General features: G+C 44.8%; 1 protein-coding gene across 1 annotated transcript; it reads right to left on the reverse strand.

Moving 5' to 3' along the window:
* Positions 1-28,584: 28,584 nt before the first annotated feature.
* LOC136626488 (myeloperoxidase-like) lies at positions 28,585-89,003 on the reverse strand. The gene is made up of 13 exons (XM_066601547.1): positions 88,520-89,003; positions 54,334-54,427; positions 52,971-53,146; positions 50,058-50,178; positions 46,894-47,023; positions 45,058-45,264; positions 42,356-42,671; positions 40,594-40,754; positions 40,145-40,397; positions 39,894-40,064; positions 36,629-36,866; positions 34,071-34,279; positions 28,585-28,759 (listed from the first exon to the last, which is right to left on the reverse strand). Exons 1-13 carry the CDS (start codon positions 89,001-89,003, stop codon positions 28,725-28,727), a joined length of 2,595 nt encoding a protein of 864 aa, XP_066457644.1. The 3' UTR covers positions 28,585-28,724.
* Positions 89,004-111,519: the final 22,516 nt, after the last annotated feature.

Here is a 111,519-nt window from a genome sequence, read left to right on the forward strand (position 1 = left end):
TAGCCTAAGCATGTGAATTTGCATTTGTCTGCTGACAACTTCAGCCCCTCTTCTTTTAAGCATACTCTCATAAGCTGCTCTTCGTGTTCTTCCAATGCATTCCCAAACACATTAATGTCATCAAGGTATACAAGGCATTCCCAGGGAGCTAGGGAGAGGTAGCCCCCTGAACCATATTGCCTCTTCATATTCAATGGTCAAACCCACTTCAATTTAGTAGTGTCTCCAAATTTAACCCTGTTCAGGAATGGGGGAAGTATGAACACTGTCCTTCCCACAATAGACCTTGAGGCTAGCCTGTACCGGACAAGGAGACCTAGAGCTTTCACTGAATGGAAAAGTGGGTATGTAAATGAATTTTATCAGTGTCTTCACCCTAGATAAAGCACCCATATCTCTTCGCCCCTGTAATTAAGTAAGGGTCTCCTCATGACAAGTAACTATGAATTACAGATGATCCTAATACAGGGACCCCTGTGGATGACTGTGGGTGCTGGATTCTTCCAAGAGAAGACCAGCAATAGATCAGAAGATGATGATGGGAAATTCCTCCAGCTTGCACTCAGCAGACAGGGATGTAGGCCGTGAAAGTGGACCTATTGGCAGTTTTTTTATGAGTGTAAATAAGCAGATTTTGTGCCTAAATACACAACAAATATGCAGGTTTTGATTTCAGTGGGCTATTACGCGCCAAGATTGGGACATGATCGAAAAATATGCAGCTATAAATGACCAAATTGAAGTCAATGGGCTCTATTCACTGTGAAATACATGTGTAATACTCAGTGTATTTACGCTCATGTGAGCCCTAACATTTGATCCTCAACAATCAACTAGTCTAGCATTGCAACTGGAGTTCTACCCATTGGCTGTCGGACACCTTACCTGTCTCTATTCTGTACTACACACTGATCCCTAACTAAAGCTACTAGAGATGAGCGAGCATACTCACTAAGGCAAACTACTCGAGCGAGTAGTGCCTTATGCGAGTACCTGCCCGCTCGTCTCTAAAGATTCGGGAGCCGGCGGGGAGAGTAGAGAAGAACGATCTCTCTCTCACTCTCTCCCCCCCCCGCTCCTCCCTGCTCACTCCCGCAACTCACTGCTCTCCCCCGCCGGCACCCGAATCTTTAGAGATGAGCGGGCAGGTACTCGCATAAGGCACTACTCGCTCGAGTAGTTTGCCTTAGCGAGTATGCTTGCTCATCTCTAAAAGCTACTAATACTATCACACTTAGTTGCGCCTAAGACCTATACCCTTGGAAAATAGCAGCTCTGTATACTGTCTATACTTCAACCCACGATTCCTGCAGCAGATTGCATGGCTCCATGTGCCTAGCAGGTACTATCGGTGCTACATGCATAGGAAAGATGGAGACTAAGACAGTCACCTCTGATTGCCTTCCAGGAGACCCACTGTCACGTCTGTGCAGCACACAAGCACTAAGCTTAGCACAGACACAGGGTGATGATAACCACGAGTGTAGAAAATTGACCATTGCACTGATGAACAGTGCGCGCCACTTTATGTGAGACTATGTGAGACGATAGCACCACTCCAGGGAGAGAAAAGGATGTCTGGCCATTACCTAGCAGGGAGGTTGATGGGTCCCTGCCTAAAGCGGGGACATCGCCTCGATAAAAGGCAGCCCAGCGGTCTTTTTTCTGGGCCCTGAAGAGATGCACCAACACTCAAAGCAAAACAGAAAAGAAAAGCAAGAAAACAAACTGAAAAGGAACCAACAGCTACTTATCTGCAAGTTGTGAAAAACCCAGCACAGCAGAGCTCCAAACTCCAAGTTCTCCACTGTGGAACGTAATAAGCAGCACTGGTCACCAGGAGGGGTGAGAATATATAACCCCTCTGCACCTGAACACTGTCAGAATGATTAACAAACCACACCTCCAGCCTACTCCCAGGCATGGCTAATCCAGCATGCTTCCATGCAGTAAAGGCAAACAGCATCAGCAGAACTCTGCACATGGTGCGTTAACCCTTAACCTGTTTAACAAGAAAACAGGGCCTTGGCCTGTGTTGAGGCCACCATGCCACGAAGTTGTTGCGACCGACAGGCCGTGACACCCACCTTATAATATTTTCTCGGGCATCTTGATATTCACTTCCTGTGGCCCCTTGTCACCACATCTTGGGGCTCACACAGCCAATCACAAAATTAGAGGATCTTAGCAGTCGATTCATGCAGGAACACCAGCCGACTACTATTGTAAATAAACTGTAAATTAACAAGTGTTAAGACACTAAAAGCTAACAGTATACACACATTACCCATGTACCCATAACTTCCATAGAAGTAAATAGGAGTTTGGAACTACATAACTCCCATTCACATCTATAGGAATTCCCAAAATTAGTGTAGCATAGCTCACTCAGCTATTTCCATAGTCCTGGTCACGCCAGCCACCATGTTTAGAGTGTTATTGCCATCTTGGTCATGATTGGCCAAGATAGAAATACCCCATTTAATTAGTGACTGTTATGGAGATTATGGATGCAGATAGTTGTAATTATTCAATAAGTTTAGGACCAAATTATGCCAGACTAGTACTCTTTACAAACAATAAGGATCGTAGCTTACTGCATTAAAAACTGTCGCAAGAGCCTCATATCTAAGTGGAGATAGAGGTGAAACAATTAGTAAAAGTGCTTGATTTGTAATATGATTTAAATATCTTTAGGACAAAATTGGGAATGACACAAAGCTTAACGAGCCACTCACCCAACCAGCATCTGTGCGGATAGAGATGTGAAGTACACTTGCATGAAGTCTTAGAAAGTGAAAACTTATTCTGTTTTTGGCAATCCAACATTAAATTAATATGTAATTGTGAGGAAACCCCTTTCTGAAAGGAGTGTTTTTTATGGCATATGGAGAATGTCAATGATTGCACATTCCATGGGACAGGGGCAGCACAAGAAAACTCTTACAGACTGGAGTCAGAGGTTCAGATTACGAAAGATAATAAAGGGATTAGTTATCTGGCACTCAACTACTGATGCCCTTTTCTTACGATGAGTCATCAATAGTTGATCAGAATGGGTTCATCGGTTAAGATCCCGCCGATCAGCTATTTGAGGAGACTGTCACCAATGTCAGTTCAATCAGCTGATTGGCGAGAATCTCAAGTGGTGGTCCTCCACCAATCAACTATTGATGACCTATCTGGGCAGCATGGTGACTGGGGTTTTAGGTTCAAATCTTAGCAAGGACAACACCTGCATGGAATTTGTTTATTCTTCCCATGTTTGCGTGGGTTACCTCTGTGTGCTCCAGTTTTCTCCTACGCTCCAAAAACATACAGGTAGGTGAATATAGATTGTGAGTCCCAATGGAGACAGAACCGAAATTATGTAATGTAAAGTGCTGTGTAATATGTATGCGCCATATAGATGGGTTACTCTTTAGTAACCTTAACGTGACGTGATATCACGGAGTGTTGAGCTATGGGGGGGGGGGGGGGGGGGTTATTTACACTATGAATTGCTTTAAAATGTGCTTGTTGTGTTAATATAAAATTTTATATATATATATATATATTTTTTATACAAATAAATTATAAATATTAATTCATTTTAAATATAGCTTTTTAATGGGTTAAGATTAGAGATGAGCGAGCACCAAAATGCTCGGGTGCTCGTTACTCGAGACGAACTTTTCGCGATGCTCGAGGGTTCGTTTCGAGTAACGAACCCCATTGAAGTCAATGGGCGACCCGAGCATTTTTGTATATCGCCGATGCTCGCTAAGGTTTTCGTTTGTAAAAATCTGGGCAATTCAAGAAAGTGATGGGAACGACAGCAACGGATAGGGCAGGCGAGGGGCTATATGTTGGGCTGCATCTCAAGTTCCCAGGTCCCACTATTAAGCCACAATAGCGGCAAGAGTGGGCCCCCCCCTCCCAACAACTTTTACTTCTGAAAAGCCCTCATTAGCAATGCATACCTTAGCTAAGCACCACACTACCTCCAACAAAGCACAATCACTGCCTGCATGACACTCCGCTGCCACTTCTCCTGGGTTACATGCTGACCAAACCCCCCCCCCCCACGACCCAGTGTCCACAGCGCACACCAAACTGTCCCTGCCCAGCCTTCAGCTGCCCTCATGCCACGCCACCCTCATGTCTATTTATAAGTGCGTCTGCCAGAGGAAAAGCAGGAACACACTGCAGAGGGTTGGCACGGCTAGGCAGCGACCCTCTTTAAAAGGGGCGGGGCGATAGTCCACAATGCTGTACAGAAGCAATGAGAAATGCAATCCTGTGCCACCTCCATCTGGAGCTGCACACGTGGGCATAGCAATGGGGAACCTATGTGCCACACACTATTCATTCTGTCAAGGTGTCTGCATGCCCCAGTCAGACCGCGTTTTTTTATAAATAGTCACAGGCAGGTACAACTCCGCAATGGGAATTCCGTGTGCACCCACAGCATGGGTGGCTCCCTGGAACCCACCAGCGGTAGATAAATATATCCCATTGCATTGCCCATCACAGCTGAGGTAATAAATTCATGTTTAATGCAGGTGGGCTTCGGCCCACACTGCATGCCCCAGTCAGACTGCGGTTCTTTAGAAGTGGACACATGTAGTTACAACTCCGTGTGGACCGACAGCATGGGTGGGTGCCAGGAAGCCACCGGCGGTAGATAAATATATCCCATTGCATTGCCCATCACAGCTGAGGTAATAAATTCATGTTTAATGCAGGTGGGCTTTGGCCCACATTGCATGCCCCAGTCAGACTGGGGTTCTTTAGAAGTGGACACATGTAGTTACAACGCCGTGTGGACTGACAGCATGGGTGGGTGCCAGGAAGCCACCGGCGGTAGATAAATATATCCCATTGCATTGCCCATCACAGCTGAGGTAATAAATTCATGTTTAATGCAGGTGGGCTTCGGCCCACACTGCATGCCCCAGTCAGACTGGGGTTCTTTAGAAGTGGACACATGCAGTTACAACTCCCTGTGCAGCCACAGCATGGGTGGCTCCCTGGAACCCACCGGCGGTAGATAAATATATCCCATTGCATTGCCCATCACAGCTGAGGTAATAAATTCATGTTTAATGCAGGTGGGCTTTGGCCCACACTGCATGCCCCAGTCAGACTGGGGTTCTTTAGAAGTGGACACATGTAGTTACAACTCCGTGTGGACTGACAGCATGGGTGGGTGCCAGGAAGCCACCGGCGGTAGATAAATATATCCCATTGCATTGCCCATCACAGCTGAGGTAATAAATTCATGTTTAATGCAGGTGGGCTTTGGCCCACACTGCATGCCCCAGTCAGACTGGGGTTCTTTAGAAGTGGACACATGCAGTTACAACTCCCTGTGCACCCACAGCATGGGTGGCTCCCTGGAACCCACCGGCGGTAGATAAATATATCCCATTGCATTGCCCATCACAGCTGAGGTAATAAATTCATGTTTAATGCAGGTGGGCTTCGGCCCACACTGCATGCCCCAGTCAGACTGGGGTTCTTTAGAAGTGGACACATGCAGTTACAACTCCCTGTGCACCCACAGCATGGGTGGCTCCCTGGAACCCACCGGCGGTAGATAAATATATCCCATTGCATTGCCCATCACAGCTGAGGTAATAAATTCATGTTTAATGCAGGTGGGCTTCGGCCCACACTGCATGCCCCAGTCAGACTGGGGTTCTTTAGAAGTGGACACATGTAGTTACAACTCCGTGTGGACTGACAGCATGGGTGGGTGCCAGGAAGCCACCGGCGGTAGATAAATATATCCCATTGCATTTCCCATCACAGCTGAGGTAATAAATTCATGTTTAATGCAGGTGGGCTTCAGCCCACACTGCATGCCCCAGTCAGACTGGGGTTCTTTAGAAGTGGACACATGTAGTTACAACTCCGTGTGGACCGACAGCATGGGTGGGTGCCAGGAAGCCACCGGCAGTAGATAAATATATCCCATTGCATTGCCCATCACAGCTGAGGTAATAAATTCATGTTTAATGCAGGTGGGCTTCGGCCCACACTGCATGCCCCAGTCAGACTGGGGTTCTTTAGAAGTGGACACATGCAGTTACAACTCCCTGTGCACCCACAGCATGGGTGGCTCCCTGGAACCCACCGGCGGTACATAAATATATCCCATTGCAGTGCCCAACACAGCTGATGTTACGTGAGCTGTAATGCAGGTGGGCAAAAAATTAATTGGATTACACTGTAGGCGAGGGCCCCCAAAGATTGGTGTACCAATAGTACTAATGTACCTGAGAAAAATTGCCCATGCCCAACCAAGAGGGCAGGTGAAACCCATTAATCGCTTTGGTTAATGTGGCTTAATTGGTAACTAGGCCTGGAGGCAGCCCAGTAAAAATAAAAATTGGTTGAGGTGAAAGTTTCAACGCTTTAATGAGCATTGAAACGTATAAAAATTGTTTAGAAAAATTATATGACTGAGCCTTGTGGGCCTAAGAAAAATTGCCCGTTCGGCGTGATTATGTGAGGTTTCAGGAGGAGGAGCAGGCGGAGGAGGAGGAATATTATACACAGATTGATGAAGCAAAAAGGTCCCCGTTTAGGATGGTGATAGAGAACGATGCTTCCATCCGCGGGTGCAGCCTTCGTATTGTTTAGGTATCGCTGCTGTCCGCTGGTGGAGAAGAGAAGTCTGGGGAAATCCAGGCTTTGTTCATCTTGATGAGTGTAAGCCTGTCGGCACTGTCGGTTGACAGGTGGGTACGCTTATCCGTGATGATTCCCCCAGCCACACTAAAAACACTCTCTGACAAGACGCTAGCCGCAGGACAAGCAAGCACCTCCAGGGCATACAGCGCGAGTTCAGGCCACGTGTCCAGCTTCGACACCCAGTAGTTGTAGGGGGCAGAGGCGCCACGTAGGACGGTCGTGCGATCGGCTACGTACTCCCTCACCATCCTTTTACAGTGCTGCCGCCAACTCAGCCTTGACTGGGGAGCGGTGACACAGTCTTGCTGGGGAGCCATAAAGCTGTCAAAGGCCTTAGAGAGTGTTCCCCTGCCTGCGCTGTACATGCTGCCTGATCTCTGCGTCTCCCCTGCTACCTGGGCCGCGGAAATGCGCCTTCGGCCACTAGCGCTGTCGGATGGGAAGTTTACCATCAGTTTGTCCACCAGCGCCCTGTGGTATAGCATCATTCTCGAAACCCTTTCCTCTTCGGGAATGAGAGTGGAAAGGCTCTCCTTACACCGTGGGTCGAGCAGTGTGTACACCCAGTAATCCGTAGTGGCCAGAATGCGTGTAACGCGAGGGTCACGAGAAAGGCATCCTAACATGAAGTCAGCCATGTGTGCCAGGGTACCTGTACGCAACACATGGCTGTCCTCACTCGGAAGATCACTTTCAGGATCCTCCTCCTCCTCCTCCTCCTCTGGCCATACACGCTGAAAGGATGACAGGCAAGCTGCATCTGTACCCTCAGCAGTGGGCCAAGCTGTCTCTTCCCCCTCCTCCTCATGCTCCTCCCCCTCTTCCTCCTCTGGCCATACACGCTGAAAGGATGACAGGCAAGCAGCATCTGTACCCTCAGCAGTGGGCCAAGCTGTCTCTTCCCCCTCCTCCTCATGCCTCCCCCTCCTCCTCAACGCGCTGAGATATAGACATGAGGTTGCTCTGACTATCCAGCGACATACTGTCTTCCCCAGCCTCCGTTTCCGATTCCAAAGCGTCTGCCTTTATGCTTTGCAGGGAACTTCTCAAGAGGCATAGCAGAGGAATGGTGACGCTAATGATTGCAGCATCCCCGCTCACCATCTGGGTAGACTCCTCAAAGTTTCCAAGGACCTGGCAGATGTCTGCCAACCAGGCCCACTCTTCTGTAAATAATTGAGGAGGCTGACTCCCACTACGCTGCCCATGTTGGAGTTGGTATTCCACAATAGCTCTACGCTGCTCATAGAGCCTGGCCAACATGTGGAGCGTAGAGTTCCACTGTGTGGGCACGTCGCACAGCAATCGGTGCAGTGGCAGATGAAACCGATGTTGCAGTGTCCGCAGGGTGGCAGTGTGCGTGTTGGACTTGCGGAAATGTGCGCAGAGCTGGCGCACCTTTCGAAGCAGGTATGACAAGTGTGGGTAGCTTTTCAGAAAGCGCTGAACCACCAAATTAAAGACATGGGCCAGGCATGGTACGTGCGTGAGTCTGCCGAGCTGCAGAGCCGCCACCAGGTTACGGCCGTTGTCACACACGACCATGCCCGGTTGGAGGCTCAGCGGCGCAAGCCAGCGGTCGGTCTGCTCTGTCAGACCCTGCAGCAGTTCGTGGGCCATCTGACTCTTCTCTCCTAAGCTGAGTAGTTTCAGCACGGCCTGCTGACGCTTGCCCACCGCTGTGCTGCCACGCCGCGTGACACCGACTGCTGGCGACGTGCTGCTGCTGACACATCTTGATTGCGAGACAGAGGTTGCGTAGGAGGAGGAGGAGGAGGAGGAGGGTGGTTTAGTGGAGGAAGCATACACCGCCGCAGATACCACCACCGACCTGGGGCACGCAATTCGGGGGGTGGGTAGGACGTGAGCGGTCCCAGGCTCTGACTCTGTCCCAGCCTCCACTAAATTCACCCAATGTGCCGTCAGGGAGATATAGTGGCCCTGCCCGCCTGTGCTTGTCCACGTGTCCGTTGTTAAGTGGACCTTGGCAGTAACCGCGTTGGTGAGGGCGCGTACAATGTTGCGGTAGATGTGGTCGTGCAGGGCTGGGACGGCACATCGGGAAAAGTAGTGGCGACTGGGAACCGAGTAGCGCGGGGCTGCCGCCGCCATCATGCTTTTGAAAGCCTCCGTTTCCACAAGCCTATACGGCAGCATCTCCAGGCTGATGAATTTTGCAATGTGCACGTTTAACGCTTGAGCGTGCGGGTGCGTGGCGGCGTACTTGCGCTCACGCTCAAACAGTGGCGCTAGCAACGTCTGGATGCTGCGCTGAGAGACATTGCTGGATGGGGCCGAGGACAGCGGAGGTGAGGGTGTGGGTGCAGGCCAGGAGACGGTAGTGCCTGTGCCCTGAGAGGGGGGTTGGATGTCAGTGGCAGGTTGGGGCACAGGGGGAGAGGCAGTGGTGCAAACCGGAGGCGGTGAACGGCCTTCGTCCCACCTTGTGGGGTGCTTGGCCATCATATGCCTGCGCATGCTGGTGGTGGTGCCTCCCCAGCTGATCTTGGCGCAACAAAGGTTGCACACCACTGTTCGTCGGTCGTCAGGCGTCTCTGTGAAAAACTGCCACACTGTAGAGCACCTTGACCTCTGCAGGGTGGTATGGCGCGAGGAGGCGCTTTGGGAAACAGTTGGTGGATTATTTGGTCTGGCCCTGCCTCTACCCCTGGCCACCGCACTGGCTTGCCCTGTGCCCACACCCTGGCTTGGGCCTCTGCGTCCTCGGCCGTGTCCACGTCCTCTAGGCCTACCCCTACCCCTCAGCATGCTGTATTACCAGTAATGCAGAAACAGAACGCTGTAATTAAATGTGCCGCTTATTGGCCTGTGGTTGGAGGCTGACTTCGCTTACGGAACGCCAGGAAATAATTTGGCGCAAGCCTGCTGTAACACTTAGCTGGCTGCGCATGATTTTGTAGAACTACTACACCCAGCACACACAGACCCAGAACACTGAGCACAGTGACAGGCAGGCCAAATAGATTTTTTGCCCAATATTTTTTAGAAAAGGCCCACTGCCTATATTCAATCAATAATATGTCTTCTGTCCCTGCCTCCACACTTCTGTCCCTGGACTATGTCACAGAACTGCAGAGTGTTGCACTGTTAACTGCAACACAGCGGTGATTTCAGAGCCCAGACAGAGCCAGGAAATAATTTGGCGCAAGCCTGCTGTAACACTTAGCTGGCTGCGTGTGATTTTGTAGAACTACTACACCCAGCACACACAGACCCAGAACACTGAGCACAGTGACAGGCAGGCCAAATAGATTTTTTGCCCAATATTTTTTAGAAAAGGCCCACTGCCTATATTCAATCAATAATATGTCTTCTGTCCCTGCCTAAGCACTTCTGTCCCTGGAGTATTACTGCTGGGCGCAATGCTCTGCACGGCCGATATACCAAAAAAAAAAAAAGTGCAACACTGCAAAAAGCAGCCTCCACACTACTGCACATGGTTAGATGTGGCCCTAAGAAGGACCGTTGGGGTTCTTGAAGCCTACAATAACTCCTAACACTCTCCCTATAGCAGCTCCAACACGATAGCACTTTCCCTCCTCTATGTCAGAACGCATCTGTGGCGAGCCGCGGGAGGGGCCGATTTTTATACTTGGGTGACACCTGATCTCGCCAGCCACTCACTGCAGGGGGGTGGTATAGGGCTTGAACGTCACAGGGGGAAGTTGTAATGCCTTCCCTGTCTTTCAATTGGCCAGAAAAGCGCGCTAACGTCTCAGAGATGAAAGTGAAAGTAACCCGAACATCGCGTGGTACTCGTCACGAGTAACGAGCATCCCGAACACACTAATACTCGAACGAGTATCAAGCTCGGACGAGTACGTTCGCTCATCTCTAGTTAAGATAACAATTTGCACCGTGCTATCGCAATTAAGGTAAAATTTGTCCTATTTGTATATATAAAGGTGATGATTATTATAATAAACCTATCCTGAGAGTAGGTCATCAGTAGTTTAGTGCCAGAAAACCCCTTTAATCTTAGATCATTGGCAGAATGTGAAGCACCAGTAGGGTGTTGGAAAGAAATTAGGGAACAGATGAAGGGAGGTACATGACGCGGGTATAACAGAGTCACTCCCTGCTATAGCTTTATCAGAGCATGCCATGTAACCCCCGATAGAAGACAACACACTTCTGGCTTTAAATAATTTGGCCACAGCAGCCATTTTATTACAAACAAATTACATACATTGACATAATTAACCCAAATAAAACCACCCAACACAAGGGGAGGTCATTGGAGCCCCAAATATCTGTCACTTCACCATTTCCCATAAAGTGTATATACCAATTACCTCCAGGTGTACCCAACTGTGTCAGATACCCACTAGCCTTTACAAGACTATACACGCCGCCATCTCTGCAGGGATTACCCCCTGTCACAGCCAACCAAGAATAACATAGGGGAAAAGTGGCTCTCCACCCCTTGCCTTCCCCCTCCAACAATTTTATTACCAACTCCAAGGACCCCCTACTAGAGATGAGCGAACGTACTCGTTTCAAGTAATTACTCGATCGAGTACCACCATTTTCGAGTACTTCAGTACTCGAGTGAAAAGTACTCGGGGTCGCCGGGGGGCGGGGGCGCTGTGGGTGAGTGGGGGGTAGCAGCGGGGAACAGGGGGGAGCCCTCTCTCTCTCCCTCTCCCCCCCACTCCCCGCTGCAACCCCCCACTCACCCACGGCGCCCCCCGAATTTTTTCGCCGGAGTACGGAAGTACTCGAAAATCGCGGTATTCGGGCGAAAAAGGGGCGTGGCCGAGCACGTTCGCTCATCTCTACCCCCTACCCGATGCTGCCATGACAATGGTAATAAACCCCCTCCATCAGCTCCTTTAAAGATCTTTATATGAACATCATCACTGCATCATCCATGTGGTGGGAGGGTGGGACTTGCTTCTTCTTACGATGCGATCTCCTCACTACTGATGTCACCAACGGTTCTTCTTCTTTCTGCACTTTTTGACCTCCTTCCCTTCCTTCGGAATAGCCCCACTTTTTCTTTGCTCAAACTCCAACTTTTCTTCTGATATCAACCATCTATTCAACTTCCCTGTTAACCCTGTCATGCCCAGGCCTCCACCTATGACCCTGCAGGCCTTGCTCCAGCTCTCACTGAACCGTGGAGTGCTTTGTGGACAAGAGTTCAAATTTTGCATTGACTTCTGGAGAAAGCTGGCAACCAATATAATGTTTGGCGCCAGGTAGATTCACTGATATAAAAGTTGAGCTGAAAGATAATGCTTGGCTGCTGCATTCAAGAGACTGGTGAGGGGAAAACCTACCAGTAATGAGTTGTAGTTCTTGGAGAGCGGATATCATTTACTTTAAGTTCTGTATGTCACAATCAGCTCTTTTCACATTTTATAGTAATTATTTCTCTTTATTACAGATAATCCTATGGAAGCCTCCAAGATGCAAAAATGGAAGTCTCCAAGATGCACTGAATTTTTTTGCTAATCTTATGTGTGATCATAGATTTTCTTTTAATTGCAGTTAATTCTTTGACAACCATGCTCTTTTTTTATTATTTTATATGCTACCCCCAAGAGACATAGAGGCAGGCGATTGTGCCTGCCACAATTGAGGAAAATTGGTAGGAGAGGGGGAAAAGGGGGAGAGAAAAAAGAGATAAAAAGGAAAGAAAGAAAAAATAGATGAAATCGCTCCTGAATGGCACAAGACTAGTTCTACGCAGACAATTCGGCTGGTAAACAATAGAAGGCTTGGACAACAGGAGTTCTTTACTAAGGATAGCTAGTATGGGATGACTTCTGAATAGACATTACTTAGTAAAGAAAACTATGCTAGATGTGGTGACAATTACCACGGCAGATAAAGTGCTTTGGTCATATACATAGTTTTGACCTCCAACATATCTGTGAGAGTTGCATTGTCTTATACCTTGGGGTTGCATTATTCCCTAGGATTGACTTTCTATGGACATTACCTCTCTATACTAGCTGTACAATTTAAGGGGTGCCTACATCTTTCATTTCAATTTTTAGAAACTCTTCAATCCTCCAAGCCGACCCCATGATTTATCTAGCTGGTGCTCATCCGGCCAACATGGGAAGTGCCATATGAGATTACTTTAGACCTTTCTCCTCACATTTTCGTCTCACTTGAGGGGAGCAATATGTGTAGACGCCCTACTCATATGATTGGTGTTCCTCTAGACAGATACTGTGTATACAACTCTGTTCTCAACTCATTCATCCCTGATAAACCACGATATCAGTGGGGAAACGCGTAGAATGAATAATGAGTATAAATATAATATTGAATGATCAGAGAATGAATATATGAGTATAATGAACTGTGAACTAAGATATTAATCACCTTATTAAAATTGGAAAAAATCATCAGTCTTTGTAAACCTGGAACCCTACACATCCTGAGTAATTGAGTCAATTTTGTTGTGACCAACTGGGATCTAAAAGCCATCATCTATTGATCCTTCTGTCTCCTTTGCCAAATAACACAGGGCAAAGGTACAGGAGTGTATGAGTGAAATCATTGTGGCAGTGACTCCACATGCGATAATTGACAAGGGATATTGTCATTCCCCTTAACACACTCAATAGTCACTTTGACAACAATCCCATACAGGGTATTAGGGTGATTCAAATCGGATATGTATATAGTGTGTGTCTAATCATCAACTTGTCCTGCCAGGTCTGACTGGTGACGTTGTTGTATGTCCTGTGCCCTGGATTTTAATAAATACCAATAAAAGGAAAAAATTTAGTTTCCGATTGATTTGCATATTCTGTGAAGGGCTTTTTATATTACTCTGGTTCACATTCGGGAAATGTGAGTAAAAGAAAATGAAAAAGGAGGGTGGAGCAAGACCCAGTGAGGGTGGTGGACTATTTATGGAGTACAAAGTGTTTCCAATGATGGAGTATTTCGAATGGTGGAGGTGCTGCCAACCAGATGACGCTCCACCAGTGTGGGCGTTAGTGTAGCCAAAAGGATGTAAAAAAAAACTGGTATGGAGGAGCAACCCTCTAAGCTACTAGAAGATGTAGATCAAGGTCCAATGTGTGATGGTGAAAGCACTTCTTTTTTTATTTTTTCACAAATTAAAAACCAGCAATAGAATGCGCGTTTCGGGGATGAACCCCTTCGTCAGTTCGGCTGGATAGGACAACAGGATGCCTGGGGGTGACATGATTCCAAAGGTGTATTGGATGTGTCAGAGGTCCTGTAAGCTAAAGCACTTCTTTCTCCCCTGTCCTCCTGCACATGCAGGACCTCTGACACATCCAATACACCTTTGGCATCGTGTCACCCCCAGGCATCCTGTTGTCCTATCCAGCTGAACAGACGAAGGGGTTCATCCCCGAAACGCGTATTCTATTGCTGGTTTTTAATTTGTGAAAAAATAAAAAAGAAGTGCTTTCACCATCACACATTGGACTTTGATCTACATCTTCTAGTAGCTTGGAGGGTTGCGCCTCCATACCAGTTTTTTTCACATTCTTTTCGCTACATTCTAGAAATGTAATTTCAGTATCCACCAGGGCTTGTATATGCATGCACTAGAGGTTCTTTAACACGGAAAGATCAATTAAAAAAAAAAAATCGATAAAATGAGCAAAAAAGAGCAATATCATTCAGTGTATATGTGGCCAGCGATCGAACAATAAATCATTCGCTTTTTGTTCATTTTATGCAGGCATAAAAATCATTGTTGACTTGTTCATTAATCTTTTGGTGTACCCCCATTAGTGACCAGGCCTGTTTACACCTTACTGACCAGGCCAAATTTGGTAAATCTAACATGTGTCACTTTAACATAGACTGATAGAATTTCTGTATATTTATTAAAATCAACAAAATTGGGAATATTTTGAAAAAAAAAGTCATTTTTTCAACTGCAATATGTAGAGATGAGCGAGCACCAAAATGCTCGGGTGCTCGTTACTCGAGACAAACTTTTCGCGATGCTCGAGGGTTCGTTTCGAGTAACGAACCCCATTGAAGTCAATGGGCGACTCGAGCATTTTTGTATATCGCCGATGCTTGCTAAGGTTTTCATTTGTGAAAATCTGGGAAATTCAAGAAAGTGATGGGAACGACACAGCAACGGATAGAGCAGGCGAGGGGCTGCATCTCAAGTTCCCAGGTCCCACTATTAAGCCACAATAGCGGCAAGAGTGGGCCCCCCCCTCCCAACAATTTTTACTTCTGAAAAACCCACATCATTAGCAAGGCATACCTTAGCTAAGCACCACACTACCTCCAGCAAAGCACAATCACTGCCTGCATGACACTCCGCTGCCACTTCTCCTGGGTTACATGCTGCCCCCCCCTCGCACGACCCTGCGTCTGCAGCGCACACCAAAGTGTCCCTGCGCAGCCTTCAGCTGCCCTCATGCCACACGCTGGCCTCATAGCCACACTACCCTCATGTCTATTTATAAGTGCGTCTGCCATGAGGAGGAACCGCAGGCACACACTGCAGAGGGTTGGCACGGCTAGGCAGCGACCCTCTTTAAAAGGGGCAGGGCGATAGCCCATAATGCTGTACAGAAGCAATGAGAAATCCAATCCTGTGCCACCTCCATCAGGAGCTGCTCACGTGGGCATAGCAATGGGGAACCCATGTGCCACACACTATTCATTCTGTCAAGGTGTCTGCATGCCCCAGTCAGACCGGGGTTTTTTATAAATAGTCACAGGCAGGTACAACTCCGCAATGGGAATTCCGTGTGCACCCACAGCATGGGTGGCTCCCTGGAACCCACCGGCTGTACATAAATGTATCCCATTGCAGTGCCCTGGACAGCAGAGCTAATGTCAGATTAAATGCAGGTGGGCTTCGGCCCACACTGCATGCCCCAGTCTGACCGTTGTTTTTAATACATAGACACTGGCAGGTACAAATCCCTAATGTGAAGTCCCTGTGGACCCACAGCATGGGTGGCTCCCTGGAGCCCATCGGCAGTACATAAATGTATCCCATTGCAGTGCCCTGCTCAGCAGAGCTAACGTCACATACAATACAGGTGTGCTTCGGCCCACAGTGCATGGCACAGTCAGAGTGGTAATATGTACCTTAACAGTAACCGCGTTGGTGGGAATGTGGTGGCGACAGCGGACCTAGTAGCGTGGTTTTATTTAGTTGGTTTTCGGAATGTGCCCAGGATTAAGTAGGCTGTGGCGGGGGGATGGTGGGGGGGCTCTCTTGTTGTGTCGGTAAAGGTGAACTTCTTGGACTGCCACCAGACGGACCAATGCAAAGGTATTTGCCAAGAATGTTTTCATTGTTGGAGGAGGAGGGGGATGTTTTTGAGGCACTACGTGTCCTCTCCACGTGTCCGTGGTTATATGCACCTTAACAGTAACCGCGTTGGTGGGAAATGGCCTCACCACCATCATCTCTTTGGGAAGCCTCCGTTTCCACACCCCAGTGACATAGCATTAGCAGCGGTATAGGTAGAGCCCAGAATTAGTAACATTTCAGCGGTAGCATTAGGGACAGGCCCCAGTAACATATCAGTAGCAGCATTATAGGGGGAGCACAGTATTAGTTCCATTTAAGTAGTAGTAGCAGTCCAGACAGGCCCCAGTAACCTATGACTAGCAGCAGTATAGGGGGAGCACAGTCTTAGTTCCATTTCAGTAATAGTAGCAGTCAAGACAGGCCCCAGTAACAATTCCGAAGCAGCAGTATAGGGGGAGCACAGTATTAGTTCCATTTCAGTAGTAGTAGCAGTCAAGACAGGCCACAGTAACATTCCTGTTGCAGCAGTTAAAGGAGATAACAATCTCTTTCACATTTCAGTAGTTGCAGTATAGACAAGGCCCCAGTTACATTTATGTAGCAAAAGTGTAGGCCAACCCCACACACCTTGCTCTAGCATGAATGCAGGCGAAGCCCATAAAAATTACTAGGATTACAATGTAGGCGAGGGCCCAAAAAAATTGGTGTACCAACAGTACTAATGTACCTCAGAAAAATTGCCCATGCCCAACCAAGAGGGCAGGTGAAACCCATTAATCGCTTTGGTTACTGTGGCTTAATTTGTAACTAGGCCTGGAGGCAGCCCAGTTAAAATAAAAATTGGTTCAGGTGCAAATTTCAACGCTTTAATGAGAATTGAAACGTATAAACATTGTTTACAAAAGTAATATGACTGAGCCTTGTGGGCCTAAGAAAAATTGCCCGTTCGGCGTGATTACGTGAAGTTTCAGGAGGAGGAGCAGGAGGAGGAGGATGAATATAATACACAGATTAATGAAGCTAAAAGGTCCCCGTTTTTTATGGTGATAGAGAACGATGCTTCCATCCGCGGGTGCAGTCTACGTATTGTTTAGGTACCGCTGCTTTCCACTGGTGGAGAAGGACAAGCAAGCACCTCCAGGGCATACAGCGTGAGTTCAGGCCACGTGTCCAGCTTTGACACCCAGTAGTTGTAGGGAGCAGAGGCGTCACGGAGGACGGTCGTTCGATCGGCTACGTACTCCCTCACCATCCTTTTACAGTGCTCCCGCCGACTCAACCTTGACTGGGGAGCGGTGACACAGCCTTGCTGGGGAGCCATAAAGCTGGCAAAGGCCTTGGAGAGTGTTTCTCTGCCTGCGCTGTACATGCTGTCTGATCTCTGCGCCTCCCCTGCTACCTGGCCCTCGGAAATGCGCCTTCTGCAACTAGCGCTGTCGGATGGGAATTTTACCATCAGTTTGTCCTCCAGGGTTCTGTGGTATAGCAACACTCTCGAACCCCTTTCCTCTTCGGGTATGAGAGTGGAAAGGTTCTCCTTATACCGTGGGTCGAGCAGTGTGTACACCCAGTAATCCGTAGTGGCCAGAATGCGTGTAACACGAGGGTCACGAGAAAGGCATCCTAACATGAAGTCCACCATGTGTGCCAGGGTACCTGTACGCAACACATGGCTGTCCTCACTTGGAAGATCACTTTCAGGATCATTCTCCTCCTCCTCCTCCTCCTCCTCAGGCCATACACGCTGAAAGGATGACAGGCAAGCAGCATGGGTACCCTCAGCAGTGGGCCAAGCTGTCTCTTTCTCCTCCTCCTCATGCTCCTCCCCCTCCTCCTCCTCCTCCTCCAAAACGCGCTGAGATATAGACATGAGGGTGCTCTGACTATCCAGCAACATACTGTCTTTCCCCGCCTCCGTTTACGAGCGCAAAGCGTCTGCCTTTATGCTTTGCAGGGAACTTCTCAAGAGGCATAGCAGAGGAATGGTGACGCTAATGACTGCAGCATCGCCGCTCACCATCTGGGTAGACTCCTCAAAGTTTCCAAGGACCTGGCAGATGTCTGCCAACCAGGCCCACTCTTCTGTAAAGAATTGAGGAGGCTGACTCCCACTACGCTGCCCATGTTGGAGTTGGTATTCCACAATAGCTCTACGCTGCTCATAGAGCCTGGCCAACACGTGGAGCGTAGAGTTCCACTGTGTGGGCACGTTGCACAGCAATCGGTGCAGCGTCCGTCTTGGACTTGCGGAAATGTGCGCTGAGCCGGCGCACCTTTCCGAGCAGGTCTGACAAGCGTGGGTAGCTTTTCAGAAAGCGCTGAACCACCAAATTAAAGATGTGGGCCAGGCACGGCACGTTCGTGAGGCTGCCGAACTGCAGAGCCGCCACCAGGTTACGGCTGTTGTCACACACGACCATGCCCGGTTGGAGGCTCAGCGGCGAAAGCCAGCGGTCGGTCTGCTCTGTCAGACCCTGCAGCAGTTCGTGGGCCATGTGCCTCTTCTCTCCTAAGCTGAGTAGTTTCAGCATGGCCTGCTGACGCTTGCCCACTGCTGTGCTGCCACGCCGCGCGACACCGACTGCTGGCGACGTGCTGCTGCTGACACATCTTGATTGCGAGACAGAGGTTGCGTAGGAGGAGGAGGAGGAGGAGGGTGGTTTAGTGGAGGAAGCATACACCGCCGCAGATACCAGCACCGAGCTGGGGCCTGCAATTCTGGGGGTGGGTAGGATGTGAGCGGTCCCAGGCTCTGACTCGGTCCCAGCCTCCACTAAATTCACCCAATGTGCTGTCAGGGAGATATAGTGGCCCTGCCCACCTGTGCTTGTCCATGTGTCTGTTGTTAAGTGGACCTTGCCACTAACCGCGTTGGTGAGGGCGCGTACAATGTTGCGGGAGACGTGGTCGTGCAGGGCTGGGACGGCACATCGGGAAAAGTAGTGGCGACTGGGAACCGAGTAGCGCGGGGCCGCAGCCGCCATCATGTTTTTGAAAGCCTCCGTTTCCACAAGCCTATACGGCAGCATCTCCAGGCTGATCAATTTGGCTATGTGCACGATTAACGCTTGAGCGTGTGGGTGCGTGGAGGCGTACTTGCGCTTGCGCTCAAACAGTTGCACTAGCGACGTCTGAACGCTGCGCTGAGAGACATTGCTGGATGGGGCCGAGGACAGCGGAGGTGAGCGTGTGGGTGCAGGCGGGGAGACGGTCGTGCCTGTGTCCTGAGAGGGGGGTTGGATCTCAGTGGCAGGTTGGGGCACAGGGGGAGAGGCAGTGGTGCAAACCGGAGGCACTGAACGGCCTTCGTCCCACCTTGTGGGGTACTTGGCCATCATATGCCTGCGCATGCTGGTGGTGGTGAGGCTGGTGGTGGTGGCTCCCTGGCTGATCTTTGCGCGACAGACCTTGCACACCACAGTTCGTCGGTCGCTGCACTCTCAGTGAAAAACTGCCAGACCTTTGAGCACCTCGGCCTCTGCAGGGTGGCATGGCGCGAGGGGGCGCTTTGGGAAACAGTTGGTGGATTATTCAGTCTGGCCCTGCCTCTACCCCTGGCCACCGCACTGCCTCTTCCAACCTGCCCTGCTGCTGCAACTGCCTCCCCCTCTGAAGACCTGTCCTCGGTAGGCTTAGCAAACCAGGTGGGGTCAGTCACCTCATCGTCCTGCTGCTCTTCCTCCGAATCCTCTGTGCGCTCCTCCCTCAGACTTACTGCCCTTACTACTACCTGAGTGATAGACAACTGTGTCTCATCGTCATCGTCCTCCTCACCCACTGAGAGCTCTTGACACAGTTGCCGGAAGTCCCCAGCCTCATCCCCCGGACCCCGGGAACTTTCCAAAGGTTGGGCATCGGTCACAACAAACTCCTCCGGTGGGAGAGGAACCATTGCTGCCCAATCTTGGCAGGGGCCCGAGAACAGTTCCTGGGAGTCTGCCTGCTCCTTAGAATGTGTCATTTTCATGGAGTGAGGAGGCTGGGAGGAAGGAGGAGCAGCAGCCAGAGCATTCAGAGTTGCAGCTGTGGACGGCGTAGAAGACTGGGTGGTCGATAGATTGCTGGATGCACTTTCTGTCATCCACGACAGGACCTGCTCACACTGCTCTGTTTCTAATAAAGGTCTACCGCGTGGACCCATTAATTGTGAGATGAATCTGGGGACCCCAGAAACTTGCCCCTCTCCTAATCCCGCAGCAGTCGGCTGCGATACACCTGGACCAGGAGCTCGGCCTGTGCCCACATCCTGACTTGGGCCTCCGCGTCCTTGCCCCCGTCCACGTCCTCTAGGCCTACCACTACCCCTCAGCATGGTGTATTACGAGTAGAGCAGAAACAGAATGCTGTAATTAAATGTGCCACTTATTGGCCTGTGGTTGGAGGCTGACTTCGCTTACAGAGCGCACAGCAGAGCCAGGAAACAATTATGCACAAGCCTGTCATGAGACCTAGGTGCGTATGACTGAGCTACTGTAATTCACAGCGCAGAACCAGTCAAGTGGCTAAAGGGCAGTGGTAGGCCTTAAGTATTTTGCTACAATTTTTTAAAATGGTGAGGTGAAAAAGCAGACAGACACTGTATGCAGCGTATATATGTATACTGTTTCCCTGTGGCGGGATGATGGCGATCATGTAACGGACACAGCAGAGCCAGGAAACAATTATGCGCAAGCCTGCTGTAATGCTTAGCTGGGTATTAATTAGCGACTACTACCCCCAGCAGACACGCAGGAAACTGAAGACGGTCACAGGCAGCCCAAATATAGTATTTTTCCCCAATTTTTTTGAAAAAGCCCACTGCCTATATAGCCAGTATACCACTGTCCCTGCCTCACCAGTACTGCCCCTATACTCTGTAAAATGACTGCAGACTGAGGACGCTATGGTCTGCACACCCGATATACAAAAAAAAAAAGATGTGGCCCTAAGAAGGACCGTTGGGGTTTTTGAAGACGAATATAACACATAACACTCTCCCTATAGCAGCTACAGCAAGACAGCACTTTCCCTGATCTCTGTCAGCATGCATCTGTGGCGAGCCGCGGGCGGGGCAGATTTTAATACTCGGGTGTCATCTGATCTCCCCAGCCACTCACTGCAGGGGGGTGGTATAGGGCTGGAACGTCACAGGAGGAAGTTGTAATGCCTACCATGTCTTTCTATTGGCCAGAAAAGCGCACAAATTTCTCAGGGAAGAAAATGAAAGTGACTCGAACATCGCGTGGTACTCGTCACGAGTAACGAGCATCTCGAGTACCCTAATACTCGAACGAGTATCAAGCTCGGACGAGTACGCTCGCTCATCTCTAGTAGCCACCAAATTCCTGCCAATGGATACTACTGTGGTTACTATGTACATAGATAATAAGCTGATATAGAGCAGATAGCATTGTGTACATCAAAGGATTTGTTTGAAATGCAATCAAAAACTTGTATCTTGAAAACTTTTTTCATAACTACTTATTTTTTTTCCCAGTAACGTAATGTAGAATGAGTGGAAGGACATTTTGCACACTATAGTCAAAACATCTTGCTCTACTAACTATGAGGTAGATTCAATTTTTAAGGTCTCCTTTTTTCTAAAAAACAACTTAGCCAAGAATGCTGAAAGTGTTCTCACTTCTCAACATAATCTCCTTCTTGATGTAGACATTTTTCACAACGTCAACAATGGTTGCATGGCTGCTGCGGATGTGGCTTTAGGGAGCTTTTTTGCCTACTGCAAAAATCGCTGATGCAAGAGAAGCACGACTGTCACCTGTCATCGGTCTGTTTCCCTGGCAGTGAGTGGTAAACAACCAGAGGGCAGAAGATTTAATAACTGCAATATCTGGAAAACGGAGCATTTTGAAATTTGAGATTTTGAACATATTCAAATAGGATTACCGGGATGGGAATCAGCCCATTAGGGCTGTGTGCACACTTCCCGTGTACGTGAGTTGAGCCCGAGAAGTTTGGATAGAACTCACAGCTTACGCAGCACATAGGCATGCACACAAACTCCCACACGGTATTAGGGTAATATGTCTCCACCTTAAGTGTGGGTGGAGACATAGGTTGGGCTGCCTGAACGGCCAGGTAATGCCCCCAGGTGGGGATTAGCTGCTGGAGAGATCGTGGAAATGCCCCCTGCAGGAGCGTCCGCAGTGGGAGTGCCCGAGCCACTTCCAGTAGCATGTGTTCGTGGAGGCTGGGAGGGTTGCTGGAGGAGCTGGCTGGGCAGCAGCAGTAGCGGCTGCAGCGTGAGTCCCGGAGCCGCTTCCAGCAGCATGTGTTTGTGGGTGGCGGGAGGGGGGGGGGGTTGCTGGAGGAGCTGGCCGTGCAGAAGCAGAAGCGGCCGTAGAGGCAGTGCCGGTCCTGCTTCTAGCAGAATGTGTTCTCGCTGGTGTGTCCAGTGCCGACACTCCAGTGCCGACACTCATCATCTCCTGCTGTCACTCTTCATCTGCTATGCGTGCTTGATGAGCTATATGCTGCTGCTCCCCTCCCGGTGTCTCCAGCATCAGGACACAACTTTTCCTAGACAAACATTTCCCCCGAAACAGTATGTCTCCATTGATTGATGTGTGCGGGAGCTGTGGACATGACAAGGGCATTAACTAGAGCTGAGGCTGGCCATGCCCACACTTCCAGTGAACACATATTACAATAATACTCACCCACACACCTACCTTAGACAGTTAAATGTCAATCTGCTTACACTGGAATGGGTAGTCTGGCTTTGGAGTACAGCGGGGAGGTAACTTTGCCTGGGTTCTGTTGGGGGCAACCCATGCATACCTGCACAAACTTGGTGGCAGTATTGTTGAACCCTGAGGTAACTCAAGCAGAAGACTACACCACATATTACCTCCTTTGACTGATGAATTGGCCCTTTGTTTCAAATGTGACAATATAGAGTGTTTGGGAGAGGCAGAGGTGTTTACCTCTCCTCAAGACTTCCCTCTCATCTGGATCTGTACCCTTTCTGTGTCACTTCGCTTTTGCTCCTTTTGAAGTCCCATCAATCACCTTCTAGGTGCTCTACTCAAGGCGAGACAATAAACCTCCCAACTTACTAGTCGTATGCATGGCTGTATTGAAAGCGAGTCCGCAGATGGGATGTTATAGAGCAAGCTGAGCTTACTAGATTGATATGTATTTTAATGGGGAATGATTCAATATGAGTTGTACTACATTTTTTCATATCTCTACATATCACAAGGTGAATATTCTGAGAACCAGGATGTGCAGAGATACAAATAATTACAGAATCGTTTCCCACAAAAATGTATATCAAGCAGCTCTGCTCCTCCAGCTCTACCACAAGCTAGCAGCTTTTTACACCGCTTGTTCCAACTGTCAGACTCAGTATAAGCCCATTTTGTAGAGGAATGATATGAAACCCCTCAAATTCTTTCCTGGAATAAATCAATACTACCTGTACCCCCTAGCTGACATTAGTGTCTACAAATGTCAGTCGAGAGGCAGATGTGATGAAGGCTCAATGCCCAACATGACTGCAGTTTTGTGACGGTGCAGCGGCCATAGTCAGACCTTTGGCCGGGGGAGACAGCAGGGATGCAAGATGGTGCAAGTTTACAATGTCGCTACCATCTCCTCCTGATACTTCCAAAAACACGGCCCGGCCCGGCTGCACGCAGGGGATAAAATTAGCAACCATGCTATGGAATTCTCGGTGCTTATTTGTTCATGTGACGCCAGTGCCTCTTATGAGTGATAAATCACCAAAGTCTAATAAATGAGTCCACAGTCAAAGATGTAGTTTCAAACCAGAGGCACACGGCTTTCTTTTATTCATAATTTTCAACTTTGATTTTCCAAGAGCAACTTATGACAGACAGTCTTAGGTACAATACTTTGGTAATTGGCAGTCACTCTTCTCCCGTAGTACAGTCATCATCAGTCTCAGTTATCTGATGGTGGAACTCTTGAAAGAACAGTCCAGACACGGAGGAGAAACACTTATTCCTCATTTATCACTCGCTACATCCACTATACTGGACAAGCATGGAAGGGAAACATTTAATATCAATATGCAGGAAAGAAGGGCCATCCATGCACTTAAGAGCAACAAGGAAATCACCATTAAGCCTGCAGATAAGCGTGGTGCTATAGTCCTCATGAATACATCGGACTACAAGAAAGAAGCAGACAGACAGCTAACAGACACCCGATACTACACCAAACTGAATCAAGACCCGACTGTGAGGGAATTGAGAAGGGTCATCAGAAGCCTGTCTGTGAGCTCCACAAAACTTCTGGACTTGATATCGGAGAACCCCAAGGTTGGAACATTCTACATGCTTCCAAAACTACACAAGGCTGGCAACCCAGGGAGGCCGATTATCTTAGGTGTGGGAACCCTCACTGAAGGAATCTCACGATGGGTGGAAGGCATCCTCAAACCACTGGCGAGAAACACAACCAGCTACTTGCAAGACACCACGGACCTACTGAACAAACTGTCAAACGTCAACCCTCCCCAATGACACCATCCTGGCCACTATGGATGTGGAATCCTTGTATTCCAACATCCCACAAGAAGATGGACTGACCGCCTTCCAGGCACACCTTGAGGCCAATGGGGTCACCTCTGATGCAGTGCTACAACTTACAAGATTCATCCTCACACACAATTATTTCCCCTTTTTATGGCAAAACTGGAGAGTGACTTTCTGGCCTCCTGTCCCAGCAAACCATTGGCCTACCTCTGCTACATTGATGACATCATGATCATCTGGACCCAAACCGAACAAGAATTAATAAAATTCCATGAGAGATTCAATGCATTCCATCCCACCATAAACCTGACATTAAGCTACTCTTATACCGAAATCAACTTTTTGGACACCACCATAAAGATTTCCAACAACTCAATACAGACATCCCTATACCGAAAACCAATTGATCGGCCTACATACAGTACCTCAGATGGGACAGTTTCCATCCTAAACACATCAAAAAGTCCATTGTCTACAGCCAGGCCATCAGATACAACCAGATCTGCTCCAACCCAACAGACAGAGAGGAACACTTGTAGCATCATAAAAGGACATTTTTAAATCAGAGCTACCATCCCACCTCAATTGATGACCAATGTGAATCCTCTATGGTGGAACGCACGCAGCATGAGGATGTTGTAGAGGTACGCCGGACATGATGTTCATGTCTTGAGATTGGTAACGGAAGTTGCCCACAGTGGAATACACGTTGCGTTCCACCGAGCAGCCGTAATGACGCAGAATAGGCCGCACTGGATGTGATGTCTGAATCCGGCGACCTCCACAACGGCGATGGCGCGCCATGGGGAGACAGTGGTGAATACCACACAAGAAAGGTAATAGTTACATTAAGGTATATAAGTGCGTACATCTTTGCAATCTAGCTATGCCTAAACGGGAGTTATGAGGGTTTCAAATCTGGAAGATCATTTGCAATAACCTTATATTATATAGCAGGTCAAATCCGATATTTAAGATATCGAGTATCGGACAGATCTTTACCCAATGCTGAACACCACTTGATGTACTACTCCTCTTTTACTTTTTGTGGGCAGTTCTGTGAAATTTCAAGATATATTCTAAATATTTATTACCAATTCATAAATTAGCCATCCGAATATGGGATCTAGCCAAGCAACCGACAGGGCATAAGGACTCCTTTGTGGGATAATAAAGCACTCTCAAATCTTTATAAACTTCCTGATCCTAGCTATTGGATAGAGCATGGAATAACATTGTTATCACATCTATTTGTAATGGGATGTTTGTAGCTTTTGAGCAACTACAACAGACATATGATATAACCTGATCGAGTTTCTGTAGGTTTCTTCAGCTATGTCAGCAGTATGTGCCCAGGATCCTGAGCCTTGTCCAACCATATCAACCTATCCTTTAATTGGGATACTATGTATGCAAAGGCCTAAAGGATTAATTTCCTCTCTATGTACTTACCTGTTTCAATCTAAATTTTAAGCTAAAAAACTAAAAGTAGAGGATAAATGGAGATCCCTTGTTCCATCACTTACTAACTAGGATTGGTTTAATGCTATGAAATCTCATTTATGAGTGGTAAATAACAAACTCATTGTTAGGTTGTGCTCCTAGGACCTGTAGTTCTATGGGTTTCCAGGAGCACACTTCCACAGGTGTGGGATGTTTGAGCTGAGTGGGTGTGGAGTTCTCCAGCCAATCACCACCGGTCTGCTGCATATATATGCCAATCCCTCTGGCTAGAGGCTGCTGCTTTCCCCATTTCCCTCCCAGTACCCTTGTGTTTGCATCCATCCATGTTTTTCTGTAGTTGTGAACAGTGACGTGTTCTGTGTGTCTGTGCAGGTGGCCGGATATGTGGTGTGAATAGTCCTGTTCCGTGTACTATGCATTCTCTTTTGTGTTGGTGTGAACTGTCTCCTGTTCTGCTTGGATCTTTTTCCATCTAGGGAAAGCCAGGCCCTTAGGTTCCAGTGTGAGAGTCCCTATTGGGACGATCGCCATGCTTGCAGCAAGGACTCATGGAGTTGTTATCTTGTTAGAGTAGGGACCCGCAAGACAACGAGGACCCTTGTCGTACATAATATAGCAATTCCATTTGTTTATGCATGCATGTATGCTAGGTGAGCATTTTCGGTGTTTGTCAGTCATTGTGTCATGTCTGCTCATGAGTCCCATTTGCAGCTCACTAGTTCATTTATTGTTTACCACAGTTTGGAGTGCAGTTGCGTAGTATTTCAGGGTCATGAGTCCAGCGCGTCCAGCTTGGACATCACACTCATTCAATTATACATTTTGCATCAATGCTCCCAAAAGACTGTACCAGATACGTAGGTGGACCACTTCACAATGTCATAGATGTTTTACACCTGATATATTTGATTAAAACCTTTTGGTGTGAAGTGACTGATTTGCTTAGTAAAGTTTTGGGGGATTCTGGTACAGAGAGTCCCAGAGATTTGTTGTCTGGGACTTCTGGACACCGAACAATGGCAGCACCATGTACGGATTGTATTATGCAAAATGCATTTTTTTTTGGCACGCAAAGAGTTGGCAATGAATTTGATGGACAGTCACCTCCAACTGTGGCCCAGTGAAGAGATATGGCTAACAATATCATTCCCTATTAAAAAATTATTTTTGAAAATACACGGTGTATGAATTCTTTACACAAAAAGCTTTACAATCCCTAATAGACCAACTACACAGTTCTGTTATGTAGAACAGCGATTATAGCGATACGGCTCCTTGTGTTTTCTTATCCCCCTCCTGTGTATTCTCACGTCCCTATGATTTATCAGCATGTGTGGTAGAAGCTCTCCAACTGTTAGCAGTAATTAATCACAACACAAACTTTTATTGCTCTATAAATATTTATTTTTTTAATTTATGAAGCAAAATGTTGAAATATTGTTATTCTTCAATAAAACAAGTATTAAATAGAATCAAGCTTGTCATACAATGGGGCATGACTAAAGTAATAAAGAATACAGTACAGAAATGCAATAAAGAATATATTGGCAAGTTACATAAATGCATCTTTAAAAAAACATTTGTTAAAATTAGAGTGGCCGACCCCATTAGGTCCCATAAGTTATGAGGTGCGGCCGCCATGGATCTGACTTACTTTTCTAGCACATCCCACAGATGCACAGAGGTCAAAGTAACATCCACATTAATGTCATGGCTTCCCAGCAGAGCATTGTCCAGAGCATCACACTGCCCTTGCTATCCTTCTTCGCATAGTGCATCCTGATGCCATCTGCTATCAGGCCATCGCTCCGTGGTCCAGTTCTGATACTTGTGTGCCCATTGTAGATACTATCAGCGGTGGACAGGGCTCAGCATGAGCAATCTGACTACGCAGCCCTATACACAGCAAGCAGGATGCACTGTGTGGTCTGACCCTTCCAGCCATAGCCAGCATTAACTTTTCAGCAGACTGTGCTACAGTAGTTATTCTGTGGGATTGGACTAGATGGGGTAGTCTTCACTCTCTACATGCATTAATGAGTCTTGGGCACCCGCCCATGACATTGTCACCGGTTCATTTGTTTAATGTACTGTAACCCTTGACAGCTACCATGGTCATGAGATAATAATCAATTTTATTCACTACACCTGTTTATGGTTTAAAGGGGTTGGCCAATTGTGACCTACTGATGGCCTTCTCCTAGGTTGGGACATCTACAGTAGTGCACTGACCAGGATCCCTGTTGATCAGCTATTCCCCAGGCCAGATTTTCAGTGTACTAAGCTGAGTTGTGCCGGAAACAGGCAGCTCCATTCTCACTGCAGTGGCCAGACTTGGTATGACAGGCAACGTTCCCATTCACATCAATGGGAACTCGGCCTGTAATACCAAGCCTGGCTACTGCAATAAGAAGGGAGCTGCCTGCTCCCTCCAGAAGTCAGCTCAGTGCACTAACACACTGGCCTGGCAAACAGCTAATTGGCGAGGGTCCTAAGCAGCAGACACCTCCGATCCGATGGCAGGCGCAATATGCAGTACATGTCAAATACGCATGTAACATGTGTATTTGCTGCATATGTTAAATCCCCATAGCCTATATTGGTGTGTATTACACGCATAATACACAACAAAATAGGACAAGCTGTGTTTCTTTTCACGCTGGAGTGTGAGGGGCCAAATAGAAATCAGGGGGCTTTAAGCACTGCATATTATGTATGTGAAGAATACGCACGTAATACGCCCATGTGAGTGAGCCCTAAATGTTACGGCTGATCGGTGTACAATTTACAGCTAACTGGAATGGCGGGGAGTTCTCAGTTTAATCTTCACCTGAAGAGCTTTCTATGGTATCATCTGTAATTCAAAGAAAGAAGAATATATTGAAACACATTTTTGCAGTCATTTAAGCCTGCTGGTAATAAAGAAACATTAGAATGCAACCAGTCAGAACATTTAACCCATTTCCTGTTACAGATAGCTTTTCTTCTTTTGCGGCATGGTGAAATGTTACATCTCGTGTGCACCGTTATCATTTACAGTGCTGGGAATTAGGAAAAGAAATAATATAAAAATGTATTGATGCAAAAATAAGCATTTTCTGCAGCCACCACCAGAGGGAGTATGAGAGTTTACTGCATATTGTCCATTCTAACTGGTTTAACCCCTTAACAGCACACATCGCTGCCTGTTGAAGCAGGACAGAGCAGGCTCACCTTCTAGTTAGTTAATGATCAGATCCAGTGAGAGTGTTAAAGTCAGAGGAACTGTGCGGTCTCCTTCTCTTCTAGAGACACAGAGCCCCAAAGCTGTGGATGCTGGTATGTGAATACTGGCTTTATAATTGGACTAGTGTTGCTTATGCGGTTAGGCTGGGAGGGAGTAGCCCACCATTCAGCGGTAGGGCTGTCCTATGTAAAGCTAGAGCCGGACAGGCAGATTATTACTTTGTTTTAATACCAAAAGTGTCTGATATCTGTATATGTGCACTTTAAGTTGAAATTTTGAGTTTGGAAGATCCATGTTCAGGCTGCTTGGATTGAAGGAGTTCCCCGTGGTGCCTATAGGCCCTTTTACACCAAATGATTATCCTTAAAAAAAATGGGGAAAAAAAGGGAACTCTGACATCGTTCGCTCATTCAATCAGCAGGCCTGAATGGACCTTATCCTGGGCAATCCCAAGCTAACACCCTTCACCCCACCTTTTGATCACTGTAACTTTAATTTTTGCATCACTTTAACCCCTTCCCGCTCCAGAACGTACATTTACGTCCTGGAGGGTCAGGGTATTTATGCAGAGAGGTCGCGGGGCGACCTCTCTGCATATAGCGCAGGTGTCAGCTGTTTACTACAGCTGACACCCGCGGGCAATACCTGCGATCGGCCGTTCAGCCGATCGGGGCTATTAACCCTTTAAATGCCGCTGTCAATTTTGACAGCGGCAATTAAACGTTCGGGGGTTCCGTACAGCCCCCCCCATGCAGATGTCATGGCTGCCAGGAGCCTTCTGAAAGGCCCCAGGGCTGCCTTGAGAGACTGCCTATCAAGCCATCCCCGTGGGGTGGCTTGATAGGCTGCCTGTCAGAATTGGTTGCTACTTCTTATACTACTGAGGTAACATGAAAGCTGCGCTTTGATTGGTTGCTATATATTAAACTACTGAGGTAACATGAAAGCTGCGCCGTGATTGGTTGCTATTTCTTATACTGCTGAGGTAAAATGAATGCTGCGCTGTAATTAGTTGCAGCAACGCGCAAGCTAGTCTATATAAATAAAATTGAATGTATGCGTGTCTGTCTGTCTGTGTGTGTGTGTGTTTGTCCTTTATGCGCTACTACACCATTCATCCGATCGCCATGAAACTTTGGGAAGTTGTTAAGTACACTCCTGGGAAGATTATAGGCATAGTACAACTATCCTATGATAAATGGCGCGCGTGCGAGCGTCGACGACAGTTACGCCCCCCCCCCCCCCCCCACGTAGATCGTTCGATTTCCAACATTGCCACTAATTCTCTCACTTCCCGATAGCATAGAAACTTGAAATTTGGCACGAGCATTGATTATGTCATAAATAGGAAAAGCTAATGGGTCCCAACTCGATTATTCAATTCTAAGCGCCAAAGAATTAGCGTCCAAATTTTACGTACAGAATGTATTTTCTTACTTTCCGGTGTCATAGAAATGTGAAATTTGGCACGAGCATTGATTATGTCATAAATAGGAAAAGTTAATGGGTCCCAACTCGATTATTCAATTCTAAGCGCCAAAGAATTAGCGTCCAAATTTTACGTACGGAATCTAATTTTCTCACTTCCCAATGTCATAGAAACTTGAAATTTGCCACAAGCATTGATTATGTCAAAAATAGAAAAAGTTAATGGGTCCCAACTCGATTATTCAATTCTAAGCGCCAAAGAATTAGCGTCCAAATTTTACGTACGGAATGTAATTTTCTCGCTTCCCAATGTCATAGAAACTTGAAATTTGGCACGAGCATTGCAAATAGGAAAAGTTAATAGGTCCCAACTCAATTATTCAATTCTAAGCGCAAAATAATTAGCGTCCAAATTTTACATATGGAATCTAATTCTCTCACTTCCTGATGTCATCTATATATATATAAAATTGAATGCATGCGTGTGTGTCTGTCTGCGTGCATGTCTGTCTGTCTGTTTGTCCTTTATGCGCTACTACACCATTCATCCGATCGCCATGAAACTTTGGGAAGTTGTTGAGTACACTCCTGGGAAGATTATAGGCATAGTACAAATATTCTATGATAAATGGCGCGTGCGCGAGCGTCGTCGACAGTTACGACCCCCCCACGTAGATCGTTCGATTTCCATCATTGCCACTAATTCTCTCACTTCCCGATGTTGTAGAAACATGAAATTTGGCACGAGCATTGATTATGTCATAAATAGGAAAAGGTAATGGGTCCCAACTCGATTATTTAATTCTAAGCGCCAAAGAATTAGCGTCCAAATTTTACGTACGGAATGTAATTTTCTCACTTCCCAATGTCATGGAAACTTGAAATTTGGCACAAGCATTGATTATGGCATAAATAGGAAAAGTTAATGGGTCCCAACTCGATTATTCAATTCTAAGCGCCAAAGAATTAGCGTCCAAATTTTACGTACGGAATCTAATTTTCTCTTGAAACTTGAAATTTGGCACGAGCATTGATTATGTCAGAAATAGGAAAATCTAATAGGTCCCAACTCAATTATTCAATTCTAAGCGCAAAAGAATTGGCATCCAAATTTTACGTACGGAATCTAATTTTCTCGCTTCCCAATGTCATAGAAACTTGAAATTTGGCACGAGCATTGATTATGGCATAAATAGGAAAAGTTAATGGGTCCCAACTCGATTATTCAATTCTATGCGCCAAAGAATTAGCGTCCAAATTTTACGTACGGAATGTAATTTTCTCACATAGAAACTTGAAATTTGGCATGGGCATTGAATATGTCATAAATAGAAAACGCTAATGGGTCCCAACTCGATCATTCAATTCTATGCGCCAAAGAATTAGCGTCCAAATTTTACGTACGGAATCTAATTTTCTCACATAGAAACTTGAAATTTGGCACGGGCATTCAATATGTCATAAATAGGAAATGCTAATGGGTCCCAACTCGATTATTCAATTCTATGCACCAAAGAATTAGCATCCAAATTTTACATACGGAATGTAATTTTCTCACATAGAAACTTGAAATTTGGCACGGGCATTGAATATGTCATAAATAGGAAAAGCTAATGGGTCCCAACTCGATTATTCAATTCTATGCGCAAAAGAAGTAGCGTCCAAATTTTACGTTCGGAATGTCATTTTCTCACATAGAAACTTGAAATTTCGCACGGGCATTTAATATGTCATAAGTAGGAAACGCTAATGGGTCCCAAGTCGATTATTCAATTCTAAGCGCAAAACAATTAGGGTCCAAATTTTATGTACGGAATCTAATTCTCTCACTTCCTGATGTATATAAATGAATGTATGTCTGTCTGTCTGTCTGTCCTTTTTGCGCTACTACACCATTCATCCAATTGCCATGAGACTTTGGGAAGTTGCTGAGTACACTCCTGGGAAGATTATAGGCATAGTACAACTATCCTACGATAGGTGCCGCGCGTGCGAGCATCGTCGACAGTTATGGCCCCTAGACAAAGATCGTTTGATTTCCATCTCAAGCACGAAAGCAAAAGGCATTACGAGCAACGGGATGAGTGTTCAACCACAAAATGATGCATCCGCCGAACGTTTCGCAAGACAATTGCTGGATATTGAGAATGCTGAGGTAAAATGAAAGCTGTGCTGTGATTGGTTGCTATTTCTTATACTGCTGAGGTAACATGAAAGCTGTGCTGTGATTGGTGGCTACTTCTTATGCTACTGAGGTTGCATGAAAGCTGTGCTGTGATTCGTTGTTATATATTATACCACTGAGGTAACATGAAAGCTGCGCTGTGATTGGTTGCTATATATAATACCGCAGAGGTAACATGAAAGCTGCGCTGTGATTGGTTGCTATTTTTTATATTGCTGAGGCAGAATAAAAGTTGCGCTGTGATTGGTTGTTATTTCTCTTACTGCTGAGGTAACATGAAAGCTGTGCTGTGATTGGTTGTTATATTTTATACTGCTAAGGTAACATGAAAGCTGCGCTGTGATTGGTTGTTATATATTATACCACTGAGGTAACATGAAAGCTGCGCTGTGACTGGTTGTTATCTAGATATATAAAAACGAATGAATGTCTGTCTGTCTGTCTTCGCAGCAATGCGCGACGGGTAAGCTAGTATTTTATAAACATGTTTTGCAGTTACTTAATACAATACAATATTTGATTTCAACTTCGTCCTTCAGTTATTTTGGGGGGCAATAGTTATTCTAATGCTAACTGTAAGACTCTATAGCTACGGCAATGAAAATTCATATAGCTTCCCGATGAAAGTCAGCCTATTTGTCTGTAGAGGGGATTCAGAAAAGGGGCTCATCTATTATGCTTTTTGAAAGAAGTACAGGCCACGAGCACGAACACCAGGAATTCATTTGATGCTGGTCCAGTGAACTGCTTCTCTTGTCACCCCTAAAGTTCTTTACGTTATGTTTATTTCTACATAAAGCTAGCTTCCCATCAATGGTAGTCTACTTGATGTTGCAATTTTCTTGTAAACGTTGTTTATTATTTAATTGCATCAGAAGCCCTCCCACCCCACCCCGTAAGGGAACTTACTGCTGTACTCTAATGCATGTTTCCTTTTGCAAAATGTTGAAAAAAAATAAGCAAATCCCTTTAAGCAAACACCCACTGTGACCCGTGGTATCTCAAGTGCAATGCACAATGCGCAATGTGCAGGGGCCTAAAAATGAACAATTAAGGCGGGAACCTGAGCGACAGTCCACAGCCAATCATGAGCTAGGGGTGTGACAGGGGCATTCCTCCATGCAAGGCCTGTCAAACCCCTACCTTCCGGTGGCGTCAAGGTACAATAGTACCACAGCTAATATCTACATGTAACTGTAGGGTGGGCCTTCAGAGTCAATTCTACTGATGGGCACTAGGTACGCCTGTTGCTAATGTTTTTATATAGGGCTTTATAGTCTGAGAACAAATCTTCAAAGGCATTTGTCTGTATAGCTGGGTACTTACTGTCTGTGACCACAGCTTTCCAAGGTTCCAGATCCAGTGTTGGCATATCTGAACATTTTATGAAATCTATAGGGTACTCGTTGACTTCAAAGACGTTTTTAGGGACTTGTTTTATCTTGGTATTGGCGCATATGATATGTGCCAGAGTCACTTTTTCTATTGATCTTCTTTGGGCTATACTGTAAGTTGAAGGATTTTCATAGTATAACCTAGAAAAACAAAGATGGAACAGTCATACATACTGTGTTCAGCTCCTTTAACCCCTTAACGACTTGGTCTATTTTGGCCGTATGGATTTTTTGGGGATTTTCAACTCCACTTATCAAAAGCCGAAACCTTTTTGCTTTTCCATGACCGTATGAGGGCTTGGTTTTTTGCATGGTAAACTGTAGTTTTTATTGGTACCATTTTGGGATACATATAATGTATTGTATAGGTTTTTCCACTTTTGCACACAAAAAGCATTTCTTTTTGGAACTTTTTACTTCACTGCATTCAAAGTCCCATCATTTCTTAATTATCTTATGGATGGAGGTCTGTGAGGGCTTGTTTTTTTTTGCAAAATGAGCTATAGTTTGTTTGGCTACCATATTGGGGTACACACGGGTTTTTGGATCACTTTTTTTGTGTTATTCTGGAGGCAAAATAAACAAAATAAGCATTTTGCCTCAGTTTTTAGGTGTTTTTTTTTACAGTTTTTGCTGTGAAGGATAAATAGTGTGTTCAATTTATTGTACAGGTCATTACTGAAACTATGATACGAAATATGTGGGATTTTTAAAATGTTTTGGTTTTTTTCTACAATCAGTGGGAAAAGTGCGCAAAAAAGTTTTTCTTTTTTTTACTATTTACATTTTATTTAAAAAATTTTATGTCCCTGTAGGGCATTTGAACCATAAAAGCTATGATAATGTATTGCAGCACTTCTATACTGCAGTGCCTTATCGCTTACAGTAGTCTGGCGCCTGCTCGCCATAGCAACCCATTGACCCTCTGCAAATCTTGCAATGTACATTAATTGAGACATGTAGGGGGTTAACAGTAGGGATTGATGTTCTCAGCTATTCCCACTGTTGAAGCGGCAGGGTGGCTATCGTCACAGCCGGCTCCTGTTGTGGGATGGCATGGGTTTAGCTCCTGAGTAGGCACCACTGGCAGAATATAAGTATATATCCTGTTACGTTAAGCACCACCCTGCCAGGATGTAAATGTATGTTCTGTGGCATTAGGGGTTAAGCAATATCATTAAAATGCCATTTTGTTCTACAGTATCTCCAAAATACCTGCCACAAAGTTTGGCCACAGCTTTAAGCCATCTTCCAATAGAGATACACGGCAATGCCATATGCATAGACCTGTACATAGTGTGTACTACAAGGAATCTGAAGTAATTTTATATTCCACTATATGATGCCTTCTCCTAGAGAATAATTTCCAAAAAATTGCTAAAGGCAAAAAAATAGCCTAATGGTTATACCCGTCCCAAAAAGATTATAGAATTATATACTTTATTGATATATATGCGCTCAAAACCGACAAAGACACTTTAAAATTAAGGAATAGGTGGTTGAACTAAATCCTTACCGAGTCCATAAAAGAGCAAAATATATATTGCTAGGCAGGCTGCAAGGGCAGTAATCTTTAGTTAGCTACTAGTATATTCACACAGCATGCAGTGTTTGGGGAAATGCCATAAGTGTTGGCAGCCAATAATGGGATGCACAGGGTGTCAGTTAATAGAGGTGCTATATAAGCAGCGGAATTATAATCTTCCAGTGAACTGTTATGCTGATTATGCATTAATCACAGTTGTGACAGAGATTGGAAATGTCGGAGAGGTCTTTGTAGAGGCCTTGCTATCTATTATCATTTATTGCATAGTGGAGGCATCCCTAAATCTAGTCTAAAAACATGTAACACATGTCCACCCATTTAGCCAGGTATACCTGCTTCCTTTCTTTACAATTCTCCTTGACAACATCTGCATAATTTGACATTCATTCAAGAACGTAGTGATTTTATATGGACACACAGAGGTAATGTCTAGACTAGAGATGAGCGAGTACCTGCTCGCTCAGGAGCAAAGATTCGGCTGCTGGCGGCGGGCGGGGGAGAGCAGGGAGGAATGGAGGGGAGATCTCTCTCCCTCTCCACCCCCGCTCCCCCCTGCTCATGGCCGCAACTCACCTGTCACCCGCGCCGGCAGCCGAACCTTCTCTGCCGAGCAGGGAGATACTCGCTAAGGACAATGCTCGATCGAGTAATTGTCCTTAGCGAGTATGCTCGCTCATCTCTAGTCTAGACCCATAGATTTTTATGGCTGTTATGTTCATGATTTGCGTAACATGAGGTCTTATAGACAAAGCCTAAAAGCTGAAGGACCTGTCATATGTACTACATTAGAGAAGCCTTTCTCTAATCTAACACCCAAGTCAAAATGTTACGAGTGGCTTGAATGTAACTGGTAATTTTTTTCCACTAATACTGTAGTATTGTAATAGTTTTAAAATGAAATAAAATACCATTTATCTTTTACTCTACTCAATATTGATACATACCGATCTCCATCCCTGGCTCTACGCAACTGGTCTCCGATTAAACAGGACAACAGCTCTCCAGTTCTTCCTCCACTAACCAAAGGCTCAGAGACCCCTCCAACCCAGATATCAATGTTTTCAGGTGTCCCATACAATCTTATTAAGCTTCTGGCAAGCCTCCTATTTCCCAGCACGGTAGCCAATTCATCTAGGTTTCGTGGTGCAGAAAGTCCGCAGAACCTTCTCCATGCATTGTATCCTTGTGTGGTAAAGAAAATGATGAAATACACAAAAAGAAAATATAGGAAAGGGTTTTTAATAGTAACAATAGTAAAACTATGACCTAGTAATAGCAAATACACTGTCAGAAAAGGTGTAGACAGGTTATTAGTATGGGGGCGATAACACTAAATTCATCCAGGAAACATGACTACAGCTAGTGTGAGTGCAAGAAGGATTTTTCTGGTTTCTTACAAGGCAAAATGATCTACAATTGTCTCTAGGGGGTTGTTTCTCAGCCTGTTTGATAACGGTCAGCTGGTGTAGATATGCACTAGAGTTTATGATAGTTTGTCATAATTTTAGTGAATCTCTATATCAGGCTCCACCCACTGGTCAAAAAAGTAGTGTTTGCAAATAAAGTGTGCACCAAAATTTGTTTTTTTTCCCACCAACCTATTGCCAAGATACATTTCCCCCATATGTAAATCTGCCAAACTCCCTGCTCTGTATGTAGTACAGGTGAAGTGAAACAATAAAAGAACTGTAAACCTGACCAAAACAATTTTTTCTACAGCATGTTGTTTCAGCCCCTTGTTTCATATGAATGTGTGTATACTAGGCTGAGTCTATAATCCACCTATTTACGGCCTATTTCACACAGATGATATAACAAGGCTAATTTAGCCGCACAATAAAATAGGATATGTGACTGCAAAGCTCGCATCTAAGTTCCATGGTGTAAGAAAAGATAGGATCTGACCTATGTTTGGTGTGTGATTCACAGGAGTTTCCATAGACTCCTATAGTAGCAGGAGTCTATGGAAACTCCTGCGCAGGAAAATTAGATTACAAATCTCATTAGGAGGATTTCTGCCGACAGAAGGGATTCCTCGCTGCTTACAGCAGAACATTTAAAACATGTTGCACAGAAGCACATTTTAAGGCCCAATGTCCACTTGCAGGTCTGATTTGTGGAATCCACGCGGGAGATCCATAGATCGAAGCCGCTTACAGGGATGCATTAGCATACGCAAACTATTTAAAAGCATGTGGATGCCATTTTCTCCCGGCGTGCGGATCGCACGCTGTGAGTGAAAATCGTAGCATGCTCCATTTTTTTGCGGACCCCATGTGGATGGCTTCCATTGAAGTCAAACTGCGGATGTGCCGTGGATCCGCGGGAAAGTAGGAGTAAAAAAAAGAAAAGTGTACTGCGCATGCGCACGGCACGCTGTTTGACGTGCCAAGTGCATCCGCGGTGCAAGAGAAAGAAGATCCAGCTATGGATGGAGGACACCCGCAATGGATACTGACAGGTAAGAAACTGTCCAAGGCTGCAGGAACAGGCAGATTCCATGCATGGAATCCGTATGTGCAACTGGATGTAAGTGGACATTGAACCTAAATGTCCTGCTCTAAGCAGCTGGTAATTCCGACAACCCTGCTGCTGGGCTATTCCCCAGCAGTGCGGGGCAATAGGGGACTCCCTCCACCTCTCTCTCCAAGGGATTTTCTTATAGCAGGAAGAGAGAGGGGGTGGGATACAGGGCTTCCCTGAGAGTGTGGGAGGAGAGGGTGGGGCTAGAGAGATCCACCCTCTAGTCCCGCCCCCTCTCTCTTTGCTATGGGGAATCTCTGTGAGAAGCCCTATATCTCTGCTCCCTCTCTAGCCCCACCCACTCTCTCTGCACAATGGGGATATCCCTCAGGGATCCACAGAGCAGAGAGTTAGAAAGCATGGGGGATTAACCCATAGCAGGGAGAGACAGAGTAGTGCTATGGATTAATCCTCCATAGCCTCGCTCTCTCTCCCTGATATGGGGAAAACGCGAAGGGCTTCTTCTCTCTTATTGCCTGCAGATGCCCGTTAACGCGATTTTTAGTGCAGTATACGTGCGATTTTTAAAAAAAATTTAATTAATAGAGATGAGCGAACGTACTCATTTCGAGTAATTACTCGATCGAGCACCGCACCCTCGGGGGCGCCGGGGGGCGGGGGGAGGCGTGGCAGAGCGGGGGGTAGCAGCGGGGAACAGGGGGGAGCCCTCTCTCTCTCCCTCTCCCCCCCACTCCCCGCCGCAACCCCCCACTCACCCACGGCGCCCCCCAAATCTTTTCGCCCGAGTACGGAAGTACTCGAAAATCGGGCGAAAAAGGGGCGTGGCCGAGTAGGTTCGCTCATCTCTATTAATTAATTCATTAATTAATTTTAATTAATTTTTTTCTTCTTCCGCGCAACTATGCTGCGTTAAAACCACGCTCAAGTGAATGAGGCCTCATCCTCTCTTTCTCTGATGGCTCCCACAGAAGTCTACGGAGCCTCCAGAGTTTTTCAGTCCAAACATAGGGCAAGTCCTATATTTTTCGGCACCAAAAACTATCGGTTACTGAATTAACGCACTTAGGTGCCATGTTTTTTTATCAGACAGTTTTGCGCGCCAAAAAAAAATCATTTGTCTGAATGAATACATTGGAAACCATCGCTTCAGATGGTTGCGACTTTATTGCACAGCTAACTCATTTGCCTTTATATCATCTGTGTGAATGAGGCCTAAAAGTGATTACTAGTAGTTCTGCTGAATGAGGGATTTCGGAGCTGTGGCGCAATTTCCCTGAAAGATGCCATAGCCAGCCATGGGAATGGATGAAAAAAATCTGGAATAACAACCACGACTTGGTCGCAGCTATTCTTTGTTCATGCAATATTCAGGAGAGATGGTCGCAACTTTATTGCATGGCTAACCTAGCCGTGTTATATTGTCTGTGTGAAAGAGGCCTTTAACAAAATAAGTGGTGCCAAATTGCACTTTAGCTACTTAAAATGCTAGCTATCATATAAGTGCAAGTTGTTTTGACCATTTGATGATCCTTGGTCTTGAAAGGGTTGACTGTATTCTGTAGTAAAGCTAAGGTGAACTGCGGTGAGGGGAAGTATGTGTGTGTGTGTGTGTGTGTGTGTGTGGGTGGGGGGCTCGAGTTCATATTACTTTTTTTACTACTTTCTTTGTAATTGTGATTTTTTTTTTTGTAATCTAGTACAAAAATATTAATGTTGTCATTCTACCTGGTAACCCATGTTCTCGGCCTCTCTGTATATTAAGAGCAGCTAGATCAAGACCAATGTGATTCATCATCTGGAAGAGACGGTCTCGCAGGTCATCAACCACCATCTGATCTTGGCGATTTAGTTTGGCTTTATTGGCTATCATACCACGGAGTAGAGGATCAATTCCACCTGCATGAAAGGTATGTTGTTAGCAGAATGGATGATGAATATCATTGTATGTATTGAGAAGAAAGCGTAGAATAACGTACCTTTTTTCACCACCATCCATGTGGCAAAGAATGTTTTATGGAGTGGGACTACCGGCTCTGGCCTATAGGGAAGGTAACTATCTGTTAATCTGTAAATAAATGGCTGTATTAGGGTATGACCCATTCTCAAGGCAATGGTGAAGACATTTGATACAGATGGATCCTCATCCTCATTATAGGATTTATATCTAGGAAGAACCTTTTGCATCTTGTCACCCAACAGCAGCCGCAGCCAATCTTTATATGTTATTTTCTGTCAACGAAGAAGAAAAATGTCATATCAAAATCCAAAAAGATCACTTAAACAGTAGTGTAGAAAAAGCATAGGTTGCAGGCACAAGTGGACCCCCCCTTCTGGGAGGACTATAAACCCCAGTGCCACATGAGCGAACAAGAGCAGCATTTTATACTTATTGCTTGTATTTAGCAGCATCATATATATACTATACCTGCTGGATGCTTCCTATTATCTTGCGGGTTTCTTGATATAGTATCTCTCCTGACCAACTTGGGTTTAACGTATGCAACTCTGTAGCGATGCGGTTGTGTTCTCGCAAGAAGAGAGTATGGAACACTGTCAGCATGGGTTGTTCACTAACTCGAATATCCCCTGAAACACATTTAAGCCATTACCAAACTGCACCAAGACTGAACTCTCATAAATTGTGAAATAAGAGGTCAAAAAAACTCTACCCAGACATTTTAAACTCATTTTTGGTTATTGTATTTTTGGAAGGTTTTTCCCTTTTTTTCCTTACTAATTTTACATAATTTACCTACTTATAATTGAAAACTTTAATTTTCCGTGATTTAAGGTGCCCCATACACCTTCAACAATTGTCAAACGAATGAGTGTTTGTCCCACAACTTTTTTTCCCAATCCACCATAAATCCGAATATTCATCTAGGACAAATGTTCGTGTGTTTAGGGAGGTGAGTAACAGCCAAATAGTTTTAGAGGTTGCTCTTTTCCCAGCAAACAAAAGGATTGGGCGATGAAATTAAAGAACCCTGATCCTTCTTGATCTTAATATCATTGGTCGGGAAAAGTTGAACTGCCCCCATACACATTAGAGAGCTGTTTAAACCGATTGTTATCGGTGGGTTCCAATATGTATGGCGGCGTTTAGACTTACTAACATTACCGAAAATACATTTTTAACCCTGTCCAATCCAATTTGTATCCTGGTTTTCCTAGGGGGCTTACTCTTTTTCTACTGTTATACAACGGTGCTATATGCTGGCTAAAGCCAGTACTGCATGAGGTGACACGTTGGATAGGCTCCGACAGCAGAGAGGCTGGCAATATACAGTAAGTGAACCCCGACGGACGTCTTCCAACATCTCAGCTGTACAGCCTGAAATCATAATGTCTTCAGAGGTCAGGCAGTGGATTAGAAAAGGTTAAATAATCATTGGTGAGGGTCAACTAAATAAAACGACCTAGATGACAAGAATCTTGGAATCAACAGATAAAGTTTATAAGCTTAAGTTTGGCAAAAAAAAAAAACTACTAACGTTACTACTAAAGTGTAACTGAATTCACGGAGTGGGTACAACTTGCCCAACACTTCAAGGACTTAGAAGCACCAATAAAAATATGATGTACTATAGACTGAAAACAAACAGAGATATTAACTTGGAAGTAAAAAGAAAATATCAGCACAAGCCAGGACAATCAAGTAAAGTAAGAATAGAATTAGATAGAAAGCCTACTGAGGAAGAGTAAGGCCTACCCTAGACAAAACTTGAACTCACTCATCTTGTGGTAGACTTTATCACTACTACAGATTCATTTGTTCATCCCCCATTTAGATATAATGACACCACAGTTATAACACTGATTCGTTTATCTAAAAGTATCTTTAATTGAGTGTCAGGGATTAGAAAAAAATATCCACTTTTTCCCAAAACAGTACTAGTCTTGTCCATAGGCTTTTAGACATTAATGCTCATCCAAGCTCATTTAGACAATTGAGATAGCATCTTGAATAGACTAATATTTAAGAGCAGTAGATTGAATCTTGATATAAGTGGTTTTAACATATATGTCATTAGGGACACATTCTGGAGACAATTTTGACGGATTGAGGCATGGCTGTGCCATGGGTTCTCCAATACAGCACATCGTAACTTTAAAGGAACCTTGAACACCTTCAAAGGAACTTCTATGACAGAGAAGACACATTAAAGGACCTTGCTCAATCTCACCTGCTAGAAAACAAGGCACTCCCAATAATTCGTCTGTCTTGGCACACGGGTCATTTGGATTTCCAGAAAAGGGCAGGAAGGGGAAACCATTGTCTGTGAACTGTTGATTAACGGCCAATAGACCCAGTTGATTTGTATTGTTACGTAGAATGGTGGCAAGTTTGATGTCACTACCATACACTTGGCTTCCATCCACATACGAGGTCAAGACATTGATTTGTTCACGAACCGGAGTTACCAAATTGCACACTGGGGCTGAGCGAATCATAGGGATACATTCACTCCCATTTACATATCGATGATCATTTAATGGAATCTAAAATACAGAAAAGTATGCAACATTATCATTATCTAGACTCCTTTAATAAAGTGTGTTTTACCATTATGCTTAGTACTATGAATGCAAATCTGAAATAATGCATATATTACTAATGATGAAAACCATTTGGTGTTGGAGTAAAAATAATTTCAACTTGTAATTATTTACTAAAATTTGTATACTTGTGTCAAGAGAGGTGCGCTTTTTGGGGGCAAGGCGGCATTTTATTTTTTAACTTTTTTTAATTTTTTCTTATCCTGATAACAGTGCTGTGTGCATAAAGCATGGAAAGTGCCATCTAAGGCCTTAGTCAGACGGGCGTTTTTTCGCGCGATTTGCGGATCGCATGACGGATGCGCATCCGCAAATCGCGTGACCTGTGCGCGCAAGTCGCCCGCAAATCGCCCGAAAATCTGCTCCTAGCCGCGTTTCATTAGAAACGGGCCGGAGCTGTCCAGCGCATTGCATTCAATGGAGACGGCAATACAGCCGTCTCCATTGAAAGCAATGCGCTGCGGGCGAGCCCGGGATGAATTGTCGGGAAGGGCTTAAATATATAAGCCCTTCCCTGCAATTCATCCTAAAATGTGTAAAAATAATAAATATATATGTACTCACCTTCTCCCGGCAGCCGGAGCTCCGCGCGGCCGTCCTGCAGTGGGTGTGAAGGGGGTGTGAGTCAGACCTGCCCCCTGATTGGCTCAGCGCTGAGCCAATCAGAGGCATGTCTCACTCACACCCATTCATGAATTCATGAATGGATGTGAGTCAGACCTGCCCCTGATTGGCTCAGCGCTGAGAGGCAGCAGTCACTCACCCATTCATGAATTCATGAATGGGTGTGTGAGTGAAACTTGCCTCTGATTGGTCAGGGCTGTGACCAATCAGAGGCAGATCATTCAGCAGGCAGGGATTTTAAAGCCCCGCCGGCTGATAGTGCCGAGAAGCAGTTCAGGAGAACTGACAGCGGCCGCGGCTGGACTCCGGCTGCAGCGGAAAGGTGAGTATACAATTTTTTTTTATTATAACACATTTTAGGATGAATTGCAGGGAAGGGCTTATATATTTAAGCCCTTCCCGACAATTAACCCCGCGCACGCCGGCAGCCCATTGCTTTCAATGGAGCGGCTGTATTGCCGGCTCCATTGAATTCAATGGGCAAACATCGTTCTTCTCTGTCACAGCTGTTACAGCTGTGGCAGAGAAGAATGATTTGTCTTCTATATCTTCTCAATGGGGTCGGCGCTGCTGCCGCCGGCCCCATTGAGCGCATATACAGAAGAGAACAGGAATCGCAGATCGCAGATAGGTGCGATCTGCGATTTCTGTTCTATAATTTATCGGACGAGCGCATAAAAAGCGCTCATGTGTCCGATACCAATGCAAAGCAATGGTTTTATAAAATCGCCGGACGCATGCGCATGCGCAAATCGCTGCTAAAAACGCCCGTCTGACTAAGGCCTAACTAATAAGTATTAATAAAGGGCTGCAGTCACAAGGATCAGTACGTTACTCCATGAATTTTCTGGGCTGGTGGGAAGGGATTCTTAACCCCTTCATGACGCAGCCCTTTTTTTCACCCATTTTTGTCCCCCCCCCCCATAAAAAAATCATAACTCCTTTATTTATCCATCAACGTCGCTGTATGAGGGCTTGTTTTTTGCGGGATGAGTTGTATTTTTCAATGGTGCTATTTAAAGTACTGTATAATGTACTGAAAAACTTTTTAAAAAAGTGGAGTAAAATGAAAAAGAAAAACGACATTCCACCATCTTTCAGTGTGTTTTGTTTCTACGGCGCACAAACTGCAACAAAAACAACATGATAACTTTATTCTACGGGTCAGTACGATTGCTACGATACCAAACTTGTATATATATTTTTATTTACTATACTACTCTCTTTTTTTTTCAAGGACATTTAATTTTTTTTCAATTATTTTCTGCGGTCATCTTGTGCGCGCAATAGCTTTTTTATTTTTCCATCAACGTAGTTCAACGATGGCTCATTTTTTGCGGAATGTCCTGTAGTTTCCGTTACAGGATAAATAATGCACTACTTTGATAGATTGGATTTTTACAGACTCGGTGATACCAAATATGTATTTTTATTTTATTATTTAGACTTTTTAATTATAGATATGGCAAAAGGGGGGTGATTTAAACTTTTATTTTTTTTTCACGCTATGTGATGAAAAAAAACTTTATTGCTTTTTTTTTCACTTTACTTTTAAGGATTAATAGCCGTCCGGCTGATCGTGGCTATTGCCCGCGAGTGTCAGCTGTAGTAAACAGCTGACGCCCACGCTGTATGTACGTCCTGAAGCGGTAAGGGGTTAAACTGGCCAGAACATTGACATGCTGTGTGATGAAAAATCTCTTACCGTTAATGGGAAACAAGGGTGTGATTGCATGCAGCTCTTTTCACAGTCAACTCCTTGAAAGAATGTCGATCTTACGGGGGTGTCAGGAGAGAGGTCAGTATCATGATCCAGCCACTGTCCCCACTGCATGAACATGACTGATCTACTTTCATCCGAGGTCACTGACTGAGAGGGGAACTTCACAATATCATTAGACACTTCACGAGCCTGATGAAGAAAATGTTAGATAATGGTATAATTTGTAAACTCTTATCTCACTAATAAACTGCCCCAGTCTTCGATTGTATTTTTCATGTAGTTGAGGACTGTACTGACTACTCAACAAGAAAAAAATACTATATAAGTATGTTACTTCTCTATGATTCATGAGGGGTAGCATTTGCAAAACAGGCATTGCCTTTAACAAGAATTGTGTAATGCTTAATTTACCCTGTGGAGGCACTGCAAGGAAATTGAACACTTGTTGCTCGGTCCAAAGTGGACAGCGCTCTGAAGGAAGCTCTCATGTATAGCATTACTGTTTCTTAGGAAACGTCACTTTGCTGTCACCATAACATATTGATGTTATGAGAGGTACACAGCACATACATTGCTTGGTAGACAGGGCTCTAGTACCCTGTTGTACCACCTCTAGCTTGGAAACAAGATGTGATATGGGTGGGCATAGAGCCTCTAGTACCCTGTTGTACCTCCTCCAGCTTGGATGCAGAATGCGATACGGGTGGGCATGGAGACTTTGTACCCTGTTGGACCACCTCTAGCTCAACATATTGCTGAGCTGTCATTGTCCCTTGTATCACTACTAGGGGTGACTCATATGCAATAGCCCCCATCCCAGTCCATCACACCAGCAGTGGGGGCAGTGTGCCACCTCACAGTAAAGACAGGACTGAGGCGCTCACTTCTAGGTCCCCAGACACGAACATGGCCGTCATCCGTTCCCTAACTAAACTTGGATTTGTCGCTGAAGACATTCCACTTCCATTCATAGCAGTCCAGTTTTGACATTAATGACACCACTGCAAACAGACTCAACAGTGGGTGTCAAAGGCAGTACACATAATGAGTGCCGTGAGACCAAATGTCCTACAAACAAGCGCCTAGAAATGATTCTAACAGACACAGGGGTTTGTAGCAATGATGCCACTTGTCTCTGGATGGTGGACAATAAAAGACTTGGAGCTGCTTGTGCTGGTTGGATGATTAGACGATCATCTCTCTTGGTGGTCTGTCAAGGGCATCCTAAGTCCAGTCACCTGACACATCCACAGGTCCCAACACCTAACAATCTGGTCAAAACAGACTAGGTGGCAGGAAATTTTTTGATATGACCGTCCAGCCTCTCACATTCCAATAATGTGCGCCTCTCAAACTCTGTTAACTGGGTGAAATCTCTTGAATTGCACTGTAGAGGTGTCTAGTGGTCAAGAAGCTCTACACAAGTGGAAAAAGAGGTCCACTACACACAGGTATCCTCTGAGAGCCTTTTTATAGGCCAAGGGTGGAACCACTTTTTGGGTCTTGGGTGGTAAGACTGTTCATCTAATCACGCCACAACTTTAATCATTAGCATATCTGCCTGAGATGTAACTGGGTAGATTTTCTTTGACAAAGAGTGTATACTGAGCTAGAAATATATTGTCAGTCATCACCCTATGGAGCATTGCGGAGTAAAGCAAACTGTACAGAAACTGGGATTGTCGAAAACTGCAGTTGTCAGTAAAGAATTTATTGGTGAAAAAATTCGCACTACTAAGTCAGAACCCAAATTATCATGCCTGCTACTGCAGGAAACCAAAAATGCTAACCAAACCAAATATTCTAAGACATCTTTACCAAAGGTAGAGGAAACCCATTGATGGGGCGGCTTTGCGTCCAGCCTCGTGGCAGTGATATACCATCCTCATATTCTGGCATGAGAAGACGTCTGTAACCAGTGTTGGATGCACCAAGAATAGGTTTCTTTCTGTATAAGAAAACCATGATAAAATTACAAAATGTAGTTAAAAAAAAAATAAAAAAGTGTCCTCTAATGCAAAAACACCATATAAAAAACTACATTATAAATTATTTTTTGCAGCTGTCCGATAATTCCAAATATTTCTGGTTTCCGTTATCTTTAAGCATAAGATTTTTAATAGAGCAGGATATATTAAATGCAAAGAAAATTGCATTCAAGGCCCCATGTCCATGGGCGGGTCTGATTTGTGGAGATCCGCAAATCAAGCCACCTATAGGGAAGCATGGGTGTCCACAAATTTATTAAAGCATGCAGATTTGTTTTGCGGACCTTTTGGTTTGGAAAACAATTTGCAGCATGCTCCATTTCTGTGCGGTTTCCGCATGGACAGTTTCCATTGAACTCAATGAAAGCTGTCTGATCCATGGCCTGCCTGCAGTTGACACTGCGGACGAGCCGCAGATCCTTCCGGTAAGCAGGAGATTTAAAAAAAAAAAAAACTATACTGCACATGTCCGACCGCAAGCTGTGCAGACCATCCGCATTACAGATGTCCTGGCAGAAGACAGATCTGCACGGATGCCGCTGCCTGCCTGCCAGCACAGGTACGTAGGGTCCATGGCCACGGGCAGGGTTTGATTCTGCTGCGGGCTCCCACCTATGGAATCTGACCTGCCCGTGGACATGAGGCTTTACTAATATCTTTAGTAATTTTTAAAATGTGAGTAACTGGTGAATCAAGATCTATGGAAGATTTTAGGGAAAACATGGAAGTAGGGAAATTATTAATTACAACCATGTTGGGTCGGGCAGTCACTGGCTCATATTGCCCCTTGTGCTCATGCTCTAATCTTGTCCTGGTGATATGTATGATTTTATTTTTCACATTTTACAGGGTTCGTCTCACAAAGTCAATTCCTGTCTATATGCTTTTTAAATAAAATGAAATATTAGACAATACTTATCTAAGTAATCATATCACTAATATCACCCACATGAAAAAGTAACTGTGCCTTTAAACTTAAAAGTTACTCATTCGTCATCAATACTGTCAAACCCTTTTTATTTGATATCAGGCTTTGACATGGCCGTACAGGACATTTCTGGAAACCTGTATATCTGTTTATAAAGGAGGTGCAGATTCTTGGTTGAATATTTACTTTTCTATACTACAATTTTGTATGTGATATTACTGTTGCTTTAAGATGGTCTGGGAGTGGAGGAACTTGTCTATTAGCTGGATTTGGCTCGAAGTCAGTCAAATGAGCCGGCTACACTGTATCTCCTGGTTGACACTGCAGGGAAGCAGACTTTGATCTACTGATTACGGTGAAGTAATACTGCAAGGAGAGCTCAGAGACTAAAACTTAAGGCCCATTTACACTGGATGATTATCGCTAAAAATTTGCCCATCGGCGATTGTTTTAGCGATAATCGGTGCGTGTAAATGGGCGCGGGGCACCTGCATTTCGGGCACTTTTCGCTGATTGTTAAAATCAAGCTCACTTGATTTTAGCAATCAGTTTTATCAGTCGTTCTCCATGGGGAGTGCTGATAGCATTGTTTTCCCAGTGGAGAACAAAGGATCTGAGCGCACCTAATAGCCTCGGGCTATTAGCTGAGTTCAGGGAATGCTTCATTAATAGGGATGAGCGAACGTGTCCGTTACGGACACATCCGCACCCGGACACCGGCTTTGCCGAACACTGCAGTGTTCGCGCGTAAGTGTCCGGGTGCCGCCGGGGGGCGGGGAGATGCGCGGCGGCGCGGGCGGCAGTAGCGGGGAACAGGGGGGAGCCCTCTCTCTCTCCCTCTCCCCCCCACTCCCCGCCGCACCCCCCCGCGCTGCCACGGCGGCCCCCGAACTTTTTCGCCCGAACACTGAAGTGTTCGCAAAGTTCGGTGTTCGGGCGAAAAAGGGGCGGAGCCGAACGTGTTCGCTCATCTCTATTCATTAACATACATAATTGGCATTTAAGTAGCTGAGAAGCTACTTGAATACCTATTTTTTTATGCAAAACAATCGCTCAAAGTTGTCGCTCATACAGCAGTTTGAGCGATCCTTGAGCGATTATGTGCTCGTGTAAATGGGCCTTTACTCATTCTCTTGCCTTCCGACAACACCAGCTTGTCAAAAAAAGGTACTACTGCCGGGCAGACAGGATGGACTGTTGTTGGCTCGTTAACGGGGCACAAACTATTGCCACTATACCACTGCTGCAAATGAAAAGAGCTGTTCCTGCTGATCCAAGTTATCCCAGGAACTGGGACTTAGCTTAAATCCTGTTAGTTGCATTAGAGACTACGCACAACCCAGCACATGGGATTTATTTTTACTCGTTTTACTAAAGTTTATGTTTGAAGCTGAACGCTGGTGGTCCATGACCTATGTCAACTCCCTACGTAACTTCCATATGGCGACCACCAACAGAGCTCATTTCAAAATCCAGCCCTCTCCCAAACTGGTATGGCCTGAACCATGACATAAGTGTCTGTTGACCCCTTTGCCCACTCATGAGGATAAGGGGACAATGGTATTCCTGAGGGAGCTTGAGCTGTCCCTCTCTATCTTGGAGCCCAGTCTTCTAGGTTTCCACTAAGCACTGGGATGCTTCCACTAAGCACTAAGCTTCCACTAAGCACTAAGCATAGGGGATGCAGGGGATGCGGTTGCACCCGAGCCCAGGAACCTTAGGAGGGCCCATAAGGCCTCTCTTCTCCATATAGGGAGCCAAGTAATATGAATAAAGCATTATAGTTGGGAACCCTGTTATAGGTTTTGCATTGGGGCCCAAGAGCTTCAAGTTATGCCTCTGCGTTAAGGAGTTAAGAGAAGTTGGGGAGTTCCAAAATAAACTTTTGCACCCGGGCTCATGAGCCTTTAGCTACGCCCCTGCCACCAAGCCAATGTCTTCCCCGAACACTAGGGAGACTCTGAGCTTCATAGCTTTGCCCTCTCACATGTCTTTACATTATGAATTCTATAAGTAGCTTGTTCATATGCAGCAGCTCATTACTCCTCTATTAAGAGGTTCCTTACCTGTTATTACACTCTCCGGTGATGCTGCGGTAGGGTGAAGGCTTGCACACTTTTGGCAGGTACTGATAGGCACACCCAGTCAACTGAGCAATAATTTCATTTTGTTCCACTGTTAGTACATCTGTGGAATAAAATGTGCACATTTATGATTGCCTGTTATGTCTAAAACTGAAGATGGGTAATTATAACAGAGATTTACTTTCAACATTTAATGGCTTATCTATTTCATAAGGCAAGGTGAAATATTTGGTAACAGTACAAAGCTTTGTGCACTGATCTATGGTACAATCTGGTTATTTAGAAAAAAGAACACCATAGTCTGCTGATGGTCTATAATGTTTTTTTTAAAAAAGATGTCCAGCTTTGCAGAAACTTACATTTTTTTAAGTTTAACTAATCAAAATTAAAAAAAATGAAGCGACCTTAAAATAAGATTGATTAAAAATATCCTACAGTTTTGTATCTACAACACCATTTGCAGATCTACGCGTCTCTGCTTGCACACAAATAAGGGAGATGGAATTATACCTCCACAGTGCCACCTATTGGAAGGCAGTATTTCTTCAAGCCAAAGTTAGACTCTTTCTACAAGCCTTGTAACAATGACTGGGAATTAAAAACAAAGCCAGACTCCATGCACAGACAGCTGTTTCAGGGTATTTGCCCTTCATCAGTGTACAGTAGGAGTCTTGCTTTGCTAGTGAGAGGCCTGGGATGGGGGTCAGAAATGCTATCTTTTCTCCTTAGGGAGAGCACCTTGACGGTGAGTGAGGAGACTCAAAAGGCCATTCATGCTCCTCTGGGTAATATGTAGAGATGAGCGAGCACTCTCGTTTAAGGCTGCTACTCGATCAAGTAGCAGTCTTATCGAGTTACTGTGTACTCGCCCGAGCAGCATGCAGGGGGTGGGGGGAGCGGAAGGGAGCAGGGGGAGAGTGAGAGAGATCTCTTTCTCTCTCTCCCCTACTGCCCCCTCCGCCCCCCCCCCCCCCCGCATGCTGCTCGGGAGAGTATACAGTTACTCGATAAGACTGCTACTCGATCGAGTAGCAGCCTTAAACGAGAGTGCTCGCTCATCTCTAGTAATATGCAAATAAGGGAGATGGAATAATACCTCCACCTCCACAGTGCCACCTATTGCAAGGCAGCATTCTTTCAAGCCAAAGTTAGAATCTTTATACAAGCCTTGTAACAATGACTGGGAATTAAAAACAAAGCCAGACTCCATGCACAGACAGCTGTTTCAGGGTATTTGCCCTTCATCAGTGTACAGTAGGAGTCTTGCTTTGCTAGTGAGAGGCCTGGGATGGGGGTCAGAAATGCTATCTTTTCTCCTTAGGGAGAGCACCTTGACGGTGAGTGAGGAGACTCAAAAGGCCATTCATGCTCCTCTGGGTAATATGTAGAGATGAGCGAGCACTCTCGTTTAAGGCTGCTACTCGATCAAGTAGCAGTCTTATCGAGTTACTGTGTACTCGCCCGAGCAGCATGCAGGGGGTGGGGGGAGCGGAAGGGAGCAGGGGGAGAGTGAGAGAGATCTCTTTCTCTCTCTCCCCTACTGCCCCCTCCGCCCCCCCCCCCCCCCCCGCATGCTGCTCGGGAGAGTATACAGTTACTCGATAAGACTGCTACTCGATCGAGTAGCAGCCTTAAACGAGAGTGCTCGCTCATCTCTAGTAATATGCAAATAAGGGAGATGGAATAATACCTCCACCTCCACAGTGCCACCTATTGCAAGGCAGCATTCTTTCAAGCCAAAGTTAGAATCTTTATACAAGCCTTGTAACAATGACTGGGAATTAAAAACAAGGCCAGAATCCATGCACAGACAGCTGTTTCAGGGTATTTGCCCTTCATCAGTGTTCAGTAGGAGTCTGGCTTTGCTAGTGAGAGGCCCAGGATGGGGGTCAGAAATGCTATCTTCTCTCCTTAGAAAACGCACCTAGACGGTGAGTGAGGAGACTCAAAATGCCATTCATGCTCCTATGGGTAATATGCAAATAAGGGAGATGGAATAATACCTCTTGCACACAAGAAACAGACCCTGTGTAGTCTCTTCCAGCAGTCATACTCACTTCTACAAATCTACTTCTTGCTCACATAAATTTACTGGAATATTTTTAATAAAGATTTATTGTAAGCTTGCCAAATTATTATAGATGCATTGCTGGATTGGTTGCAAAGATAGACATTACCCCTTAAAAGGGTGATCCCATCCAGGCCAAGTATGGCTGTGATGGGAACACAATACTGTACAAGGTGGACGGGAGGACAGAAATAGCTGAGCAAGGCTGGGCTATGCAGTTTCTTTATCTCCTATTCAGTTCTACGGCAGTTAGAGAAACAGTGTAGCAAAGCATGCTCCTCTGATTCCATAGTCCTGACACCTCCAGCTACCGCATACAGCGGGGTTGGGGAGGTCAGAACTGGAGATAGGTGAAGCCAATATTTATCAGACTTTCAGAGCATATCCAATGGGTATGCCATGAGGGTCTGAGATGTGAGCGACTCTTTAATGTTAACTTTGGAGCATATAAAAATGTTTTTTTTGTAATGAAGAGGTAAAAATAGGAATAACCTGACTGGTTGCCAGGACTAAACCTTTATTATTTACTAGTTTCAATAAAACCACAGATCTAACATACTCCCAAAACACTTTTCTGAGCTTCCATGGGAAGTTCTTTCTTACTACCAAATGATGATAGATTTATTGTATCCTCCAGCAGAGATGTACAATAACCTTAAATCCTGGGCCCCAATTCAGAATCTGTAGATGGGCTCCCATGTACCACACAACATTTATGATGCCTTCTTATGTGGTAAATAGACCTTCAGGCCCATTGGGCATCTGGACTGATGTGCAACTGCTATTTTGCACCTGCTGCAGCTACACCCCGTTCCCATTTTTAATACCTGAAACATTGAAAGGACCAGGATGGGCGATTTTCAACTTTTCAGTTATGATCTGGAGAGTCACATCCAAGTAATCTGCTGATCGGATAACATTTCTGGTTTTTCCCACAGGTTGCTTGAAGAACGCCATTGTATCTTGAAATTTTGCAGATTCCCGTTTTATTCGTGTCTTTAGGCTAGAATTATGTCGAAAATATATTAATTGCACAAATGTTTAATTTAAGATACATGTACAGCCACAATTGTATAATAGCAGCACCACTAAAAAAATCCCACCTGGGAGACACACAATAGTGACGCTGCACGCTCCAAAGTGGATCTGGACCCAAAGATCCACAATTTACACAGTCCCCAAAATAACAGAGCTGGAGCAGAAGCAGAGGTGTATATAAGCAAAGAAGGATGAATACTTACATCCATGTAGAGTTCATTTTATTCTTAGACACAGAAACCCTGCATCGTCTGCACCGTTTCGAACTGCAGGTCAACTCAAGTCAACTCATCACTGATATCGGCAAGAATTCATACAGCCCCATACCGGCACTACAGACATGGGATGCATTCATCGCTGTCTAACAACCCTTGATATTGAACAATGACATCCAAAGTTTTAGGTTTTATGCACATGGCAAAGCAATAAGTACAGAGTCTGTATGACTGTGCACATAGTCCCTATACGTCTGTGTGCCGCCATATACTGTCTCTATACAGCACCACATTGCAGAATTGTCTTCTAGAAGTATGGCTTCTAGGAAACAATATCTTTGTAACATGAATGATTTTTTTGTCCTTGAATTCCAGATTGATATAAGAAAAGAAAACGTCAGTAAGGCCACTTAGGAAATTGGTACCGAATGGGTGCAGAGACTTCTGTGGGTGAAAAATTACAGCTCTGAACAACTTTACATAGGGCCTTAGACACTAAGGGGGAAATTATGAAGACTGATGATTTGTACACTGTTCTTAATATAATCCCCGCTGGTGCATGATGTACCTAATGAATGAAGAGGCGCACACCTCTTCATATACTAGGTGTATCTCGGGGTCGGCCATGCGCCTAAACAGAACTCTATGCCAGCTATGAATTGGAATAGATTTCTTGTTTAATTTGCACCAGTTTCTGTCATAAATTATACATAAATCTGTCGGGCCCGGACTGCACGCTCCTCCGACAAGCCATGTCCCTTTTTCTCAAAAGTGGTGTGAGCCGGCGTTCACTGCAAAAAGTTGCAATTTAGTTTTGTTTGATAAATCTCCCCCTATGACTATGAGATGTCAAATTATTATCTTATTTGCATTGACTCCAATACAGACGCATGATTATTTAAAAGCAGTTAATCATTACATTCTCTACTGATCTTACATATTCCTAGTCTGCAAATATGCTGAATCCACGAGGTTCTTGGCTTCTTTGGTAGAATTAAGAACGACATCGTTGGGCAAAATATTTCCTCCATCTAAATAAAAAAAATGAAATTCAATATACAGCAATACAATATACAGCAATACAATATACAGTAATACAATCTATAGTAACTAGAGATGAGCGAGCATACTCGGTAAGAACAATTACTCGATCGAGCATTGTCCTTAGCGAGTACCTGCCCGCGCAGAAGAAAAGGTTCGGCTGCCGGCGCGGGTGAGAGGTGAGTTGCGGCAATGAGCAGGGGGGAGCTGGCGGGAGAGAGGGAGAGAGAGATCTCCCCTTCGTTCCTCCCCGCTCTCCCCCGCCGCTCCCCGCCGCCGGCAGCCGAATCTTTTCTTCCGAGCGGGCAGGTACTCGCTAAGGGCAATGTTAGATTGAGTAATTGTCCTTAGCGAGTATGCTCGCTCATATCTAATAGTAACACAATATACAGCAATACAATCTATAGTAACACAATATACAATACCATACATGGTGCAGCAGTGTACTCAAAACACTAAAGGTATCCAATGTACATAAGATAAAAGCTACTCAGCTGTGGAAACCTTAGTGACAGGTTTGATGGATGACTAAAGCTTAAGTTATCAAAATCACAGAGTTAGTCATGTAACCACAAGTTTGCTTTGCCACTTGAATTCACTTGAACAAATAAACTGAGCCTTTGGCCAAATTAGAAATTTCTACATTGATGTTTACTTTTATGAGACATTAAGTATTCTAATAGTGATGATTATAAGGCAGGTAAAGGGTTGTCAGGGGACAAGGTGTGTATAGGTCATCAATAGAAGAAAAAGAAAACACACCCACCCGGCCACTCATGATACCCGCTGATCAGCTGATTCCCCATGCTGCTGTCAGTGAGAACATTGCTGGAAGCAGATAGCACTGACAGCATTGCAGTGGCTCAGTTCGGTACTATAGGCACAGCTCTCATTCTATGGGAGCTAAGCCTACGATAACAACCCAGGCCGCTACATTGCAAATAGCACAGTCTGCTTCCTGCACTGTCCGCACTGATAGCAGCATCAGGATTCAGCTGATCGGTTGAATCCAGAGAGGCAGACCCCTTCCAATTATCAGTTGATAACCTGTCCTTTGGATAAGTCATCAATAGAAAGAACACTCAAAGTCCCGGACAATCCCTTTTATACTAATGATGGATTTATGCAACAGCAATGACCTCTATATCCATTTATTAATACAAGAGGTGGAAAAAAATATGGAAACACTGTACGAAATACATGCCTTAAGTTACATGGGATTATAAATCATATTTCATTAAGACATGTAGAAACCGATTTTAAGTGAAGGTAATATGAAACAGGTGCTGCCGGGCAGAAGTGAACATCTGCCCGAGCAACAAGGTTCCATTGGACAGTGGTTTGAGCCACTCAACTGTTGTTACCAACTGGCTTCCAAAGCCACCCTGAGCAGGGCAAGAGGTGAAGTAAACACAAATGTGGCGGGAAAACTCTCAACCAAGCCGGGGTCAAAAGGGCAGCTCAGTGCTAATGATTAAAATCTCATGCATTTCATAGGTGTTTCCATATTTTTGTTCACACCCTGTTTATTGATAATTGCCATGTGCAAATTTACCTTCACTGCTTAGCAATGTTTTCCTTTATCATTCTTATTGTATCTGATCATGAATGATGTTTGCTTCTGTATATGAGCCTGCTGACAATGTCTTTAGATCTATTCTTATTATTTTGGGTTCCTGCATTTGTCATTAGGCTGTTCAGGATCTCTGCAGTCAGAACCCAACAGACACTTATGATCGGGGCAAAATTCATCTGTTTGTACTTCTTCATCAGGAAATACTTATAATAATCTGTGCTATAATTCTTCCCATCATAGGCTATGATTTCACTCAAACAATAGCACTTATCTGTTGGAGGATCTCCAGGTACTTCCCCGACAGTCACAATTTCTGTTCTATCACTCTGCTATAATTAATACCTTTCAAGATATGTACACAGAACGTCAGATACAGAAAGTGAAAATTCATCTTAATAACAACACTTAAAACAGGCGATGACATACTCATGTGGGCATGTGATGCCAACTAGGCTGTACGGGAACATCAAGAATACATACTTCAAACATAGATACATCAAATGGCTGTATCCAAAGGGATCTATACCCCTATATATAAAGGTATACAAAGTCCAACTAACAGAGACCTTACTTAGAACGGATGCTATAAAAAATACAGCATTCCAAGCACTTACAGGAGCATGCTCAACTGTGAACATAGAGGAGGCTGCAGGGCTTGCATGAGCGCCATGGCCCCTTCTATCAGCTGTTCAGTGGAGGACCCCCACCAATCAGACATTGATGACCTATCCTGGCTGTATTCTGCGTCTGATTGTACCCATCAGTATTGAATCCACATGTAAGGTCTATAGTGTTCTAGTTTGCAAAATGCCAACTTTCACCAACGACACCAGCTGTAGTTTCACATGCGAGAAACTTCTATAGTACGCATTAGCCTGACTTGGCCATTAGTATATTTGATTATTAGAATGGAAATAGTTTGTCATGCCACTCTTAGGGCTTTTACCCACTAGTGATATCGATGTGATTTTTTTCAATGGGACTTTCTAATGTTAAAATCGGATCTCACAAAAATCGCAAGTTGGTGCTTTGCAATTTTTGCGCAATGCGATTTTAACATTAGAAAGTCCCATTGACATTTACATTTAAAAAACGCTGCGATATCGCAGCGTGAAAAAAACGCTAGTGGGTAAAAGCCCTTACACTGCAGACATCTCTCCTGCCAAGCAGGAAACCTGTTGAATTCCACATCTGGAAACCTGGATGGATCTAGGATTGAAGTATAGTGAGGGGTTGTCCCGTGGCAGCAAGTGGGTCTATGCACTTCTGTATGGCCATATTAATGCACTTTGTAATGTACATTGTGCATTAATTATGAGCCATACAGAAGTTATCAAAAGTTATTCACTTACCTGCTCCGTTGCTGGCGTCTTCGTCTCCATGGTTGCCGTCTAATTTTCGCCGTCTAATGGCCAAATTAGACGCGCTTGCGTAGTCCGGGTCTTCTGCTTTTCTCAATGGGGCTCTGTGTAGCTCCGCCCCGTCACGTGCCGATTCCAGCCAATCAGGAGGCTGGAATCGGCAATGGACCGCACAGAAGCCCTGCGGTCCACCGAGGGAGAAGATGCCGGCGGCCATCTTCACCGGGTAAGTAAGAAGTCACCGGAGCGCGGGGATTCAGGTAAGCGCTGTCCGGTGATCTTTTTTAACCCCTGCATCGGGGTTGTCTCGCGCCGAACGGGGGGGGGGGGGGGGGGGGGTTGAAAAAAAAAACAACCCGTTTCGGCGCGGGACAACCCCTTTAATGTATGAAACTGAGACCTCTTTGGTCTCCATTTCACATGGTTTCCATCCCTATCATTTTTCTTAGCTGTATAGAAAATGGTCGTCCTTGGCGTTTTAATTTCTGGATAGGAGGGCGGGGACCAAACCCTTGTGAACCGTAGCCCCAAGAGATTTCAGTTTCACACATCAAACATCATGGTTCCCTTCCAGGTTTCCTTTGCTGTACAGTTTCCTGCATAGAAGACAGAAATCGGAGATAGGACCAATGCTGGAAGTAAAGCGTTATCTGAAAATTGCCTAAGCCCTCCGTTTGGTGCTCTGTACCACACAGAATTACAAAAATATTGTCCCCTTTTTATTTAGTATCCAGCATAAAAACCCTCTGTATAGTATGTTTCCATGTACGATCAATACAGTAGGACCTCATACAGAGTTGAGTCACATTATTCTGGCCACCAATTAATATCTAGTGTGCTACATGGACAGGAGCAAGGCGGGCTGGGAGTAACTCAATAAAGTGCTGATGGGTTGTCTCAGGTATCCAGAACCTTGCTTACTTCTCGAGGGTGCATAGGAGAGAATCCATAGAGCAAATGCAACAATCGAGCCAATAATCATCCCATTTGCAACTCTGATAAATCTCCCCACCACCACCACCACTCCCAGGACAACAATGAGTGATTTGGGAGCAGACAGCCTATCGCACACCTTATATACCCACTATGTCAGCCCACCACACATCAGTGCCTTCATGGGCTACACGTTGCCAACGTTGAAAGTAAGAGATGGTCATAATATTGTGACTCGACTGTGTAGATGTCTATTGCTTTACAATTCCATACCCCTCAGACATTATGCAGGCCACTAAAATATTCATATGCATGAGTTCATAGCTAGCTGTCTGCTGGGTTCTCACACTTTACAGTTTTACACTTCAGTGTTCCTTCCATGTCATAGACAGGTAGAACAACTGTAAAAGCCTCTCTACAATGCAGAGACCCCACCAAAAACTGCAGCTCCCTATAAATTAGTTTTGTTGAACCATAGGGGAAGTAGACTATTGGGTGGAAGATTGAGGCTAACCTTACTTACACTAATAGGGTACGGCCACACGAGGCAGGTCAGCTGCAGATTTTTCATATGGAGTTTCTATGGTGAAAGGCCGCAACATTTACAAAAGCAAAAAACTTGATGAAATTTAAAGAAGTTGCCCCAAAAAATATAGTTTATAGGTAGATCCAGCTCATAATTCTAAACATTTTTTGCATCTACCCTTATTATCAAAAATGCTTCTATTCGCAAATATTCCAGGGCTGATGTTAGAATAGCACCACCTGCTGTCTCTATTTTGTGTCCACCTTAGTAGTTGTTTCACCTGCTCAGTTTTACTCTCTGTACACTTCTGATGTCATAAGAGATGCTGAGCAAGTAATAGGAGATGAGACAGCGGTACCTTAGAGAAGCAAGACTGAGCATGTGTGACCACCATGGAACGTTTATGAGGAGGACACAGAATAGAAACAGCAGATGGAACTATTCTAACATCGGTCCTGGAATATCTGGGAATAGAAACAATATTTAATGAGTGTAAGTATAAAAATGTTTAGAACTACGGACTGCATATAACTATAAGAATATTTTTCATAGTGCTGTGTTGGGGAAAAAACTACATGAAAATTGACATGTGGTCAAAACTGCACAATTTTATGTGGATTTAAGGCCTGTTTCACACGGGCTACAAAATCATCGCTACAAAACGCATGTATGGGAGGGCTCTTTCCCACTAGCATATATCGGCCGCCGTTTTCACGGTTGGCCTATATACGCTACCATCTGGGGTGTTAAATCTTCTGAATGGGTGCACAAATCTACTGTTTGTGTGCCAATTCACACAGCATGGGCCCCGCCACATATACCCCGAGGTCACCATTCTGATGCCCCTTTCTCCTACTTCCCCTTGCAGGCTCACCTCTGCTCTTCTCCTTGCTCATTCTATGCAATGAAAGGGGGCGGAGCTAAACACTGCGCCGTCCCGCCTCCTCCCATTGCTGGCTACGGGCAAGGGGCGGGGAGGGAGCAGAGCCTAACTCTGCCCCCATCCCGCCCTCTCCCATTGCAAAGAGCCAGAAGGAAGGAGAGCAGAGGTGAGCCTGCAAGAGGGGAGGAAAGCAGAGGAAGGGAGTTTAGCAGCCATGCTGCTAAACTCCCTCCCACCTCTGGCCGCTGTCATTGGCTCCCATAGGAGCCCATGCAGTGGCCAATGTATTCTGTCCCAAAAGATAGTTCCAGGATATCTTTTGGGCCCGATGTAAAAACGCCCGGCACTATATTGGCCGGCTGGGCGCTTTTACGTTTCAGGAATATAGCCATGTGATCTGATGCATTGGAATCCAATGCATCAGATCACTGCGTATATCGGCTGGCTGTGAAAATGGACGGCTGATATACGCTTTTGGGAATAAAGCCTGAAGCTTATGTTTCCAATGGGTTCTTTCAGGCTACAAAACATCTTATGTAAAAGAACCCATTGGAAACCATGTAGCAGACCTGCATTGTGAGAACATACAATTACTGTAGTATCAGGTAACTAATGCAGCACATGCAATGCTTTTATATAATAGAAATTCTGTTACAATTTCATCCCAAGCATCCTTAGGAGACTACTTATTTGCATAATTCCCATCTATATAAGCAAGTGTGTACATAGCTAGCTGTAGATATGACGGACATCTATCCCTAATATATAAGTAACTCAATACCACCTCCCCATCCACAACTGCCATCCTTAAAGGAATCATCCAAGGTTAGTAAAGCATTTATGCTTTTTTAAAAACCAAACAGTTGCACACCTTCACTTCAATAGATCTCAGTTGCCATAGCAGACGCAAGCCATGGCCTGTTTCTAGAAGAAAGCAACCATTATTCTTAATCCTGTACAGCCACTTTAACTTTGCGATTTTCGTGCGTGAAAAACGCACGTTTTTCGCTGCGTTTTTTGCCGCGTTTTCGCGGCTTTTCCATTAATTTCCATTGACTTTCATGGGTGCAATAGGAGAAAAATAAGGACACATATGCAACTGACAGTTCCTATGTTAAAAAACGCAACGCAACGCAACGCAAAACGCCAGTGGACAGGAGTTCATTCAATTCTAATTGCTCTGCAGAAAAAACGCAAAACGCAAAGAAAAAAAATCGCCAGTGGGTGGGCGCCCTAAGGGCGCCCACCCACTAGCGTTTTTTTACTGCGAAATTCGCAGCGTTTTTTTTTTTCTGCAGGGGTCTTTGGGCTATGGGACATGCAAAGCTAAAATCGCGCAAAATCGCGATATCGCGGTAAATCGCGATTTTGCGCGATCGCGATTTTTACATTACAAGTCCCATAGACCCCCTGCAGAAAAAAAAAACGTGCGAATTTCGCAGTGAAAAAAAACGCCAGTGGGTGGGCGCCCTAAATGTGAATTGAATTAAGGTGCATTCACACAGGTGTGATATTGGTCTGAGTGTGATATTGGTCTGATCGATATTCTACTTGCAAAGCAGTGATTCCCTATGTGAGTGTAAGGCATTTTGCAAGAAAAATACCGCATTGCATCATGGTACATGCGATTTTCAAGCACAATTTTCACGCATGTGAAAATCGCATGTTGTTCCACTAGTTAAAAAAAATAGAAAATTTCATTGCACTGGTATGAAACTCACATTTACATGTGGGCGCAATACGATTTTTCTTCTCTCATAGGTAAGAATAAGCAATTCTTAGGGCGCCCACCCACTGGCGATTTTTTTTTCTTTGCGTTTTGCGTTTTTTCTCAAGAGCAATTAGAATTGAATGTACTCCTGTCCACTGGCGGGTTTTTTTGCGTTGCGTTGCGTTTTTTAACATAGGAACTGTCAGTTGCATATGTGTCCTTATTTTTCTCCTAATGCACCCATGAAAGTCAATGGAAATTAATGGAAAAGCCGCGAAAACGCGGCGAAAACGCGGCAAAAAACGCCGCGAAAAACGTGCGTTTTTCACGCACGAAAATCGCAAACGCCAGTGGGTGGGCGCCCTTAGGCCTCATGTCCACGGGGAAAATCAGATCCGCTGCAGATTCTCCATGTAGAATCTGCAGCGGGTCCCTCCTGCCCCGCGGACATGAGCGCCGAAAATAAGAATTTAAAAGTATTTACCATCCGGCGCGGGCGGAGAAGATCAGCTGTTCCTCACGGCCGGATCTTCATTTTCGGCCGGCGGATGAATTCCTGACGCCGGCGGCACGTCGCCGGCACGTCGCCGACGTGCCGCGCGCATGCGCCGGGCACATCCGCCGAGCCGAAGCAAGGAAGATGCGGCCGTGAGGAACAGCTGATCTTCTCCGCCCGCGCCGGATGGTAAATACTTTAAATTCCTATTTTAGGTCTCCCGCGGATCCGGACGGCTTCCATAGGCTTCAATAGAAGCCCGCGGGAGCCGTCCCCGCGGGAGACCCGCACGAAAATGGAGCATGGTCCGGATTTTTCCATGCTCCATTTTTTTTTAAATCCCTTTTATTGACGATCCGCGGGTATTTATCTACCCGCGGGTGGTCAATGCATCCCTATGGGATGCGGATCCGCATGCAGGAAATCCGCTGCGGATCCTAAATCCTATTTTGCCCGTGGACATGAGCCCTTAAACAGAATTGCCCAAAAATAGGACAATTTTCTATCAGTCCGGAAGAAAAATTGCTAATGTGTTGTCTTCCTATGATCGATCCATGCATATCACAGTCGTTTGTGTGAATACACCCTTAGGGCGCCCACCCACTGGCGATTTTTTTCCCTGCGAAATTCGCAGCATTTTTTTCTCTGCAGGGGTCTATGGGACTTGTAATGTTAAAATCGCGATCGCGCAAAATCACGATTTCGCGGTAAATTGCGATTTTGCGCGATCGCGATTTTAACATTACAAGTCCCATAGACCCCTGCAGAGAAAAAAATGCTGCGAATTTCGCAGGGAAAAAAAATCGCCAGTGGGTGGGCGCCCTTAGGGCTAAAAAACACACTGCCGTAGGCTGTTCAAACTCCATGCCAGGGCACAGGAGTTTGAAAAAAGCCGCGGGAATATAGGTGCCGCCTGATCTTCCCCGCACAATGTATTCACTATATGTGGGAAAGGAAGGGCAAGTTCTATCTTTTCTCAGCTGTAGTATTCACCGCCGAGAAATCCCGATAGTGAAAACGAAACCACTATGTGGATCCACTTGTATGTTTAGCAAAAAACAAATTGTACAAAAGTTTTTCCCCCAAAAAAACAGTGCGTGAGACCACCTTTATGATGGTATAGACCTAAGTGAATTTAAAATAATTCATTAAAGTTATAGAACCCTGTTAATAAACATCTAATTCACCAAGTACAGAGAATGGCTTCAATAATGGGATCAGACAAATACATTGTACTTCTAACTTCTAACAGTGCTGTTACGTTGTATAATACTGAAGAAGAAGCTTACCTTGGCCAGCAGTAGCGTTTGTCTGGGTCAACACACTTGCTAGTGAAAGCACGGCACAAATATGTAGAAAATGCATTGTGAGCCACCTGGAAGGATACACAAGGTGTGAATATACCAGTCAGTCAATGATCAGTCACTTCAGCAGATACACAGCATCACTTACTGTTCCTCTCTTACTCTGATGTAAAAGCCCCATTCCATTGTAATTTATAGGCAAGCAGTGATTGGCTAGAGATACACCCCAGGGGCAGGTACACTCTATACAGACTTTGAGACCTGGCACCACTTGTTTAACATTATGTAATGGCATAGATTGCCTAGTCTACATCAGCTGAGAAAACAAAGGAAGAATAGAGAAGAAAGAACACAGAAATGTGGTGGTTAAATTCCAGAAGCCGATGAATGCTCCATATAAATGGCCACAACCGGAGTAGATAGACATGCTGTTATCATCTACAGACTCTCATTTAATACATTTCAATGGAGCAATCATCATGGGGAAGAATGATCGTTAATACAATGGCTTGTCCCATACAGTTTGCGTATAGTCAGCAGCACATCCATGGGCAGATGGACTACTGGCAAGTACTTTTTGGCTCACATAAAAGATGCAATCAGCTGACAAATGAACTTGTTCGCCAGCGATCTAGGGCAATAATTGGAAATCAAGATTCATATAAATGTTCATTAAGCCTTTTTATATGAGCCGAAAAATATCCTTAAACGGGCTTTCACATGGGCCAATGATTAGTTGAACAATCGCATTTTGTAACCTGTTCCCAATCATTGACCAGTATAAAGGTACCCAGCGATCTGCCTACAAACCATACATGCTAGGTTGTCCATTGTAGCATCTTTTATACAGGCATAAAAATGATTGCTTGTCAAGAATGTCTATGTTATTGTCAATAGCACATCCCCTTCGAGTAAACTGGTTTCTTTGAAGGCTGACCTGAATAACCAAATATGCAAAGTGCTGCGTGATTATTGAGGCAGGTAAATGTAAAACAGCGAGTGCCGATAGTAGTCAATCGGCCCATGTAAAAGGACCCCAAGGGCTTGTTCACACTGGTGTAAGCACATTTTGGTTTTCTGCATATGACATGCACATTTACGCAAGCCCTATTGATTTCAATGGGCTCTTGCAATGCACAAATACACACCAAGATAAGTCATGCCGCATATTTTGCACTTGTAAATCACTTGTGTGTAGAGCCTCGTTGGCTTTAATGGGCCCATGTGCTGTATGTACATATGAAAAAGGCAAAGTGTGATAGAGTTGTCCCATGCAAAATCTGCAAAAGGCCCCACCATGGTAAATATGGCATTTACACAAACGGGGTCACTGATTTCATCCCATGACAGATGCTCTTTAAACTTCAAATTATTACATAATGTTAGCAGAAGTGATTGCAGAATTGTGTTTTCTTGGCCATTAATATGTAGACTTGTTATTCTGCATTAGAAATTATTGTCGAAAGTGGACTATTCACATACATTTAGGGCAAACTTACCAATTTGGTGATGCCATTCATGGTATCTGTTGAGGGCAACATCTTACACATGTAGATTCTAATGAGTCTTCATTTATCCTCCTCAAGATCCAACATCCTATCCTCACTTGGTATTAGTGTATCTTGACGCCACCAGGATTTACTGGTGGAGTCAAGATTGACAGGGGTTGACGCCCCCTGTATGTGATTGGCTGGAAGAGCTTGCTGTGCAGCAGGTCTTGTTAGCCCAGTAAGCTGAGGTAGCAGCCGAAATGTTGGGATTCCTTTACCTCCGTTTATTGCCAATCCGTGCATTGGGACACCTAAAACCCACTCCCCTCGCCCGACAACAAGAGCGGAGCATGCTGCTATGCAGGCCAGCTGTAACACCCTCTCCACCGTCGGCCCAAAAGAAGAATCCTCGCTTACATTCATAGAGGGCTGCACATATCTTTCTTGCTGGCCCCGCGCAGGAGGCGCGCATTGGTGTAGCTGAAAAGGGCTCTCCGGCGGCAGGCAAGAGCAACGCACCCCGCTGTGTGTGACAGCGCTGAGCGGGGTGGCTATCAGGGAATCCACAGGGCCGTGAAGCGCGTTTTCTGGTGGCGCAGCTGGAGGCCTCCCACCCCCATGCTCCCCCTCCATTTCCTTACCGCCGCTCACCATCTGGCAGGACACAGCGCCGGCCCGTCCACCCGCAGCAGTGGAGGGCAAGATGTTCAGACATGTGCCGGCCGAACACTGCCTCCGACAGTAGAAGTAGGAGTACGACAGCTAGGAGGATGGGGAGAGCCGCTTACAGCACTTCAGGTGAGCAGCGGCTAACTGATAGCGAGCCCTCCTCACTCAGTTGCTACGCTGCTTACCCACGCACTTTAGCTCAGTCGAGGATCTTAGCTTCTTGGCCCAATCAGAAGCTAGGGGTGTGAGAGGGGCGTTCCTCCTGTCAAACTGCTAGCTTCCGGTGGCGTCAAGATGCACTAATACCTCCTCACTCTACCCATCAATCAAGTTACCAGTAAGAAAATAAAACTCAGATTGTTTATACAGAATATCCTTCAATAGGAAGTGATATGAAATGATATCACACAGGTGAAAGGTAATATTGCAACACTTATGTAAGTGTAAGTTGATATGGAAGATCTCATTAATCCAGTCTCACAGTGTAGCGTTTAACACCCTTACTTCACACATACAGCTATATACCTCCGAATTGCAAATATACCATGCAGTTAGGGCATCTACAGCCATCCACAGCATGTGTTATATATGGAGCAGCTTAGAAGTCGAACCCGCGAGTATAAGGTGTCTTTGACAGCTGACACCTACCCTCAACAACCATGGGTCGGAGATAACTCTGATTGCGGCTGATAACCCTTTAAATGGCACTGTCAGTTCTAACAGCAGCATTTAAATATCCCGATCGATCAGGATTTAAATGTCCCAAACTGCCCCCCTGCAATAGGATCGTGGGGGTACTGTCCAGGTCTCATGGCAGCCTGGGGCCTTCTGAAGGCTTCCAGGGCTGCCACGATTGTTTGCCTATTAGAGACATGCGGCAAATAGGCAGCCTGTTAAATTACAACATTATGTAACACCATAGAATTGCATTATACTGTATGTGATCAAACAATCGCAAGTTCAAGTCCCGTATGGGGATTAATAAAAAATAAAGTAAAAGTAAGTAAAATAAAGATTTTTTAAATTATTATAAATAGTAAAACATATGAAAAGGTTTGAAAAAAACTTTTCCCAGTCATCACATTAAAAAAAAGTATAAAAAAATCTAAAAATTGGTTGTGCCAAATCAATACAGCTCCAATTTATTAAAATATCACATAATGAATCCTGCCTGATTAACTTTATCAGAAAAAAAATATGCAATGGCTGAATTGCGCTGTCTTGGTCACTCGCTAATAGCACCCGATTAAGTGATAATGTAGCTGTAAAAATTGTTATCAGCATGCCTGGTAAAGGTAAATGTCTCCCATAGAGAAATATCAGCTGTTGTATGATTTTCTAGGAGCGCTGGCTGCCCATTCTCTCGGCTGTCTCCTGCTGTCACTTAAAGGGAACCTGTCATCACCTTTGAGCCCCATAAACTATGTTAAGTAGTTGCGGTGAGTAAACACGGAGTCTGGGTTGTTGGGTCTCATACCTACCGAATTCCTCCATCCTGCAGTGTCCCCTGGCAAAGTTATCACACACCAGTAACTTGACTCTTTCTACACCTGGTTCTCCCATTTATCTCTATGGGAGCTGGGCACAAAAGGAGTCAAGCTGCTGGCGCCTGCTAACTTTGCCAGGGAACAATGCGGGACTGGGTGTGTATGAGACCCAACAACCCAGACTCCCTGTCACCTAAACTATAAATGCCATAACTAAAGGTGCTTTTAGACGCAACGATTATCGGTCAAAAAATCTTTCAAAAGAGCGAAAGTGAGCTTGAAATTGGTCTTTTACCAATTTATTACATTGGTAGAGACCACGTATCACTGCGCATTCCGCACTCTGACAGCATTTATACGCAGCCTATACAGATGTATAGGGCTCACGCTGCGTGGTGTGCAAAGAGAATGGATTTAGACGGATGTATTTGCAGAGGTGTTTCGGATAGGTCCTGCTCTATCTTTGTCTGTGTTACGCAAAAAGCTGCCATAAATTTCTATGTCAGCTCCAAAAAAAAGGAGGGGGAGGGAGCTACCCTGTGTACAACGCTGGGAAAAAAAGACTGCTGGCCCTAATTAGGTATTTAATTGTCATTCTAGTCCACAGGAAAGCTGTAGCACGCGAGCGTGTGAACTGGTATTTCGATCGCAAAAAAAATCGATCTAACAGCCTATTTCCTGCCATCTCTCAACCTCGTTCATGCGAAAATATGTTCCGTACCAGTGAATGTATTTACACACACACTCGCCTGCATAAGACCAGAAATAGTGTTTCTAGACACAGTGTCTACACCCACAAGTGCTTGGAACAATGAAAGTCCATTGACTTTCATTGACTCCATTCACCGCATGTCACGCTGGAAGGTGTGTAGGGAGACAGCTAGGAGGTGGGTGAGGAGACTTATAAGGCCATGGTGCTCCTCTGGGAAATATGCAAATACGGAAGATGGAACAATACCTCTACAGCGCCACCTATTGGATGGCAGCATTCCTGCAAATCCATGTCAGACCCTTTATAGAGGTCTTTATAACGATGATTGGGAATTGGGTATAAGGAGAGATGATACCCCTCCTGACCCAAGTCATAGTCGTCTTACTAGCTAAGCCAGAATCCTACTGCACACTGATGAGGGATAATTACCCCCCCCCCCCCCCACCCCCCCCGAAACAGCTGTCTTTTTATGGATTCTGGCTTTTGGTCTTCAATTCTGAATCATTGTTATAAAGACCTGTATAAAGGGTCTGACATAGATTTGCAAGAATGCTGCCATCCGATAGGTGGCGCTGCAGAAGTATTGTTCCATCTTCCTTATTCTTGTAGATAGAGGCATGCTGTGACATGTATAATTAGGTGTTTGACGAACATTATATATATATATATATATATATATAAGTTTATTACAAGAATGCTATAAATAAAGCCATTAAAAGGACAATATAGCATCTGACTGTAACCACAGTGTTAAGCACTATAAACAGTGCTTGAGTCATGCAAGCTAAACAAATACATCCACGGTATTCATAGTCAGTTTATTTTATCTGGCATTTTACCATCCTTATTTCCTGGCGTTGTGCTCAGCATATAACTTTTTCTTGTTGCTGCACCTCATATAAAGACTTTGTTATAGTATAATATTAATAATAATAAAAACAACTTAAGATTCGAACATATGAAGGAAAGTGATTGGTTCTTATGGGCAACTGGTTTCTTTTTTAGTCTACACCACTTTTTTATCCATGAGCCACATTGAGCTTCATTTATCAAATGTCTAACAGTAGGACTATCCTTATTGCCCATAGCAACCAATCAGAGCTCATTTTCATTTTTGAACCTGCTCTGCTAAAAAGAAAGATATAATTTGGGTTAAGACCCATTTACATGCAAAGATAATCTTTCAAACAATTGAAAGATTGAAAGTTTTAGCAATCATTTTGCATAAAGTGTTAATGGACATTTATGTCCATTAACACTTTAATATCTTCATTTGCATGTAAAAGGGCCTCTGGGAGCTGTTTGTAAAGCCTAGCATAAGTCTGGTAAGAGATACTTTATCTCTCTGTGGCTGCACGATGGATTTTAAGTTCACCTTCAAATCATCGTTCAGACGAAAAGTACATGATGGTAGTGTTTACATGCAGTGATAATCGCTCATTTGTGGTCATTTGAGCGGATTTGGAGTGATAATCTTTGCATGTAAATGGACCTTTACTTTACACTGGGCGACTGTTGCTAAAGCACCCAGCAGTCGTCACAATGTCTTTTGCTCCTGTGCATTTATACAGAAGCAATCGTTCAGTGACTGGAGACTGAATGCAACATCTCTCCAGCTGCCTGCCTCCATTCACTCTGAACAGGCAGTTGTTCAAAGATGAACAACTGCCTGTTTACACTGAGCAACAGCTCGCTCACTAGTCGCTTTAATTCAGTGACCTGAAATGAAGCGACTAATAACTACTGAGCAATTTGTTGCTCAGGACCATTGTTTGCATGGGACAACTATCACTGAAAATCGTTCGTTGATCTCTTCTGGCACAGCCCATCAATAGAAAAAAATCCAAAAAGTCCCAGACAACCCCTTTAAATCCAAAATTCTTTGCTGATTAATTTCTGAATATATAAAGGGTTTGTTTTTTCTTTTATTCTTAATAGGTTTTTATTCAATTTTCCAATCATAAGAGCAATCATACTCCAACATGGAGTGACAATAGGGAAAAAAAGGGAGAGGGCAAGATGATAGGGTACGGCATGTAGGTAAAGGGTGGGGATTAGATATGTTCATTACTAGATTAATACATCCAATTGGGAGTTGGAGTGGGATAGGGTGTGGATTAAAAAGAATAATCTTTTGGGATAGTCTTTAGGATCATGATCGTAATATCTCCTTGAGATATTATCTTCTAATTCTACCAATATTTGTTTAGCATAATGTAGTAACCCAGTATGGGCACTGCAGCAATTAGCTGGTCACTTTATGCAATCAAGAGTGTACGTACTTTTAAGTGGTCGATAATGAGTTAAACTGATGTGTTCATGCAATCTAACTCTTCATGATTTTGCAGAATACAACCTAACCTGCTCTCATACCTGCCAATCACCCCATGTTAGCTCAGGGATTGGATAGTCAGATTTCCCTTATCTTAGGATTGGTTGTGTAGAAAGGTTTAAAAGGTAGAGAGTGGGTAGAGTTAGCTAGTCTAGTCCAGGGGAGCCTGAGATAAAGACTGGAGAAGATTATCACTTAGCCTTGCAAGTACATGCTGAGAGTCTAGTCCAGGGGAAACTGAGAAAGAGGCCAGGGAAGAGCAAGGAGACCATCTTTACTCGGAAGTCAGTGTAGTGGGAAGGAGAACAACCAAAGTGTGAGCACTAAAAGCAAAACCCTTCGGGAGTGTTAGTAGTGGAGAGAGAGAACAAGAGAAATGTTCAGTGGGAAGAAACAGAAGCGAGAGTCAGTGTAAAGGAGTAAGCCAGTACTTAACCCTTACTTGTCCAAACCAGCTAACTAAATCTATAGAGAATGATGCACATGGACAGGGACAAGGGGACCTCAATTCTAAATTCTCAAACATAATTCAAACAGTGTAACTGCTACAAAGAAAATAACTTTCTCCCTCTAAAGTGTTCAATTGCTTTCACCATCCAAGTCTGCTTTCTGGAGTCCTTCCCACCATTCACAACATCAGCACTGAGGTACCATACAATACTACAGGAAAGCAGGGACTACTACCCCCATTTTAGTTTATTTCTCCAAATTTTTATATATTATTATTTTGCTCAGAACAGGTACCTACCCATACATGAGCTGGCATCACTACAAACAACTTCTTCCTCTACCTGACTCCATAGGTAGTGACCCACTGGGGTATTAGCATCTTACCCTGCCTGATCCTGATGGCAGTACCCAGTAAGAATGGCCAATATTTTTATAACTCCAGTAATTTCAGTCCCAGCTCTTATCTACCATCTTTCCAGGAGGAGCAGCAGAGCCACTGTGACTACCATCTTAATTTTCCCTCACTGCTTAAATCTTTGCTAAGTCTTGGGCACTGCATGATTTTGGCATCACGAACAGGATGAGCTTTCTTGCCTTCTTGCCAATATTCACACAGGATGCGTTTTTTATCCTTTTTGTGCAAAACAAGAAGTAAGGGGCAGGAGTGACAACAATTTATCTGTCTACAGTCTGGGACAAGTTCCCCATCAGTTTTCTGAGCTATCTAGAAGAAAATACGCGGTTTTAGATCCTCTGAGTTCAGATGACAAGTGCTACAACATTTTTCTGGATGTGATAATGTGTGACTTTGAATTAATATCAGAATTTACGTGAGCATAATAAATTTCTGATGAGGCTACATACACTTGTACTGGAGCACAATGTGTTTCTGTTTAACGGCAGGCTGTACCAGCAGCTCAGGGACACCAAAATGGGGAGCCCCTGTGCCCCTACATATGCTAATCTTTTCCTAGGCTGGTGGTAGGCTTGTTCAGTGTTTACAGAAACCAATGAACTATGGACTAATAATATTACATTGCGGTTTCGGTACATTGATGACATTTTCATCCTCTGGTCTGGCATGGTCGGATCATTTGAAAGCTTTGTCCAGTATCTTAATACCAATAATCTAGAAGAAGTATTGTTTCAGGGAATTGAAACACTGAGATTGGATGGGAGAAGAGGTGATTTAGACAATAAGATCATGAGAAAAGAGGTCCAGTGGATTTTTCGCTTTGACAGCTGTCAACCTAAGGGATTGAATGAAACAATGTCATTCCCCCCATTTATTCAATGATTACCTGGTCCATGGCTGGCATTATTTTGTTTTTTTGCTTTGATCTGATATTTACTAGAGATGAGCGAACCTACTCGTTTCGAGTAATTACTCGATCGAGCACTGTGATTTTCGAGTACTTCCGTACTCGGGTGAAAAGATTCGGGAGGCGTGGCGGAGCGGGGAATAGCTGCGGGGAACAGGGGGGAGCCCTCTCTCTCTCCCTCTCCCCCCCACTCCCCGCTGCAACCCCCCCACTCACGGCGCCCCCCGAATCTTTTCGCCCGAGTACGGAAGTACTCGAAAATCGCGGTGCTCGAGCGAAAAAGGGGCGTGGCCAAGTAGGTTCGTTCATCTCTAATATTTACCAATACCATTCTCTTAAATGTTCATTGTTTTTTCTATTGGATTTTACACGGTAGATATTTCCTTCTGTCTTATATTTCACCTGCGATATTACCGACGTGCATACACTTCCTCATAGAGCCATCTATATATACATGCCCATGATGCGATAACTAGTGTCCTCCATTTGTAGCTGCATGATAACCATTCCCTGCTGCTTCCTGTATTTTCCATGGATTTGTCATTTGTACTTTATCGTGTCATGGGTGGTGTTGGTCTGTGTGGAAAGTGGCTTGGCGTGATCACTACCTGCTGTTTGTGCACAGTTGCTGACCATTAGCATGACCCTTCATGTCGTGGAGTTGGTCATATGTTCCACGCATACACGGCTCCCTATCCACCCGGTTGTGTATGTGGAGTGTTCCTGTTGTCATGGCATGTTGTATGAGCGCTGTGACATCTGTTTTGAGATGCTCCGAGCTGACCTGGGCTGTGATGTGTGGGGTGGGTGTTCCTTACACTAGGAGGATACTGTTACCAGATTTGTTAGTAGGCGGTGAGCCTCCAGTACTTGGGGGTGGGCATTGGAGCATATAAGAGCAGGGATTCCCTGTAGCAAGCTCAGTATCAGTATCAGACTTACCTGCTACCAATAGACAGGGCACTTTGACTCTCTGTGCTACTAGTTATCAAGGCAGTCAGAATTATTTACTAAGCTTTTGTTCACTCAGCCAGATATCAAGGCATGATGAATGACATATTACGGTTTGGTGTATCCTGCTACTAGTTATCAGTGCAGTTAGAATTATCTACCAAACTCTAGTCTATTCAGCCAGATGGCGGAGTATGAAGAATGACTTACTAAACTTTAGTGTGTTCTGCCAGCTAATAAAACAGATGGCACTATCTTCTCTACCTAGCTTTAGACTCTTGATGTAAGAGTATTTATCGGCCACTTAGAAACGCGCCAAGTCTTATTTAATACGCTGGAACCTATTCGCGAGTGTTACGTACAGTCAGTATCCATCTTTGGCTGGCACTCAGTTTGGTTTTCCACTTATGGTGGGCTGTGCTAAATCAGTACCAAATCTGGCTAGTAAACAAATTGCCCACCATAGATAGAGTCTTTGACATAATATTGGAACCCATTTGTGAGCATCATGCCTAGTTGGTATACATTGGGGTGGCACTCATTGGTCTCCACAGAGAGATATATGGTGGTACTTTGCGAGGTGGGACATGCTATGTTATTACTCAATCTGAGTAGCCGCTGGATTACTCACCATAGGTATCTACCAAGAATCTAGAGAAATCTAGTAGAGTGGCCTTTAGGAAATACAATATCTGATGTCTCTATAGTCATAATAGATTTTCTTCTACCTTTTCACCTTAATTGATTTTCACTTGGGATGGTACCCCTGAGATGACACCATTTCTGGTGACTGCTTTTCGCTGAAGAGGTCTCTCCTAAGTGTAGCATCATTTTTGGTGGTAAAAATCCTTGTTATAAGCAGATATCAGTGGGACAAGTTCATACCTGGACTCCCCTCTCGTCAATGTTGTATCTGTATCAAGCACTAATTGCCAAATTGCTCTGGTTTTAATCTTAGTCAATAAAGGTTATTTTGTAATCCTATTCTGTGAAGAAATGTTTGAATTACAATAAATCTATAATTTTGATCTATTGATATTTATGTAGATTGTGTAGTCTTCCTTATCGGATATAGTGAATTCTGTGATTCTGTTGCCTTTATAGAATCATAGAATGGTAGAGTTCGAAGGGACCTCCAGGGTCATCTGGTCCAACCTCCTGCTCAGTGCAGGATCACTAAATTATCCCAGACAGATATTTGTCCAGCCTTTGTTTGAACACTTCCATTGAAGGAGAAGTCACCACCTCCCATGGTAGCCTGTTCCACTCATTGATCACCCTCACTGTCAGAAAGTTTTTTCTAATATCTAATTTACGTCTCCTCCTTTCAGTTTCATCCCATTGCTTCTAGTCTTTCCTTGTACAAATGAGCATAAGGCTGATCCCTCTGCACTGTGACAGCCCTTCAGATATTTGTAGACCATTTTAAGTCTCCTCTCAGCCTTCTTTTTTGCAAGCTAAACATTCCAAGATCCTTTAATCATTCCTCATAGGATATGATTTGCAGACCGCTCACCATCTTTGTAACTCTTCTCTGAACGTGCTCCAGTTTGTCTATGTCTTTTTTTAAAGTGGCGTGCCCAGAGCTGGACACAGTATTCCAGATGAGGTCTGACTAAGGAAGAGTAGAGGGGAATAATTACCTCATGTGATCTAGACTCTATGCTTCTCTTAATACATCCAAGAATTGTGTTTGCCTTTTTGGCTGCTGCATCACATTGTTGACTCATGTTCAGTCTATGATCTATTAGTAGACCCAAGTCTTTTTCACATGTGCTTCTGCTTAACCCAATTCCTCCCATTCTGTATGTGCTTTCTTCATTTTTCTTGCCCAGATGTAGGACTTTGCATTTCTCCTTGTTAAATACCATTCTGTTAGTCGCTGCCCACTGTTCAGGCTTTTCTAGATCTTTTTGAATACTCTCTCTCTTTTCCCTAGTGTTAGCTATCCCTCCTAGCTTTGTGTCATCAGCAAATATGATCAGTTTCCCATCAATTCCCTTCTTCAGATAATTTATAAAAATGTTCAACAACACTGGGCCTAGGACAGAGCCTTGTGGTATCCTACTTGATACATTTTTTCTCTTTCGTGCAGCCATTTATGACCACTCGTTGAGTATGATCACTCAGCTAGTTGTGAATCCAGCTAACAGTCGCCTTGTCAATCCCATATTTGGTCATTTTTTCAATAAGTATGATATGAGATATTTTTTCAAATGCTTTACTAAAGTCAAGATATACTATATCCACCACATTTCCCTGATTAACACAGTTGGTGATTTTGTCATAGAAGTCAAGTTTGTTTGGGATGACTTATTTGTCACAAACCCATGCTGGTTCTAGTTAATTATTCCATTTTTATCCAAGTACTTGCATACATGCTGTTTAATAATTTGTTCAAAGATCTTTCCCAGTATAGAAGTCATGCTCACAGACCTGTAGTTTCCTGCATCCACCTTCTTCCCTTTCTTGAAGATAGGGACAACATTTGTCCTTTTCAAATCTTCTGGGACTTCTCCTGTCCTCCAGGATTTTTCAAGGATTATGACGAGTGGTTCAGCAATTACCTCCGCTGCTTCCTTTAGTATCCTAGGATGTAATTCATCTGGACTTTGAGACTTGAATTCATTTGTTAGCTAGGTGTTCCCTCACCATCTCTCTGCCTATAGATAGCCTGCATTCTTTTATTCCCCCAATAGCACAGGGAAGATCAGTTTACGTTCCATCTACTTTTTGAGAGAAAACAGATTCAAAATAGGAATTTAAAAGTTCGGCCTTCTCAACATCATTCTTAACGAATTCACCATTTTCATCTGGTAAGCATCCAATAGCATCTTTGACTTTTCTTTTGCTTTTGACATACCCCCAAAATCCTTTTTTATTGCTTTTGGCCTCTGTTGCAAGCCTCAATTCATTATTAGCTTTTTTGACACTTGCCCTACAGTTTCTGAATTATATTCTTTTTTAGATATTCCCTCTCTTTCCATTTTATAGACATATTTTTCTTCGCTTTTAACGTGTGTAAGTTGTGTGTTCATCCATTCTGGTTTCTTTAAATGCTTCTCATTCTTCCTTTTTCTAGGGATTGTTAATGATTGTGCTTTGAGAATCTCATTTTGCAATATTTCCCAACCTTCTTGGACATTTCTGTCCTTAAGAACATCCAGCCATTGGATTCTTCCTACCCTCTTTCTGAGTTCATTAAAATCTGCCTTTCTGAAATCCAACCTTGAGGTCTGAGTTTTCTCAGGTCTTCCTCCTCTTTTTATCCACAATTCACGGATAGCATGATCACTACCTCCTAGGGTTGCAGCCACCCTTACTTCCTCACCCATTCCCTCCCTGTTGGTGAGAATTAGATCCAAGATAGCAGATCCCCTTGTTTTCTCTTCTATCTTTTGGAAGATAAAGTTGTCAGCAAGAGCGGATAAGAATTTGTTGGATCTATTACTTTTACCTGAGAGACATTCCCAACAAATGTCTAGATAGGTAAAGTTTCCCATGATCACTATGTTTTTTTTTGGAGAGCTTGGCCATCTGATGTAGAAAGAGTTCATCAATATCTTCTGCTTGTCCAGGCAGCCTATAGTAAATGCCTACAATGGTGTCCTTTCTGTTGTTCTCTCTTTCGTACCCAAACAGTTTCTACAGAACTACCATGCTCTGAAGCTGCTTTATCTATGACAGTATGCAAAATTATATTAAAATTATGCAGCAGGCAGGAGATAACTTAAAATACTCTAAGCCATACTAACTGTTCCAACCTGCCCCTCCCAGAGCAGTGCTGCCACTTCTTTCTATCCCACTGTACTCTGTTTACAGTGCTGACCTTACTTACACACACATGACCAATGCAGCCAATACTTAGCTTTGGCGGTATATGGCTTGAGACCACTGAGGGTAATGATTAGCTGCAGCAGTCACATGTGTTTATGGAATGTCACCGCTGCAACCACAGAAAATAGAGCCTTGTGGGGAGAACAGGAGTGGTGGCATTGGACCTGCAGGATGAACAGAGCATTGTCTTTGACTTAGTTGTGACTCAGTTTGCTGTTTTTAACCATTGTCTGCTGTACCATTTTATTATGATTCAGAAATTTAATTGTGGTTAGTAAATTTCTCTATAACACGATACAAACAATTGAAGAATTCTCTCTGAATTTTGCACTAGCTTCCCATCAGGCAGATATCTTCCCCGGGATTTCCACTTCATGTAAATGCTGTATTGATCCTTGAAAAAGAGAGAACACTTTTCACCTTTTTTAGCCCTAATCGTGTTGTGCACTACTCAAAAAAAAATGAAAGGAACTCTTAAATCACACATTGATATAGCACTAAAGATTTTCAATTTGCATAGGGCCCTCATGGGGTCTTTTTCTGATAGTTCGGTCAGAAATATATGCAGACCAGTAGCCCACTGGAGATCATTTTGTAGACCTCTGATAGTGCTCCTCCAGTTTTTCCTCGCACAAAAGGGCAAACACCACTTCTGATGCTGGGCTGATGACCTTTTACGTCTCTGTCCAGTTCTCCTTGTGTAACGGCACATGTCCTAGTATCAGCTCCATGCTCTTGAGACTGTGCTGTGCCTTCTTGCAATGGCACATACTGTATGGATGTTCAATCCTGGAGAAGCAGGACTACTTGTGTAATATGATTGGGCTCACAGGTACCGCTTCATGCTACCAGAAGTGATAAGGACATTAGCAAAATATAAAACTTAAGAAGAATCAGTTAGGAAGAATAAGGAGAGAATTGTCTGTGTCTAGCACCTGCAAAAGCATTGCCTTTTGGGGGTGTTTTGCTGTTACCCCTCCATTGGATCCAGGGCCATTTTAATTTCCAAGTGGGTCCAATACCCAGCTATTAAAAAGTGTCCCCCTCCATTGTTGTTTTCCACCTCCTCCACTGTCGCCCCATTCCCAAATTATTTTTGATGGAAGAAAAAGAGTCATGCTCACCTAACCCAGGCCCAGCAGGTTGCAGACTTTCCCATGGTCTCCATTCACATTCAGTCCCAAAAGTCACATGCTCCTTTACGCACATGATTGCTTCAGCCAATCACCGGCCTTAATGGGTGCCGAGACCGGTGACTGGCCATAGCGATCATATGCTTCAACAGGCATGTATAGCTTTTTACTATGTTTTTAAAAATATTGTTAAATTGTATCTACAGTTGAAATCAGTTATGCTTCCTAACCAGATTGATTGATATCCTTGAAGTTTGAGTGACTTGGGTTTACACTATGATGCTTACGTATCCCCTTAGTTTTTTTGAGCAATGTCTATAAATTGCACCTTCTTCAATTTCCCTCTATTTTCCTTATAGGGATGTATAACATATTCTGCTTGAATCTTATCGGCTTCAGCCTTAGCATCCCATGCCTTCTAAATCCTTTGTTAAGATGTCATATCTCTGAAAAACAGAGCACTCCTTAAAAAGGGTTGTCCCACTTCCAGCTGTTTTACTGCAGGAAGCAGACAGTTCTGTAGATTGCTCAGTGGTACTGCATTCACCTCAATAGGATTCTACCTGCAGAATCTGCTTCCTGAAGCAAAGCAGCTAGAAGTGAGCAACCCCTTTCAGAACTAAGAAATTACCCAGCACAGAAATATTTATTTATTTAGATTGTAGGGGCATTTCCATTGGAAAAGGATATTTTTTAACTTATTGGGACAGATCTTTAGGTACTTTTGTATAACTTTATACCACCTATTGTTTGACTTCTTTTGCTCCCAAATTTTTAATACAATTTTGGTGCACGCTATTGTAATTAAGTTATGGCTAAGGATTAGCAAGTATACTCGCTAAGGCACTACTCGTCCGAGTAATGTACCTTAGACGAGTATCTCCCTGCTCGTCCTTAAAGATTCAGGGGCCGCCGCGGAGCGGGGAGAGCGGGGAGGAACGGAGGGGAGATCTCTCTCTCCCTCTCTCCCGCCCGCTCTCCCCTGCTCCCCACCGCGACTCACCTGTCAGCCCCAGCGGTCCCCGAATCTTTATGGACGAGCAGGGAGATACTCGTCTAAGGCACATTACTCGGACGAGTAGTGCCTTAGCGAGTATACTCGCTCATCCTTAGTTATGGCCCTTTTCCCAGTAAGCCACACCCTCTTCCATTAAGCCACACCCTCTTGTTGAGTGAGGCACAGTGAGATATTCTTTTTGTTGCATTTTCTTCATGTTGTTATTAGCCATTTAGTCATTCACGAACCTTGGTGATCCTAAATGCGAGCTCCCTCCATGTTTTTCGGTTTGGAACTGCTTCTTACAGTTGGTTGATATCCATGCCAGTATCAGCTTTAACAGTATCAGCCATCGTGTTCTTTGGTGGCCAGGTCTTCTTCTACCACTGATCTGTCCAAGCATTTTTCTAGCGACTCTGCTTGCATTACATGAGGAAAATCTGTGAGTCTGAGCTGGGTCATCTTGCCCTCCGGTGATATATCGGGTCTCTTACGATTCAGGACTTCTCTGTTTGTTACTCTCGCTGTCCAGGGCAGACGCAGCAGCTTTTGCCAGCACCATAGCTCGAATGCCTTAATCCTCCTTTAATTAGCTTTTTTCGCAGTCCAGCTTACACATCCATACATGGTTATGGGGAAAACAGTGGTTTGCACTATCCTGCGTTTAGTTGCTATACCGATATTCCTACTTTTCCAGATTTTGGCCATGTTTAGCATCACATGTAGTCGATTTTGATTTAAATTTGGCCATTTTTTGCAGTTGTCATAATTTTCGCTTTCTTTAAATTCAGGTAGAGGCCCATTTTTTCACTTTCAGTTTTACTCTTACATATCAGCTGCTTCAGACCTGCTTCTGTTTCTGTAAGCAGAGTTGTGTCATTTGCGTAATGGAGATTGTTAATGTTTCTGCCACCTGATTCTCACCTCGGTTTGCAATTGGTCTAGGTCCATTTTCCGCATGATCACTTCCACATATAGGTTAAACAAAAAGGGTGAGAGGATGTAGCCCCGTCAGACATCTTTGCCGATCCCTAACCAATCTGTGTCCCCCTACTGTGTTCTCACAGTGGCTTTGTCATTGGTTAAAAAGTGATTTTATCAGCTTGATTAGATGTGCCGATACGCCCAGCTCTTGTAGGGCCTACCATAGCTTGCCATGGTCGACTCAGTCAAAGGCCTTGATGTATTCGATGAAGCACATGTAGATATTCTTTTGGTATTCTCAAGTTTTTTCCATGGTCCGTTGCTTTATAAATAGGTCTAAAACCTGATGAAACATTATGCACCAGAAGTGAGCATAATTTCACACTTTTGGTGCATTTTACTGTACAAAAAGGCCTAAGCGCAGTGTAGGAATGCTGTATCTGAAGTGGCCTCTACAGGGCTTGAGAACAGGTTTTGAGAGGAAAATCTCCAGCACAGAAAGTTTTTTTCCTAATTGATCAGCCAACACCCGGATGAGTGCGGCTGCAGTACAGAAAAACTCATGAGTTTCTGAGCTCAGTATCTATTCTGGTCCATTGGAGACCAAGCACTGGGCTAGTGTGGAACACCTGCTGCTACCTGGGAGAACCATGAATCTGCCAAGGGTGGACGGCCCTTAGACTGGCACCTTGGATGGATATGAGGTGATGGCTTTTGAGTTATGCTAAGGCATTAGGTGTATTTGTTAATTAGGTACAAAGCTTATGTTATGCAGTGGCCGGACGGCTAGGGACCTGTATGTATTTGTGTACACTTTGACAAGTAACAACAATTTGAAGATTTCAGTTAACTATAAGGTTAAGTGGAGCAACCAATGTCAGGCAGTTGTTGCCAAGGCAAGTAGGATCAGGGGAGTTTTTGGGGCACATGGCAAGAACATTGTTCTTCCTCTTTACAAGTCACTGGTCAGACCATACATGGAATATTGTTTTGGGCACCGGTACTCAAGAACGACATATCAGAGCTTGAACGGGTTAAAAGGTGGGCCTTTACAACTTATGTGAACACATAACCCATAGGGAAACTCCTAGGTGACTGGACCACCACAGCTCCAATTCCCTGTGGCTACCTCTGGAGAAAATATATACTGCATAATTGCTGCCTTGTGTTTTATAAATAAATATTTATCTGTCTTCTAGGCTGCAAGTGATTGAATATTTATTGGCCATGCCTAATACAAAGTTATTGTCACAGTATAGAGCAAGGCAGCCCTTGTGGCATATTTTTGAGTGAATACTCTCACAGCCAAAGTACCCATGTGATGTCCAGACCATCCAGAATAGCTTTTCTGATCTGTTCCAGACTAAAATGTGTTTCACGATAACACTCTAAGTGCAAACCAAAGGAACATGTAAAAGCTACCAAATCTAGAAGCCACTGCTTTTCATACTTTTCCCCGGCAGTCAGATTATAGCTTTATTTATATGTCAAAGTCTTTATAAACCTACCCATATTAATCAATGGTATATGGCTGCATGTCATATGGCTACAGGTACTTAGCTGGCAACCAAAACTGGCTTGTCTGGAACTAGCACATTTACAACATGATGAAAAGTTGATAAATGACTTAAGGCTCTTATGATAGAATACAATACCTGAAAGACTGATTGTTTCCCGTTACTGTAACTTCCTCATACATCGATTATCAGATGCTGTATGTTAGTAATCCTGCTCAGTTCTAGCTGTTAAGCTGTATGCCAATATCCATTTGTGTTTGTAGTTATAGGGCTTTATAGATATTACTTATATCTAGAAGGAAGTTCAATAAACTATAAAACAACTACAATGGGTATGCAAAGTCTACACACCCTTGTTAGCATGCCATGTTTTTGTCATGTTAAAAAAACCTGACCAAGATGAATCATTTCAGATTTATTTCCACCTTAAATGTGACGTGTTATCTGTTCCATTCCGTTGAAAAATAAACTCAAGTTTGTTAGGGTGGAAAAACAAAAATAACCAAACTAAAATAATGTGGTTGCATAAGTGTGAACACCCTCCTATATTTGGGGATGTGATTGTATTCAGAATTAGCCAATCACATTTAAACTCATGTTAAATAGTAGTCATCAGTACCCCACTGCCATTATTTATAGTGATTATGATTTACCCCATATAAGGTTCTACAGTTATAGTAGGATTTTCCTGACATTTTCTTAGTTGGTCAGTAAAGAGCTTTCAACTCGTCAAAGGGATCTGATTATTATTGAAAGGTATCAGTCAGTAGAAGGGACCAAAAGATTTCCAAGGCATTACATATACCATGGAACACAGTGAAGACGAGCATCAAGAAGTGGATGAAATTTGTCAGAACAGTGACATTACCAAGAACTGGACATCCCTCAAAAATTGAATAAAATACCAGAAGAAAATTGGTCAGGAGGCCGCCCAGAGGCCAACAGCAATATTAAAGGAGCTGCAGGAATTTCTGGCAAGTACTGATTGCGTAGTGCATGTGACAACCATCTCCCGTATTCTTCATATATCTGGGCTGTGGCATAAGGTGGCAAGACAGAAGCCATTTCTAACAAAGAAAAGCATCCAAGCCTGGCTATTATTTGCTAAGATATACATCAAGTCTACCAAAAGTATGCAGGAGAATGTATTATGGTCTAATGACACCAAGGTTAAACCTTTTGGCCATAATTCCAAAAAATATGTTTGGCGCAAAGCCAATACTGCCCATCACCAAAAGAACACCATACTCACAATGAAGATGGTGGAATCAGCATTATGTATGGGGCTGTTTTTCTGCTGCTGAAACTGATGCTTTAGTCAACATACCACATTCTGCCCAAAATAAGACCTACCCTGAACCTAAGCCTTACCTTGATTTTTCAGGATTTTCGGGGAGGCTTAAAATATAAGTCCTACCCCAAAATTAAGCCCTACCTGCATTAAATAAAAGTAATACATTACATAGCAGGCTCGGTCCAGGTCCCTCCTGCTTCTCTCCGGAGCTCCATCACACTTCTTGCAGTCCTCTGCCACCCACAGAAGATAACTTTCTGGTTACAGGATTCATAAATCCCACCTCCAGGAAGTGATGACTCTGATTGAGTCTCGAGGGCTGCTCAGCCAATCAATGCAGCTTTCTAGAGGCAGGATTTATGAATCCCATAACCAGGATGTGATCTTCTGTGGGCGGCCAAGGACTGCAGGAAACGCATCAGAGCTCCAGAGAGAAGCAGGAGGGACCTGTATCGAGCCTGCTAGGAAAGTATAATAAGACATCCCCTGAAAATCAGACCTAGTGCCTCTTTTGGGGCAAAAATTAATCTAGACAGGGTCTTATTTTCAGGGTAATACGGTAGTAACATAGTATGTAAGACTGAAAAAAGACATATGTTCATCCAGTTCAGTCTATTACCCCCTAATGTTCATCCAGAGGAAGGCAAAAAAAACCCCAATGAGGTAGAAGCCAATTTTCCCCATTTAAGGGCGCCTACCCACTGGCGTTGCCGATTTTCGTGCGTGAAAAACGCAGCGTTTTTCGCGCGTTTTCCACACGTTTTCCGCACCTTTTTCGCAGCGTTTTTCGATAATTTCCATTGACAATCATGGGTGCATTAAGAGAAAAATAAGGAGACATATGCAACTGACAGTTCCTATGTGAAAAATTGCAACGAAACGAAAAAAAAACCCCAAATGGACAAGAACACATTCTATGCTAATTGCTCTTCAGAAAAAACGCAATTTAGCATCGCGGGAAAAAAAATCGCAAGTGGGTAGGCACCCTTAGGGAAAAAAAATCCTTTCCTTACTGCAATCTGCCAATCGGAATAATCCCCGGATCAACAACCCTTTTGAAGTTATTAATGATTTTAACATATAATTTTGTATTGCTCAAAAAAAGTGTCCAGGCCCTCTTGTACTCTTTTACTGGGTTTGCCATCACCACGTCCTCAGGCAGAGAATTCTATAGTCTCACTGCTTTTACAGTAAAGAACCCCTTTCTCTGTTGGTGTAAAAACCTTCTTTCCTCTAGATGTAGAGGACGCCCCCTAGTTACTGTCATAGCCCTGGGTATAAACAGATCATGGGAGAGATCTCTGTATTGACCCCTGATATATTTATACATAGATATTAGATTGCCCCTCAGCCGTCTTTTTTCTAAACTAAATAATCCCAGTTTTGATGCCCTCTCTGGGTTTTGTAGTCCAGCCATTCCATTTATTTCTTTAGTTGTCCACCTTTGTACCAGCTCAAGCTCTGATATGTCTTTCTTGAGTACCGGTGCCCAAAACTGTCCACAATATTCCATGTGTGGTCTAACCAGTGACTTGTAAAGAGGAAGAACAATGTTCTCATAATATGCTCCTATTAGAGATGAGCGAGTATACTCGCTAAAGGCAATTGCTCGAGCGAGCATTGCGTTTAGCGAGTACCTGCCTGCTTGAGACGAAAGGTTCGAGTGCCGGCGCGGGGGAGCGGTGAGTAGCGGCAGTCAGCAGGAGGGAGCGGGGGAGGGGGAGAAAGGGAGAGAGAGATCTCCCCTCCGTTTCGCCCCGCTCTCCCCCGCAGCTCCCTGCCCGCCGCCAGCACCAGAACCTTTTGCCTCGAGCGGGCAGGTACTCGCTAAGGGCAATGCTCGCTCGAGCAATTGCCTTTAGCGAGTATACTCGCTCATCTCTAGCTCCTATACCTCTTTTGATGCATTCCATGATCCTATTTGCCTTGGCAGCAGCTGCCTGACACTGGTTGCTCCAGTTAAGCTTACAGTTATCTAAAATCCCCAAGTCTTTTTCCATGTCAGTGTTCCCTAGTGGTTTCCCTTTTAGAGTGTAATGGTAACATGTATCTCCTCTGCCCATGTGCAGAACCTTACATTTATCAGTGTTAAATCTCATTTGCCACTTTTGTATCCAAGCCCCCAACTTATCCAGATCCTTCTACCACCTTGTGCCCTCTCTCCTGTTAATTTCTTTACATAGTTTTGTATCATCAGCAATTGCTATTTTAAGTATGTTATCCTTCTATCAGGTCATTTATAAATATATTTAAAAGAATAGGGCCCAAAAACCAACCCATGTGGTACCCCACTAATAACGGTGACCCAATCAGAGTATGTACCATTTATAATCACCCTTTGCTTTCTATCAGTTACTTACCCACTTACATACATTCTCACCCAGACCAAGCATTCTCATTTTATATGCCAACCTTTTAAGCGGTACAGTATCAAATGCTTTGGAAAAGTCCAGATACACAAGATCCAATGACTCTTCCTGGTCCAGTCTAGAACTTACCTTCTTATAGAAGCTGATCAGATTGGTTTGATAAAAGCGATCTTTCATAAACCTATACTGATATGGAGTTATACAGCTATTTTCCTTGAGGTACTCCAGGATAACCCTTCAAATATTGTGCTCACCAGCCTGTAGTTTCCAGGTTCACTTTTTGACCCCTTCTTGAATATTGGTACCATATTGGCTACGCGCCAATCCAGTGTAACAGACTTAATCTCAACTGAGTCCTTAAATCTAAAGCCTGGTTTAGACACAACGATTATCGCTCAAAAGATGTCTTTTGAGCAACTTTTGAGCAATAATCGTTGTGTGTATTTATAGCGCAAGGTGATTGCTCAAACGTTGAGCGATCACTTTGCGCTCCGAGTGGGGTATGCAGAAGACAAGCGGGTATACAGCTGAGCGCTCCGAGCGGGGTATGCTGTGTTCATACCCCGGCTGTTCACGGAGCACTCAGCTGGTATACAGCTGTGCACACCATGTGGGGTATGCGGAACACAGCTGGACCGCTGTGTTCTTCATACCCTGCCTATGTTCATGGAGCGGAATACAGCTGAAACAATAGTATCAGCTGTATCCTGCTAAGAACTCCTGATAAGGCTGATCGATCTCTTTCAGCATGCTGAAAGAGAACGGTCAGCGAACAATTAACAAAAACTGTACAATGTCAGTGCAGTTAGACTAAACGATTTTCGCTCAAAAGACGGCTTTGAGTGATTTTTGAGCGAGAATCGTTGTGTCTAAATCAGCCTTAGGAAACAATGGTCTGTCTATCATATTACTTAAATTCCCTTAAAACCTGGGTGTGTATGCCATCAGGACCTAGTGATTTGTCTATTTTATTATTTTTAGGATTACTCTGCACTTTTTCCTGGGTTAGGGCTTCAAATAAAAGCCCTTCCCTGAAAATTCCTACAGAGCTTGCCGGCAGCCCATTGCTTTGAATGGAGTCGGCTGTATTGCCGGCTCCATTGAATTCAATGGGCGAACATCGTTCTTCTCGGCCACAGCTGTTATAGCTGTGGCAGAGGAGAATGATCTTTCGTATATGTTCTCAATGGGGTCGGCGCTGCTGCCGTCGGCCCCATTGAGCACATATATAGAACACAACGATTCGCAGAACGCAGATAGGCGCATTCTGCAAATCGTTGTGTCCTATAATTTATCGCACATCCGCATCAAAAACGGACATGTGCCTGCTCCCATTGGGATGCATTGGATCTATAGATCTGCAGATCGCAAGCGCGTCTGCAGATCGGACCCAAAAATGCTCGTGTGACCGAGCCCTCACGCGATTGTCAATGGGACTTTCTAATGTTAAAAAGGCAATGCACTAACAATGCTGTGGCGTCCGTTCCATTTTTGTAACATGAAAAGTCACATTGTCAATCTGGTTACCCAAAAACACCATCGCAAGTGTGTGGGAGACCTAACTCAGCTTTTGGGTGACTACCCACTCCTTTTTTTTTCAACTGCGAAATTCACCCGTTTTTTTTCAGCAGGGCGCTATGGGACTTGTCATGTTAAAATCCCGAGGGCGCTAAATCTCGAGATCGCGCTACATTGCGAATTTGCGCTAACTCGGTTTTAACATCACAAGTCCCATAGACCCCTGCAGATTTAACAATGCTGCTAATTTTGCAGTGACCTAAAAAAAGGTCATGGGTAGTCACCCTTTGATGTACCCTCCAAAATTTCTAACAATCCATTTTTCTCCTTGTCAGCTCAAGACCCCCCTGCAACTGCAACCACATCTGCAGAGGGGTCCCCATAGAGCCTGCCTCTCCTGATGTCATCACAGCCTCTGGTGGAGGTGGAGAGATCCAGCCTGGACCCTGGCTGCCCTGTGACAGGTAAGGATGACACACTTGGGCCTCCACACACTAACATCCTGATAACATTTTTCTGACATTTTTGGTAGTACACACATTCTCCAGAGTAGGCTACATAAATTTTAACACACACTAGGAGACCAAGGCACACATTTACACATGCCTGATCGCTTGTCTTTCTCTTTTGTCACAGTGTGGAGAGATGTCCCCCCTGATGAGATGGTGGCGTGGTTCTTCCACGAAATCCATCTATGCCACCTGCAGATTGATTTTCTGCAGCAGGGGCTAGACGGATTGTTTGAAAGGCTGGCCAACCTCCATCAGTGGGGAGTGCATCACTTCCCGACAATGGAAACGAGGTCGCTCCACTGTCAAGCCAGCTCCCCACAGTCCCCATCCCCACCATCGCCCTTGGACCTTTCAAGAACATGAAAGTCTTTGTGGGGGTGCAGAAGGGTCTGTGATGGTTGCCCATCGTGCCAGCTGGCCCATCATCTCAAGAGCCGTGTTTCGCGACGTCCCAGAAAAGACAGTTTTGAGCCATGTTGGCTCACTGGCAATTTTTGAAAAAAATTTGAGCCATGTTGGCTCACTGCCATTTTTGGACTTAAAAAGTTTTGAGCCATGTTGGCTCCCTGCCATTTTAAATAAGTAAAAGTATTTTCCCAACAAATACAAGCAAACATATGTTTTTATTTCTTTATTAATAAATCTTTGTCACATGCACAAGGTAATAAAGACTTAAGACTAGTAAACACACACAGTATGCTCCTAGGCAACTCATGGCTCGAACTTGGAACTCTTGCGGGAGCTTTTATCACTTCTCTTGGACGGTACAAAGGCTCCAGCAGAGATCCATGGTTAGAGCCTGCATTGACTGGTTCTTATTGCATGTCACGGACAGCATTTCAACCCTCAATACTCATTTCTACCACATTAACACAGTGGCATATGCGACAATAGTTGGAGAAATCCCACAGTTACAGACTCAGTCACACAGGCGCATCGGCGCCCGTGTGACTGCAGCCAGTAGACGTCCGTACCTGAAGACGGACGTCTCTCTGCAGCGCCAGGAGGAAGAACATGTGACCGGCTTCATTACCGGTCATGTGTTCTTTCATCAGCGCTGGAGAGAGATGGCCATCTTCAGGTAAGTCCTCTCAGTCACATGGGCACATCGGCGCCGGGGTGCGGGTGCCGATGCACCCGTATGACTGAGCCCTTAGGTGTTTGTAGTCTCTAATCTCCACAGGAACACATTTGCAGCCTCAAGACCCCCCCCCCCCCTCAGCAAAGGAAAACAAAAAAAAATGGTTAAGGGGTTCCCTTGGCTAAGGGCCCCAAACGAGGTATTTGTTTACTACATTGCCCTACTTCAGCTAACTGTTTTAAAACAGTGCCTCATTTTGAAAGGCCATTTCCTATATGGAGCTCAACGATCCTCATTACTTGCGAGTCCCTAACTAAGAGAATGTGCCAATAATCGCCTAACTACAAAAAAGGGGGCCCAGCCAGCCTAAAAAAAAAATCCAATCTTGAGAATCCAGCTCATCGGCCTCCTCGAGCATGTTCCAACTGTCACGGAAGTCCTCCCTGTGGAGATAGGAAATACTCCGTGAAGAGGTCCCTGTCGAGGACAGCAGATTGTGCTGGCCTACCATGCTGCACAGCCTCCTCCAAAACTTCGCCCCCAAAAGCAGTGGGTAAAGGATGCGGAACATTCAAAACTGTATCATGTCGCCGGCAGAAATTATGTAGAACCACACAGGCCCTAATTACCGCTGAAACGTTCTCAGGAGCCAGCTGAATGGTACGTAGTAAGACTCGCCAACGATTAGCGAGAATACCAAATGCACACTCCACATAACGCAGGGCACGTGTGAGGCGGTAATTAAAGACCTGCCTCCTGGTGTCAATGTTCCTGCGAGCAAAGGTCCGCATGACATTATTAGACAAGCCAAATGCCTCATCCGCCACAAAGACAAATGGAGCTGCTGTACCTGACGAGCCAGGAAGGGCCTCGGGCGCAGGAATAGAAAGCTGCTGTTCTCTCATCCGCCTACCCATTCTGGACGTGCTGAAAATGTGAGCATCAGCAGCACTTCCAAAGGCCCCAATATCAACCAGCAGGAATCGATAGTTACTGTCAGCAACAGCAAGGAGGACCACCGAAAAGAACTGCCGATAGTTGAAATATTGAGACCCCGAGTTAGGTGGCTTCAGGACACGAATGTGCTTACCGTCCAATGCCCCAATGCAGTTTGGTAACTGCACAGCGCTCATAAATCCCTCGGTGACGTCCAGCCAATCTTGACAAGAGGGAGGAGCCATCACCAAAGGTAGAAGACACTGCCAAAGGACGTCACAGGTCTCCCTGACGATTCCCCCAATGGTAGAGCGGCCAATCAAGAATTGCGAATGCTGCAAAGCATAGGAATTCTAAGTAGCCAGAAATCTGTGGAAGAAGAGGATTTAAAAAAAGGTTAGAACTTTGCAACATGACATGAACTTTCTATATATAGAAATGCATCATTTTACCAAACAGACTACAAACATAAGGCCTCCCTCACACGGGCGACAAAGTCGCGCGATTTTGTAGCATTGCTACAATGCTACAAATCGCATATATTAGAAGCCCATGGTTTCCTATGGGTTCCTTCACACATGAGATGTTTTGTAGCATGCTACAAAATGACACACAAACCTTGCAGGTCCGGCGATATGCCCGCGACACGCTAGGTTTTGTAGCCCATGTTTCTCTATGGAGCCTTCCTCTGTTGCATCGCATTGCGCGAAAACACGGTTTGCATGCGATGCGGTACAACTTTGACAGTAGCAGATGCTACAAAGTTGCGTGATTTTGTAGCATCACTTGCAACTTTGTAGGGCTACAAAATCGCTGTATTGCTGCGAGAAAATTGCAGCGATATCATACAGTGCAGCGATGCAATATCGCTGCGATTTTTTTCGCAGCAATGCGGTGTCGCCTGTGTGAAGGAGGCCTAAGGGCTCCCACCCACTGGCGATATTTTCTTTCCTGCGCTGCGAGAGCACGAGAAAACTCTTGCATCGCCGCGCAAGAAAGAGGCCGCTATAGAACCGACATATCGCAAGTGGTTTCAATGGGGCCAGCGGCAGCAGCGCTAGCCCCATTGAAAGCATAGGGAGAATGCCGCGGACTTCTGCCACAGCTGTGACAGGAGTTTCCTTCATCCCCGCGGGGACCGCAGGGATGAAGGAATCCTCTGCCACAGCTGTCAGAGCTGTGGCAGATGTTCCCGGCATTCTCCATCTCTTTTCAATGGGGCTAGCGCTGCTGCCTCTAGTCCCATTGAAAAGACTGGCGATATGTCTCCGTGATGCCGATATCCCGGCGCCATGCCGATTTTTTTATATATAGTAACCGTCTGCCAAAGGTAAGCTCATGCTTGGCCCAAACAACGTAGGCGCTACATAAAGTATTTACCCAACACAAGGAGCCTTGCCCCCCCCCAAACACCTAAAAAAGGCAACAGAACAAGGGTTGGCCAAAAAAGGCCCAAATAAGGAAAAAATACACGCCTGTATTACTGCTGTAAGATCGTGCAATTATTTCTAAGCCGTCAAAGCACTCCTAAGATTTGAAGAATGGTGATAGATCCACCATCACTTTATGAGGAGCTCACCGTGGAACACAGGTGAGACTAATGATTCTGCTGCATCAACGCTCCCTTGATACAGACTACTCAAGTGCTGTTAAACACACCGCAGCAAGATGTGGAAAAACAAAGGACAGCAATAATTCGAAATGGATGAGGAAGGGGTGGGGCCAATATATGTTGTCCTTGTCTGCAGGGGGAGGAGGATGAAAGAGCCAGGAGGAGGAACTGAGCTCCTGCCCCTTCCCCACCCCTCCCCACTATTTGCAATAGGAGGGGGCGAGAGAGGGCAGAGCAAAGTACCGCTCCTTAGCTTCACTCCCATCCCGTCCGTCCCATTGCTAATAGTGGTGAGGGGCGTTGAAAGGGCAGGAGCTCAGTTCATGCTCCTGGCTCTTCCATCATCCTCCACCTGCAGACAAGGACAACGTATATCGACTCGTCATAAAAACACGAGGCGATATACGGTCGTCAGAATAAGCCCTAACATGTATAGACAAAGGTACAAAGGCTACACGGGAAAGGGATGAAAGATAACGACAGATGATGTGACCTAGAGACAGATGAGAACTTACCGCAGAGTGACCAGGAGTCTTTCCTCAGCACAGATATTGTCACGCATGTTGGTATCTCTGTGCGTAATCCCAGCACGCACCACCTCCAGAAGTTCATCGAACATGCTGACCAACAAACGACAAAAGGCAGTAAACCTGTCCAGGTACTGCCTCAGGTCCGCGTACAGGGAGTGAAACATCCCAATACGTTCCCGCAGCTCCACCAGTGGATGCACCCAGTACCTCCTAGTCCTCCTCATCCTCCTGACCGGCCCAGGACTATCGCTAGCCCTAGGTTGGTCACTAGCAAGGTATCCAAACACTATCTAGGCTTTCTGCTCGCCTGCCAGAGGATGACACATCATCAACCAGGTAAAGAAAATATCATCTCGCGACGACATCTCTCCAATTCCAGTAATGTCACACACATCCAGGTAGAACCAGAAGCAGAATGAAGAACAGGACTCATTAGCAGCTATTTATAACACCTTGTAGTGGGCTGCTGCATGATTACATGCACGGCGAAAAAGTTCCGGCCGTCCCAAGATTCATGCGCATTTTGATGCGCACGGCGATTTTTTTCAGGTCAGACGGCCATTTTGCTGCGACGGTAAAACGCGTCTAGGTGCAGATCTTTTGTCGAATCGTCGGCACCGGTCACGCAATTTGCGGATGCGCATCCGTTATGCGATGCGCAAATTGCGCGAAAAAACGCCCGTCTGACCGAGGCCTTAGGGCTCCCACCCACTGGCGTTTTTTTCTCCACTGCGATGTGATTTTAAAGTTAAAGTCTCGCATCGTAGTGCGAGAAAAACGCAGGCAGATATCCCAAAATCGCTGGGATATCGCTGCGACATCACCAGTCTTTTCAATGGGGCCAGCGGCAGCAGCGCTAGCCCATTGAAAAGATATGGAGAATGCCGTTGACTTCTGCCACAGCTGTGACAGCTGTCACAGCTGTGGCAGGAGTTTCCCTCATCCCCGTGTGGACCACGGGGATGAAGGAACCCTCTGTCACAGCTGTGACAGCTGTGACAGCTGTGGCAGAAGTCAGCGGCATGCTATCCCATTGCTTTCAATGGGATCAGCACTGCTGCCGATCCCACTGAAACCAGTGGTTTCTGACAAGCCCTGCAGAATGATTATCGGAGAAGGGCTTGAAATATAAGCCCTTCTCCGATAATCATAAAAAAGTGGTTAAAAAAATAATAAAAAAGTTACTCACCTCTCCGGCTGGCTCCCCGGCACTGCTACTGAGCTCTTTCAGCAGATGGGGATATAAAAATCCCCGCCTCCTGAAAGGGCTGTGCAGATTGGCTGAGGGCTCAGCCAATAGCAGCTAGTGCTTAGCTATTGGCTGAGCGCTCAGCCAATGGCAGATAGCTCTTAGCTATTCATTCATGAATAGCAATATCTTAGCTATTCATGCAATGGGATAGCATGCCGCGGACTTCTGCCACAGCTGTGACAGGTGTCATAGCTGTGACAGAGGATTCCTTCTTCCCCGCGGTCCCCGCGGGGATGAAGGAAACTCCTGCCACACCTGTGGCAGAAGTCCGCGGCATTCTCCATATCTTTTTAATGGGGCTAGTGCTGCTGCTGCTGGCCCCATTGAAGAGACTGTCGCAGCGATATCGCTGCGATTTTCTCGCACTGCTCTGTGAGAGTTTTCACTTACTCTAGCAGCGCAGTGGAGAAAAAAACGCTAGTGGGTGGGAGCCCTTACTCCTATTTTTGCTGGGGTATCAAAGAATGCAGATATTTATCCACTTAAAAGCTGACCTATAAGAATAATAAATTGCCAGCTAAGCAATTCCTTGCATAAGGACTAGAGATGAGTGAGTATACTCGCTAAAGGCAATTGCTCGAGCGAGCATTGCCTTTAGCGAGTACCTGCCCGCTCGAGACTGAAGGTTCGGGTGCCGGCGCGGGGGAGTGGTGAGTAGCAGCAGTCAGCAGGACTCCCCGCTCTCCCCCGCAGCTCCCTGCCCGCCGCCGACACCCGAACCTTCAGTCTCGAGCGGGCAGGTACTCGCTAAAGGCAATGCTCACTCAAGCAATTGCCTTTAGCAAGTATACTCGCTCATCTCTAATAAGGACAAGACACTTGGCTTATTGCCGTGGCATTTAAAAGTGCTGACACTCATTTAATCTGTGCCGACACTTCACAGCATTTTAATGCCAAGTTACGACCATTTATGACCGTTGAACAAACAACAAGAACAAAGAATAATTGAGAGATACGTTTATTTCAGTTCAGTAGATGAATCATGACTAATACGAAATACAAGAGGCGCTTCTGTTCGTAAACACAATACAAACCTAGAGAGGAGCTCCCGATGAACTGTCTGTAACAGAACAGGGAAATGCGTTAAGAAATGCTTTTGTTCCAAAGGTAACGAACAAAAATATTTCTCATCTTAAACGTAGAGCGATCTTCTTGCTCTAAAGTTATTGACTGAAAACCCCCTCTTTTCATTGTACATTAGAGAACGATTGTCTAACTATAAAAATATCTTGTCGGATCGAACTACATCCATCTGACATATTTATTTTCGTAGTTTGGATCAGAACTGTGAAGGGATATCTATGGCACCTTGTTATATTGGCATTGTCTGCACTATGTATGCAAGGGTTTTATGGGGACATCACCTAACAGTTGATACGCTTAAATATATCTCGCTGCAGGCAAATCGTAGTGTGCATAATTCGTGCTAGAATTTCTTGGAGATATCACTGAACGGGTAACACGCATAAGTATACCCGGTCAGCCAGTGGCCTATCACAACACACCAGCGGTGTGAAGGCTTTGTAACTAGAGATGAGCGAACATACTCGCTAAGGACAAATACTCGAGCGAGTATTGTCCTTTTCGAGTACCTGCCTGCTCGTGAGAAAAGATTCGGGTGCCGGCAGGGGGCAGCGGGGGAGAGTGGGGTGCAACGGGGGGGGGGGAGATCTCTCTCCCCCCCACACTTCCTGCTCACTCCTGCTCACTCCCACAACACACCGCTCACCCCCGCCGGCACCCGAATCTTTTCTCACGTGCGGGCAGGTACTCGAAAAGGACAATACTCACTCGAGTATTTGTCCTTAGCGAGTATGCTCACTCATCTCTAGTTGTAACCATCATGGTGTTACGTTGTATTATACTATATTGAGCTACTGTACACTGATTGTCCCCTCATAGGTTGCAATCCCAGCACAGTGGCTTTTTTTCCCCGTTTTTTGTTTGTTTGTTTTTCAGCCCAGTATTTTAATAATTATTAATAAAGTATCTTATTTTAGTCTATATCTGTGAAGAGCCATCATAGAAAATGGAGATGACCCTGGATGCTCAAGTGGGCAAGGCAAAAAAAAGGTGGACCTAGGGAAAGCAAGCTTATAAACATCCAAGGATCTAAGAGCGTGTTGTAGGTGTAAAAAGGCAAAAAACATTGTACCAGGTATTTCAAATAACGTACACATTGTGGAGAAATCTAATATATAGTTATACTTATATGGATCGCCAACTTTCCTTGTGCCCAAGGATTGCCAAACTCCAAATTCAAAGTCTGTGAGAATGGAGGATAAAAGACGTAAAAGAATGCCAAGATTGGAACCAAAGTTGCTGATGAGGAGACATAATGTTGCCAGACATGGGCAGAGATCTGTAAGCCTAGTAAAGAGAAGGGGATTTAGCTCATCAAAGAGAAATCAAAGGGCTCCTAAAATGGTGGTCTCGATCGAGGTGAACTTTTTCTTTGAAGATGTCCACTAATGTTTGATTTGGTCTACGATCATAAATGTCAGGAGCTTTCATGCCACCCATTTCATAGTAGAAAATTTTATCTAGCATGAGTGCCATCCAAATAAAATACTGAGAATTGTCTGCAGTTTGGTGAAAAAGGAGTTTGGGATAGAAACTGCTACAGTTCTAAAAATGTAGAGGATACGTAGCAAAGCCATCATTTTAACTGCTGCTATCCTTCAAACCCAGGTAATAAAGGTTTTACAAAAATTATTTAAAAGTTGTGGAATATAGTTAAGCATTGGCAAAGATTTTTTGGTGAATGCATAGGAGCTGGAATTTGTTAAATGAATACCTAGATATGGTATGGAATGGTCATTCCATAGATACAGAAAAGAGCTAATTATATGTTGACTAATTCTATCGCCACCCTATAATATGAAATGTTTCCAAAGTCAAATATTACAGATTGGGCCCGTTTTAGGGAGAAAATAGGGTCCATTATGGCTTAAATTACATTGTCTGCGTATAATCCTATTTTAATGGAACCAGAGAAACCAAATTTTTCTAAAATAGATTCTAAATAGCCCCATTGAATCTGATCAAGCGCCTTTTCTGCATCTAGGGCTAGGAATAAAGAAGGTATATGACCGAGTTTGGCAGCTTTAATGAGATTCAGTAACTGTGAGTTCCATCAGGAGCCTATCCCTGTGGGACAAAACCTACTTGATTCGCAGTAATTAATGTTGGGTGAATGGAAAATTCGGATGATGAGGATCTTGGCATAAATTTTCACATCCGTACGCAATAAGGATATAGAACGGAAATGATCTGGGGAGGTGGTTTCTTTGGTAAATTTAGGTAAAGTGACTATAAGGGTTTCCAACAATTCTGAACCCCTGTACATTGCCTCATTAGACACCATCGCCAGATAGGGGACCAGGAAGACAGAGCATTTTTCATAATAACCATTATATAAGCAATCCGGGCCCGGGCATTTGAAGAGTTTTAACATTTTAATGGCTTCTAAGACTTCAGACATACAGATCGATGTAGAAAGAGAGGCTAATTGGCCGGATGACAGACACCGGAGATTAATATTCTGGAGAAAAGTTGGAAGTTCTTTCAACTGGGGTTGGTGAGTATTTGCAAATTGTATATTAATTTTTTGAAAAGCAATATCATGTTTTACTGCCAAAAGACTCTGAAGTTTGGCACACTATTAAAATATATTTTCTGTTCTTTGAGGTGTGGGATTCTATCTATCTATCTATCTATCTATCTATCTATCTATCTATCTATCTATCTATCTATCTATCTATCTATCTATCTATCTATCTATCTATATCTGTTCAGTTGGGGGCCAACTCAGACACTTTATGGATCAGCCCTCTCTATGTAGTTCTGTATTGTACTGCTTCTTTCAGTTCGATCATGTGCATGTTGGTGTTGACTTTGATAGTTTCAAGCCAGTGCATTCTGAATTCACTCGCATTATGCGGTCAAAGTATAAGAATCTCTGTTTTGTAATTTTTCCTTCCACTTAAAACTTTGATTTGATTCGGTCTGGGACTGCTTTGTTTGTGAATTTGTAGGAGTTTCCTCCAGCACCAACATTCCAAGGCATCAATCTTCCTCCGGTCCGTTTTCTTCAGTGTTCAACTTTCGCAGCTGTAAGTTGTGATTGGTAAGATCGTTCATTGACTATCGGGCATTTCACAATTACGTCTTTGTTTTTCCAGATCTTGTCCATACTCAACACTGCGGCTAACGGGATTCATCGTTTTATTTTGGCTCCTGACTCTTCATTGCAGTTGATTTATGATCCAATGAAGATGACATATTGAACTGCTTTGATTTTTTCATTGTTGATTTTGATTTTTTTCTGTACTGTAACCAACTGTTGTCATGATCTCAGTTTTCTTGACACTCAAGTATAGGTTTGCTGTTTCACTTCCTTCTTTAACTTTTATTATCAGTTTCTTAAGATCTTCCTGACTTTCTGCCAGCAAGGTCGTATCATAGGCATATCTGAGATTGTTGATGTTTCTTCCACCGATCTTGACTCTGATATCTAAATTGCATTAGCTCAAGATAGTGTCTGAATACAGGTTGAAGAATGCAGGGATAAGATGCAGCCTTAGCAAATGCCTTTCCCGATTCTGAGCCATTCTATGTCACCCTTGGAGGTTCTGACCATAGCCTCTTGTTTCGTATATAGCGACTCTATGAGTTACCCCAGATGTCCTGCGATTCCCATTTATTTTAGACATGGCTACAGCTTGTCATGTTTAATGCAATTGAAGGCTTTGCTGTAATCACTAAAGCATATGTACAACTTCTCCTGGTATTATCGGGCCTTCTCCATGATCCATTGGAGATTTGCAATTTGTTCTCTTGTTCCTCTTTCTTTGTGAAAACAAGCTTGTGCATCAGGGAGTTCCCGTTCTATTGTCACCAAGCGATTGGCATTGTTCAAAGAATCAATGGTATTAATTTGGGAGGTCAGACATGATAATTCTTTCTCTGTCTTTCTTTTAGCCATAAAAAAGTATTTTATAAATAAACACTCATGTAGGCTTTATGGGCGTTCCATACGGAATAGACACTAGAAACTGACGGGAAGTTAATGGTAAAAAACATTTCCCATTTTAGATTAGATTTGTATTCTGAGTGGGGCAAGTATATTCATTAGGTCTCCAAGAAAAGGAAGGCTAATGAAGAAGCTTTTCCTGCACTGACAAAGACACCAGGGCATGATCCGATCAGGTGATGGTTCCGATCTTGGTCCATACCACGTCCCCTAACCCCCTGGCATCCAAGAGAAACAAATCTTGAAAAGGAAGAAAGAAGGAGGGATAAAAATATAATCTCTCTCAGAGCCATGAAGTCAGCACTAGAGATGAGCGAGCACCAAAATGCTCGGGTGCTCGTTGCTCGAGTTGAGCTTTCCGCGATGCTCGAGAGTTCGTTTCAAGTGACGAACCCCATTGAAGTCAATGGGTGCCTCGAGCATTTTTGTATATGACCCATACTCCGCTTAGGTTTTCATTTGTGAAAATCTGGAAAACCTACGAAAGTGATGGAAACGCCACAGAAACGGATAGGGCAGGCGAGGGGCAACATGCTGGGCTGCTTTTCAGGCTCCCAGGTCTCACTATTAAGCCACAATAGCGGCAAGAGTGTGCCCTCCCCCCCCAACAAATTTTACTTCGGACAAACTCTCATTAGCAAGGCACACCTTAGCTAAGCACCACACTACCTCCAACCAAGCACAATCACTGCCTGCGGGACGCAATGCGTCTGCGATGAGGAGGAACCGGAGGCACACACTGCAGATGGTTGGCAGGGCCAGGTAGCGACCCTCTTTAAAAGGGGGGGGGGCGATAGCTGACAATGCTGTTGAGAATCGATGAGAAATTGACGTTCGATCTTCATTCCAATCCTGTGTCACCTCCGTCAGGAGCTGCAAACATGGTCATAAAGGGGACTCAGGTGTCAGCCCAGCACTTCTACACATCTCCACAATGCAGCAATACTCTGTGTGGGAAGTATGTGAGCGGGCCCTGGGTCTGCCTCTGTCCCAGCAAACTCCTTGTGTGGCCCAAGGTGCTGCAAGTGACATAGCAATGGGGACTCCATGTGTCCACACACTACTCATTCTGTTTGGGTGTCGGATACCTCATCGACAACGCAAGGGGTAACCATCTGCACTCTGCAACCTACCCAAGTCTGTCAGTGTTTTGGGGACAGACAGGTAAAACACCTCTATGGGAAGTCTGTGCGCACCCACAGCATGGGTGGGTACAAGGAAATTAAAGACAGTACACATAAATAAATCAGAGTGCCCAAACATGGCAGACTTTCACTGCGCCGATGACATAGGCCTCTGCACAAACCCCCAGCAATCGTGGGCATAGAGCGGACTCCTAAGCTAGCGTAGCTGTGAACGTCTCATTAGCGCTGTATCGCTCCTCTTGTTTGTCCCAATGCAGTGCCCCGGATAGCTGTGGTAACGTGAGAGAAAATACATGTTGGCTTCGGCCCACACTCCATGCCATAGTCATTCTGTTTTTTTTTTATAGTGCCAGGCAGGTACAACACCGCTATGGGAAGTCTGTGTGAACCCACAGCATGGGTGGGTCCCAGGAACCCACAGACGGTACATAAAGAAATCCCATTGCAGTGCCCCGGATAGCTGTGGTAACGTGAGAGAAAATACATGTTGGCTTCGCCCACACTCCATGCCCTAGTCAGTCTGTTTTTTTTTTAAAGTGCCAGGCTGGTACAACTCCCCTATGGGAAGTCTGTGTGCACCCACAGCATGGGTGGGTCCCAGGAACCCAGAGAAGGTACATAAAGAAATCCCATTGCAGTGCCCCGGATAGCTGTGGTAACGTGAGAGAAAATACATGTTGGCTTCGGCCCACACTCCATGCCCTAGTCAGTCTGTTTTGTTTTTTTAGTGCAAGGTAGGTACAACACCGCTATGGGAAGTTTGTGTGCACCCACAGCATGGGTGGGTCCCAGAAACCCAGAGAAGGTACATAAAGTGAACCCATTGCAGTGCCCTGGATAGCTGTAGTAATGCGAGAGAAAATACATGTTGGTCTCAGCCCAGAATCCATGCCCTAGTCAGTCTGTTTTTTTTTTTAAAGTACCAGGCAGGTACAACAGCGCCATAGGAAGTCTGTGTGCACCCACAGCATGGGTGGGTCCCAGGAACCCACAGACGGTACATAAAGAAATCCCATTGCAGTGCCCCGGATAGCTGTAGTAACGTGAGAGAAAATACATGTTGGCCTCGGCCCACAATCCATGCCCTAGTCAGTCAGTGTTTTTTTGGGGGGGCCAGATAGGTAGAACACCGCGATGGGAAGACTTAGTGCACCCATAGTATACACAGACCCCTGTAATATTTCTGTAGCAAAGGTATAAGCTGACCCCAGTAACAGTTATGTTGCAGAAGTCTAGGGAGATCCCAGTAACATTTCTGTAATAACAGTATAGACAGACCCCAGTAACATTTCATTAGCAGAAGTATAGGCAGACCCCTGTAACATTTGTGTAGCAGCAGTATAGGCAGACCCCTGTAACATTTATGTAGCAGCAATATAGGCAGATCCCTGTAACATTTCTGTAGCAGAAGTATAGGCAGACCCCAGTAACATTTCTGTAGTAACAGTATAGACAGACCACAAGTAACATTTCTGTAGTAACAGTATAGACAAACCCCAGTAACATTTCATTTGCAGACGTATAGGCAGACCCCTGTAACATTTGTGTAGCAGCAGTATAGGCAGACCCCAGTAACATCTATGTAGCAGCAGTAAGGCAGACCCCTGTAACATTTCTCTAGCAGAAGTATAGGCAGACCCCTGTAACATTTCAGTAGCAGCAGTATATGCAGAGCCCAGTATTAATAACATTTCAGTAGTAACAGTATACACAGACCCCAGTAACATTTCTGTAGTAACAGACCCCTGTAACATTTGTGTAGCAGCAGTAAAGGCAGACCCCTGTAACATTTATGTAGCAGCAGTATAGGCAGACCCCTGTAACATTTCTGTAGCAGAAGTATAGGCAGACCCCTGTAACATTTCTGTAGTAACAGTATAGGCAGACCCCAGTAACATTTATGTAGCAATGGTATAGGCAGACCGCTGTAACATTTCAGTAGCAGAAGTATAGGCAGACCCCTGTAACATTGCAGTAGCAGCAGTATAGGCAGAGCCCAGTATTAGTAACATTTCAGTAGTAACAGTATAGACAGACCCCAGTTACATTTCTGTAGTAACTGTATAGGCAGACCCCTGTAACATTTGTGTTGCAGCAGTATAGGCAGACCCCTGTAACATTTCAGTAGCAGCAGTATAGGCAGACCCCTGTAACATTTATGTAGCAGCAGTATAGGCAGAGCTCAGTAACATTTTTGTAGCAGAAGTATACGCAGACCCCTGTAACATTTATGTAGCAGCGGTATAGGCAGCCCCCAGTAACATTTCTGTCGAAAGAGTATAGGCGAACCCCTGAAACATTGGGGTACCATGAGTGTAGGCGAAGGCCGAAAAATTAGTTAGAAAAGAGTATAGATGAGGGTCTGAAAAATTAGTGTTCCAAGGGTACATTGCTCAACCGAGAGGGCAGGTGAAACCCATAAATATTTATTGAAAGATACAGCTCGCTGTTGCTTAATTTGTAACAGAGCCTGGAGGCAGCCCTGTTAAAAAATTGGTTCATGTTAAAGTATCAATGCTCTTGAAACTTTGAAAAATTGTAAAAAAATTGCAAGCACAGCCTTTTGGGCTGTAGAAAAATTGGCAGTTCAGCGTGATGACATGATGTTTCAGGAGGAGAAGCAGGAGGAGGAGCAGGAGGAGGAGGACTAATATCATACACAGATTGACAAGGGTAAATGTCCCTTTTTTTTCCGGTCATAGAGAAGAATGCTTGCATCCGCGGTTGCAGCGAAAAAAATCTTTAGGTTCCACTGCTTTCCACTGGTGGAGAAGAAAAGTCTGGGGAAATCCAGGCTTTGTTCATCTTTATGAGTGTAAGCATGTCGGCACTGGCAGTTGACAGGCGGGTACGCTTATCTGTGATGATTCCCCCAGCTGCACTAAACACCCTCTCTGACAAGACGCTAGCGGCAGGGCAAGCAAGCACCTCCAGGGCATACAGACCAAGTTCGTGTCACATGTCCAGCTTTGACACCCAGTAGTTGTATGGAGCAGAGGCATCACAGAGGATGGTGGTACTATTGGCTACGTACTCCCTCACCATCTTTTTACAGTGCTCCCTCCGACTCAGCCTTGACTGGGGAGTGGTGACACAGTCTTGCTGGGGAGCCATAAAGTTGGCAAAGGCCTTGGAGAGTATTCCCCTGCCTGCGCTGAACATGCTGCCTGATCTCCGCGCCTCCTCTGCTACTTGGCCCTCAGAACTGCGCCTTCGGCCACTACCGCTGTCAGATGGGAAGTTTACCATCAGTTTGTCCACCAGGGCCCTGTGGTATTGCATCACTCTCGAACCCCTTTCCTCTTCGGGAATGAGAGTGGAAAGGTTCTCCCTATACCGTGGGTCGAGCAGTGTGTACACCCAGTAATCCGTAGTGGCCAGAATGCATCTAACGCGAGGGTCACGAGAAAGGCAGCCTAACATGAAGTCTGCCATGTGTGCCAGGGTACCAGTATGCAACACATTGCTGTCCTCACTAGAACGATCACCTTCAGGATCCTCCTCCTCCTCCTCCACAGGCCATACACGCTGAATGGATTAGAGGCAAGCAGCATGGGTACCCTCTGCAGTGGGCCCAGCTGTCTTTTCCCCCTCCTCCTCCTGCTCCTCCCCCTCCTCCTCCTCCTCCAAAACGCGCTGAGATATAGACAGGAGGGTGCTCTGACTATCAAGCGACATACTCTCTGCCCCCGTCTCCTGTCCCGACCGCAAAGCGTCTGCCTTTATGCTTTGCAGCGAACTTCTCAGCAGGCATAGCAGAGGAATGCTGACGCTAATGATTGCAGCATCGCCGCTCACCATCTGGGTAGTCTCCTCAAAGTTTCTGAGGACCTGGCAGATATCTGCCATCCAGGTCCACTTCTCGGTAAAGAATTGAGGAGGCTGACTCCCAGTACGCCGCCCATGTTGGAGTTGATATTCCACTATTGCTCTATGCAGCTCATATAACCTGGCCAACATGTGCAGCGTAGCATTCCACTGTGTGGGTACGTCGCACAGCAGTCGGTGCTCTGGCAGATTAAACCGATGTTGCAGGGTCCGCAGGGTGGCAGCGTCCGTGGTGGACTTGCGGAAATGTGCGCAGACCCGGTGCACCTTGCCGAGGAGGTCTGACAAGTGTGGGTAGTTTTTCAGAAACCGCTGAACCACCAAATTAAAGACATGGGCCAGGCATGGCACGTGTGTGAGGCTGCCGAGCTGCACAGCCGCCACCAGGTTACGGCCATTGTCACACACGACCATGCTCGGTTGGAGGCTCAGTGGCGAAAGCCAGAGGTCGGTCTGCTCTGTCAGACCCTGCAACAGTTCGGGGGCCATGTACCTCCTGTCACCTAGGTTGAGGAGTTTCAACACGGCCTGCTGACGCTTGCCCACCGCTGTGCTGCCACGCCACACCGACTGCTGGCGACGTGCTGCTCACATTTCTTAATTGAGAGGAAGAGGTTGCATAGGAGGAGGAGGAGGAGGGGGAGGGCCGCCACAGATACCAGAACCGAGGAAGGACTCGCAATTCTGGGTGTGGGTAGGACGTGTGCAGTCCCAGGCTCTGACTCGGTCCCAGCCTCCACCAAATTCACCCAATGTGCCGTCAGGGAGATATAGTGGCCCTGCCCGCCAGTACTTGTCATGTGTCCATGGTTAAGTGCACCTTCCCAGTAACCGCGTTGGTGAGGGCACGATTGATGTTGCGGGAGACATGCTGGTGTAGGGCTTGGATGGCACACCGGGAAAAATAGTAGCGACTGGGGACCAAGTAACGTGGGACCGCCACCGCCATCATGTTTTTGAAAGCCTCCGTTTCCACAAGCCTGTGCGGCATCATCTCCAGGCTGATGAATTTGGCAATGTACACGTTTAAAGCTTGAGTGTGCGTGTGCGTGGCGGCATATTTGCGCTTTCGCTCCAACGCTTGCGCTAGCGACAGCTGGACGCTGCGCTGAGAGACATTGCTGGATGGGGTCGAGGACAGCAGAGATGAGGGTGTGGGTGCAGGTTGGGAGGCGCTCGTGCCTGTGTCCTGAGAGGTCGGTTGGATCTGAGCGGCAGGTTGGGGCACAGGGGGAGAGGCAGTGGTGCGACCCGGAGGAGGTGAACAGCCTTCGTCCCACCTTGTGGGGTGCTTGGCCATCATATGCATGTGCATGCTCGTGGTGGTGAGGCTGGTAGTGGTGGCTCCCCAGCTGATCTTGACGCGACACAGGTTGCACACCACTGTTTGTCGGTCGTCCGCGCTCTCACTGAAAAACATCCACACCTTTGAACACCTAGGCCTCTGCACGGTGACTTGGCGCAAGAGGGTGCTTTGGGAAACAGTTGGGGGATTCTTCGCTCTGGCCCTGCCTCTACCCCTGGCCACCCCACTGCCTCTTCCAACCTGTCCTGCTGCTGCACTTGCCTCCCCCTGTGAAGACCTGTCCTCAGTTGGCTTAGCAAACCTGGTGGGGTCAGTCACCTCATCGTCCAGCGGCTCTTCCTCCGAATCCTCCCTTAGACTTACTGCCCTTACTACTACCTCACTGATAGACAACTGTGTCTCATCATCATCATCCTCTTCATCCACTGAAAGCTCTTGAGACAGTTGCCGGAAGTCCTAAGCCTCATCCCCCGGACCCCGGGAACTTTCCAAAGGTTGGGCATTAGTCATGACAAACTCCTCAGGTGAGAGAGGAACCATTTTTTCTCAATCAAGGCAGGGGCCCGAGAACAGTTCCTGGGAGTCTGCCTGTTCATCAGAATGTGTCATTTTCATGGAGTGAGGAGGCTGGGAGGAAGGAGGAGCAGCAGCGAGAGGATTCAGAGTTGCAGCAGTGGACGGTGTAGAAGACTGGGTGGTCAATACATTGCTGGATGCATTTTCTGCTATCCACGACAGGACCTGCTCACACTGCTCTGTTTATAATAAAGGTCTACCACGTGGACCCAAAAATTGTGATATGAAGCTGGGGACCACAGAAACTTGCCTCTCTCCTAATTCCTAAGCAGCCGGCTGCAATTCACCTTGACCAGGAACTCGGCCTGTGCCCACACCCTCACTTGGACCTCCGCGTCCTCGCCCACGTCCATGTCCACGTCCTCTAGCCCTACCCCTCAGCATGGTGGATTACGAATAGACACAGAGCGGTGTAAATAGTTATGGAATTATTTGCGTACAGTTGGAGGCTGACAGCGGTATTGTAACGCTAACTCCAGGCAGAAACAAACAATACGGAAGGTTGCAAACAGGCCTAGCTGTGCAATAGTGATGCACTGCAACTCCCACAAGACACCCAGTAAATTTCACACGGTCTGAGGTAGCCCAACAAAGGAGCTTTTATTTTAATTTTTTGGAAAAAGAATACAGGCTATATAGCGTGTATATGACTTCCCCTCTATCAGTGGCTGTGGCCGTACGCTGTGCGTGAAGTTCACGGCAGACACAGACCGCTGTAAAAAATTATGAAATTATTGGAGTACAGTTAGAGGCTGACAGCGGTATTGTAACGCTAACTCCAGGCAGAAACAAAGAATACGGAAGGCTGCAAACAGGCCTAGCTGTGCAATAGTGATTCACTACAACTCCCACCAGACACCCAGTAAATTTCAGATGGTAAGAGGTAGCCGTAAGAAGGAGCTTTTTCAAAAAATTTTTTGAAAAAGAATACAGGCTATATAACGTGTATATGACTTTCCCTCTATCAGTGACTGTGGCCGTACGCTGTGCGTGAAGTTGGCGGCAGACACAGACTGGTGTAAAAAATTATGGAATTATTGGTGTACAGTTGGAGGCTGACAGCGGTAATGTAACGCAAACTGCAGCCAGAAAAAAATTATACGGAAGGCTGCAAAAAGGTCTGGCTGTGCAATAGTGATGCACTACAACTCCCAGCAGCCACGCAGTAAAATGCACACGGTCACAAGTAGCCCTAAGAAGGACCTGTCTCACCAGCACTGTCCCTATACTCTGTATAATTGACTGCAGATTGAGAACGCTATAGCCTGCACAGCCCGAGATGAAAAAAAAAATTTGGTGCAAAACTGCTCCCAGCAGCCACAACAGTAATGCACACGGTCAGATGTGGCCCTAAGAAGGGCCGTTGGGGTTCATGTAGACTGGATCCTACACTAACACTTTCCCTATCCCGTCAGCAGCACTGTCCCTGATCTGTGTCTGAGGCGAGCCGCAGGCGGGACAGCTTTAAGTACTTGGCGTTTACTTGATCTCACCAGCCACTCACTGCAGGGGGGTGGGATAGGGCTGGAATGTCACAGGAGAAAGTTGTAATGCCTTCCCTGCGTTTCTGTTGGCCAGAAAATGGCGCTAAACATGTAGGGAAGGAAATGGAATTGACTCGAGTACCGTGTGGTGCTCGTCTCCAGTAACGAGCATCTCGAGTACCCTAATACTCGAACCAGCATCAAGCTCGGACAAGTATGCTCGCTCATCTCTAGTCAGCACCAAACATCATACAGTTTCTCTCTTTGCAGCAGCGGAACTATAGGGAGAATAATTTAGATTCAGAGATTAATGTAGTGAGGGGTCTATAACTGAATTGAAGTCACCCCCAATTATCAAACTGCCCTTTCATATTTTAGTAGTTTTTCGGAATATGTGAGAAAAATCTAGCTTGCCGTTTATGCAGGAAGTATACATTCATTAAAGTGAAATGGACATTATTAATCTCACAGACAAGTACTAAAAAGTGACCCAAAGGAGCGAGATATAAGCCCTACTAAGAAAATGATACCAAATTACTGATTGCAATTACCATTCCTTTTTTCTTATTGGGGTTTGAGGTGAAAAAAAAAATGCAGAAATTTAGAATGAAAGCATTTAGGGTTTCTAGCATTTATAAAAGGTGCTTCTTGAGTGAAGAATACATTTTCATGTAGTATAAGGGCCTCTAGCCATAACGGAAAATGGCGATCACGTAAAAGTTAAAAACAGTTGAAGTTTAATGCTTCTTTCGGTTTGGGCCCCGCTGTGCATACAGACATAAGATTAGGGCCACAATGAATATGTTTCTGAACACAGGACAAACAGGGGTATTCATTTTGGGGTGAAAGTCTTCATTCATGGGGGAACTGTAGAAAAAAAAACAATTTTAAAATGACATAATTGCCAAAAAAAAATCGTAATTTTTTTTCTTCTACTTTGCTTAGATCCATTCAAAAACTGTAGGGTCAAAATATGCAGTAAATCCTTAGATTAATTTGCTAAGGGGTCTAGTTTTCAAAATGGGGTAAATTGTAGGTGTTGTTTTGGCCGCTGAAGGGCTCTACAAGTGTGTAATGGGGCCTAAATGACCTTCAAGCAAATTTTCTGTTCTGAAAGCCACCAGCTGCTCCTTTCATTTTGGGCTCCATTGTGCATATTAGGGCCACCCCATTTTGGGGTGCAAATCCTCATTTTCATGTGCACTATAGAAAAAAAACGGTCTTTAAAATGACATATTTGCAAAGTTATGAAATTTTATTTTTTTCTCCTCTTTATTGCATTAAAGGGGTTGTCCCGCGAAACAAAGTGGGGGTAAGCACTTCTGTATGGCCATATTAATGCACTTTGTAATATACATCGTGCATTAATTATGAGCCATACAGAAGTTATTCACTTACCTGTTCCGTTGCTGGCGTCCCCGTCTCCATGGTGCCGTCTTATCTTCAGCGTCTAATCGCCCAATTAGACGCGCTTGCGCAGTCCGGTCTTCTCCTTTGCTGAATGGGGCCGCTCGTGCCGGAGAGCGGCTCCTCGTAGCTCCGCCCCGTCACGTGTGCTGATTCCAGCCAATCAGGAGGCTGGAATCGGCAATGGACCGCACAGAAGCCCTGCGGTCCACCGAGGGTGAAGATCCCGGCGGCCATCTTCACAAGGTAAGTATGAAGACGCCGGACCGCGGGGATTCGGGTAAGTACTATCTGGTTTGTTTTTTTTATCCCTGCATTGGGTTTGTCTCGCGCCGAACGGGGGGAACTATTGAAAAAAAACAAAAAACGTTTCGGCGCGGGACAACCCCTTTAACTTCTGAAAAGAAACTGTGGGGTCAAAATACTCATGACACCCATCAGTGAATATATTAAGGGGTTTCGTTTTTAAAATTGGGTCCTTTGTGGGAATATCTATCATTCTGACACCTATGAGCCTTTGTAATTTTGGCTTGGTGTAGGAAAACAAAATGTTCCTCGAAATGGTAATGTTAATGTTTGTAGGTAAGACAAATCCACACTTGGGGATAGTCCTTGTTTGGTGAAGCAACAAAAACCCTCCACTTGGGATTAGCCTTAGAGATATACCTGGTTCAGTAATAATGTGTTTAAACAAAAGAGGGGAAAATGTAAGAGTAATTTATTAAAATTGGGTTATTGCAATTTTTCTTAGACTTGTGAAATCAGAAGAACATCCTGTAGACAGAACTATTTGGTCTCTCTAGGCCAGTTGTTGAGCAGAAAACCTTCAGGGTTAAGGCATGCTCCCACGGCATGGATTAATATCTACTTACCAAGTTGATGCACCGCAGGTGGCCAGGAAATCTAGCCCGTGGCTTTGTGCCCAGAGATAGGCTGCAGCCTCTTGGAAGCCTCCAGAGGCTCGGTATGGGGGACCTCCCACAGCTCTCAATCTCACGGACACTCTGGTGGTATCCATGGGATTATACAGGCTCCACAGGAGGAGCAATGTGTTGGTTTTGTTCTTGCTCTTGGGGAGCACTGGCCATGAGTGTCTTGCCGCTCTGCTGTCCAGACCCCACCCCTGACTCTTATTTTTTAAGTGATAAATATATTGTATTAAAATGGTAACATCAGGCTTTTCATCACAGTTATGACAAAATAATCAGGCTATTTAGATATAATATATTTATTAGAATACAATTTCAGGACGCAAAGCTTTACGAAATTGTAAATATGCAATACACTATGGGTTTAGTGGGGGGGGGAGGGGGCATTTCAACAGAATAGTGGTAAACAACATTTGTGCAATTTATGAATTTGTTCCCAGAAATAGTATCGCCTCCATCAGATCCTCCTTCATAGATTACCTCAAATCTGATCTAATTATTATAAGACTAGAGAACAGCCTCTCCACACTAACTTGGGTTGGTGGCAAAGCAATAACCAGCAAGGCAACATCTCTGACAATTTCAGGGTATAAAGGAATCGCCTCATGCGCAGTCAGTTTTGATGAACGGTCGAACCGTTCGAATGTTAGTGATACATTTTGAAATTTGATCAGTTTGTTTTCTACGGGAAGGAATCTTTTTCTCTCAACTAAAATCCTTGAAGAAGGAACATAAGAATTAGAGTTGAGCCAACATGCTCGTCCGAGCTTGATGCTCGTTCTAGTATTAGCATACTCAATGGTGCTCGTTACTCGAGCGAGTACCACGCTGTGTTCGACCCCTCCCCGCTGTGACGTGCCAGCATGCGCACGCCCACAGCAGTATGTGGCTGGCTGGGAGAGAGGGGGAGAGGGGTGGAGTGGGGGAGACGGTTGGAGAGGGGGAGAGGGGGGAAGAGAGAAAAGAGGGGGGGAGAGATTTTTAAAAAAGCTTGGCACCTGGCGGGTCCATTGCAAAAATGCTCAGGTCTCCCATTGACTTCAGTGGGGTTTGTTACTCAAATAGAGCTCTCGAATATTACGAAAAGCTCGACTTGAATAACGAGCACCCGAGCATTTTGGTGCTCGCTCATCTCTAATTGAGAGGAAAGGCATAAGGCAATAACTGATTTTCTAGTGCTGTTTCCACATCCTTGTTATCAACTTAGAATAATAGAACATATATTCGTAAGACATTTCAAAACTTTTACATTTAAAACTTAAAAATTCTGCAACAAAGTAGGGTACAATGTAGATGAATGGGCTTTAAATAACACCATTCACTTATAATAGATCAAATCCGCAGCATGCACACATCGGAAAGTGAAAATCATAGTGAAAATCTGCACCATACAAAGGCATGTTCAGATTTTGCTGCAAATTTACATGCGCCACAAATTCTACTACGTGCGAACATACACTGACAGGAGTTGACTATTGCCTGTTACCCCTCTTGCACCTACCCTAAATAGAAAAAAGGAGGCACTAACACAAACATTTGTGACATTGACCCATCCTCTTACTCAGACCACCAGGAAAGTTATAATTAGTATGAAATATTTTTTCTTATCTTTTAATGTCTAAACCTGGGGTGCATCTTATGGTCTATAGAATATGATATATACTGTACAGTATATACGCAGTCAAACCTCTTTGAGATGACCATCCAGCAGGAGATAAGTGCAGTACTCCCATCCACATATCCAGAGGATGCTTTTTTATTCAGATCCACATAAAAGACTTTTTGTACATCCAGCATCATGTAATGGCCACACTGTTACACGTTCCCGAAAACGTCTAAGAACCTTCAGTCTCCTCCCGGATGTCCAATTATTTCTGGAAGAGGTGCTTTATTTAATAACATATCTCGGTTTCTCGACAGGGTGTTAAGAAAAGTTGCAGTGGAGTCCAAATCATATATCCACGATACAACAGACTTTTTGGTGAAAATTCAAGAAGCCTCTGTTACAGAGAGTACCATTTTGGGAACATTGTCTCTCTCTACACCAATATTCAACACAATAGAGGTCTGGAGGCGGTACGTGAACAACAAGTGAGATCTAGTTTGTCTAATAGATGCATTCAGTTTCTGTTAACACTTTTGGAGTTGGTCTTTACATGCAACATCTTTTTGTATGACGACAAAATTTATCGCCAATGCCAGGGGACGGCGATGGGTTCAAATGTCGCACTGACATACGCTAATGTGTACATGGCGTTTGTTGAGGAAAGTTTTGTCTATACCTTCCCAGGCTGGTCACATGTCCGAGCCTGTTGGAGGTATATAGACGATATGTTCTTGCTCTGGGATGGTACGATTGATGGACTACAGGAGTTTTATGAGAGTTTAAATTTGATCTATCCCAAATTTAAATTTACTTTGACTCATTTGAACGAAGCAATACAGTTCATCGATGTCCATATTACTAACAATAGTGTTTTGACAACCGATATTTACACAAAGCCGATGGACAGGAATAATTTGCTTTTATACAGTAGCTTTCATCCGAACAAAGTGCTTAAATTGCTCCTGTGGAGCCAGTTTCTATGGGTTCGTAGAATTGACCATGATGATCACTTTGATGCACGTTTACAACAGATGTGCAACAGGTTCACCTAGAGAGGATGGTAGATGGTATGGATGGTAGAGTCATGAGTTATTACTACAGATTACCAAGAAGGATAGAGAATCCATGCGTATACCATTCATTTCTATGTATGGTCCCCTGAGTGGGAGGATTTCCCAGATTCTCAGGACGCATTGGCATATTTTGTCGGATTGCTCCGATATCAAGGAATTTTGTGCCCCTCCTTTAATGTCGTATCAGATGGGGCCCAAGTTAAAAGATATGCTAGTACACACCACTGACAATAGAATAAAGGTAAATTGGTACAGCGTCCGTTTTTACCAGTAAAGAAGGTGAATTTACTGTGTCTTTCGTGTTCATACTGTGGGAACCTGGTTAAGGATGATTAGTTCTCAAATCCGCTAACCGGTGAGATGTTCCACATTAGAGGTAGGTACACATGTGCCTCCTCTTATGTGGTTTACACTATTATTTGTCCATGTGGACCTATAATGAAATGACCATGGAGGCCCATAATAGGATTATTAATCATAAGAGCACCATCAGGACCAAGAACATAGACTTGCCCGTTGCCAAACACTTTGTAGAGAGAGGTCACTCGGTAAGCCATCCGCTATTGAGTTATTGATTATGTGCTGCCTAGCAATAGGGGAGGTGATAGAGAGAGACAATTGAAAATCAAGGAACTCAAATGGATGTATGCTCTGGATGCTCTTCAGCCCCAAGGCTTGAATTTTGATTAGAATCCGTTGATATTAGTATAATGCTGCCGAATATAACTTTTATGTGGATCTGAATAAAGGAGCATCCTCTGGATATGAGGATGCGAATACTGCACCTATCTGCTACTTTTCCATCTTTCATAGACTGATTTGGTTTATTGATGCGTGGTTGGGGTCATATATAGAGCATATATGTACATCATGCTTCCCACAGGAATTGTGGCATGATTGTGTGCTGCTGTCTGCATTTATTATTTTCTACAAATTTACATTGAAAAGTGGTCTTCTAAAGCGGAGGTCTCCTAAAGG

Source organism: Eleutherodactylus coqui, chromosome 4, assembly GCF_035609145.1.
Source record: "Eleutherodactylus coqui strain aEleCoq1 chromosome 4, aEleCoq1.hap1, whole genome shotgun sequence".
Taxonomy (NCBI): Eukaryota; Metazoa; Chordata; class Amphibia; order Anura; family Eleutherodactylidae; genus Eleutherodactylus; species Eleutherodactylus coqui.

Bases quoted from the DNA above. Each gene is read 5' to 3' on its own strand.
- LOC136626488 (XM_066601547.1), bottom strand. From the start codon at position 89,003: ATGGCTCCTCCCTCTTGTCAAGATTGGCTGGACGTCACCGAGGGATTT. The intron at 45,265-46,893 runs GTAAAGATGTCT...TTTCTTCATCAG, and splicing joins ATGGGTTTCCTCTACCTTTG to GCTCGTGAAGTGTCTAATGA. The intron at 36,867-39,893 runs GTAGAATGACAA...TTACCACACAAG, and splicing joins CCGAGAACATGGGTTACCAG to GATACAATGCATGGAGAAGG.